This window comes from Nelumbo lutea, chromosome 2 (assembly GCF_056320005.1).
Source record: "Nelumbo lutea isolate HS-2025 chromosome 2, American lotus-T2T, whole genome shotgun sequence".
Taxonomy (NCBI): Eukaryota; Viridiplantae; Streptophyta; class Magnoliopsida; order Proteales; family Nelumbonaceae; genus Nelumbo; species Nelumbo lutea.
Genome location: NC_142685.1, coordinates 39187897 through 39311161, shown reverse-complemented (window position 1 = coordinate 39311161; position 123265 = coordinate 39187897). Strand labels below are relative to the sequence as shown.

The 123265-nt window shown below is 36.0% G+C and overlaps 4 protein-coding genes across 8 annotated transcripts; 3 read left to right on the top strand and 1 right to left on the bottom strand.

Annotated features, from left to right (window-relative positions):
* Window positions 1-8655: 8655 nt before the first annotated feature.
* Window positions 8656-9827, bottom strand: LOC148870002 (Galactosyltransferase family protein). Its single transcript, XM_088973014.1, has one exon. The coding sequence runs from the start codon at window positions 9770-9772 to the stop codon at window positions 8798-8800; it is 975 nt and encodes a 324-aa protein (XP_088829140.1). The 5' UTR covers window positions 9773-9827; the 3' UTR covers window positions 8656-8797.
* A 9784-nt stretch (window positions 9828-19611) lies between these two features.
* Window positions 19612-29468, top strand: LOC148870001 (acyl transferase 4-like). Its single transcript, XM_088968544.1, has 2 exons — window positions 19612-20161; window positions 28287-29468. Exons 1-2 carry the CDS (start codon window positions 19751-19753, stop codon window positions 29157-29159), a joined length of 1284 nt encoding a protein of 427 aa, XP_088824670.1. The 5' UTR covers window positions 19612-19750; the 3' UTR covers window positions 29160-29468.
* A 14076-nt stretch (window positions 29469-43544) lies between these two features.
* LOC148870000 (Peptidase C13 family) lies at window positions 43545-91252 on the top strand. 5 transcript variants are annotated; one of them, XM_088969356.1, is made up of 13 exons: window positions 43958-44179; window positions 55867-56091; window positions 61290-61340; window positions 61429-61470; window positions 61576-61720; window positions 70131-70360; window positions 71256-71313; window positions 75869-75946; window positions 76108-76196; window positions 86910-86991; window positions 90384-90569; window positions 90651-90793; window positions 90908-91252. In XM_088969356.1, exons 4-12 carry the CDS (start codon window positions 61445-61447, stop codon window positions 90789-90791), a joined length of 1035 nt encoding a protein of 344 aa, XP_088825482.1. In that variant the 5' UTR covers window positions 43958-44179; window positions 55867-56091; window positions 61290-61340; window positions 61429-61444; the 3' UTR covers window positions 90792-90793; window positions 90908-91252. The 5 variants fall into 5 exon arrangements, with proteins under 5 accessions (XP_088825483.1, XP_088825480.1, XP_088825484.1 ...); XM_088969355.1 differs by lacking the exon at window positions 61290-61340 and adding an exon at window positions 52698-53298; XM_088969354.1 differs by lacking the exon at window positions 61290-61340 and having other exon boundaries at window positions 43763-44179.
* A 15268-nt stretch (window positions 91253-106520) lies between these two features.
* VDAC4 (voltage dependent anion channel 4) lies at window positions 106521-114174 on the top strand. The gene is made up of 7 exons (XM_088969051.1): window positions 106521-106823; window positions 109622-109701; window positions 110525-110592; window positions 111319-111429; window positions 111582-111668; window positions 112953-113161; window positions 113668-114174. Exons 2-7 carry the CDS (start codon window positions 109653-109655, stop codon window positions 113972-113974), a joined length of 831 nt encoding a protein of 276 aa, XP_088825177.1. The 5' UTR covers window positions 106521-106823; window positions 109622-109652; the 3' UTR covers window positions 113975-114174.
* The last annotated feature ends 9091 nt before the right edge of the window (window positions 114175-123265 follow it).

Sequence of the window (123265 nt, the reverse complement as noted above, 5' to 3'; positions counted from 1 at the left end):
AGATTGATGCTTCAATCATTACTCCATACACACCGAACATGAAAGACATAGAGTGATGAACCAAGTTTGCTCATGTAAAAGTTTCTATGGAAGGATGGGGCATACAATTAATTCTTGTTCTCTCTGATTTTATATGGAGGACCATATATCAACTACCACAAACCAGATTTCATTGAAAAGATGAAAGAGATGTTGGTTCCAAAATACGGAGATTTTTCAAATAAGTTTTGGTTCAATTGAAAGGAATGGTGGTGCAAACATCATTCTCCATCCAAATCACCCTCTTTGATTTCCGCTCCATCATCTTCTACTCCTCCCAATCGTTTTTTTCCTTCTATTTTAGTTTTCCTCCCTTTTTCCTCTCTCTCCTCCCATACCCCCTCTTTCCATTTCGGGAGGAAGCCCTAACATCTTCCTCCTACAACTTTTTAAACCCCTGCAAAAAAAAAACGGAGTACAGAAACATCCAATGCAGAATTCTGAATTCCAGCCCCCCTACTATTAGTCCTCTCCCCTCCTATAAACCATATCCTGCCTATGAATTTGGTATCAATTCACAGTCAGGATGCATTCCCCTTGTACTATGTGGCTATAAAATTCTGATCTGGGCTGATCGATCATTCTCCTAAAAGAAAAGGTTCCTCATCTCTCCTTTGACTACAACAGAACACAGAGGCAACCATTGTCTAATCAACACTCTATCCACTCAACATCCAAATTCTATTCAAATTTCATCAGCTATTCTCTTCTCTTGTTCTCTCACTTCATTAGGGCAACCATTGTCTCAGCCATCCAATTGGTTTCATGGCAGGGCCGCTTCACAATCCACCATCTCCCCAAGTGATCCAAGACGCTCAAACACGAGATAGCAGGGTCTCAACCATCCAATGTCTCAGCCATCCAATTTGTTTCATAGCAGGGTCTCTTGTTCTCTCACATCATTAAAATACTTAGGTCTGGACTAGGAGTTAATATTGTCGAAATTCTGCTATTCTTTCTCCATGTATCATTGACCATTCGTTAGTTGGCTGGAATTCAAATTTATTCATTCACAAACTCTCTAGGCTAGTTTAATATCGTCTTTACCACCAATATATTCTTGTATAAATTATTTATTTGTCACATTTGTTTACCCCACTCCATCTTCCCTTCGTAATTAGAGTAGCTATATACAATTGTCTTATTAACTCTTTACCTCATTGTTTGGTTTGCTTAGCCTCATTTGATTCTTTCCCAAGCATCTTCTTTTCTTTTGTTTTTTTATTAGTATTGCATCATTTTACTCCTTGTCTTAAAGTTTCACTACTGAACCATCAAGTTGCTTTAACTACTACTTGTAAGCTAGCTCCATCATATTTTATGTTCACAGTCTCTCCACCCCCCTCTTTTAGTTTTATTATTGCTTGTAAATATCTCTCTACTGTAATTCTGCTTTGTATACTTTTAAGCTTCGGTTCATGCTATTACTGTTTACTTGTAGTTTGCTCTATTTTGTGTGATTTCATTTTGGCACACCCATGCTCCCTACACACCTGATCCCATTTTCCACATTGCATGCTAGTATAAATTTAATTACAAAAACTTAGAAGCGTAAAACACAATATGGCATCAAACAAGTTCCAACTTCCTGAACTCAACTTGGAAAATTCCACCCACCCCACCATTCCCCCTACTCAACAAACAACCATAGTTGAAACAACGCCTAATTCACCTATAAATTCTACTTCTACACCTTACGAAGATGCAATTACTGCACTAAATCAACACCTAGCCGCACTGACCGCTAAAAATAGAAAACTCCACATTCCACACAAACTCTATCCTATCCCTCTATACAATCTATGCATACACCACTCACACAACACACATCACACATTACACAGTCACCATCTCCTCTACCCACTCAACCTACTACCTAACCACTCCCACTAAAAGCAATTCTTCCTATTCCCCACCCACATCAAGAAAACATAGAGTTAATGGTCAACAAGCTAATAGCTAAATATTTAGACGACCACAAAACCTCCTTAGAAGCTTCCTCTTTATACAAGCTTTGTTCCCTTCCTTCCCCTCTCGCATTAGCATTGTCCCCTTTCTCCCAATTTTCATTTTTCCCCAATTCACCTTATATGATGGAACAGGAAACCCTTATACAAACATAAAAGCTTTCCTCATTAAATATGTAAATATTCAGCACAATGACACCTTACTTTTACAACTTTTCCCCCAAAATTTAACAGGCTTAGCACTTACATGTTTCAAAATCTTCCTAACTAGTCTATCACCACCTTTTTCCAACTATCACGCCTATTCATTAACCATTTTGCTTATAATATTGAAGCTGAAGTTACCTTAGATGACTTAACCAACACGGGACAAAAAAAAATGATGAGACATTTGCCTAGTTTTACAACTAATGGAGAGCCTTAGCAAACCAACTTCTAGAACATTTATTTGTTTCAACCTTTATGCATGTTCTTGTTCCCCAATCTCGCTTTCAACTATCAATCCTTTGCCTCTTTAGCTTTGAAAAAGTTATACAACACGGTATAACTATCCAAAGAGCCTTTAAAGAAAATGGAACCTTCCCCTTTAGGTCATCTCTTGACACATCTTCTCGCATCTACACCCAACCCCGCTCATCCATCCATAACACAGATCAACACTTTACATATACACCAACCCAACATAAAAATGAATGAAAACTACTAAAAGTACTTAGCATCGATTATGCAGACTTCTTTCATAACCTCATCCAACGTAATATGATCCAACACTATAAATCAAACCAGATGCACCAAAACATAAAAATTATAGAGAAGACCAATACTATCACTTCCACAGCACACTAGGACACCTTGTAGGTAATTGTAATGCATTTAAATATTTTGTCCAAGATTTAATTGAAAAAAAAAACAAACTCTCAATTGACATCCCCCCACCTACCACTCACTCTTCCAGGACACCATACAACCAACCCTCTTTTGATGTAGGAATCTTTACAAACCCACTCTCTCCACACCCAACTGACATAAACATGCCTCAACCTATCTCTTCTTTCACAACAACACTTAATTCTCACCAAATTAACACTTTAGGGATCCATCATCTCGGTAACCACACCACCACATCGAATCCTTTCACTACCGCCCTTCCCATATTCCTTATATTAATAGACCCCCAATACCTTCCCCTAATTCACAACCAACAACTACACATATTTCACTCCCCTAGCTCCTTAAAAACTCAAACACCAATAGAACCACCTTTAATGATATCTTGGCTCATACACATGTTCATTCTACCTTATTGCCTTTGATTTACATGCTTTGCATGAACCCCTACTCACTCCTAATGCCATTACATTTGTTCCTACAAAAAGCACAAAACATAACCCATTTACATACCAACTAAAATTCAAGACCAAACTATTAATAATGTCCTAATAGATAACGGTTCAGCACACAACATTTTCACACTTAGCACATTTTACAAATTAAACATAGATACAACACACATTAGTGAATGCCCCATAGCCATCACCGCTTATGACAAGACCATTAGTTGGCACTATTTGGCTTCCATTATAGGTAGGTCCCTTAGTCCGCCCACCCTTTTCTATATTCTAGACATTCCCACTTCCTATAGTATGCTCTTAAGCCGCCCTTGGATCCACGACATTGGCGCCATACCATCTAGTTTACATCAATGTGTCAAATTTCCCTTTAACGGTAACACTATAACCATCTTAGGATATTCTCCTTCTACCACCAACATTAGTCACATCCAATTTAGGTACCAAAACATAATTTCACACACTGACACAATGCTTTCTTCTCTATCTACCACTCACCCCCTTCTGTTATTTTATCTTCTCAACCTACCACTCACCCCCTTCTGTTATTTTATCTTCTCAACCCCTAACTTCATCTCTCACATGGTCCACTCTCATAGCCCCTGCATTAAAACTTCCTCTCCCACCCTACTAGCATATGATACTACTCAACCAACTACATCTCCAATTCATCTAGCTTCTAACTTTCCTATTTTCTTTGCTGACTCTCCTCACACCATTCACATGATCCACACACATACACACACGCACGTCCCAGTCTACCTCCCCTTCATCCTCCCTTTGATAGACTTCCACCCCAACCACTTGCCCCCACTACCTAGTTCTCCTCCATTGATCACCTTTACCCATGATACAAAAAAAAAATGCCAACTTTCCTTCACTAGAACCCTCACTTTTACCTTCACCAGTACAATCCTCCTCTTTACCTCATCATTCTCCTTTATCCACTCATACCATAAACTTTCTCGGTGATACTAACTTTGCTATAGTGCTCACAACCCCTCACCAACTAGAAAATGACCCTACATCACTCAACGAAGACACATTTAATATTAACTTAGGTACTCAAGAAAATCCACACATTGTTAAAATAGGAGCTTGTCTTACAAAAACTGAATGTATCTACATAATTGGCCTACTTAGAGAGTTTCAAGATATTTTTTCTTAGTCTTATACCGATATGCCTAGCTTAGATCACTCTTTAGTTGTCCACTACCTTGGCATTCTGCCTAGCACCTTGCCCCTCACCGAAAAACTACATCGAATATGCATCCAGACATAGCCACAGATGTTAAGGTTGAATTTCAAAAACTAGTTGATGTAGGCTTTATTTCCTCCTTCGCTTATACCGGTTGGGTAGCTAACATAGTTCCACCACAAAGAAAGATGGTTCAATTCATATCTGTGTAGATTATCGTGACCTTAATCGTGCATGCCCCAAAGATAAATTCCCCCTTCCAAACATTGACTTGTTAGTGGATAGTACAACCAGTCATAAAATGGTGTTCTTCATGGATGGCTTCTCTGGTTATAACCAAATTCATCTAGCTGAGGAAGACAAAAACCATACAGCCTTTATAACTTCTTGGAGCACCTATTGTTATGAAGTAATGCCTTTTAGTCTAAAAAATGAAGGAGGCACATACCAACATGCTATGACCACCATTTTCCATGATCTCATGCATGACATCTTAGAAGATTATGTTGATGACATCCTACTTAAATCCAAAACTCGAGAGTCCCACTTCTTTGTCCTTAGAAGAGTGTTTATTCACCTTCATACTTACAAGCTTTGCCTTAATCGCCAAAAATGTGTCTTTGGTGTTACCTTCAGTAAGCTTTTAGGATTCATAGTTAACCATTGGGGAATTGAAGTGGACTCTTTCAAAATCAAAGCAATTCAAAACAAGCCACCGCCTAGAACTATTAGCAAGGTGCGTAGCTTCCTTGGTTGACTCACATCCATTCGTAGATTTATTCCTCATCAAGCCCTTCATTGCAAACCTTTTAGTGAGTTCTTACAAAAGGACATTCCCTTCTAGTGGACCCCTATTTGTCCAAAAGCTTTTGAAGAGATCAAGTCCCTCTCCTCCTTTTCCCTCCTGTTCTTATCCTACCTCAACCAAACAAGCCTTTACTCCTTTATATTTTTGTTAGTGATGCCAGTCTTGGTTGTTTATTAGCACAATATGACTCTTCCAACACAGTGCAATTTGTCTATTACCTAAGCCACACTTTAGTAGAATATGAATGCCACTACACTCCTTTAGAGAAAACTTGTTTAGGTGTTGTCTTCGTTGCTCATAAGTTACATCATCATATGCTTAATCATGAAGTCAAGTTAAATAATAAATTCGACCCCTTAAAATACCTCCTTAACAAACCAGCTCTCACTAGTCGCTCTACTAAGTGGCTTCTTATTCTTTCTGAATTTGACATCTAGTATACATACCAAATTACAATCAAAGGTCAAGCAATTGCTGATCACCTAGCTACCCATGCCTTACCAAGGACTGAAGTATCGATACCGGGTATCATATTGGATAACTCGTATACGGATACGAATATGAGTACACTTTGGAAACACATGGATATAGATGAAAAACATGAAAACACTTGGATACATTGGGAAAATGAATAGTAATTCCATAAATATATTACTAACAATATGTTTAATGTCACAATAGCTACAAATAAAGTATAAATACATAAGAATTGTATATTTTGGCGGTATATATGAAGATATATATTACAATTAATATAGCCGAATGCATAGATATCATACAATTTTATTGATATGCATCAATCAAGATTCCAAGAGACATATTATATATATTTTTACAAATCAATACATGCACAAAGCCAATATTATCTTATTTTATATTAAAGTTCAAGGCATAAAACATATCCAACTATTATATTTCAGTTATTATATCTTTTTTTTTTCTATTTTACTACTTATGATTTTTAACATTAACAAAAATGATAACTAAAACTAATTCTCAAAATTTTGGTAAACAATATTTTCATTTTGGTAAACAATAAATATGTTATTATAAAATGCAAATCAAAATATTAATTGATACTTTATAAAAATATATAGCTTAAAATATATCAAATATGTTTAAATTTCAAAGATATATATTATATGAAAATTCATAAATTTTAGTTACTACTATAATTATTTCATTATTAATATTGTTATTTTTATAAATTTCTAAAATATTTACATGGATCAAATCAACTAAGTTGTTTGCTTTCTTCTGAATTATTTTTACATGACATATAAAATGTTTATAATTGTTAATTGATTAGTTATTGTTTTATTTAATGCTTAAATGTCAAACTTTATTGCTTATAAACTCTTAGTTTATAGATATATGTACCTTCTATCATTTTAATTTAGTATATTATATGTTATTTTCATCAATTTATAAACTTTAATTAATTTTTTTCTTAAACTTTGAGGTTTATGTCTTGCAACACCTTGAGGCTTGCACCTCACCTTTTTGGGCCATTACGCCTCAACTATGCCTTTAGCTTTTTAAAACCTTGCCATAAAGTGCCATGCCAACATATAGGTTGAGAGGTATAAAGCCCACCTTGTTTCCAAGGGGTATACTTAGGTCTTTAGGATTGATTATATGGAGACCTTCTCTCCGTTAGCTAAGGTGACATCTTTGAGAGTTTTATTGTCTTTGGTAGTAAGTTATGATTGACCACTTTATTAGTTTGATATAAAAATTAAATGCCTTTCTAAATGGTGACTTAATAGAAGAGGTCTATATGTTCATTCCATTGGAATGTATGATAAGGAGATGCAAGGTAAGGCATGTAAATTGAAAAAATCTCTTTATGGATTTAAATAGTCTCCTCGTACTTGGTTTGATAGATTCTATGTTGCACTTATTCAGTTTGGTTATACACGAACACAATTAAACCACACTCTATTTGTGGCAACGAAAGCTTTTCATGCTCCTTCCTCATTCTTTACATGGATGACTTTGTTGTCACAAGTAGTGATGCACAGGAAATTCATGACTTCTAATACTTCCTTAACTCTAAAGTTGAGATTAGCGATTTAGGAGAGTTGCGGTATTTTTTGAGCATTGAGGTTGCTAGGTCTAAATATGTTTCCAGGTGTTTCAAACCCCCAATTTTTTTAATAATAAAAATATCTTATAAGCTTCCCAAAAAACTAAAAAAAAAGTATCTATCGGTCGTTTCTAAGTATTGATACGATACAACCGAAACTCGTATCGTATTGATACTTTGAACCATGGGTCTAAAAAGGGGCTTTTCATCTCTCGAATAAAGTATGTGTTGGACTTTCTCACTGAGATTGGGAAATCTGGTGCCAAGCCTGCTTCTACTCCTATTGATGTGAATCCTAAGCTTTCGGTTGATGATGGGGAAGTTCTTGACCAATAAGGGAGCGTTTCAGAGGTTGTTGGGGAAGCTTTTATACATGTGTATGACCCAACTAAACATTTCCTATGTTATGAGTGTGATTAGCTAGTTTATGCAAGTTCTTAGAGAGGACTCTTGGGAAGCGTATATTCTTTGCTAAGCATCGACATATAAAGTTAGAAGCATATACAAATGCTGAATAGGTAGGCAATATAAATGATAGAAGCACCACATCAGGTTATTATGCCATTATGGTTGGAAACATTGTCTCCTGGAGAAAAAGCAGTTGTTGCCCAATCTTCAGCTAGGGCAGAGTATAGAGATATGGTCCTTAGGGTGTGAGAGTTGTTATGGCTTAAATTTCTCATAAAAGATATGAAAATTGATTATGATATGCGAATAATGTTGTATTATAATAATCAGACTGCCATTAGCAGTGATCATAACTTGGTTTTCGAACTCCTCTCTAAGGAGGCGAAGTTACAACAAATTTCAAACTACTCTCATAAGATTTGTCAGAGCAATTGGCACATAAAAATGATGCTTCACGTGAATAACTAACGGAAAGAATGCTAAGTGGACCCACAGCCTGCTCAACAGCATGAGGCGTTTAGCTAATCAATCCGAACTCTCACTCAGCAAAGATAAAATGACAACCTGCAACAAATCCACATTGACCCTGTTCAAGCCCTAGCGAGCTCTCACATTTGTACCAGAATGCTAAAGATTAGGATTCTATCCAGTCCAACCGTCTCAACCTCAGAAAACAGACAACAAAAAGCGAAAAAAAAAAAGAATCAAGTTTTTGATTATGTTATGTCTTATTTTTTGTTCTTTCCGTCCCAACAAACAAATGAAAAAAAAAAAAAAAAAAAAAACAGAAAAGAAAAGGCCAAAATTTTGGTTTTCATTTGAACTCCCCGGTCCAAAAATTACAAGAGAAAGGAGAAACTTTGTTCTCCAAATCAGGTTTTTTATTGTTTATAAACTTGAAAAAAGAATGAACAAAATGGTCAACCAGCAAAGCAGTACCTACGGAATATGATAGAGCTTGGATGGTTTAAGCTTATCAGTAACATTGAAGTACTTCAAGGTCTGAATCCACTTCTCCTGATTCTTGAGGCGATGCACAGCGATCGTGTCCGGCCAGAGCTCGTGTGTACATCCAGTCGGCGGTTGGGGGAAGTCGTACATCGACCACTTGGCGTTGTACCTGTTCTTGGCCCGGTGCCCATCACGAAGCCATTCGCCGAAGACCTTGTCTTCAGGCCCCTCTGTGCGGTTCTTCGGTATGTCGGACGTACTAATCCATTCCACAATATCCCATGAGACTAAATAGCCCATGCCAGACATGTATTCACGGAAAGGGTCCATGCTTGGGCAAGGAATAACGTAGCCGTAATACAAATCTTCTCTGGGCAAGGGCCTCAAGGACTGAACCAAATTATCCAATCTGAAATAAGTATCATCGTCTCCCTTCATCACATAATGGTAAGGTGGGTACGGCCCATCTGTGCTATTTAGTAATTCAGGCAAGCTAGAGAAATACGTATACGTCTTACCGTTGTTCATGTTCTCTTTACAGTTGAGAATTATGATGTCGTCGTAGCGCATGATCTCGAGCGCAACCAGGACCGTTTGATCCTCCTTGGTCAAGTTACAGAACACAAACTTGATGTCCACCTGTGCGCCAACTGGTGACTGTGTGCCGTAGACCATTCGAAGGAAGTGGCGCCTGTGGTACTGGTCCGGGAGCGTAGGAATCCCTATGAGTACCCGGAGCTCAGGTAGGGCCGCCGCTGAAGTTGAATTTTCCGGCAGCGAAGCGTTAGAAGGTGAGGTGGTGTTCTGGTAAGACATGTTCAATAGACCCTCGAATCGCACTCCGTTGATGGAAGCCAAGGCACAGAGGAATACGATGAGGAAGAAAGTGGATAAAGCGAAGGATGTTAGTCTTGGGGACGGTTGTCGCCGGTCGAGCCTTGCAGTAGTAGTCTTCATCATCATCTGGATTGAAGCTGATGGAGAAGAAATGAATCATGGATACAGGGAGACTGAATATATACCAATTCACGTTGTTTTTAATTCCTAAGGCCTAACTTTCTTAGGTGCAAGCGCAACAGACTAGTTGGCAGTTTCTTGCATTTGGGTCTTCCTTTTGACCTTTCTTTCCGGGAAGGAAGATGACGGAATAGTTTAGTATGGCCAATGGACTAATATGACCTTCTGAGCCATCACAAACGTCATGGGCTGTTAATGGGTAGGGCACATGGATAGATCCGAACCTAGTGGCCCTGGGTGGGTCTCTGTCCATTATCTGATCCTGATTACTATTGGGTTGGAATCAGTTTCGGTTGTTCCGAACCGAATAAGACCCGAACAAAAAGTATCAATTTAAATACCTCTAACCGTGGTTTTATAGTTGAATTACGTAAATATTACTTGTGGTTTTATTAAAACTACTTAAATATATTTTGGGTTTCCATATTTACTTATAATAAATACCTCTAACCGTTAAAGATTGACAGGACAAGAATGCCATCAGCTGTTCATTAAATTTTCAAACGGGCCTTCTGTATCCAAGACCCCTCTCTCTTTTCTATAGTACAACTCTCAAACTGAAAACCTTAGATTTTGCCTTTCACAATGCTTCGTTTCTGGGAGCATAGAACATTACATTTTGACCTCACGCTCCAGCCACCAGGCCAAGCCAAGGTTCCTCAGATGGGCACTAAAGCGGGAGAGGTTTCTTGATCTCAACAACCCCTCTTCCTTTCCAATCGCTGTTAAAATGGGTGTTAAGTTGATATAAAGTGGGGGATAAAGTGATATAAAGTTCACAAGTCAAAACTGTTTTCATTCTATCAATGGTGAATCAGCATAACAGCCGTTAAAGTGGGCGTTAAAATGATAGAGTTGCAGTTACCGGAGAAGTATTTCGTAGTAACCTCTAAAAGGTCCATTCAGATGAGCTCCAGTTCATTTTTTAAATTTGGGGGTTGAAGTCTAATCATTCTAGTTGAAGTAACTCTCACATGTGACTTGACAATACATATATCTTTCACCAGTTTGTATTGATCAATCCAAAACGTTCTAGCTAAAAACACAAAATGTATTTGGTATTAGGTTGGTCAATACAAATTTGATGAGAATATTTTTTTTTTTCTACCACAAATGCTTTGAGTTATTAATACAGTGTTTGGTACCATTGCTATTTCTTCAGAAAGCATCAAATTTGTGTTTCGTTGCCTATATTTTTTTAGTAGATGTGGTTATCTGGTATGATGTGATAAGACAATTTCTCAAAATTTTATATTGACCAACTTAAAACCTTGCAAGTAAAGTGGAAATGGTATCAAACACGACCAATTGATCAACCATCCCTTTGTTGTTTCAATCGCACCTGACACCAAACATTCTTGTTTGTTATAATAGAAGAATGAGGGGTAAAATTGAGATTATAAGAAAATCTAATAGGCATGTAAAACAATTCTAAATGTCTTTTAAGGCTGTGATTGGTTTGAAGGAAAAAGTAGGAAAAGGAAAAGAAAGGCAGGAAAACCTTAAAAAACCTTATATAGGTCTTTATACCTTTCCCTACATTTTCCTTCAAACCAAACATAGCCTAAGGAAAGGCCTGTTTGTATTATGTCGAGCCATCTTATAAGTGATATTTAAGTAGCTTTTGAAACCATGGGGTATATTTAAGTAGTTTGGTCACATTATAGGGTCTATTTAAGTAACTAACCCAAAGTATAATTGTCTAAGAAACTATTATATTATAATTGGGTCTTATTTGGTTAGACTCAATAGTCCGAATTACAAACCCCACATGGTCTAGTTTGGAACTAGGGTTGTTAAAAGGTCAATTCTATCCAACCAATTGAACCAAACCAAATTGATTATATCCATTTTGGTTTTATGATTTTGTCCTAATGAATAATTTGGTCAAATTTGGTTCGGACTTATTCTGAATACTCGAATAAATTATTTTATTAATAAATGTCTAAAAGGGAAAATCTATACTAGTTTAAAAAGCACAAATAACCTCAAAAATATTTCTGAAATTTTTTTAGGACAACATTTACCCCTACATATTTAAATTTATTGACAAAATATGAGGGCAAATAGGTAAATTGTAATTGATATTAAATGAGTAGAAAAGAGGTAATTTTAAGATATTTAATACATTCAATCCCCTCTCATTAAATCCAACATTTAAGGTATTAACTTACATTCACCTTCATTTAATCATATATGTTAAGGCATTTTTGTTTCTTCTTATCATTAAATTCTATTAATTAAATTAATATATAATAAACCAATAATTCCAATAACATAAAAACTTATACTTTTAAAATCTACCTCAAAAAAAATAGTGTTTTCGTCTAAGCAGTGGTAAGAACTTAAACCACTTTGGGTCAAATGGGCCAATCCATGTTGTAGCAATTAAATGATAAAATTCAATAATAGATAAAATACAAAAAAAAAATAGAAACATTTTTAACATCATATATTCAGCATATCAAGCAATAATAAGTATGATAAATAATGAATATTTTTATTAATGATAGAAATGTAATGTAAAATTTAAAACCAATTGGAAATAAAACTATTTTCCTATTCTCCCTCATTAAATCTCATATCTAAGGTATATTCTCTCATTAAATCCTATATTTAAGATATTTTTTCTTATCATTAAATTAAACTAATTAAATCTAAAATATTAATTTTAATAGTATAAAAATAAATATTTTGAAAAGTAATTTGAAAATAAAACCATTTTTCCCTCCCAGTGGTGGGTAAGCAATTCAAGTATTCAATCATTTGGGATTAAATGGGTTAATAAATAATGCTATAATTAAATAATAAAATATATAATACAAAAAAAATTGGACATATCTCTAATATTATATATTCATTATACTAAACAAAAATAAGTATGAAATGTAAGAAGTATTTTTATTAATGATGAAAATGGAATACCAAATTTAAAATCAACATAGAAATAAAATGATGCCATAATAAAATAATAATTTTTTTTAAAACAGAAAATACAAAGAATCACTAAAACAAAAAATAGAGAAAAATTTGGGCACATATTTAATGTTATATATTTATAAAAATAAAATATTGGGTGCATCTCTAATATTATGCAATCATTATATTGAACAAAAATAAGTATTATACATAGGAAATAATTTTATCAATGATGGAGATGTAATACAAAATTTAATGTCAACCTAGAAATCAAACTATTTTTCTTTTCGATGATACGATAGTTAAATAATAAATATTTAAAAAATAAAAAAGTACAAATATTTAAAATAATATATAAAAATATATTAATTATGTTAAATACAAGTCAAGTGTGATAAATAATTATTTATATAATAAGATGAAATATATAATTTAAAATTAATCAGAAAGCAATGCTATTTTATTATTTAGATGGTGGGTCAATGATCCAACTTTTTAAAGAAACTCATGATGTGATAATGGAATAATAAATATTTTAAAAAAGATAGAACACAAAAAACAAAAAAGTACATAATTTTATCGAAAACATTTGGGAACATTTCTAATGTTGTATATTCATCATATTAAATAAAAATAATTATTAAAATAAAAATTATTTTTATTTATTCCAGAAATAGAAAACAATGTTTAATAATAATAATAATAATAATAATTGTTTTTTTTTAATTTCCATGTACAAATACACACTTAATTACAGGTTGACAAAAAATATATAAGATAGTTTTGATTAAAATCACTTGATTTATTGACATATAAATAATTTACTATTTTACCGTCATATTTATTGGAGTAATTTTATCAAAAATCAAACTTTAAGTTGTTATTTACATAAAATGTCAGTATAATAGTCGGGTCTAATCGATTATCCCAATTAATAATCGAGACCGTTCAGGGTCTATCGATTTGCCCCGGTTAATAATGGTTCAAGAGTGATACAAGCTGTCCCTAACCATACCCGACCCGTTGATAGCCCTATATCGAGACTGGCTGTTTATCGGGTCAGGGGTCGGGACCAGGGCTACCTGACACGCATGAGAGCCGATCCCATTAATTGTAACCGGTTAGGTTAGATTGGTCAATGGCGACTAATAAAAGGCTGGACAGTCAACTCGGTTTCCTAATAAGTTGTAAAACTAGATTTTTTTCTTCCTTGGGTTTTATGCAACTACAAAAAATTCAAAGACGGAAAAAGGTAATGGAGCTGAGCCTAACTTCAGCTCCACTTCAGTATATTGTACTCTATTTTAGAAGTCCAAGGTCAACACGTAGCGTTAGGTATTTTTGCATGGGCTTGGAGTGGTAAATTGTAATTTTGTCTCTGATCGGTTTGGGGCCATTTTCAACCCGAGATCACATCTCCACCCCATAACGCCCCACAGTACATCACTGTCATGTATTGGGAACATCTCCCAATGATGATATCATCAAAACCTATATTATCATGAAGAGATGTTTCTAATGCAGGCAGGAATGTATTGTGGGGTATCGTGGAGTGGAGATGTGACCTCTTTTAACCAATGCTTTCCGCTTTTCACTTATTTTCTACCGGTCCAAAACACAGCCTTAATTATGGATTTTTTGGGGTTCATCCGTTCAGTGGATCCTGAGAGAACATACCAAGACTGGACCCAAACTTATTATTTTGTTTTTTTTGGGATTCTTTCTTTCTTTTCTTTTTCTTTTTTTTTTTTTTTTTTTCGAATCGATACTACGTCAATACTGGAACGAATCAGATAACAAATCAACGAGCGACCCCTCAATTGGTATTTTAGGTTTTGTTTGTTTTTTAATTCTTCATTCATTACGAAGACTCTTTGGCTTAGAAAAGCTCACACAAGGCAATGCTACATGATGCAGGTCACTGCTTGTGTACTCTAAGCCATACTTAAGAGAAACGCCATATCCTCTCTCTTTAGCAATCTTTCTTAATAGAAAGATGCCCATGTGGGGCTGTTACTTGAGAAGTTCATTCAATCCATGTGCCTTGTTCACGTTTTTGCTGTGAATGTTCACTGCTTTTACTCTTATCGTGCGTGTAGGTGACGTTTCCTCTATATCCCTCTCCATACATGTTACATGGGTGCGCCACCAATTGAACATAAATACTGGACGATGGGAAACGTTACAAAGGCCTAGAACGAGCATCCATTCAGGCTTGTCCATTATGTAGACCTTATTGGATGGACAGGCCAACTTGGAAAGAGTTTGCTATGCTTGACCTTGGCCCAATGGGCCAGGACTTCTTTTTCTAATCTTTTCATACTGCGGTACAGTCTAGGACTCTGGGTTGCCAATTTATGCTTAGCAGCCTCAGCTAGGAAGCTTTTGATTTTAAAAAAGGGTAGATTGCTAAAACCACCCCTGAAGTTTTAGGTTATTGCTAAAATCTCTCTCGGACTTTCTAACATAGTTGCAATTAGATCCCTTCCGTTAAAATCCTGTAAAAACAGACATGAAGATGTCCAAAATACCCATTCAGTTACTTTGATCAATCTCTTTTCTCTACTTATGAATCACTACCCTAAATCCTTTCAATCTCTTTTCTGAAATTAATTTATTTTTCAAATTCCCTTTAAATCAATCACTCAAAGGTAAAGTTACAAATTTAAATTTTCTTTTTTTTTATTTTAATAAAGTTTGTATTATTTTTTCTGTAGAACCAGCCTCAATAGTAACTGTCAGGTATTTTGGGCATTTTAATGTCTCTTTTTGGAAGATTATAGAGGGGGTTTACTTGCAACTGTATTAGAAAGTTCAAGAGAGGCGATTGCAATTATCAAACTTTAGGGGAGGTTTTAGTAATTTACCCTTTAAACTATGAACCAAAAAGTGTATAGTAATATTTGCTTTTAAGGCTCACTTTGGAAAGACTACAAATAGTACACTAAGTAGAATACAAAACCTTTTATTTTATATTATTATTTTATGTATTTATAATATACATATTTGCATTTGTATTCTTTCCAAACTAAGCCTAAATGACTTAAACCTCCCATGAGGCCATGATATTTGGTCAATGGGTCACTAATCAAATCAATGGATTTTTGCTAAGGATTGGGTTGAGGGTGAAATGGAACTGGTTGCTTGTACAGTTCCAAGGCCAAATGGTCTGACTATCCAGCTCAACGGCGATTTGAAAGCAAAGTTTTAACCCATGTTCTTTTATTTCTTATGTATATTTTAACTATAAAAAACCATTATTAAAAGGGGTAATTTTGTCCAATCCAAGTATTGGCCAATAAGAACCAAAATCCCATTGACCAATTTCCCCACTCTCAAAATCCCAAAAATAAATGGGCCATTAGCCACACATGAAATCACATGCTATGGCATCTTAACAGATTTTTAACGAAAGAGAGATTTTTGTTAAATGGCATAACCTGATAAGGGAGTTATTTATACATTTTGAAAATAAAAGGAAGGTGATAATATTTAGTATAAATGAACATGAATAGAGGTTTAAGCCTCTTACCCTTCTTTTAAGGGAATGTTTGGAACCATGGCCATTTTTCATAAAAACGGTGCCACGTTGGATCCACATAGGCGTTTCAACAAGCACCCATGTATCTCATTGTTTGGTTCAGCTGATTATTAAAAAAAATCGGGCATTCCTCGAAAATCAGGACCCCACCGATGCATGAAATCGGTGAACCATTTCCTCCAACGGTTGACTGATGTATATCCTATGTGGTGCTTACCTGTCAATATATACATGAAAAATGGTGATGAAAATCACCTTACCAAATAGCATAATGTTGTTCACTACCTATGTGGCAAAAACGTTATTTTGTGAGAAACGGGTCTTGAAAGCGTGGGCGTTTTTTTTTTTTTTTAATTGGTCCCAAAAAGCATCCATGGTTCCAAACACCATGTAAATAAATGACAATCTCATGAGCCAAAACAATTTTAAGCCCGAACCTAAAAAACCTAAAATGGAGCTTTGTGTTTTTTGAGTTTCAAAATCTCAAATCCAAAAAAACACATAAAAAGCTGCTTAAAAAACATAAAAAAGCAACCTTGGACCATCCAAATGTAGGGCAGCCCTTCCAACGAGAAACCAAAAGTTCACACTAATTGACTATTAATAACCATATGTTTTCTTGAAAGTTTTAATAACCAACTCTAAAATAATGCTTTAGTAAATTTGATCTGGCAAGTGGTGTTTAATCTATGCAGTTAACTTAAGACCATTGAGTCATTGACATGTTTGGACGCTGGAGATAGCGGTGGACAGGATACGCCACCTAACATTTGACATTTTTTTAGAAAGCAGACACTCTGCCTACTACAAGGCGTGAGGGAGTGGGTTTGCTAGATCCTCTTGAGAGATTTTATTCGGATCTCTCCACGCATAAAAGTTCCACAAAGGCTGTACTAAAAAGCTCAAGGATTAACTCATTAAGGGAAGAAGCCAAAAGTTCTTTTCAAATAAAAAATATACTTCAATTTCTTCGATGAATCCCTCATGATAAATAATGACTTGTATTAAGAAAATGAGATACAACAACTTTACTTGAAGGGACTTCTTTCAAATGAATAAGAGTGAGGGAATTTGTTCATATGCCAAAAGGTAGTATCTTTAATTGAACAGCAATACTAACAAAATCTAATACATGATTCTAAATATCAAAATAAATAATTATATTATATCTTAAGTATAGAATACATAATTATGTATCTAAGTAACTTGTATATTCTATTATGAGAGATTGAGAATAACTTTATATATTCTTACTTTTTAAGTTGGGTTTATTGCCCAAGTAGAAATCATCTATAATCATGTCTATTAAAAATATTTCAGCAATTTCCTTCTTAACGTAGACAATCAAATAATCTATGATAAAGTCATCCTCTATCATATTGCAAAGCCCGATTTAACAATTTTTATGACTGAAAAAGCTCACTTAGTAATTGCCATTGAAACAAGAATAATCAAAACAAGACAAATCAGTCTATCAATTAAAATATAAACTGTTGACGCTCTAGTTTCCATAAATCATCAATGATAAACAAGTAAATTTTACAAATTTGGATGGTTGGGCACATTAAGCGTATAATGCTATAATTGATATGATAATTGAATTTTTTCTTGATCAAAAAATATAGAGGATAAAACTTATCGACCAAATTACATATATCATCAACTTTGAAGGATTTATAAACATCCATAAGATCCAAAGCTGAACTCAAAACAAGAAACTCTATTGATTGCTCATTGAATCTTCTAGGGGTGAACGTCGTTTGGTTAAAACCGAATTACCGAATTGGTTCGGTTTTTTCAGTTTTTGTTTAATTCGGTTTTTAACAATTTCGGTTTCGGTTTTCAGATTTAGAAATTCAGTTAACCGAAAAAACCAAATTAGTTAAAATTCAGTATATAATATATAATATATAATATACAATATATATATGCTATATATTTATATATTAATATATTATATATAATGCATTATAATGAAATTAAATTTTATTATATATATATATATATATATATATATATTTTATAGGTTATTTTGGTTTTATTAAAAACCGGTTTTAGTTTTGGTTTTCATTTTATTAATTCAGTTTTAAAAATTTTGATTTATTCAGTTTGGTTTTTAATCAAATAAAGCGAATGCTCACCTTTAAAATCTGCTATTTAATTCTTGCAATTAATGATTTGTAGCAGATATATATATATATATATATATATATATATATATATATATATATATATTGATAATGATGCTCAAATATTACAATATCTTTTTGACAACAAGATCAAATTATATTTATAAGAAACTGGCACTCATACATATAATAAGGGTGATTTGTGGTTATGATAAGATTGAAAGGCATTAGGATTGTTTGATAGAGTTTGGTTTGAATTGGTCTTTCAGTCTATAATTGTTTGATGTATTTCTTAGATTCACAAATGTAATGTATCCATCAATTCTGTTGTTTCACATCCATCACCATACATGTGTTGCCGGAAGAATTTGACGTCTCTTTCCTTGAAGGCATGTTTCCCGGATGACCTAAATTCAATTCCTTTGGTGCGATTATTAATGTTGAGAGATTTTCTTTTTTTTTCTTTTTTTTTTGCTGAGAGATTAAAATAGGTAAAAATCCAAACAGAGTTTACTTTCTTGCAAAGAAATAAGTATCTTTTGCCATTCAAACTTGGATAATTTTCTCCAAGAAAGTACGTACATAAGTTTAACTTTCATGACATGTAGAACTAAAACGCAGGTTTAAAATTTTACCATCCACTGTAACGTCCGTTGGACTAAAGTGGTATTTTGGAAAATTAAAATACAACAGTGGCCCTAAGAAAAAGACCTTAGGGCATACCATGACACCACGGTAGGAAACGTGTCCAAATGGAAAAAGAGTCTCGACTTTTGTATTGTAATTATGTCACTATCATATGCTCTTCCTAATCTTTGGATTGAACGTTTGATGAACAATAAAGCTCAGGAGGGAGCAAGTCAGTCATTAACCCGTGAAACCAAGGTTTTTAAAATTGAACCGGACAATGACCGATTCGGTTTTTAGGTTGAATGGTTCGATTAAATGAATGGCCCATTCTGATAAAAAAATGGTCAAACCGTTAGATGATTCAAACGGTTCAATCATTCAGGTCACCTGATCGGTTCTTGGTTTTTGGCAAAATAAGGTTCTAGGGTAAAACGAAACTGACCACCTAATCGATTCCTGGTTTTTTTGGTCCGACCATCTGGCCATCTGGTCCGGTCCGATTTTGAAAACCATGCGTAAAACCCACCAAACTGAATTATATGAAGGAATCAGGATGGAAGATAAATTGTAGAACAAGCATTCTTGCTTTCCTCCACTAAGTCCAAGAAAGGTTACAGGAATACTTGATGTCTTGATGGCCTATTCCAAATATATAATCTTCTTGTAGTTTCTCACGAATCCAGATCCTCTCACTCATCACTAGCTATGGCTTTCTCTGTAATAAGATCAGCTCGAAGCATGGTTGGACCGGCAGAGGAGACACCCTCTGGCATGCTTGATCTTTCATTCATGGACAAACTACCAGGTGTGCAGCACGGTGTTAGATCACTGCATGTATACAGCCATGGCCATGAACCCGCTAAGATCATAAGAGAGGCTTTGTCCAGGGCTCTGGTTCCATACTATCCACTTGCGGGGAGGCTGAAGAAATCAAGCAATGGTGATACCAAGGTTTCCTGCACTGCGGAAGGTGTTTGGTTTGTGGAGGCGTCTTCCAATTGTAGCCTGGCTGCTGTCAACTATTTCGATAACAATTTCAGTACTATTCTGCACCATGAGCTTATTCCGGATCACCCTCCAGAGTCAGATGGCCTGGATCTGCCCATCCAAATGCAGGTACTTATTTGAAACTCATCTAATTCAGTAGCACATCATCAATGTGTTTTGTTCTTTAATTGGGTTGGCCTAGCTAACTCTCAACAAGCTTAGATTCATGTAATTCAGTTAGGAAAATCACATCAATGTTTTGTTCATCAATTGGGCTGTCCATTTATAAGCAAACTGAGATTCATGTAATTCAGTAGGAAAACCACAGAAATCTCACAGGCAGAGAACGCCCCAAGATTAAGACCAAATAATAGGACACACTGCTTGACTGTTCAACCAGTTTGGTTGGACTGTTCAACCAGTCAATCCAGCCTCATATTAAATCCATTAAATCCTATTAACTTGGTTAGAAGTTAGAACTATTAATCCAAATGGTTGAGTTGTTCACCCGTCTACACTGTTTGACTGTTTGTGTTTGGCGATTCAATTAATTACTAATTAATTCAAAAAAAAGTTATAATTTAATATATGCATATATAATTTATATAATATTAAAAATAAATCATCAATAGAAATATTTTTCAAAAATAAGGGCCTATTTGGGTTACAGGAATAAGGGTATGGAATCAAAATGAAAATGGACCATTCCGGTTCCAACTATTTGGTTGGGCGGAATTGGAATCTCATTTCCATTGTTAGTGGAATGACATTCCCCCATTTGAGAGAATAGCTATTTCTTCCCCCTTTCTTTGAGAATGAAATTTCATTCCAACTGATTTCAATTCCTATTCCAATTTGTGTATGAACTTATGAGAATAGACCATTATGATTCTAATTCCAATTGCCAATCATACTGTAAGTTATCTTTTGGAGAGTGAACCAACGTGAAGGAAGGCTTAAGTTGGGAATCACTTTGGCTCCTGCAAGGAGGAAATCCTCCACTTCATAGTGGATGACTAGAATCGCCTCACCATGGAAATTCCAATTTTTATGAAACATGGAGCACTCAGGGAGATGTTCCCAGTATGTTCTTGGATGCGGTATTCTTAGAGTGTTCTTTTAGGAGTTCAGGGCTCCTTCGCTCTTTTATCTGTCGCTTAAGAAGGTTTATTTTCCATTTTGGAAGGACCAGAAAATTTACCACCCATACCTCCAAGATAGCAATAAGAAATACACAATTGGGAAGAGGAAAGTGAGTAAATGGGAGGTAACTAGGGACTCGGGAGGAAATCACGTGGGCACTAAGGATTTCCTATTCACTTTTCCTATCCACTCTTTATCCGCCGAATTGGAGTCATATGTATATAAATTGAGAGATGGGTAACTGCAATTTAAGGCGGGTAGAGAGTGGATAGAAAAAATGAGTAGAAAATATGGGCTCCACATTGGGAGGGGGCAGTTGAGCTTACATCAACTTTATCAAAACAAACAAAATGAAATCACATCAGTGGAAAGTAGAGAGAGAATGATGGAACCCAGATCGACAGCTAAGGCGAGTTCGCATGGGCCACACAGCCCATCCCCTCGTGCATTGGGAACATCTCGCGTGGAGATGTTCCCAATTCATGGGAGGGATGGGCTGTGGGGTGTGATCTCTGGGGTTCCGTCTTGTAAAAGTCATGCGAGCATCACTGATGAGTAAAAAACGGCATTCTAGCATCACTTGTCAAAAAAGAAAGGGAATGCTAGCTGGTACAATGATAATAGGGATTGCAAAGGAGCATCCCCCAACCTTTACCTGCCCCAAAACTTATATTGAGAATTTAAATTCATTTCGTACAAGAAAATTTTAAACCCTCAATAACTTTACCTTCTTTACATTCATGGGTAGGTTGCATCTAATTTTCTATCTTTAAAATAATATTAATATTCATAAAAATTTTCAATTATTTGATTAAAACATGTAAAAACATGTAAACTATTATTAACTATCATTGTATAAAATTCAAAATATAATTAAATTTAACACTTAATACATAAATCTTATATGCTTTCCAACAATATATGGGTGAGAGAATCTTAAAACTCATACCTGCCTCATCGGCATAGGCACCCACTGGGTAGGGTAAAAGCCATTTATGGAACATTAAAATACAAACAAGTACATGTATAAGTACATGTTCCCGATGTGCAGTTAGATGTTATATTGTCAGCTTGTTAGTATTTTTTTGTTGGTAAATGTGCCAAGGAGGAATAAGATCATCAGACATGACATGGGGAGAAACTAGAGGGAGGGAATGGAGGTGTATCCAAGTATATGAGAGTGAAATTACCAAAAAAGAATTAGATTTAAAAGGAGCTGAGAGGGGGACTTTTCTTCTTCTTCGGACCCCCCCCGAGGATCTAAGTAGCCCTGATCTCCTAAAATCAAAAAACGTATGAGCATTCTTCACACATTGGGAATATGTGCTTTCAAAGTGTTTGTACATTTTAAGAAATCTTGCCTCTCTTGACAGTAACCCTCAAGATTGTCGCACCCCAATTAAACACCAACACATATGCAATTGATGCACTGCAAGGGAGTCTTGTGCCCTACTATCCCTCTATCTCTTCTTAACATTTTTTATTTTTTTTATTTTTTAAATCACATGGAAAACAGTTTATGAATTTAAGCAGAATTGATACATAGGGCCTGTATGCCTACTCTTAATGCCTCTTTTCTCTTATCTATTAATACGTTTAAGGGGAATTAAGAGCATTTGGTTCCATTTTAATTTCAGTCTTAATGTACTGCACATCATATTTAGTAGCAATAATGATCACTTTTTTGTTTTCTAGAAATACCCCTGAAAGGATATCCTCTTATGCATGCTATGATAAATGTTGGTAATAAAGTAATACTTAGAAATTATAATTATTTTGTTAATTATATACATAACATTTAACTATATGTTTAATTATTTCATTGTATTTTAATGATTATTTTATTATTTATTGAATTTTTAATAATTAATTTTTATAATTAATTAATAAATTAATACATAATTATTAATAATTAATAATGATATTAATTAAATATATTAATTAGTTATTAAAAATTAATTGTTATTTTAACTATTGATTATTAATATCAATTATTAGTTAATTACTTAATGGGAGAGATTTTTTTTTAGATTTCTATTGTTACTTATTTTTAACATTAAAGAACAATAATACATTAGTTAAATGGGAGAGATTCTGCTAGATTGCTATTGTTACTGTAGCTGAATCATTCAGCCCATCATAAGCCCATTGGTCTTTTGAATATCTATGAATGTCAAATAGTAAATGCAGCCTTAATCATGGTGTGTAATGGGCCAAAAATCAAATTTGAACTGAAACTTCTAGTTTTGAAATGCATTGGACCAAGTCGCATTGAATCCAATGATAAACCGATTTAAGTCAGTTTTGCTTAATGATAGGTCGGTTTTGGTTTACTCTTTAAGTAACCCAACTAAGTTGGATTAATTAAAAAAAAATCTATTAAACCAACCCAACCCGACCCATGAACAACCCTAGGTTTAAGCCTCAAAATCTTATACCCAGCATGGATGGAATTATGCCTTCTTTTAGCCCTTGGGCAGAAACAACTAAAACCAAGATGCTTCTTAGACTTGACCAAATTTGGCCCTCTACATTTTTTCAAAGGTTATATTCACTTGCTTTAACTTCCCCTATACTTTGACCCCCTAAACTCATTTGTTCACATTCGAGACAAATTATACAAGTGATTTAAACTCTCTAAAATTCCCAGTTTACACATTGACCAAGGAATTTCAAATTCTTTAAAATATAATATTGTCATTTTTAGTTCGGTTTTTCATGTCAAACGAACAAAAGGAGACTAGTTGTATAAGTTCTCGCAATAGCTAAGAGAGGAAATTGGAGAGGTCGAGATACAGGGGGTTAAAAGCATTTGTTAAAAAAACAGAATATGTTTAAGTAATTTTCCTTCAAAACATATAACCTTTCTAGGGGTATTTCAATTAATAAATACTCCAATAGTATCATTTGTGGTAACCTAGGAATTTTAAAGCATTTAAGGCCCCGTTCGTTTTTCGATACGTTATTTACACAGGTAAATGCAGTTATTTGGGTAAGCTTTTCTTGAAAAACACTTATCCAGGTAAGTGTATTTACCCATGTTTTTTTATTTCCCGAATAAAAAGAAAATGGCCATTTTAGCCATAAAAACCCATTATTAAATGGGACATTTTTATCCCATTTAAGTATTGGAATCTTTCCCCCAGGTGGGAAAGTTATTTATCTACTTACGAGATGGGTAACCTTGGGTAAGTGATACCCAGGAAAATAAAATTTCCATGATCCCTACATTAAAATAAAAAAAGAACATGGTATTCTTGGTCAATGGGAACCAAAATCCCATTGACCAACTTTCCCCCATCTCAAAACTCAAAAAAGAACACTCCCTAAAAGTATGACATATCATTTTTTATTAGGTTCTTATTTCTTATTGCCATATTAAATGGTTTATTCTTTTCTATTAAACTTTTTCTTGTGGTACTTTGGTTAATAAACATTCCAATATTATCACTCAGGGACAAATTAGGAATTTTAAATTAAAGTGGTTAAAATCATGAGATCATCATTTTTTATTTATTTCTTAAACTTAAAGGAATATGATGTATTTGTATAATTTCTTACAAATGCCAAGGAAAAAATTTGGAGACTCAAAGTATAGGGGACGTTATTTTCAAAATAAAATAAGTATAGAGGAGGTTAAAGCATTTATTTAGAGATTATTATGAGCAACGTTTTAAAAAATGACTCGGAAATGGAACTGTTCTGTCCACTGGTTTATGGGTTAATAGTTCAATCATTCGGTTTGAATAAACGGCCCATTTTGACAATAAAATTAAAAAAATAAAAAATAATTAAAAAATACAAAATGGTCAAAAATCATTGAACGGATCAACAGTTCGACCACCTAAGTCAATAATTTATTGACTTTTTTAATGATTTTTTACTAGATTCTGGTTTTTAGATAAAACAGAACCGATTAACTGGACGATTCGTAAGCCGAACGATCCGAGAGTTGGAAAACGTTGATTATGAGTACGTGAGTAACTGAATTTTACACTGCCTCTATTATTGTCAATATATCACAAAGTGATTGATTTATGTAGGATGTAAAAGAAACAAGTGTAGGAAATGTGGTCTACATTGTAACACATAACATGGATTAGGATTAACTCACATTTGCTATGATAGTGTGGTAACCTGTGCTGAAACAAGTAAGTTAAAGCCTTTGATTTATTTCCATGGCCCACCTTGAATTAGATGAAATGACTTATTGGTGGGGCCATTGCATTAGATCCAATGCCATGATTTCTGTTTTAGCCCTACGCTACCTAACAAAAGTGAACTCAACACGGATAGGAACCTTTCATCATTGCAATAGTTAAAATACAGTAGTTAAGCTTTTGGTAGAGAATATACATATTTTAGGGAAAAATTTTAGCTCAATAGCCCTTTTCATGTAATACCGACCCCTGTATCTTCCGCAGAAGCAAAAGGTCACGAGTAAAACGCCAAAAGTTTGCTAGCGTGTAAAGATGATGACTTTGATTGGGCAAATTGGATTTATTCCTCATTAGGGGAGGATTCGAGTTGAGTCAAATAGTATGAGGTTTGAATTCGGCTTGAGACTGTTTTATAAGTTTAGAGTTCGAGTTTGAGTTCAATTTTGTGAAAAAATATAAAAATATTTTTTATTTAAAAAAATAAGAATTACAATAATTAATAATTATATTATTTTTTATAATTTTAATATATATATATATAGATATATTCGATCTAGCTCGCAAGTCTCACGAACTGAGTTTTATTAGGCTCGAGCTTAGTTCGTTTCATAATCAAATCAATGAATTGGGTGCGAGCCGAGCTTTTCACAAGCTAAGCTCGAACAGCTTGTAAAAAACTCGACTCATTGCCATTCCTATTCCTCATAGAGCACACTTCATATATACCTCATGCATTGATAATATCTTCTTATCATAAATGATAACATATAAATATGAAAAATATTCATGATACATGACTGCAAATATACTATGAGGTTGGATCTCTTACACTTGCACTTTGATAGTAAGTCATTCTTTTTTTGCGTTCATGAGGTTACAAAATGCACAATGGAGATAGTCCATCCCCTCCCTTAACCCCCCCAACCCTGGTTCGATCTCCATTGTGAGTTAATACCTGTCCATTCTCAAGTTTAATTACCACCCTCCGTTGATTTCTGATGAATTTTATTGATTCTGATCTGGATTTAGCTCTATCATTTTTTTTTTTCATTATTTGATAATTCTAATGCATTTTGTTCATTGTTAAAAGAACACTATCAATATTCAAACAAGTGAGGCACAAGGAAAAAAATCCCAACCCAACCATTATTGCCTGTTAGCTAATGACTCACGCTTGGTACTGGCTAGCCTACCCGCATATTATTGTTTAGCCATGTGGCAAGCACATTGAGAAACACTAAGACTGGATCCTTGATTTGAATGAGGTGACTAATTAAATTGGGTGTGCTTCATAATTAGACAATATTTTATCTAAAATAATGAAAACCACGGCAATGTAACTTTGCAGACAACGTTATCATCTAAATGTTGTCCCGTAGGATTGGTTTTGTATTAATTATCTCAAGAAAGTAAATCAAATTAATTTAATTGCCAATGAGAGATTAGCTAGCACGTTTTAAGAAAAATCCATGTTATCCCACCTATCCTTTTCAATCTACTGCAGCCGGTCCTTTTAGCCCCTATAGCTCAGTTGGTAAGGTTTCCAGCTGGATATAGCAGTGATTTGATATTAAATCCTAGTGTCAGTATTAGGGTTAGAGGGGTGGTTATATGTAGGGTTAGGGCTGAGGGGTAGCCTCATGAAACAAATTAAATAACTTGTAACAGATCATTTTAATTATTAGCTAGTTCTGCAAATATATAGGATTGTCTCCTAATTATTTTAAGAGGTATATACAGCTCTTTATATAAATTAGGGTAAATCCTCTAAGTTTTTAGTCATTTCTGAAACTTTTCTGATATTTACAAGTACAATTAGGATGGCTTCGGGGAGGGTTTTATAAATTTTAAATCGTAGTAATCTCCTTAAAACTCCCAAACCGAATATGTCCCAAAACTCGTGTGAGTTGGATTTTGAGAAGTCAAACTCTTCCTATACATGAAAATGCAAAATTATCATTGATCTTATCCTCTTTATATTCAAGGATAAGGACGGGTTGGGCTTAGAACTCGCATTTAATTATCTATTATTTCTTGTTATATATAAACAAAGTAAAATAACACAAATAAACAACAAAATTTTCAATTATTTGATTAAAACATGTAAATAGCATATAAACTATTAATTATCCTTCACATAAAATTCAAAAGGTTATTAAATTCAACACCTAATACTAAGTTTATATTATGTCCAATAATATGCAGGTCGAGGAGGATGGGGTTTACCTAACAACCCGAATTGTACAGGTTGTAGAATTCCAAAATCTATCCCTACCCCAAAACCCGTTCTTCAAGCAAAAAAACTGCCCCATTGGGGTGAGTATCCACCCGGTAAGATATAAATTACCATCCCTAAGTACAATCACATCCCCTAAACTTTCTAACACAGACCCCATTATTATAATCCTCTGACAAGAGGTAAGAAAAATGTCCAAAATATAAATGTAGTTATTTTTTATTTTTCTTCCAAATTTTCTCTTCATATCAATCCTATCCCAAACCTTTTCAATCTCTTTTTCAAAATTGATTTATTTTTTAAATTTGCCCTTTCATTTTAATTGCTCAAAGTAAAGCTACGGCTTTAAACACTTTTTTTTTGTTGTTTCATGAACTTTATATTGTTTTTTTTTTCTAAAGCCAGTTTCAATAATAAATGCATGGATATTTTGTACATTTTCGTGCTGCTTGTAAAAAAATTCAAACAGATGCTTGCAACTATATCAGAAAGTTCAGAAAAAGTGAATTTGCAACTATATCAGAAAGGGGGTATACTTACAACTATATCAGAGCGGTTTCGCAATGGTCAGAAGCTTCAAAAGAGTTTCTAGCAATTTACCCTATAAATTAAAATTCTATTACCCCTAGCTAACACGTTTTTAAGTGTAAGCTCTCCTGTATAACAGATTTATTTAGCCAAAGATCTGATCAAAACCTTGTGTTATCATTAACAGGTGACCCAGTTTACATGCGGTGGATTTGTCATAGGTCTTGTACTCAGCCACACTACGTGCGATGGCCTAGGAGCTGCTCAGTTCCTAAAAGCTGTGGGTGAGTTTGCTAGAGGCCTCCAGCAGCCAAGCATTGTCCCTGTGTGGAGTAGAGAAGTTATTCCGACTCCTGCACGACTATTAGCACAAGCATCCACCAAACAAAAACTACTGCCAGAGCCACCACTTTCCCTGCCCCACCACAAGCTCGAGAGCATCTCTATAGACATTTCACTAGACCGAATCAGTCAGCTCAAGCGTGAGTTCCAACAATCCACTGGCCAAACTTGCACAACCTTCGAACTCATCGTTGCCAGCATCTGGAGCAGCCGAACCAGAGCTGTAAACTTCCATTGTGACACCAATGTCACACTGATGTACCTTGCCAATGGCCGTCAGCTCTGCAACCCACCATTACCGGAAGGTTTCTACGGCAACTGCTTCTTCCCAGTAAGCATAAAGGCATCTAGTAAGACGGTGTCACTGGCGTCAAATGCCGAGGTCGTTAAACTGGTACAAGAAGGGAAATATAGGCAGGAGGAACAATTCAGAAAATGGATGGATGGTATTTTCTCGGAACCCGGAGAGAACCCATATGATCCCGCTGTCTCCTACAGGAAGTTAGTCGTATCTGAGTGGGGTCGATTAGGGTTCAGCCAGGTTAATTTTGGGTGGGGTCCCCCTGTCCACATGATTCCTGTTGACGGTTCTAGCATCGTCCCTCTTGTGATAATAGGGACCCCACCTACTCCAAAGAAGGGTTTCCGTCTGATGACATGGTGCGTCAAGGGGACCCACATGCCACACCTTGTTGAAGGGATGAAGCACCTAGCTTGAAGGAATCAATATTAAAGAATAAGTAAAACAAGAATAATAAGAAGTGATAGAGATGGGAAGCTAGCTGTTGTTATTAAGATAAATGGGGTTGTGTATAATTAGTGTAGGGCTCTTGATGGGGATGTGCACTTTGTGACCTCTTCTCTGGTTTGTCTGGACATGGGCGCTGTATCCATCACTCAGCTTTCGTTATGTAGATTTTTCCATAGATTTTACTTTGCTAAGCAGGAATGGTGTTTTTTTTTGCATTAATAAAATAAGCGCTTGGAAAATTTCTTCCACCAAGAGGAGGTGGGAGTTGGGACTTCACTTCAAGGTGTTATAAGCCAGAGAATTTTCTGTGTCGTGGCCTATTTATTTAAGAGTAAAAATTTAAAATGCATTCACTACCATTTTCGGTCCTCCATTCATCTAATGCCATGTAATCTGTTTGCTTAGAAGGTTGAAGATATGAAACTTGTTACTGGTTCACTCTCAGTCCCTATATTAAATATAAATTTTTAAATTATCAAATATCAAAATATTGTAAAAAAAGATTTCCAATATCTTTCATTTTGCTTTCTAACCAATTAAGAACCCTTTTTCTCTCTTCTCTCAAACTCTTGCAGTTCTTCCTAGTTGCTACTCCTCCAACGATCTATTTACAATCTATTCTCCCTCAATTGCAAGCAATCCTCTGTCAGGTCTTAGAGACTAAGATAAAGAAGACAGGGACAGGGTGTCTTACAATCTTGCAACCATGGTGAATGTTCCAAAGACTAAAAAAAAACATATTGCAAGAGCAAGGAGTGTAGGAAGTACATTATTCACAAGGTGACCCAATACAAAACGGGGGGAAGATAGCTCATCTGCTTAGGGTAAATCTCATTATGATTGCAAACAATAGGTTATGGTGGACAACCAAACCTGTCTTCCACAAGAAGACAAACACCACCAAGAAGATCGTACTAAGGCTGCAATGCCAGGCCTTTGAGAAAACAGTGTCTTTCTTTTTGTTTGGAAATGTTGCTGCCAGGTAGGACTGGTGTCCATTATACGAAGTCCACGTTACTGCCACATCATGTCCTCATTAGCAGCAATGAACTCTAAATTGAGAAAACGTTGAATTCGATGTTTCACTAGACGACACCTTCTTGATTTTCAATGCATGGTTTAATGGTTTGGAGCATCGTTTTTTTATGGAAAAGTGGTTCCAAACATGTTATGTTTTCTGTAGCACCGATTTTTCCAACATGGCACTGATGTGTTATTGTTTTCTGGAGCAACGACACCGATGCCAAACACCGCCCAAGTCTGTTGGATTTCTATAAAAAATTTGATTTAATTTGATTTGATTATAGAAACATCACAACCCTTTCTTCCATTAAAGAGATTCTTGGGTTTTACTCTTTTGACCTCATTATAAATTTTAATTGACGTGTCAAATCATGAATGGAATTCCGAGAATTGGTTCTTTTTTTGTGTCTGGATTGAATTTTTTTGCTTAGTTGTTATTGTTTCCGTACATGTAGTGACTGACATAATGAGTCAATTATTGGATTAGAAGCAATGTTTTTGAACTGTCATTGACCCAGACGATTGGATCATTTGGACCAGGAACCATTTAGGTGACCAAGAACCGTTTAGGTGATCCAGACGATCGTTGAACCGTTCGACTCGGACAACGATTCATGATTTATTACTTATGACAAAACAAGAATGAAAAGGGAAGTTCAGAACTTCAGATCTCTCAGATCTAAGATTTAATAGAGAGAGATTAGTCAAGAGATATGTGTATGAGAGATCTAAGAGATCTCAGGTTTAGAGATGGGAGAGCAATTTGGACGAGAGATTTGTGAGAGAGAGAGAGAGTGAGATCTGAGATCTCTCAAATCTATTTTCATCGTTGTCATTGCTGTTGTAGTTCGCCATTGTAGGTCACCGTAATCACTACCGCTGACTTAGAAACCAGTGGCTAAAGCGGTTCTATTTCTAGGTTGATTTTTAAAACCTCGGTTAAAAGCATTAGAAAGAGTTTAAATTATAAGAAAAGAAAAAGAAAACTAGGCTAAAACCGAAAATCATGGCCTTTAGAATTAATTTCGGGCCCTGCCTTAACGTCATCGGATGCATTGTTGTGATGTCACTTCGTCCAATTCATGGTAGGCCACATCAATACAGCTGTAAGTAGAGTTTACTTTGGCTGTTTTGGGAGATTATGCAGGTCCTCATTTATTTTTTCAACTAAAAAATATTGAGTGTAAATATTATTTTACCCACCTTTTTTATAAACAATCAAAGTTTTTCCCCGTAAGTTATGACTTTAGTTCATTACATAATGATAGCTCTAAAGAGATTTTTAGATGAAAAATATTTATTTAATTTGTGGCCTTTCTTGTAATAATTAATAACTGCTGCCACTACAAGAAAAGTAACCTTTAGGCTCCATTCATTTGACCGTATTTAACGGTCAATTGTTACCTGAGACTATCAATCGGTTATCCAGTAATTCAGGATATCTAAGAATTTCAATTACCACCTACTTGTTGAAGTCTATAATTGCTGTCTCCCTCTTACCTCTCTTTTTACCCGAGTAATTGGTAGAATAAACGTAGTTACCCAAGTATGTAAAAGTAAATGGGGCCTAGTCATAGACCTATAGTTACAATTTAGCTATAGACAAAAAATTGTAACTTATGTTTCCGTGACTATAAATAATAGTTATAGATATTGTGGTTCAGAGCTACAACCAATTTATACTAAAAGTTAAATTCAAAAACAATATGCATTACGATTATGGATGAAATCATAGTTAAATAACACATATAACTTTTATATTGCCTATGGACGAAATCATCTCTACAACTTGATCAATCATCAATATCAATTGTCTTAAATGGCTTTCAGGATTTATTTAAAATCCAAACAATCCTAAGACAAAATTACTGGGAGTGGGGATATGAGACATCACGATGGGAGAGAGTGCCCCTAAAGAAACCTTCAAAAACCCCTACTTTTAGCAGTTTTGGCAGGTAATGGCTATTCTCAATCCCCTATCATTGATATTCCATTGAAAGTTCAAAGTTCCTTCTATCAAATGGAGGGAACTTCACATGAGGAGATTGAAAAATCATTCTTACCACTTCGTTTTTTGCGTGGTAGGCAAGTGTGCATACAAATGACCATTTCTCGCAGAGATGAGAGAATTTTTGGTTGGTGCTTTCAACATTAAATCTTTTATGATTATGGCATCTTAAGACTTATGCCATGTTTTGGGGGCAATTGGCTGAGAGAGGCAATTTATATCAAGGAGTTCCTCTTCAGGTTGCTAAACCGGATGTCAAGCATGGAGTTGGGATGGGAACCTTCATTGCTCCCGTCTAGTTCACACTTCCACAACTCCCCATTGACCTCTCTACAATGATTGATTTATGCGTTATATTACATTGGTTGCTAGACAAATTCTCAGAGTGATCAAGCAACATCAAGACTTACGAAAATGACAGCAACCAAAGTATGTATTGAAGTTGATTTATTGAAGGAAAACCCTCGTCATGTATGGGTTGGTTTGGGGAAGAAAGGTTTTTGGTAGAAGATTGTTTATGAGACAAAAAAAAAAAAAAAAAAGAAGAGGAGAAGGGGGTTTTAAATGATAAATTGTAGAAGCACATAAATCTAGGCGTGTCAATGGTATTCAAAAATTCGATTTTGAATTTGATATTCGATATAATCAAATCAATTTCGGATAATTCAAATTTTTAATCGGTCGAATTCGGATATCCTATTCATGTCGAATAGTTAATCGGATTCGAATTCGGATATGACCTGATTTAATTCAATAAATATCCGATTTCGACCGATTATTTAATTCCTATATATAATATATAAAATATTTTATATAATTTATATATAGTAATTAAGTTATATAAATAATTTATATGTTTATATACTTTATACCAATAAAATATTTATTTTATATATTTATTAATTATCTAAAATAATTAATTAATCAAATTCGAATCGAATATTCGAATATTTAATCGGATTTGAATTCGGATATTAATTTTCGATATTTGTCGGATATCAAATCGAATTCGGATATCAAATTTTCTAATCAAATTCAAAATTGGATATTACTTGATCCGATTCGAATTCGATCCATTTTCACCCCTACATGAATCCCTTGATCCCTAAACCTCCTTTGATTAAAAAAGTGTTGCGAGCAACTGATGTTGTTACACAAGGTATAGATATAAGGAAAAAACTATCAACAAGTCCCTACAGTTCGGATGATGGAGAGCGATCAAGGAACAATCCTTGATTTCAAGATGGTTGAGGCTAAAAATGAATCCACGGGGGAAGGAGTAAGCAAGATAACTTTGCAACCCTAGTAGTGGAGTCAACCCCTGTTATGGATAACCAATTGATTAGGCCTTAGGGGTCTACATAATTAAGATTCATCTATGCAAGTCTCTAAATAGAAAGTTCACATCAATGCCCCACAATACATCCCAACCTTGTATTGAGAACATCTCCTGTATTTGTCATTGGGAGATGTTTCCAATACGAGTCTAGCTTGGGTCAGGGCAAAGCCCGTTTCAACAGACTTTACAGCCTTAGGTTGGGAATATCTCCATAATTAGGTGATTTATTTCATGGGAGATATTCCTAATGCAAAGTTGCAAGGGACTGCTCGAACAGTGCAATCACCAATTTTCCCTGACAGAAGTCGAACTCTTCTAATACAAGGTCGGGATGTGCTGTGGACACCCCCTTGTGGGGCGCTGATGTGAACTCCTGAATAGATGTCTAATATGGAACAAGATGACGAAACTATTGGTGCTTGATGAAAAGCCCAAATGGAATTTGAGAATGGGTAGGAAGATCAAGAAAAGGAAAGTGCTCATGTTGGCAAAGTTATGGTGGAAAGAATGTTAGATATGACTGGAACTTTGAACATTATCCATGAGGATGTTTCAACGAAAATCCTTGAAACAGGAGGCATGAGAAAAGTGCGGTGATAGACTGAAACTTGTTTTCCTATTCTGATTATCAATGGTGGTGGGATAATATGGTGATTGGAATTAGTGAAAATATGCAAGATGTTTTTAGTAGAGCTTGTCAATGTAGATTTCAAAGTGTTCTTGAAATAAGGCCAACATTGAATACTAGATATGTAGCCACTCTTGTGCGAAAATATAATTAGTGGAAATAAAAAAGGAAAAAGAATTCTAAATCTAATAAAGCCTAGGAGACGAGTCAAACGACTCAACCAAAAGCAATTGGAAGATTGACAAGAATAAAGGCTATCATCCCCATTATTACTCTTAATTCTTAGAAGTTTGTTTTGTTTTTGGTATTATTTGTAGAGTTTTTTCTCCTTGTTTAGTTTTAAGGCCCTATTTGCTTTTCGGTAAGTTATTCATCCGGGTAAATACATTTACCTGGGTAAGTGTATTTACCCATGTTCTTTTATTTCTCATGTAAATAAGGCAATGACTATTTTAACCATAAAAATTCATTATTAAAAAGGGCATTTTTGTTTCATTCAAGTGTTGGCAACTTTCCCCAAAGTTATTTATCCACCTAAGAAATGGGTATCATTTACTTGGGTAAGTGGTACCTAGGAAAATAAACTTTTCCTGTTCCCACATAAATCTGAAAAAAGAACATGGAATTATTGGTCAATGAGAATCAAAATCCCATTGACCAACTTTCCCCCTCTCAAAATCCATAAAAAGAATGCCCCCTTAGGATTAGATCTTATGCTCATCCTCTCTTTCATGTTCATTAATAAAGCTTTCTTTTTCTGTGAAATAAACCAACAAAAAACAAAAAAAAAAAAAAACTTGCAGTTTCCTATAAAACTATAGATAAAGGTTGCTATCTAACTAGGACTCTTACAGAAGCTATAGTTACAACAAAACTAATAAATGTTATAGTGACAATCATAAACACCACAATAAGATCACTATGATTGCTGCCATAATCCAATAGCGGTGCTGTTGGTTTCTTTTAAACTATAGTGCAAATTTGTTTAAACCACAAAAACTTGAATCCCTAAATTCTCTACTAAGCATTACTTGTTTCACTCATACTATCAAGTGAAACTTGCACATAAATTTGCAATAAAAAAATAATATATTATAAAAACAACAAATTGCATCTGGTGTATATTTTTTATATGTCAACATGTTTAAAATTTATTTGAAATTTCATTTCCTTTATACATTTAACCCGGTATATAAAAATTTGATCCAACTTACCTCCATTAGCACATATAATGCATATGAGACATCGAAATGGTTATGAACTGGCCACTCAAACTAAACTGATTCATCTCGATCCAAACCACAGAGATCTTAATTGATTGAGACCAACTAAATTAAGCAAATATGATCCAACATAACAAACCATGTGATATGGTCCAGGTATATCACATAGGCCTAAGCCCACTACAGTCAAGAGTCTTCTTGGGCCTTACTAGGTATTATCGGCATTCTATTATGGGGTATAGTGCTATGACAGCCCCACTAATAGAATTACTTAAAAGGAATGATTTTAATTGGTCGAAAGCAATAGAAGAAGCCTTCACCACTCCTCCAATATTGTTTTCGCCTGATTTGTCCAAGCCTTTTGTGGTGGAATCTGATGCTTTTAGAAGGAGTTTACATCTTCGCCCCACAACGCCCAACAGCATATCCCCGCCGTGTATTATGAACATCTCCCGATGATAGTACTACTCCTGAGAAAGAGTTAATGGTGGTGGTCCTGGAATCAGTAAAGTTCTTTCTCTATAGGCCCAAAGTAAGTCTACCTATGAGAAAGAGTTAATGGCGGTGGTCCTAGTTGTGCAGAAGTGGAGAGGATATTTGTTGGGCTAAGCCTTTACCATTGTTACTGATCAACAAAGTGTGAGGCATCTAGTAGAACAAACTGTTCTAAATGAGCTCCAACAAAAGTGGTTCTATAAATTGTTGGCTTTGATTTTACAAAAGAATACAGTGCAGACCCATCAAACTTAATTGTTGATGCCTTGTCCAGGAAGCATGAATTCCTTCATCTTTCAACCTCTAAACCCACTTATCCATGGATAAGCTAAGGGAAGAAGTTTCTAATGATGCTAGTCTCATTAGAATCCAAAACCAGATTTCCAAGGAAGGATATTCTCTACATGGCCATTCTCTTGGCAATGGGATTCTTATGCGTAAGGGTAGAATGGTCTTATCGGCCACTTCACTCCATATTCTGGCCATATTTTTCTTTTCATCTGAAAGTTTGCACATGCATTAAGTGTGCAACCCGCGACCCGGTGGCTGAGTCGAACGAGTCAATGATTAAACCACCCATATCAGATGGTTTTGACCAAGTCAATGGTTTCTGACTAAACGGTGGATTTTCAATAGAATCAAACTTGGAATCATGACCAGGTGATGGTTCAAATGGTTCAACCAGTCAGGTCAACAACGAGTTGAAAACACTGGATGAAAGAAAAAAGTAAGAACATTGGAGGGAGTAGAGGAAATTATTCTCCAAATCTTGCAAACAAGTTAAATAGGAATAAAGGGGAGGAGGGTGAAGATGGAGAAGAGGAACAAATGACCATACCTAATAGAATTTCGGTTATTAGTTCAAAAGCCATCCAAAAAAATGATGATGGATGCAAGGGTAGGGGAATGGGAACATTAACTAGTGATAACTATAGGGAAGGAGGTTACAAATTAGAGCAAAATCTTGAGCTCAATGGTGAAGAATTTAGGTCTTGATGATGATGCCACTAAATGGGTTTTATGACTATGGAAACAAACAAAGAATTGATCCTAGTCCAAAAATGAACCCCGTTGTGTAATGAGAAAATAGTAGCATATGGTAGTTTCATGTTTAAGATGGTAGGGCTCCCATTCCATCTTTGGGATGAGCTAACCACTGAGAAAATAATGAAATCCCTAGAAGGAGTTCTTGAGGACCTCAATCTGAGAGGCATACAGGCTACAAAGGTCAAGATCACCGGGGTCGAACCAGAGGATGTGCTTTGTTCAATTGAAGTCTTCTCAGATGGTGTTTGGAGTCAAATATGGCTTCTTTTAGAATTTGAAGTGTCATGGTGGAGAGAGATTACCAAGGTTAAAGATGATGATGACATGGTGAGATGGCTACATGTGGCAAGCAAGGAAATGAGGAAAAAGAATCAGGTCAGGGAAAATTTTTTAAGTGAACAGTCAAAATTTGAGAGTCAAACGGTAAAATTGCCTATTATAAAAATAAATTCAATTTTTTTTTCAATTAAAATGAAATAGAGCGGGCAAAATCACTTATGTTAATGTGGGTAGAAGTGGTGGTTGTCTTGATTTAAGAAAGAGACAGACATAAGTAGAAGGAATTGGAGCTTATAGACGATAGCAATCGTCTCTCTTCATCTCATGTTAGGAGCTTTGACATAGGTGAACTGAGGGGAAAGAGATTAGAGGGAGGGGAAATGCCAAAAAAATCCTGTAATGGGTACCTTAGCCAAATTCATTAGAAAACAGTGCCTTCCTTTCTTCAACCGATCACCCAAATCCAAGATATTTGAGGGATCAATTGGAAGAAAGAGAGAAAGAAGACTAAGGATAGGTTGCCTTTAGTGTAGAGGAAGATAAGGATGGGATGACTCAAGTAATACGATTGACATAAGAAGTGTTGGAGAAGAATCTATACATGAAAACGAAGGAGGAACAATGAACTTAGGGCTATTGTTTCTTGGAGATGGCAATGAAGATAAGAAAAAGTTACATTGGATTCGACTAACAAGGGAGTGGATGCACTTGTTGTACTACTACTGCATGATAAGGTTTCTGGGGATGAAAATCATAATCTAGTCAAAGAACGATCAATACCAAATATGGTGTCAAGTATACATAGTTACTGGAGAGATTAATTACAAGTGATAGATTGGTTGAAAGGACTAAGAATTGATTGTTTTATGGTTGTACTAGATAAGGTTAATGGCCAAATTTCAAGCAGAATTTCAATTTGAATATGAGAACTGGATTCTCGAGTTTTGGAGAATCACATTCTCCAATGATCGATATAGCACTAATATGAACTAGATTTAAATTCCCAAAATAAATTGAGCATACCTGATATAAAGTCTACAAATTACAGGTTCCATAGTGGTTGTTTACACCCAAATTGCATACCATAATTGGCCTCCCAACTGAATATGGCATAGTTGAAGTTGGAGGTCAATCCTACAACTAGTCTCCAATTGAATTCAATCTCCAACAACCTTGGATGTATGCAACTATGAGAACCACTTTAATTATAATGTTTTTTCACCAAAAACACAATAGAAAATATTGGAAAAATAGTGTGTTCCTTAGTTGTTTTAAGTTAGGGTTTATGGGAAGCAAGAGAAAAGAGAAGGATAGAAAGAGAGTAACTAGAATAGTGTAGGTCAAACTCTCCCTCTTGTCTCTATATATAAACATATTAGATAATTGGAAATTGATCTATGTTTATTGTTTCTTACAAACACTCACTAACCATACTTAGGTCTAACCCTAGCAGCTAAGAGAAGTTGTTCCATAATTTTTGTAGTACACTACTATCAATGTTATTAGGATAACTCCCCAAGTTTATTCAATCATTGAGAGCTTTCTAAACTAATACAAGTCTTATAAATGTCTAGTTTAAGGAGTAAGTCACAATATACCAAATTAAACATAAAATAGTAATGAATTGATTTTATCAATATATAAAACTCAATATGCATCAATCTGGTAGGAGCTAAGGGCATATACAACTAACTGATGTTGTTTGATCCAAGGTGTTTTGAACCAAAATCGTAGTTAGATAATCCTACCAACTTTCGAAGCCGAAGTGGAAGGATGAAGCTGTGTAGCAAGATTTGAAATAAGAAAGTGATCAAAGGCCTGAGGATTCGTTCCCTGGGTAGGCACTCTGACGCTCAAGCCAGTAACAGAAGGTGAGTGGTCGGGCCAAGCAGTTAAGGCAACATACCGATCCGAATAAAGGTAGAGTAATAGTATGAAGGCTGAAGAGTTAAAAGTCCCTTACCTTGAGCGAGGGTTACCTATTTATAGCCGAGGATCCGTGTCCTATTCGGATGAGGCTTCCGGGGTTGTTCGCCTAGGTCTTCAGGATAAGTCCTAATCCCCGGTGGAACTATCCTCCTTATCCATACGAGGTTCTCCTTTCTTGGTCAAGCTTATCCATCTTACATGGTGCCAACGTGGCTGAAGTGATAAGACAGTCACAGACGTGACATGTGGCACCCGGGGCCAGCTCGACCATAACCCAAACACTAACAACTTTCATTTGTGCTTAGGTCCAACTGGGTATAAGTCTCAATTGCATATTGTTCACATGCCCATCAAATACTTTTAGTGTTAGTGGCTTAGTCAATGTGTCTGCCACATTATCTATTTATGCTATATTCTGAAATTGGATGTCTTCTCCCTCAACACTATCTTATAAGATATGATATTTCCTCTAAATATGCTTAGATTTTGTGGCTTTTGTGACTTAAGTGTTCGCAGACAATAGCGGAATGGGCAACATACTATAAGGTATAACTCCTAACTCTTGAATGAATTCTTTCACCCAAACTGTTACCTTGGCATCTTCACCTACGACAGTGTACTCAACCTCAATTATGGAATATATTTGTGGACATTTGCTACTTTTTCAACTGACAACTTAAGATCCCAACAAAAAGATGTACATGTAGACATTTTATTTTCTAGATATGATATGAAATTGACATCTGTATACCTAATCATTTATAGTGAAGTACCATCAAAGACAACATAGATTTTTGTTCTTCTCAGATACTTTAATATGTTTTTTGCAATTGTCTAGTGTTCTTGTCCTAAGTTGTATTAGTATTTACTCACAATACTAATAGCTTATACAATGTTAGGTTGAATGCACAACATTACATGCATGATGCTCGCTATGATTAATGCATAGGGAACATTTTTCATGTCTTGCATCTCCTCATGGCTCTTAGGTGATATTCCTTTGTCAATGTAAGTAAATTGTAACAATCCAATAATATTATTCGATCATTGCTTTCCGAGGAAGGGGATAGTTACTTTTGTCTCTCATTTAAGTTTGGAGTAGTCCCTAGTTGATATAATTGTTTTTTCTTGAGTTGGTGCTGGTGACATCTTTGCCCTTAATTTATGTTCTTTCTTTCATGTTCCTATTGTTATTGTAATTTTTACATTGTCCATTAATTGACTTCATATTTTGAGCATCCATCACTTTTCTTCCCTAAAAGTGGCTTTTACAAGTCATTTCTACTGTATTTTGGTTTCAAACAATTTTTCGATATCTCGCCTTTTGCATTATGTCCCTTATTAATACATTGCTTTTTCCCTTTTGATTAGTCACTTCAAAATATCCCTAGTAATTTGTAATATGAAGAATTGTTATTTTTTCAATTAATCATATAATGTCTTTAAGTCCGTCGTGGCAAATAAATCATTAACTTTCAATTAATCATCTAAATCTCCAAGTCTCTCATGACACCAAAGCCTCTCACAACCTTAAAGTCCCTTATGGTGAAAAAATCATCAACTTTTCAATTAATTATATTATTTTTTGTCCACCATGGCATAGAAATCAATGTTTGTTCATTTAATCATGTTAGTATCAAAAGTCCCTTATGATATTAAAGGTTCTTATAGTGAAAAAATCATCGATGTTTTTGTTAATCATATAAGTTCTAAAGTCCCTTGTGGCATTCAAGTCTCCTGCCCTATGGCATAGAAATTAGTGTTTGTTCATTTAATAATGTCAATGTTAAAAGTCTCTTATGGAATCCAAAATCCCTTGTAGTAAAGAAATCATCAATGTTTCATTTAATCGTATTAGTTATAAAATCCCCCATGACATTAAAACCTCATGCCCTATAGCATAAAAATCATTGTTTGTTTATTTAACCATGTCATTATCAAAAGTCTGTTACGGTATCAAAGTGCCATATGGTGAAGAAATTATCAATGTTTCAATTAATCGTATCAATTATAAAGTCTTTATGGCACTAAAATTTCTTGTCCTGTCTAATATGAAATAATGTTTGTTTATTTAATCATTTCGCTCATGGCATCAAAGTTCCTTAGACGAAGAAATCATTAATATTTCATTTGATCATATTAGTTCCAAAGCTCCTTGAAGCATCAAAGTCTCTAGCCTTATGTCATAGAAATTAGTGTTTGTTCATTTTATCATATCGATTTTAAAGTCCTTCATGACATTAGAGTTGTGTGCCTTATGGCAATGAATTCAATGTTTTTTCATTTAATCATCTTATTTTTAAAGCCCTTCGTAATAACAAAGTCAATTAAATTTTTAATTAATTGTTTTAAAGTCCCTTATGGCATCAAAGTCTCTTGTGTTAGAGAGTCCTATTTTATTTTTTAATTAATTTTCATCTTTTCAAATTTCTTCGCAACATTAAAGTCCTTAGTGGCAATAATTTTCTCCAAGAAATCATATTACATTAAAGATTAAAAAACATAAAAAGTATATAAAAGAAACAACAAAAAAGAAAAAAAGGAAAGAAGAAAAAATAACAAAAAGTGCCAATAAAAAGCTTGGCAGCATGTCCTTTCCCATCCCCTAACTTGTGGTAGCATGTTTAGAAACTTTGATCATTCCCACTATCTCGTTGACCTTTCAAATTTCCTCATCATCTCCAAGGAGCACAAATGAGAATCACAGTTTAATGCATCATATTTATCATGTGTCAACATTGCAAGGCTACTACCACACACTTGAAAGCACAACATTTTGCATAGTCAATTGACTTGTTTATTGCTTCGTCAAAGTTTTCAAATGTAGATTGCTCTTGCATTGAAGGATGCTTTTAACCTATCAAGCCCGACTTAATAATATATTGTATTAATAAATATATATTTTATATAATAAAAAAACATATATATATATATATATATATATATATATATATATATATAATATTTTTCTTCTCTTTTTTCAAGTAATAATGAAACTTTTCATTTTAGGTTTTGAGGTCTTTTAGTATTAATAAAACAACTTTTAATTGAATTAAAAAGGAAAAGTCAAAATTTTTTCAAATTTCTAGTCGGGCTTGGACTCCGACCTGAACATTTTCTGTTAATGTAAAGGTAAAGCCCGGCCTAAACCCGGCCCGTGAACAGGTCTAATCCCATCTCACTGACTACATTAGACTCTTATCACTAATTCTAAAAGCTCGTTCTCAAGCAATCTGCAACATTTCACAGCAAAAATTCAACATTTGTTCTAAATACCAGTATGTCTGTACAACTAATTAGAGGATACAGAAACCTTAAACAGGTGTTGGGTGGGTTGAATGAATATGAGTTCAAGTTACAATAGTAAATCCTCGTTCGTCTAGTTTTTGAGCGGATGCTTCTAAAAGAGAAGGGAGAAAAAAGAATGAATGTAAAGGGAAGAAAGAAGGAGCAGCCTCTCATGGGAAGTAAAACATCACTTGATTAGTTGATGCTAATGGTAACCGCTAACCTGTGCATGAAGCTTTTCAGTCTCCCTGACCATGAATTCAACCAAATAGCCTTGGAACCCCTCCATGGAGAACACATTATTATCATACATATCAGCATTATTACAATAATGAGCTCTTTCCAAAAGGCTAAATATAATGAATGCTAGTTTCTTGATGAATGAAAGAATGTCTTATGCTATCCAACGTTAAGCTTTCACTCTCGTCTATCAGGTTCTTCCTCTCCAATCTACATAAAGAGAGGGGTTAACATCGGAATGTGGTTGAATAGGTATTCTAAATACAGATTCCGATTAAACCCAACAGATGTATAGAACATACAGATACACATTGTGGTTTTTGTATTCATGTGATGTTTCAACCTAATTAATTAATTTGGTAAGATTTGGTTGGTACCTCATGCTCAGGTGTTCAATTTCAAAAGTAGGAATTCTTGTGAATTCATGGACTTGTGTACATTTTCTTTCATGTCTTACTATTCAACATATTGATGAATATGTTGTGAACCTCAAGCTCATTATTATTATTATTATTATTGTGGTTTTTGTTTGTTATGTGTTTTTCTTTTCATTTTTTTTTATATTCTCATTTGTTTGTGGTTTTTGTTTTTCATTTTTTCATATTCTCTCCATATATGCACCGGTTGTCAATGCATGTATTTGTTGAAAATATACAATAAATGGATCGTTTTTGAGGGTTTTTTTTAATGGGGAATCAAATGGCAACAACAGGAGTCCAATTCCGATTCCTGATTAAACCAAATAAGCATCAGGAATATGTGATTTCGATTCCAGTCTTGTCCGCAAACCAAACAAACTTAAAGCTTTCCCAAGGGTTAATCTACTCATACCTCTGATTCCCCTAATTTGAATACATTTGATTTGATTAAACTCCGTCAATTCATGCAGAGCCCATTGTAGCTCAAAATTTCTTCATCTGCTTTGTCATTAGACAAAGATTCTATTATAAGCTCTTCCATGGGTCGAAATGCTCGTACCTCAAATTCCTTTGATCCAAGTAATATTGGACCAATCAGACTCCTTTTTTGCATCCAAAACACACAAAATCCCCACCCTATCAATTTTCACCCAAGAATACTTTTGTTTTTCCTCTCAACCAATCTGATTGGCTATATACACAAAACCACTCTCCACCCATTCACTCGTTAGCCCAAAATTCTCCTCCATATGATAGAAACCGGTTTGACCTCATTTAGTCTCAAATTGACTAAAATCTCCTCAAAACGGAAATACCAAAATGCCTCGGGTGTCCTAAGTATGGGGCTAAGTCTCTTTTCATTCCTCTGATCTCAATCCTTCACTCTCTTTCCCATCTCCATCTCTCTCTCTCTCTCCTCGCTCTATTCTCTCCCACTCTTCTTCGCGTCCCTTCTCTCTCTATTCTTCTAAGAGTGACAATACCCGGTTTTTTTTCTTCTTCAAGCGGTTTTCCTCTACAGGGGAAGGGCATCAAATCAGCTTCGACTCAAGCATTATCACGCCCAGAGGTAATGGTTTCTAACACTCTCAGTTTAAACCACTGATTTGAAGGCATATGATCTCTAAGATTCATGGCATTAGATTGAAACTGGTTTTGAAAAATATTGTTTTCTATCATTTGGTATATGAAACCTTTCTTTTTTCAGCATTTCCCTCCCCCATCTCATTTGCAATCCTCTCATTAAATGCGTTAGACATGCTTGTTTTTTGTTTTTTTTTTTAAAGAAATTAGAGTCGTCGAGCTTCCGATGGTCGATTTTAATACCTGAGTTTCATTGGTAGGTGATCTTTGCGAGCCCGGATCTCCTGCCCACGAGAACCCTGCCCACGTCTACCCACAACACACTACCCCCGTGAATTGGGAACATCTCTCCCTGCATAATACTATGCAGAGGATGAGATGTTATCCATGTGTTGCTGTGATAGACGTGGGGAGGAGATCCGGACTCGATCTTTGCTTGATTAATGTTGATGTAGTGCTTCGGGAGGGGTAAAAAAGTGGGACAAAATAACAAAATGAATAAAAAAAAAAACATATATGCTAGTAATGACAACAATGAGAATGCTAGGTGAAAAAAAGAGAAAAAAATAGTAATACAAGAGGAAGTTGTAGGTTGGTGACGCGTGGAGGGGATAAACTTAACCTCATCATCTCGACGTTGTTCTGATTTAGAGTAAAAAAAAAAAAAGAAAAAAGTGAAGAGAAGAAGAAAAATAAAAAGACAGCTAGGAAGGTTTCAAGCTGTTACTGGACCCCACTTCTTGGTTCTGCAAAACTGAATTTTGATGGCAGCAGCATGGGCAACCCAGGGCCCTTCGGTATTGGGGGAGTCATGAGGGATGAAAAAGGGAATGTGATAGCCATGTTTTCTGGGCCAATTGGAATAGGAAACTCTATGACGGCTGAGATTTTAGCAGCTTTGGAAGGGATTCAAAGGGCTAAGGACTTGCACATAAACAAGCTGATCATAGAAGGAGACTCTGAGACTGTAATCAACTGGTTAAAAGAAGACAACTCAAGATTATGGAGAAACAGCAATGAAAAGAGGAAATTTAAATGGTTGATCAAGATATGGAAGTTCAATGCACATGGATAAACAGAAGTGCAAATTCTTTTGTAGATGGCTTAGCTAGACAAGGGGTGAATAGGAGCTTTGTTTTTTGGGTGTCTAGTGACAGTTTTGGGGATTGAAGCTATTTTAGCTCCCTTTCTATGTATTTTCAATCTTTAACCAATTAATGAAATCTCTGTTATTGATAAAAAAAGAAAAACAAAAAGAGTCTAGAAGGAGATTTCCCCCACGTTTTTATTAGGCCATTTATTTAGATTGAGGAAGAGAGTTTTTTCCTTTGTGGGTTCAGTGGTTGATTTGTAAAAAAGTAATAAAAAGTATGATAATGTATAACAAAATAAAAAATATATAAAGGCGGGGAAATAAGAAATAAAAAAATAATAACATATGACAAAACAAACAAAAAAAATAGAATAAATAAATAATAGTAGATAAGTGAGTTATTCTCACTTTATTTCCTTACTATTCGTTTTTTTGTTATTTTATTAAGTGCTACGTATTTGTGCTTGTGCTTCTTTGGAACCCCATGTGGGCCCCACCTATTAGAAGTGGGAGAGGAATGCTTAACCCCTTCCCTCTCCCATCCGAGTCTTACTCGGACTGGTTCAATTGGTGCCTTGGGTTTGGAGTCACTATCAAGCTAAAAGTAATTTTGAACTCAACTCTTGTATGTCTCATCACCTCCAAGTCTTTCAAATGATGGGTGGCGACTCCAAATCAGCCTAAGTTAGCTGTTTTTCGATGCTTATGAATGGGTATTGGGGTGTGTTAGAACTTGCCATTCTTTTGTTTTGGTTAATGGGACGATGGTGGATTTCTTTTTGGCCTTGAGGAGTATAAGACAAGGAGACCCCCTCTCTCTCCATTCTTGTTTACCTTTGTAGTAGATGTCCTAGGAAGACTAATTTCTAGAGCTTATTCTACAAATTTAGTAAGAGGATAGAGAGTGGGTAGGGAATGGGTACCAATTACTAACTTGCAATTTGTAGATGATATGGTACTTGTGGAGGTGGTGATTCGAGTTGGATTAGGAACTTGAAACTTATTGTACAACTTTTTGAGCACATGTCCAACTTAAAGGTGAATTTCGAAAAAAATTTGTATAATTGGAATCAATATGGAGGAGGATGAGGTAGTAGAGTGTGTAGGTATCTATATCTTTTGGATATTGGTGTCCATATGGCCTTTGAATTATTTTGGAATGCCCCTAGGAGGTAACCCCAAGAAAGGAGATTTTTAGAATCAGTTGTAGAAAGATTTGAAAAGAGACTTTGTTCTTGGAAGAGGAATTATCTATTCTTTGGAGGGAGAGTTACAATAATTAGGTCCGCCTTAGCCAATTTGTCTGTCTATTTTTTGTTAGTGTTTAAAATTTTAGTGGTGCTAGAAAGTTGGAGAAATTAATGACAGATTTTCTTTGGGAACTAGGGGAGGAGAAAAAGAACCATAGGGTGAGATGAGAATTGGTAAGTAAGTAGAAGTAAGAAGTTTGGAGGCCTTGGCCTTGGGAATATTCAAAAGAGGAATTTGGTCCTCTTGGGGAAGTAGTTATGGAGATTTCCTTAGAGAAGGAAAAGTTGTGGGCTAAGGTAGCAGGTAATATTCATAGGTGTTGCAGATAATGGATGGGATGCTGGAATTCTGGCTAGGACTACAAGAACTTCATCGTGGAAAGCCATCCAAGCTATTTTGCCTCTATTTTTATGATGGATCAGGTATGATTTGCATTCCGATGACCACTTATTAATCTTTTGTCATTTTTCCAAATGTATTTGAAAGCCATCCAAGCTATTTTGCCTCTATTTTTCATTTTTGTGATAGATCAGGTATGATTTGCATTCCAATTACTAGGGCTGCAAGTCGGGCCAGGTTAGGTCAGGTTGAGGCCAACCCTAGTCCAACCCTAAGTTCTAAACCCCCAACCCTAACCTTAACCCAACCCAACCTTCAACCCGATCTACCCAACCCTAACCCTAACCGGCTAACCCTCACTAATAAATCATATATTTTATTAGTATTTGTTTGTTGATGTTTTTATTGGTTCTTTTAGTACAATATCGGAAAAATAAGTGTTTGAAATGATTATAGTTTACTATGAGTTATGACTTATGATAGATCTTTTATAGGCATCAAACATTAGAGAGGAGATAAAGAATAAAATATTCAAAAAACATAAAATATGCTATTAAGGTTTTAGTCTTTTCATTTAGGATTAGCTGAAGTGATTATCTTAAAAGAAAGACATGCTAGTATGTAGTGAGGACTATACAACTATCGTATATCTAAAAAATCAATGTATGATATATAATATATAACATATATTTATATATGACTCATACTATAGAGTCGGGTTCGGGTTGCCCAAGGGGTCAACCCTAACCCAACCTGAAATAAAGTCGGGTTCATGAATTTCAATTCTAACCCTAACTCGAGCATCAACCCGACCCAACCCAACCCGACTTTTTCTGGTTGAGTTAGGGTTGGCTTCGGGCCAACCTGGCCCAAGTTGCAGCCTTATGATTACCACTTATTAATCTTCTGCCGTTTTGCCAAATATATTTGGGATTTGTTCTTTTCTTTGTTTGGGTGTAGGTGGACTCCTCTGCTGGATGTGTAAAGTCTATTTGCCTCTACTTTGTTCAGTTGACCAATGAAAAAAGGGAGAATCATGTGGAGATGTGTAAGGGCTGCGGTCTGCTGGACTCTTTGGGAAAAAGGAACTCAAGAATCTTTTCGAATAAGGAGGGAGGACTACAAACTATTCTAGAGGTGATTCACATTAGAGTGGTGCATTGGCTCAAGTCTTTGGAGTTGTTTAAAGACCTCTCAATTGATGATCTGCTAAGGAATTGGAAGGAAGTGGCAAGGTCAGCTCTAGCTAAGGAGACCTCTCTACATACTTGGACCCCCATCCCAGTGGCTTTGCCAAGTTGAATTTTAATGGAAGTAGTGCTAGAAACCCTGGGCCTTCAAGCATTGGGGGCATACTTAGGAATGAGGAAGGAAATGTAATTGCTCTTTTTTTTTGGATCAATTGGAATGGGTGATTCTCTTCGGGCTGAGATTATGGCAGCTTTGGAAGGAGTACAAAGAGCCAAGGATTTGAACATTAATAAATTGGTTATGGAAGGAGATTCTAAGTTGGTGGTGGGTTGGATGAATGAAGATATAACTGGTTTTTGTTTTACCAAAAAAAAAACTGGTTTTTGGAGCTCTGATAATGAAAAGAGGAAATTTAAGTGGATGACAAAGGATATTGAAGTAAAGTTGAAGTCAGTGAAAAGAGGTGCCAACTCCTTTTTTGATGGGTTAGCTAAACAAGAGGTGAGCAGGGGTGCTTTCTTTTGGGCTTTTTCGTAACTTTTGCATTCTAGACTTCTTGGTGGGAGAGTTAAGAGAGCTTATCTCCACCCTTTTCTCTATACTTAAATCTCCTTACTTTTTAATGAAAGTTGCTTGTTATTGATAAAAAAAAGGAGAGAGGAGAGAGACATAGTTGCCAAGGCGTCACTTAAGCAATACGAATTTTATAAAATAAAAGCTAAGATTTGGTTTGTTCCCTAGTATTATTATATACCAATTAGCATGTATATTAATTGAAAAATAGACAATTCTCTTTATCAAGAATACTAAAATTCCTGAGACTATAGTTGTCAAGGCGACTAGGCGAGGCTAGGCGACCATGGGGCGCTCAGGCGCCTAGGCGATGGAATCTATAAATATAAAATCTATAGATTTCAGCCATATAATCATATTCATATATATTAATGATAGGTTCAGCTGTTAAAAACTGAAGTGAGAAGTGAGAACAATGACTGAATCAGTGAAGGGAGGAGAGGAGTATAGGGCGGAGCCCCTGTTTTTTAAAAAACAAGGCAAAAAAAAAAAAAGATGATGATGATGATGAGTGGAGAAAGGGAGGATTGAGGAGTATGGGGGTGGAGCCCCTGTTTTAACGAAAAAAATGAGAAAATGTCTGAGCTGATAAGAGAGAACTCAGGACTGTTTCAGCTGAAATCTGGAAAAGAAGAAGAAGATGAGTGCAGAAAGGGAGGACTGGTGGAGCCCCTGTTTTTTCGAAAAAAAGGAAAAAATGTCCGAAATCTGGAAAAGAAGAAGAAGAAGAAGATTAGAAGAACTTACCTGCTGGAGCTGAGGTGCGATGCAGTTGGGTTGGGGCTTGAAGCATTCAGTTCTACTCCTCTCCAATCCAACAAAAAAAAAACCCTTATGACATAAAGAAAAAACAGGCTGTATACTTGGTCTTAATACTAAAACGATATAATGTAACCAGATTTATTTTAAAAGAATAGAACATCCAATAAAATATTAAAACAATAAATTTAAAAAAAATATCAAAACAATAAATTAAAAAAAAAGTTTTTTAGATGTATGTAGGCGGCCGCCTAATATGCAAAATTTTTGGCGTTTGGGCGAGGCGACCATGAAAAACCGCCTAGTTGCCTAGGCGTCGCCTTGACAACTATGCCTGAGACACTCCCTACTTTCTTAAAAATCACGAGTTTTGATGTAGGGTGTGGAAATAGAATCCTTTTTTGAGAAGACACTTGGTTGGGTGACACCCCTCTCAAAACCCAATTCTCCTTGCTTTAATCCCTTTCTAGTTTTAGAAGAAACCCATTGCTTCTTTTTGGAGTGCCTCAAAATTCTTGGTTAAATATTGGGATTTTGGTTTTAGAAGAGACCTAAGAGATAGAGAGTGCAAGCTTGTGATTGAACTGTTAAATAAATTGGGGATGATTTATTGGACCCAAGGTTGGATGATAGTAGAGTAGAGTATGGAACCTTCTCCTTTTGGCCTTTTTTCTTGTGCATTTTTTTTTGATAACCTAGTCCTTTCAGTTTTTTCATATGCAAATTGGATTTGGAAAAAAAAGATTATGATTTGGTTGATTGGTCTTTCCTAATGAAGGTTTTGACTCACTTTGGGTTTAGGTAGAGCCTAGAGGTGGTGCAAATGGGTCTGGGACTGTATCCAGACTTGTCATTACTCAGTGCTACTGAATGGAATATAGTGGCGGATTTCTTTGATGCCAGGCGTGGAATTGGGTAGGGAGACCCCCTATCCCTCTTTTTGTCTATTGTAATTGTAGATGTTTTGAGTAGACTAATTCTAAAGTCATATTCAAGACAACTAGTAAGAGGGTGGAGAGTGGTGAGGGATAGAATGCTGATTACCCCACCTACAATTTGTAGATGACACCATTCTATTATGTGAAGGTGACTATCTAGTTTGGGTTAGAAATTCGAAGTTGGTAGTGCGATTCTTTGAAAGAGAATCCAACTTAAATGTAAATTTCGATAGAATTGCATCGCAAGTGTCAATACTGGAAGATAAGGAACTAGTAGATTGTGCTGGAATTTTGGGGTGTAATGCACTAATGCGTCTTAATGGCCTCTAAAGTACTTAGGACTAACTTCAGGAGCCAACCTAAAGGACTTTAGCTTCTGGAGCCCGATGTTGGAAAAGTTTTCAAAAGATCTTGCTTGTTAGAAGAAGGGGTACATTTCTTAGGAGGTAGGGTTACCTTGATAAAATTAATTCTAGCTAACCTTTCCATGTATATGTTAGTGTTTAAGGTTCCAGAAGGTGTGGACAGGCGAATTGAGAAAATGATGAGGGATTTTTTATGGGAGCCAGGTGACGATAGGGGGGACCATAAGGTGTGTTGGGAGTTAGTTAGTAGAAGCAAGAGATATGGGGGGGGGGGTCTTGGAATAGGAAATGTCCTGAAAAGAAACTTGACTTTTCTAGGGAAATGGTTATGGAGAATGCCTAAAGAAAGGGACAAGATGTGGGCAATACATTGACTCTTGGGAATAGATATGATCTTAACTTTGGGAATCACATTAAATTTTGGGAATAGATTTGGTGTGGGAACTCTACCTTGAAGGACCTTTTATCCCTCTTTGTTTACCTTATCTTGCTTTAAAAATGAGCCTATTTCCAAATTCCTAGTTCCTTTAAATTCGAGTATTGGTTGTGATTGGAACCCTGGTTGGTTTAAGGGACTTCAAACTACTCAGTGTCCTTACATTTCTCTGATCCCTAGAAGAAGTCTTTTTCGTTCCCTCTGAGCTAGATGGACGAACTTGGACTTGCTCTCCTTTTGGTTCTTACTCATGTGCTTCTTTTTTGAAGGCTCTTACCCAACCTCTTCTTAATTCCTTGTGACCTTTTCCTGTCAAGGAGGTATGGTATAAGCCTATCTCTCCTAGAATTGGGGCTTTTTGCTAGGAAGTTGTACATGAAAGAATATATACTTCTGATTGGCTCCAAAGAAAGAGACAGAAGTGGTACTTATCCCCCTCATTGGTGTATTTTTTGTACAGCCAATAGTGAGACTTGTTATCACTTATTTATTTCTTGTTCCTTTGTTGTTAGCATTTGGGAATGGTTTTTTTCCTTATTTGGGCACATGTGGACTCCTCCGAATGATGTCACAAGCCTCTTTGCTCTAATAGCATTCCCTTGGCCAAAGAAGAGGGGAATAATTATGTGATGTACAAGGGCAGCAATAAGCTGGACAATATGGGAAGAAAAGAATTCAAGAATTTTTAGGGAGAAGGAAAGAACTAAGGAAGCCTTAATTGAAACCATCATGATTTGGGTGGCTCATTGAAATCTACAGAAGCGTTCTCACATGTCTTCTTTGACGATATACTTAGAAAGTGGAAGGAGGTGGCTAAAATCAGCCATCAAAAGGACTATAGTCACTTCTTTATGGTCTCCATTGGAAAGAGGGTTTAACAAACTAAATTTTGATGGAAGTAGCTTGGGGAACCTGGGAATGTTAGGACTTGGAGGCAATTTCAGGGATGAGGAGGGTAAGGTACTTGCTTTATTCTCAGGTCCAATTGGTGAGGGAGACTCTTTAATAACTGAAGTTATGGCTTTGATGGAGGGGGGGGGGGTGCAAAGGGCCAGGAATCTGAACATTCAGAAGCTATTTATTGAAGGGGGTTCCAAATTGGTAGTGGCATGGCTTCAAAGCGAGGAAACTAAGATGTGGAGATACAACAATGAGAAGAATAAATTTAGATGGATTACAAAGGATATGGAAGTAAGGATACAATGGGTGAAAAGAACTGCAAACTCTATGGTGGATGCTCTAACTAAACTCTATGGTGAAAAGAACTTCATGTGCTCTTTTTTTTTTTTTTTCTCTTTTTAACATTAATGAAAAGTTCTGGTTATTGATAAAAAAACCTTCCCGGTGAAAGAAAGATGAAATACAAGCCTTTTGCTGGGAAGCTTTCCTGGAAAGATAAACGCATATGATGTTCTCCAGGGAAGAAGGCCAAATAAATGCCTCTCTGCACATATATGTGTTTTATGCAAGGCAAATGGTGACACCATTCCTTATCTACTAATATTCTTTACTTCTGTAAATTATGTATGGGTGTGCATTTTTTCTTTCTTTGAATGCAGGTGGGACCCTCCACAAGATATTACCACATTGTTTAGCCCAAGCTTCTTCAGACAAACAAAAAAGAGGGGAAGGCTATTATGGAAGGCAGCTAGGGCAGCAACTATTTGGACAATTTGGGAATAGCAAAATGAAAGAATCTTCAAGGAAAGGTGCAGGACCTTATAAGACATTTGTAGAGGGTATAAAGATAAAATTGCTCACTGGGTAAAAAATTTGAAAGCATTCCAAATGGTGACAGTAGGTGATATCCTAAGAGCGTGGAATGAAGTGGCAAGATCTTCCAATGTGCAAGACAAAGTAATAATGGACTGGAAGCCCCTTCCAATTAATAAAATAAAACTGAACTTTGATGGAAATTCTTTGGGAAATCCAGGATGGTAGGGAAGGAATTAGAGGTGTTTTCAGGGATCCAACAGGGAATAGGGAAAGTGATGTCATTGTTTTCTGGCCTTTTGGGCCAATTGGAATGGGGGAATCTGCAAGAGCTGAAGTGTTAGCCTTGCACCAAGGAATGGAGATAGCAAAGCAATGTGGTTCAGCATGTGGAGATTCAGGGTGGATCAAAATTGGTAATCTCTTCGATGAATGACAGCAGCCCAGGTGTGTGGACTTAAAGACATGTCATTATAGAGATCAAGAGCATTGCAAAGTACTTAGAGGCTGTTAGAGTTGACAGTACAAGGGATGTATGACACCTTGGCAAAATAAGGGGTGTATAGGGATCAACTCTTTTGGCCAAATCTGTGATTTAGGGTTTCCAATTTGTAAAGGGATTGATTACACTTGTAACAGAAACAGTGTTTTAAAAGGCATGGGAGGTGTACGTCTAGAGGTGCACCTCCAGGCAAGGCACCCCCAAAATGCTCTAAGGTGTATGCCAGAAGCGTTGACACCTCTGAGGCATACGCCTTAGGTGTAAGAGGCGTGAACCTCATATGCCTTTTTCATGAGGTGTGCTAGAGGCGTATGCTTCATGTGTCTCATACACACCTCATATAAAAGACAAAAAAAGAAAAAAAGAAAGAAAAAAAGAAAAGAAAGGAAAGAAAAGGAAAGGAAAAGAAAGGGAAGGGAAAGAAAAGAAAGAAAGAGAAGAAAAAGGAGAAAAGAAAGAAAAGAAAAGGGAAGGGAAGGGGAAAGATTAAAAACGAGATCCTCCTTTCAGCTAGTACTGGGCATCTTCATTCTTCTTAATACAAAAAAATTTTATTAAAAATAAAGAAAAATGAGATCTTGTTGTTTCTTCTTCCTCCTCCCCCTTCTCTTAAGGAGGCTTATGTCTCCTTTTGTTCAGGAGGTTTATGCCTTTTACTTACGTTCTGAACTACGCCTCACGCCTCTAAGTAGTGGAACGCCTCATGTCACACTTCCGTATTTTAAAACATTGAACAGAAATCGCTGCAGTGCTATCTAATTATTCATAATGAAATGAACTGATTACTGATAAAAAAGAATATTACAATTCCTTTCTAAACATGGCAAATAATCATATCTAAAAGGCAATAGTATTTTAAATATATTCATTTCAATGTTTTCAAAAATAATAATACTAAAGTGTTTAATAGAGAAATTTCATATTAAATAAGCAACTGAAGAAGGTTATAATTTATATGATAAAAGTTTAAGATAGAGAGTAAGAGAGAAAAAGATGAGTGGAACTGTTGCTTTATAAAAAGGCAAAAGAAATAGAAACCTCCTCATCCTTTTCTTTTTCTTTTTTTTTTATTTTTCATTCTTTTCTCAAAATCTTTGAAACATTTAAATTTCAATAGTAAAATTTTAAACAAAGTATCAAGTGATGCATAATAGTATATAATAGAATGTATTAACACACAAATTAGTAAGATGTAGACAAAGAAATGATACTATAATAAGGTGCCTGCCTAGTGATTTTTGTCACCTAGGCAGGTGCATAGTTGCCTAGGTGGGCACGTTCTTGCTATAAGTCATGGCGATCAGACAAGGTGCCCAACCAAGGGTGCCTAGTTGCCCAGGTGTTGCCTTGACAACCATATTAGCGAGATTCTGTGGTTTTAGTCATCAAGCAACAGAGATGAGCTTTAGGTAGCTCTCCCCTCTAGAGAAATGTTGGAAGATGCGTTTTAATTAGTGAATGAATTCATCTTCTTTGTTGCTGATCAAAACAAAAATTTTGAAGGATGTTTTCCCTAAACTGAGAAAAGATGGCTCACCCCACTTTGTCCTTCTTCTTCATTTCCTTCGGTGCCCAATCTAGATTATCTCTCTGCCGAAACTTCTTTTAGCAATAGAAAAACATCATGTAGTTTAAAAGAACAGTCATTATATTTTGACCTGCTTGGCTGATCTGAATATCCCCTTTCCCTGTTTAGTGTCTGGGTTTCCAATTCCAATTACTGTGGCTGAAAAAAAGAATTAAGGTGGTGTTTGGTGTGTCTTTTCGGCACGTTTTTAGATCTGTGGGAAGCTCAAAGGACCAAAAAATGGTCTTTTTCCATTTGGTATCGCATAGACTGAAAGATCACAAAGATGAGCATGCAGAAAGACCGAAAAAGCACAAAATCAGGAAGCTTCAAATGAAGCTTTTGGTCTTTCCGTGCTTTCCAACTGTTTTTAACAGCCCAGTAAACTAGGACACGAACCAAAGTACCAAACAGTCTTGATCTTTAAAGACAAGACCCCAAAAACTCAGTGTGTCTTCTTGTCTACTGGGCTCTGTCGAAAGATCTACCTAGAAAGACTTGTCAAACAGCCCCTAAGAGTAATTAAAAAATTGTGATAATTTAATGGTAGATTTTGATTTTCATTCAGAATGGAATCAGGGCCTCTCAATTTGTTTAAGCATCATCCAATGTTGTGCATGTTGGTTGGACAATGGGAATGATTGGTAGATATTTTCCAATGTTGCTATGGATTTTCATCAATGACACAGAAGATTACTATGAATAAATTCTTTTCATTATTGTCTTGTTTAAATAAGATTACCAAATCACTGAATGATGGTGACTTCCTATAATTAAGCTAAGACAAAGTTTTGGATCACTGCTCCTTGGAATTGTTTCTGGGGTTCTTTTGGAAGATGAGCAGAAAAATCAAAAGAAGCAAAAGAATGCAAATGAACTGGTTTTTTGGTGTGTTGGTTTGCATCTGCCACAGTGGTTCATATATATATATATATATTTTTCACAGTGGTTGTCATGGTGGTGTTTTTGAAAGCAAAATAGCAGAAGAAACGGGTTCAAAGATGGCCATTAAAGCAAGAGCAGGATGGCTGAAGCTTGACAGCTTTTCCAGTTGCAAAGTGATTTTATTCTTGATATTGATTTCAATCCACCTCTGTGAATTGAATGCATGGAGTCCTTCAGCAATGCACACTAATAATTGGGCCATCTTGGTCTGCACTTCCCGCTTCTGGTAATCAACTTTGAGCTTTTCTCCTCTTCAGTAATTTTAGAGATCAAAGTAACAAGATCCTGTTTTCTTTTGATAAATGAGAGTAGTTTTGTTAATTCAAATAACGAAAGTACAATCAGCCTAGGAGGAGGCACGAGGTGTTACCTTCCCCAAGGACTGAACCATAAACACTAAACATACATAAGCCTGAAACACAATTACAAAGCAGCCCAAAACAGATCTCCCCTTTTTTTGATAAACAAGATCCTGTTTTTCAACCTGTCAAAAAGACAATACCCTTTCTTTTCCTTATTCTTTTTTTTATTATTGCTTTGCGGTCTGATACCTATTTTTGAATTTCATTAGGGGAAAGAAAACAAGAAATAAGCATCATTTCTTGAAATTAAAAAGGGAAATGGTTAAAAGATCGAGGGGAGTGAGTATTCTTTGGATGATAAATGTAAATTTGGGGCTACCTGTTGATAGTAAAACAATTAAATTTTATTTATTTATTGATTTATAAACTGCATCAAGATCTAATTTTTTCTTTTTCTTTTTTGTGTAGTATTTTTACTATTCCTTTTCATGTAATTATTAAAGTTATAATTATTTTAAGTCCCATTTAAGAAGTGAGTAACATGGGCATTGAACTGATATTTTACATGGAGCTCTATCTAATTTAAAAGTTAGATTTGTTCTTGATAGTTGGTAATGTAAAGGAACTAATGGTTATCAGATCAGGAGCATATAATGTGATTATCCTAATCAGTGGTTTAAAAGGCACACTTAGGCACACAAGTGAGGTGCATTTTGAGGTGTGTGCCTTGCCTAGGTCCAGGTGCACCACCTTCAAAAGGTGTGTGCCTGTTGTGCCTAGGTGTGTGCTTGGTGGGCCTTGTGCGTCAGCCCAGGTGTGTGGGCTGGGGGCTCTACCCCTGTACTCCTGATCAAGCCCCTTGAGGAAAGCCCAAACAAGACCATGTTAGGTTCTTTAAAATTCTTAATCCCTAAAAAATGATTTTATAATTTCAATTATCTTTTACAAATATCTTTTATTAGGATGAATGAACCTCTGAGAACCCCCTATGTGCTATTGTTGTTCATTCATTCGTCCTAAAAAGGATATTTTTAAAAGAATTAAAATTATAAAATAATTTTCTAGGGATTAAGAATTTTAAGACCATAACATGTACTTGTTTGGACTTGCCTCAAGGGGCTTGGTACAAAGGTGGCTTGTAGAATTAGGAATGAAAGATGTAACATCACATTAACTATTTGGAATAATGCAATTGAGAAAGAAGTAAAGAAATTAAAAGTTTGACATGCTTGATTATGTTTTGTATACTATTTTTTATTTTATTTTTGCATTTTCACTTTGAATATGTTTTATATGTTATCTTTATGTATTTAAATTTGAGATGATAGGCTTTGTTTTTAAACGTTTTGTTTAAAATTAAAAGTTTGGATTTTTAATTCATACTATTTTTAATATTTTCTTAATTTGTTTTGATTTTTTTTTTTTTAATTTTGTGCCTTGCTTCAGAAAGGTGTGTTTCCCACCTTGCACCTCTGGAAGAAATGCCCTTTGCGCTTTTTTTGCACCTTGCACTTTTAAAACACTGATCCTTAGTTCCTAACCGTAATGCATTGCCAGTCTAGTAAGTTGTGTTGCCAAATAAATCATATGGTATGGTAGTGATCAACAAACAACAAGAATATTGCATGGATTGTTGGAGGTTTGGACACAACTGTGGATTTTTTTTTTATGGTAAAATGAAATTTCATTAAATAAGAAAAAAATATTACAATCTAGTAGGTGACAAGGCATCACCCGCAAACAAAACAACAGAAAAGAACTAACAGGGAGAAGAATTAAAATAAACCATCCAAAGTTACAAAGTTGAACAACCCAGTTTGCAATCGAGTTGCTAACAGCCACCACAATCTTGTCCAGATTCCAATATTTATCTTCAAAATTTCATCTATTTCCTTCCTTCCATATATTCCAGCAAATTGCGAATGGAATACAGCTCCAGAGCGGTCTTGCTTTCTTGCTTCTTCTTAACTTCGGCCATGTAGAAAAAAAATTCTGCAGCAGATTCAGGCTGAAAGTTTGATAACCCTAACAAACAGTGAAAATCTTCCATAAAAACCCAACAACCTTGCACGAGAAGAATAGATGGCCAACAGTTTCCTCCTGTTCATTACAGAGGAAACACATGTTGGCCATGCTGAAACCCCTGGATTTCAGATGGTCCACGGTCAATATTACTGTCCATTGCCACAAGCCAAGCATGCACTTCAACCCTTGGAAGAACTGGATTTTCACATATAGCATTTATCTGATTTGGAACTGAATCTTCCTTGAGTATAGCCATGTAACATGATTTAACAGAGAACTTACCATTTGAGCACTCTTTCCACTGAAGTTCATCCCTTGTCTGAGATGATATCCTTCATTTCCTCTAGTTTCTCCAGTAGAGATATGCATTCCTCCACTTCTCTATCCAGAAAAGGCCTTCTAAATTTTTGACACCATATCAGATGTTCACCCTCCTCTCATAACATTGATTTATAGAAACTTCAGCCTCAGCCAACCTATACAGCCTTGGACATAGATCACACAATTTGCCTGCCCCGCACCAATCATCCACCCAGAACCTGATTCTTGTACCATCTCCAACTAAGAAACTTGTTGGGCATCTGAACTCCTGGTTGAATTTCATGATCCCCTTCGACACACTCACCCCATACGAAGACCACCACTCTTCTCCATAATGAATTTTCCTCCCCCCCTAAACCAAATCTCCATAACCACTTCTCTAGCAAGGCCTTACTAAAATTCTTCACTCTCCTGAATCCCAACCTACCCTTTTTCTGTGGTTTACAAACTCTGCCCCAATGTACCAAATGAAACTTCTTTCCCCCACCTTCCCTGCAAACCCCTTCCCATAAGAAATCCCTCTGATTTTTTTTTTTTCAATTCTTTCAGCCACTTGAGATGGAATCCTTAATAAGGACATGTAATAAGTTGGTAAGTTTGAAAGGACACTCTTGATTAAAGTTTTCCTTCCTCCCAAAGATAGATATTTTTCTTTCCATCCATCCAATCTCCTTTCCACCCTTTCCACTATGGGTCTCCATAATGCACCTGACTCTGAGGCTCCTTCAATCAGCATCTCTAAATAAGTGAAAGGAAGTTCCCCTGTTCTGCATTCAAAAGCCCCAGCAAACTCCAATAAAACCTCCCTTTCCACCTCCTTGACTCCAATCGATACACTCTTTAAAAGATTAACTTTCAGCCCCTTTAAGAACTCAAAGTTTGCCAAATTTTCTCTCAAATTTAAGACCTACTCAACCGATGCATCCAAGAAAATCAAAGTGTCATCTGCATATTGCAGATGAGTAATAACAGGTCCCTCTCTGCCCACCTTGAATCCTTCAATAAGATTCAATTAACCATTCTCTCCAATAACAAATTCAATACTTCCATAACCAGCACAAAAAGCGTAGGAGATGATGGATCTCCTTGCCTCAATCCTCTGGATGCTTATAAAAACTCCGTGGATATACCATTTATAAGTTTGGAATGTGAGACCGAAGGTATGCAAGCAAACATCTAGCTCCTCCACTTCTCTCCAAATCCCATCAACCTTTGCATCTCTTCTAAAAATTCCCACTCCACATGGTCCTAGGCTTTCTATATCGATCATGCAAACCAGACCAGCTTTTCCACTCCTTGATCTGAAATCTCTACATTCACTTTTTGACAGAACCTTGGCCTAAAATCCTTCAGCTCCACCGTACCATCCTTCTTTGGGGTCGAAGATATAAATGTGGCATTAGCCATTTTTTCCAAGATTTTCTCCCCTGTGAAACTCCTTAAACATTAGATCAAACTCTCTTTCTAGCATATTCCAGCATGCCTTTATGAACAACAAATTAAAACTATCTCAACCTGGAGCCTTATCCCCATTTAAACCTTTTAAAGCCTCCTTCATTTCCTCCAACCCAAACTCCCTCTCAAGCCAACTTGCTGAAGCAACACTCAGCTTCTTGGGGGCTATCTCCCCAAGGGGCATCCAACTCTAGATTCTTGATGTATATAGATTCTTGTAGAACCCTACCACCTTCTTCTGAATTTCATTCCAGCACTCCACCATCTCATCCCCACCTGAATTCTTGAAATAATGTTCCTCCTTCTAGCATTAGCATACACATGAAAGCTAAAAGATAAATTTATAGAATGACCACAATGCCAACAGTGTTTTATGGAGATAATGTTAGGCAATCAAGATAAGTGTCCAAAAAAACAATTATAGTAAATGTGAGAAGGTCGAGATGGATGAATTGGAAAACTAAAAAGTAGGGTAAAAAATTAGCATTTTCATGAGAATCTAGGGGTAGCCCTGATAGGTGATAAAATGAGGGAAATTAGATCAGATGGTTAGTAAGAGAAGCACGTTATCAAGGGCTTTCAGTGGGTGCCTAGGGCTGCCTATACAATTGCAGACACTCTAGCAAAGCATGGGGTGAACAGACAACAGCTCTTTTGGCATACAAATGGGCTTCTTAATGTTAACCTAAACAGTTAACAGAGTTTTTATATGTGGTTCAAGCAGCATTTCTGGCTGTTGTATATAATTATTCCTTTTTTCAGAATCAATAAAGTTTAATATGTTATACATTAAAAAAAGTGCATAGATGACCTTATATGGAACTGGTATGAAATGAACTTCTGCAAGTTGAAGGGTCTAAATGAATTAAGCACAGGCCGCATAGGCCATGGTTTGAAGTAGTGAGAAATGATTTTAGGTCTCATAGTTCAATAATGGTTATGACAATGAATAGAATGGAATGACGGAACAGGATTCTTACAGCTGACCTCGTATAATTGGAATAAGACTTTTTTGAGTTGAGTTGAGTTGAGTTGATTTGAGCCACTTGGTAGAAGAGGATTACTCGGAGTCATACAAATCAATAGTATACTGCATATTGTCCTTTTTGTCATCCTTATCAATGAGCAATGCTAGATAAAACCATCATGGAGGTTAATTCTTACAATATTAAAAAATTTTCAACTGATTGGTGTTCTTTCATTTGAAGGAGACATCTATGAATTTGTTGCCTAACATGTTGCTGAGCTTGCAAAAGCTTGTAAATTAAGCTCTTATAATATTATTTTTTTTTTCAACTCATTAATGTTCTTTCATTTGTAGGGGGCATCTATGAATTTATTGCCTAACATGTTGCTGAACTTGCAAAAGCTTGTAAATTAAGCATTTCCCATTATCATGCATCTTGCTTCAACAGTACTTCCATCGCTTAGCTGTTTGATTCAGTACTTTTCTTGACCAGGTTTAATTACCGACACATGGCCAATACTCTATCCTTATATAGGTAAAGCATGTGTCTTAATTTAGGTTCTCATAATCTTTTTTCCCCTTTCCGCATCTTTGCATTTTCATAGAATACTGATATGTTCTTTACTTTTTTCTTTAATAGGACGGTAAAACGGCTTGGAATACCTGATGATAGGATAATACTTATGTTGGCAGATGATATGGCCTGCAACGCCAGGAATAAGTATCCTGCTCAAGTCTTCAACAATGAGAATCACCGTCTTAACTTATACGGAGATAATGTTGAGGTGTGTCTTGTGATTCCAGTTAGGTGTTTAATCTTTATGTAAACATGCATACATTCTATTAAGGATCGCAATGAATCTGTCAAAGAAGATTATGTCTAATTCAGCATGGAAGGTATCTAGAATATATCTTTATAGAAATTCTAATTATTTTTCACATTAAAAAGGATTTGTTGTTATTTAACCATGTAATCTGTCAAAGAAGAGTCTAGGAAGAAAGAAAGGAGAGAGAGAGAGAGAACAAAAGAATTGAGAAACATTGTCATGGGTCAGCGGCAGCACCCACTATACCCTATTTTATTATAAAATAAGGTGAAATGACAAAAATGCCCTTGTGCTACGTAAAATAAGAAAAGAACACCTTGCAACACTCCCCCTCAAGTTGGGTTGAATGTGTCATGCACATAGTTTTCAAGGCGTCTAGGTGATTTTGGGCAACACTGGGGCACCTACTCGCCTGCCTAGGCGATAATAATTCTATAATATAAAAAACTAACTTTTGGCTAGTTCCCTAGTTTTATATACCATTCAGTGTGTATATTAATTGAAAAATAGCAATTCTCTTTATTAAGAACATTAAATTTCCTCTAAAAATGTGGCAAATCATCACATCTAAAAGATAAAAATCTTTTACATATGTTTTTTGAAGCAAAGCTAACTTTTTATTGAAGAAGGAACAAACAGAAGTACATGAGAGGATGTGCTGAAGCCAAGAGAGGCTTGGCAGGATTACATAGGCAAACAACTGTCACTAAACAAGAAATCTCTAGAGACCCCTGATTTTGCTAAGAAATCAGCAACAGAATTTTGCTCCCTAGGAATCCAGACCAACTTCACATTCATAGAGCCTAAGATATCCCTGGCTTCGGCTAAGAAGTAGGCTAGTCTCCAGGGCCCTCCCTTATCCTGTAACCAAACTATAGTATTAGCATAATACTACTATAATAAGTATTTAATAGAACGATTTCATATCATTTAGCAACTAAAAACCTTGTATGATAAATATTGAAGAAAAAACAAGGATAGGATTTCTGTTTTATTTATCGATCAAAAAAAGAATTTCTGTTTTATTTAATTAGGGAGAGAATAGAAAAAAAAAGAAGCCCTTTATACTTATATTTTTTCTTTCCTCTTTCTTTCTTTCTTTCTTTTAAATTTCACTAGTAAAACATTAAAACAAAGTATAAATGATATATATAGCATATAATAAAATGTATTAACACACATATTAATAAGATACAACAATATAAATGATATTATATAAGGCACCCACCTTGACTTTTTGTCACCTAGGCAGGCGCCTAGTTGCTACAAGTCAAGGCGTTTGGGTGAGGTGCCCAGCCAAAGGCACCTAGTCTCCTAGGTGATGCCTTGACAACTACGGTCATGCATACCCAACTTGTTACATAGCTCTTCATGGTGCAAGCTAGACACTCTTTGTAAATACATTAGCTACTTGCTCATTTGAGCTCACAAAAGGAATACATATTTCTACCCTTTTCAACTCTTTCATGGATAAAGTTTTTGTCAACTTTAATATGTTTGGTTCTTTCATGGAGAATTGGGTTATGAGCAATTCTAATGGCAACCTTGTTGTCACGATACAAAGACATCGATCTGAATTCCATATTCCTAACTCTATAAGAAGATTTTTTAATCATAGAAGTTTAGCTACTCCTTGAGACATGACTCTATACTCAGCTTTTGCACTTGACTTTGCTACCACAGTGTCTTTCTTACTCTTCAAGTGACCAAATTGCCCTTACAAAGGTACAATAACCAATAGTAGACCTCCTATCATCATAGATCCTATCTAGTCAGCATCAATATTACTCTCCACCATAGTATGACCTTGTTTGATGAAAAGAAGTCCCCTACATGGTGTCTATTCAAATAAGAACGCTCTCTGCAGCCTTGAAATAAGGAGTTTTTAGTTAGTGCACATATTGTCTTAAGACCCTCACCACAAATGCTATATCTGGCTGGGTCATAAAGGTACAGAAGCCTCCCTATCTTTCAGCAATTTAAGGATGTACTTTCTTTGGGAGATAAAATATGCTTTTATCAGACCGTACAACTTCAGTACCAAGAAAGTATTGTGAGAGAGTGGATATGCATTTAAGGCTCAGTTTGGAAAGAGTACAAATACAATATATGTAAGAGTGCAAGAACTTGTATTTTGTATGTATTTACACTCTACATATTTGTATTTGTATTTCTTAGGGGTTTGCGGTTTTGCAACAATAGGAGAAAAGTGCTATCTTGCTGTACCAAGCAAGATCCAATGAGCAAGAACCCTGCAAGTTGAGAACGACACAATCTCGCGATGTTGAGTGAGATCTGGAATCCAAAACTAGTGTACAATCTCGCTAAGCAGAATCACGCTGCAACCTCACACTAAAGGGATCTTGTGTGATGCTTGTGTTGAGAACTTAGCATTTGAGAGTGCACTTTGGGGAGACGCGTGGCTATGTCAAGAAAACCACGATTGGCTGTACCTGATGTACTGTGAACACGCATTGTCCCCTGAGTGGTTCTCAAGAATGTGGTTTAATGACCTCGTGGTCCCAAGGACACATGTCTATTGGAGAGAAAAAGGCGGGATTTGTTCCTCATATGTTTGTTAAAGGAAGGAAGATTCTGGAATATTGGAATATGCAAGGACATGCACATAGCATGGTTCCCCGGTTCTATAAATAGGGCATTAGGGCCCTGACGGGGGGATCTTTTCCCTTGGCCATTTTTGCCCATAATCCTTTCTGCTACTTAGCTTTTCTTGGTTTCAGCCTTAGCTCTCTTCACACTTAATCACTCTTGATCCCAACTTTAGGACCTATAGACCATCCTCATCCTATTGGCTTACAAGTACCTTAGAGGTCTGAGATCCTTCAGTTCAATCTGTGATGCCGGAATTTCTTCCCAATTTTCTGTAATTACAATGCCATCTATGTAGATGATCAAAATAGCCACAAAGTCACCTTTTCTTTTTACAAATAGTATATGATCAGCTTGACATTGCACAAAATCAACTAAGTTACCTTGTGAACCTCTCAAACCATGCTCTAGGGGGATTGTTTTAGGCCATATAAAGGTTTCTTCACGCAACAACTCTCTTCACTTGTAGCTGGAAACCAGGGGGCTGAATCATGTACACCTCATTTAAGAGCCATTCATAAAAAGCATTCTTTGCATCTAGCTGATGAAAAATTAACATGTAGAGATAAAAGAACCTGAATGGAGTTCATTTTGGCCACTTGTGCAAAAGTTCCATTGTAGTCTACAGCATGTGTTTGAGAGAACCCCTTTGCCACCAACCATGCTTTGTACCTTTCTATAGAACCATCTGCCTAATGCTTTACAATGAACCACACATTTACAACATACCTTCTTCTTTCCCTTTGGAAGATCAACAAGTTCTTATATGTAGTTTTTGTGAAGGACATAAATCTCTTCACACATAGATTTCTTTATTCCAAAGCCTTTGCAAAACTTTTAGGGATGGACACACTAGAAATAGCAAAAATGAAAGAGCGATAACTAGGGGACAATGAAGTTGTGGAAGTAAAGTGGTCAATAGGATGTTTCGTATAGGACCTCACACTAGGAATGGCCACCCTCGATTTTGAAATTAATCCCCATCCCTGTCCCTGATCCCCGTCGGGGATAAAATTTGTCTTCCATCTTCGGTCCCTGATGAGGATAGGTTCCTTGCGAGGACCCGAATCCCCGAAATTCTTTTAGATAATAGTTTTTTTTTAAAACAAATTTACTTAAAATAAATAAAAATTTTAAATTATAAATAATGTTTTGAATATGTTTTGATATATATATATATAATCGGGGTCAGGGCGGGGTGGGGCTGGGACCTCAATCCCCATCCTCGACCCCAATCGGGGATTCCTATTAATCCCCGTCCCTGCCCCACCAAAACAATTCCCATCCCCGACCCCATCGGGTCGAGGAAGTTGGTTCCCCGTCGGGGATGGGGAAAATTGCCATCCCTACCTTACACCCTACATAGAACAATAGGAAGATATCACAAGGAGAGGGTTCAAAAGTACCTGAAGAATGGCTAAGGTGGAGATTTGCCTCATGAGGTTCTGATGGCATTGGAAGCACTTCATTTGGTTCCACACCTCTGTACCTAGTGGTAGATCTGATGACTGGCCTTTGTGGTGCCAAGTATGATGAGAGTAGACTTGAGGAGGCAGAAACTGTTGTTGGGATGACTGAACAGGAAGAGGCAAAGAAAAACACTTCTTGCATCACTACTACTCTCCTGCTAAGGTGAGGTAGAAAAAAGGGACAAGATTAAAAAAAAGAGGCATCCATGGAGATATACACTTTCTTGTACATAGGATTCTAACATTTGTACCCTTTGTGATAGATAGGATAGTCATGGAAATACAAGGAATAGCATGAAGGTCCAGCTTACCAGAAGAAAGAGATAACTGTTTAGATGACATGTGGGTCATTAAATTGCAATTATCTAGATGATATGTGGTTAATTAGGTATGGCGCTGTGAGAATAACATCAGCCCAGAAGCTCTTTGAAACATTCATCTGTAAAAGTAAACCATGAGCCACCTCCAACAAGTGCTTGTTCTTTTGCTCTTTAACACCATTTTGCTGTGGTTTGCAAGGATATGAGCTTTGATGTAACATACCATTATGTTGGACGTATGCATTGACATCATTAGTGAAATATTCTTTTGCATTGTACGAGTGCAAAATCAGAGTATCATTGTGAAACTGTGTAAACACCATACAATGAAAATTCTTCACAACCTCTAGAACTTCCTCTTTGGACCGTAATAAAAATCATGTATCATGAGCAATCATTAATAAACTTGATAAAATATCTGTATCTACCTTTTTCTAGAATAGAACAAGATTCCCAAACATCAAGATGCACAATATGTAAAGGACAAAGGCACAGACTTGAACAAATATGGAAACAAGACCTTCAAGGAAGAAAAAGATAAATGACCTAAACAACAATAAAATGATTTGCTCCCCCTCAATAGGATTCTTTTGTACATGATTTTTATTACGGTCCTTATTGGACGTATGCATTGACATCCCCCTTTCTTCATCCTTCTTTTGTACCTCGCCCTTCTTTCTTTCATCTTTAGACAATAAAGCAATTTGCTCCCCCTCAATAGGATTCTTAGCAACCTTCCTAATTTCCTTAGATTTCATTGAACTAAGGCAAATACTTCTTCAAGACCCGGAAGCTCCTTGTTACTCAAAATCTAAAACTGAATGGGTTCATAACTGAGTTCAAAGTTCAAACCAGCCAAGAAAGCAACCATCCTTTGTTGGGAGATGAACCTTCTATATGCTGAAGCATCCTCTTCACTTTTTTTTTCCAATCAATAGTCTTATAATGATTTAACAACTTCCACATGGAAGTAATAGTGGAGTAGTAGGCCACAAGGGACTTGTCACCTTGTTTAAAAGCTGATGACTCAACTTGGAGTTAATGGATCCGAGCATAATGTCTTTGTTCTGAGTATGCTGACTTTGCTTGGTCCAAAATCTCCTTGGCTGCTTCAGGCCACATAAAGATTTTCCTAAGAGCAGACTGAATTGAAGATAAGCCAAGACATTATCGTATAATTCTTTTGTTCTCACTTTTCATAATCAGCCCCTTCACTAGTAGGATTTTCAGTCTTTCCAGTGAAATACCCCAACTTTCCTTTGGCTCCAACAAACATCTTCACACCCTTGGACCACTCCAAGCCCATCAAGAAGAACGGTGGACATAGAGAAACCTATGTTGTCTTCCACTACTAGAACTAACAAGACCTCTAGAGCAAGGTTCAAAGTATTGATACACCCGATATGCCCCTACCGGCGTATCGGGTGAATCGATACCCTTTTTTTTACTTTTTTTATTTTTTTTCAAAACCGGTTTAGGGCTCCTCCACCCCCTGAACCAGTCAGACCCCCGATACACCCACTATAGGGGCGTACGGGAGGGGTCCCGGAATGATATGTATCGTCCGATACGTGTCGATACTTTGAACCTTGCTCTAGAGGAATTTGAAGTGATAGAACTCTACGAAGACATTGATGAAACATTGCTAGTAGATGAATAACACCACCAAATAACCAAAAATAACCTTTTTTTAGCCCACACACAGTGACATGACTGTTACAGTCCAAGATAAGAGCAGAATAACTCTATGGCAGGGGAAAAACTGAACAAAAACCACTTGCTTGAAAGCTACAACCACTTGCACCATGACACACTATCATTTTTAAACATTACTGCATATAATCTGGTCAATATGCAAAAAACCTGTTGGTTTTCACTTGGCAAGTAGAAGACATATAGAAGAGCACTTAGAAAAAATTCCTTGCAACAGAAACAACTTTTTTTTTGATAAATCAACAGAAAACAACCTCTGGGCACTTTCTAGCACCTTCTCTAACCATAACAACCTTCCAGAAGGTTCCTAAACAACTGTCTGGATCGAACACAACATAAACTTGCCTTGTATGATTGATAAGATCCTCTTTCATGCTTTGACCTCATAAGGATCAATCCAGAAAAAAAAAATACAACTCGGTTTTATGACCAAGGAAGAGAAAACATAGGTGAAGGTGAAATTGCAAGAAATAAGTTGATTTGGTTCACTGTAAACCCAAGATCACCATAGAGTATTTGACTATTTTTAATTTTTAATTATTTCATACCTATAAATCACCCAAAATACAGCTCCCATATCTGAATTCTTTGATGGAAAAATCTGCAAGTAATGTCAATCCAATTGGCCAAATTGATTCCCCCAATGGAAGTCACATTGCTCCCATTCTTTGTAACTTTTCAATACTCCTGGATCAGTTGGGCACCAGAATATATCAATTCAATCTCTCCTTTAGGACTAGTTGAATTCTTGCTCTCTGGGTCTTCTAAATATCTTATATATTTATAGAAGCAGAGTTCTAAGGGGGGTGTGATATCCTATTAGGACTTCCATCCGTAAGGATTAGGGTTTCCCAGGATTGGAATCTTCCGTCCACTCTCTTTAATTTGTGTTGTGGTTTTGATTAGAAAGACTTCCTAAAATTGCAAAGGGACCCAACTACACATTTGCAGTTAAGTCCTTGAGGAGCATTTTGCACTCGAGATGCAAGGTGCAAGGTGCAAAGAAAGGTTCATGACTTTTCAAAGCAATGCACAAAAAATGCTAAAAAATTTAAAAAAATGCCCAAAATTCAAAAGAAAAGAAAAAAAATATTAAACATATATTGATTGAAAATGTAAACTTAGGTGCCATTTGGCAAGTCTTTATGGCCAAAAGACACATTGAGCTTTGTTTGGTAAGTAGCTCGGTCTACCAAGCTTTTAAAAACGCAGAAAGACCAGAAAGTTTCATTTGAAGCTTTTTGAAATTTGACATTTTCGGTCTTTTTGGGTCTTTTCATGCATGCATCTTTTCATCTTTCCAGCTTTTGGTTACCAAACGGAAAAAGACCGATTTTCAGTCTTTAGAGCTTGTTGAAGCCCAAAAGACCAAATGCAAAGACTTGCCAAACACCGCCTTAAATTTTAAAATAAATGTTTAAAAAAAACCTATTGTCTCAAATTAAAATACATAAACATAACAAGTAAAGCATATTCTAAATGAAAATTTAAAAATAAATCAAACAAAACATATGAAACATATTCAAGCATCTCAAACTTTCAATCTCTATATTTTTCCACAATTGCATTATTTCAAATAGATAATGTGATGTTAAACATTTTGCATTGCTGATTCATTTTTCTTTTTGGTAAAGTTGCATTCCTGATTCTACTAGCTGCCTTTGTGCCTAGCCCCTTGAGGCAAGCCCAAATAAGTCCACCTTAAGGTCTTATATTCTTAATTGCTACAAAAAATTGATTTTATAATTATAATTTTCTTTTAAAAATGTCATTTATTAGGATGAATGAATGAACAACAGAAAATAGGGGGTGAAGCACAAGGCACACCAGCAAAGTGTTGTGCCTTGCGCCTAGGCAAGGCGCATACCTTAAAATGTGCCTTGCATATGCTCTTAAACCACTGGTAATACTTTCATCGAAACTCATAAATCCATATTTATGTAGACATGATATGGGTTTGGTCTATGGGAATGGTGTTTGTGCCTGAGAAGAATGTTTAGGAAGATTTACCAAAGATTGCTTAACTAATGTGTAATTCCATAATTAGGGGATATTGCATATGGTTGTTTTCCTTCTAGATGTAGTTGTTATTCTAGCAAGCAAATCCATTTCCTATTATCTGGCAATCATATAAAATGATATGAACAGGAGAAACAAATATTCCATTGTCTCCAGCAAACATAATTTGAAAGGTTACTGTAATTTCAGGTTCTAACCGAAACTTCTGACTGATGCTTTGATAATCCAATTTTGCAGGTAGACTACAGAGGTTATGAAGTAACTGTTGAAAATTTTTTACGGGTTTTGACTGGGCGCCATGAAACAGCTGTTCCAAGATCAAAGCGCCTTTTAAGTGATGAAGGAAGCCACATACTTCTATACATGACTGGGCATGGAGGAGATGAATTCCTCAAATTCCAGGACTCTGAAGAGCTTCAGAGTCATGATTTAGCTGATGCAGTAAAGCAAATGAAACAAAAGCTTAGGTTGGATATTGTGTTTCTTTGATCCTTTCTGCTGCTATTTGTCTGCTGTATATCTACATTAGCTAACAAGTAGTATGTTGATTATTTTATTTTTTATTTTTTTGATCAATAACACTTTCATTAAATCATCAGTAGAAAATTTACAGGAGGAAGACAAACACACTTATCTTCCAAGAGCCACAAAGAGTCTCATGAAAGGAAAAAAGAAGACACTAAAGTTACAGCTTAGCCCAAAACAGTGAATCCCTTTCTGCCCCTTGTTTAGCTGAACCGTCAGCTAGGGAATTAGCCGATCTTTTAACCCAACATGTCTTAACTTCCATCTCCCGCACCAGCCACATGAATTTCTTCCTCTCATTGTTGTACTTCCATAAACCATTTTGATCTTTAGTCAGCTACCCTATCACCACCTCTGAATCCCCTTCAATTATGAGTTTCTTGATGTTCAACTCCTTAGCTTTCCGGACTCCTTCCATAACTGCAAAGATCTCAGCTCTAAGGGAGTCACCCACTCTAATTGGGCCTGAGAACATGGCAGAGATGACCCCATTTTCGTCCCTAAAAACACCTTCAATCCCCGATTGTCCCGGATTTCCCCTACTACATCCATCAAAGTTTAATTTCAAGAGTCCACTAGGTGGGGGAGTCCAAACCACATTCATTACTGACTTGGTTTGTGTGCAATTTGCAATTTCACCCCACTTCCTCAACATGTCATCCACAGTGTAATCTGTGAATAGTTCCAAAGTAGTATGTTGATTATAAGACAGACTATAGTCTTTTTTCCCTGAAGGCATGATTTTACCCATTTTTAAAATATCATGTAGTTGATAAGTTACTACATATCTTCATTTTTAAATAATGAGCTCATATACTTAACATCTTTTCTTTTAAGATTCAAGGAGCTGCTGATAATGGTAGATACTTGTCAAGCTGCTACACTTTTTTCTCAGGTTAGTTGTTTCAAATAACTTGATTCTTCTGGTGAGTTTTGTACAAACATATTATTGAATAAGCTTGTTAGGCTCATTTCATGAATATTATTCATGTATTGGGATAGAAGATTTAAATACCAAATAAAGGTCAATGGAGATTTTATGTATGTGTACCTCTTAATAAGGATGTGTACAAATAAGACTGAACGGATTTCAGGAGAATTAAATGATTCAATGATATGATCAAATAATAGTACTATGGTTTGGAAGTAACAGTATTTACTTGAACGCTAAGTGGAGTTGTATTGAATCAAGAGTAGACAGTGTCTTCAATATGGATGTTTTATTCTGATTTTTTTGATAAATACCAATCAACGTTATAAATTATAGAACATAATGGTACATATTTGCAAAACCCCTTTTAGAGAGATAGGTTCTGCTCTTTTTTTTAATTGCAATTGCACCCAATGTGCCCAAAACATTTATGTTTCCCCACCCCTTGCTTAGCTAATTCATCTGGCATTCTATTAGCAATCCCTCTTTGCTAAACTAGTTCTCATTTCAAGATCTTGAGTCAGCCACTTGAATTATTTTTTAATTCACTCCTATATTGCCATAAAAAGGTCTCTCTATGCTTGAATTACTGTTTTTTTGGTAATAAATAAAAATGAAAATTTATTCATAGCAAGGATAAGGGATTACAGTAAAAGGTGATAAATTATCACCCAAAATAAAAAAGAAAAACTCAATACCCTCAATACAACTTTTGGAGATAGAACTTTGAACCCCCACCAGGTTTTTGCAAAAAATGAAGTCTCCCCCTAGCTTCTCACAAACAACCACCCGTTCAAACACTCACACCCATCACAAAACCTGACTCACTCTTAATTACTAATTTCTTAATGTGGATGTTTTACTTCTTTTCTGCATATAAAAGGTGAAGCCAATAAGATGGGTATTGCTGAGGGCTTTGCTTGGAGAAATAGAAAGAACATGTATAACACAGGCAAAATCTAAAAAGATATTACATGAAGCTTAAAACAGCGGGTTTTGTTTTTACCTTCCCTTTAATTAGTATCTTCCTAGTGGCTTGGTTAACAAGGTTATAAGTTACTTTGTAGCTTGTGAGAAACGAAAGTTTTCCTCCATAGCTTGGGTCTGATGTGCTGGGGTGGTGAGGAATTTCTTTGGAGAAATAGAAAGAACATGTATAACACAGGCAAAATCTAAAAACATATTACATGAAGCTTAAAACAGTGGGTTTTGTTGTTACCTTCCCTTTAATTAGTATCTTCCTAGTGGCTTGGTTAACAAGGTTACAAGTTACTTGTAGCTTGTGAGAAATGAAAGTTTTCCTCCATAACTTGGGTCTGATGTGCTGGGGTGGTGAGGAATTTGCTAGGAGGGCCTTCAAAGAATTTGAAAGAAAAAAAGAGGAAGATAAAATGAAGAAAAAAGCTCAGATGGAAAGGAACAAAGAATGGGATGAGGAATTCTCGAATCAAGAGAATGAATTCACAGATGAAGACTGATGTGGGCATCTGGAAGGGTTCTTGTGCTTGATTTGATTGGGGGTGGCTTATAGTTTTGTCATTTTTTTTGGGTTCTTTGTATTGGTCTATCTCGTGATATTTTTTGGGTTTGCCGCGGGTTCTCCTTGCTTATGGTGATGTACTTTATATTTTCTTAATTAAGTTTTATTTGATTCTTCAAAAACATTTTCCTCCATAGCTGGCATTTGAAAGGGCTAAGCAGAAGAGTAGAAGTTGTATGGGAAACATTTGGGGGGAGAGGACTGCTTGAATAGGTGGGCACCTAGGCGACAAGGCGTCCTTGGAGGCTTACCTTGCCCAGTTTCCAAGCAGTTTTGTTATACTGTCTTATAAAATACTTTTAATATTGTTATCTTTTGAGATTATAATTATAAAATAGACACTATTAAACAAAAATATTTATTTTTGTGTTTATAAACTAATTTGTTTGTATTATTTTCTTATTTCTTAGGATTTAATCAACACAAACATTGCTAACTGCTGTATTGAATCCTCATAGACTTCAAAATCTGAACCAATAAGTAGGGGAAGAACTTAAAATTTTGTCTAATCAACACTTTTCTTCTTCCACATCTTCTTTTCTTTTCTTCTTTTTCTATAACAAAAATAGGGGTTCAGCCCCTATATTTTTTGAAATTTCTTTTCTTTCTTCTTTTTCTTCTCATAAATATGTTGATTTTCTAGACTTAAACATGAAGTTTATAATTTTGTTATGAAAATTATGGATAGTTATTAAGGAAAGATGGTTATAGAACCTAGGAAACTACCCTAGGATATGCGGATTTTACTTAAAAAAATCCATTGCCAAGGCGATAAGGCGCCCCCCTATGGCCTAGCCTCGCCTTGGCACCTTGAAAACCATGTAACAGATCTTTTGAAGGAAAAGATACAAGTTTCCTTTTTTGATTGTGAGAACCTATTTATAAATTGTAATTCCTGACATATACCATATGATCATAAATCCCCATTGTACATAGCTTTTATGTGCATGAGTGCTAATTTTTTTTTTTATATATATATATTCTGAAGGGCTACACAATGGGGGTAGCCCATCCCCCAACCCAGGTGCAGGCGGGATTCAATCCCAAGTCTTCGCTACAACCAGCAGGAGACCTTACCAACCAGCTGGTTGGCACCTTGCATGAGTGCTAATTTTTTGTTATCATTTGGCCATGTGATATGAAACCCATACTTTATCTTCCCAAAAAAGAACAGAAAAAGTTTTCCAGGGTACTGATTATCATAGTTTTCAAGGCGAGAATAGGCTATGGAGGGGGGTTGCCTTGTCACCTAGGCAATGGAAGTAAAAAACATAGATCCTAGGGTAGTTCCCTAGGTACCATAACCATATTTTCTTAATAGTTATTCATAATTTTCATAAGAAAAGTATAAAGTTCATGTTAAAGTATAGAAAGTCAACATATTCATGAGAAGAAAAAGAAGAAAGAAAGAAAATTGAAAAAAATATAGGGGCTCAACCCTTATTTTTGTTATAGTAAAAGAAGAAAAGAAAGTAGAAGATATGGAAGAAGAAAATGTGTTGATTAGACAAATTTTTAAGTTCTACCTTATTGGTTCATTTGAAGTCTTTGAGGGTTCAATACAGCATTTAGAAATGCTTGTGTTGAATAAATCCTAACAAATAGGAAAATAATAAAAAGAAATTAGCGCATAAACACACAAAATGAACATTCTAGTTTAATACTGTCTATTTTATAATTATAATCTCAAAAAATAAAGAATAAAAAGTATTTTATAATGGAAAGTACAAAACTGCTTGGTGGTTAGTTGTGGCGAACCTCCAAGGGTGCCTTGTTGCCTAGGCATTGCCTTGACAACTATGCTGATTATATAGAATTTTCTCTATCATGATTAGTCATCACTCTTTGTAATTGCTATAGAAATGATGTGATTGCTATAGTAGTCAAGGTGATGGTCGCTTTGCTTAATCAAATACCTATTTTGTACATGCCACTATGAAAAACTTTTATATTCTTTGTTTTTTTATGTTATAATAATTAAATAGATATCACTAAACAAAAATATCCATTTTGTGGATTTATATACCAGTTTCTTTTTATTATTTTCTTATTTGTTAGGTTTCAATCAATACACATGTTGGTTTATATACTGTCTTGAACCTTCACAGACTTCAAAACCTGAACCATTAAGTAAGGAAGAACTTAAAATTCTGTCCAATCAACACATTGTTCTTCTTTATGTATCCAGTGACCAGGGTGGTCCTTGGCACAATGGTTGGGTTGCTCTATTGCAACCTGAGCGACCAGGGTTCGAATCTTGGAAACAGCCTTTCTGTATGTCCAGGGGTAAGGCTGCGTACATCTGTCCCTTCCTAGACTTCGCATCGGTGGGAGATTCATGCACGGGGCTGCTCTTTTTATCAACACCATCATCATCCACTGTTTTTTCCCCTTTTCCTAGACAAAAATAGGTCCTGAGCCCCTATATTTTCTGATCTTTTTATGAATTTTCTTCTCATAAATATGTTGAGGTTTTTTGTGCTTTTATATGTAGCTTATCAATAATTACCATTGAAAGATGGTTGCTAGGCAACTATGCACTCCCCTATTGCTTAGCTTCGCCTTGGCACCTTGAAACTTGGTGATTGCTCTTGCTCTCTTTCTTCCTCTTCTTTTGTGTCAAGATCATAGCCAATATTACAAAATAGCTAGATGAACTGACAGGTTAGAGGTATTTTGCCTGCCTTTTACATAGTAATAAACCAAATAATTGCTACAAAATTCAAAGGACAAACTACACTGCATCCCTAGATAACTCTTACATGTGTTTCAAACCAACCATTTGACATATTTTTAACCTCTAGTTTTGTAATTGAACTGTCATTGGTGAGCTAAATTGAACTTCTGGCTTCTCTTTTGATATCAATGAGTGCTAACTGTGGTCCTTTTAGTGAATATTTGATCTAATCAGTTTATTCAAAACAGAAAATGAACATGGTTTTCCTGCATAAAAATCATTAAACTTGTTGAAATTGACAGCTTCATTCACCTGGGGTTTTGGCAATCGGAAGTAGCACGAAAGGAGAAAATTCATACTCACATCATCTGGACTCCGATGTAAGATAGGATTCTTATTATTAGTCCTTTCACTGGAATATACTGGATACATGATTAATAAATTTAACCTACACATTGTTGTCATATATATCTTTTTTCTTTAGCAATCTATGACTTTGATGCCATTCTTAAATTTTAATTCTATTTGTTTCTGGATTCAGGTTGGCGTGTCTGTTGTGGATCGCTTTACCTTTTATACCCTTGCATTCTTTGAGAGGTTAAATATGTACAACAATGCTTCATTGAGCAGGTAATAGTATATCCCGATCAACAATTAGGGAAATGGTGAAGGCAATAGTGCTTGATGTCCCAGCCTTCTTTTTTGCTTTTATATGAGCTTCAAAAAACTCTAGAAACTCCAATTGAATTGAGTAAATCCATGCCCCAAGTTTCCTAACCAAACTCTCCTACTAGTTAGCTAGGATAAGTTCTAATCTAACTAGAACTTTGATTTCCAACAAACCAGCCCCAAGAATCTTTTTTTTTTCTTTTTGAATAACAGAAACTTATTTATTATATTAATAAAGAAAAGTGTACAAAGGGGATAAGGGGAGAGATAAACTCTCTTAACTCTCCTAAATACAAACAACAAAATTACAATATAGCCCAAAATAAATGATCCTTTCCTACCCCCTTCTTTGCTATTGTATCAGCAAATGAATTAGCATTCCTTTTCACTCATTGCACATTGATTTTCATTCTCCGAAACAGCCAAGTACTCCTTTTATTATTAATATAGCATCAACATCCAACCTCTTCCTTCTTCAACTACTCAATAACTTACTTTGAGCCCCCCTCAATTACTAGCATTTGAATGTTCAGCTCTCTAGCCCTTTGAAGACCTTCCAACACAGCCATTATTTTTGTTGAGTGGGCCAACTTGTGTTTAGTTTATTTTCTTTTAAATTAAGATGTTGTTGGGCCTTGGGCTCATTAGTTTTTATTTTTTAAAGAGCTGTAATTACTTAGTTTGAGTTGCCGCCCTACTAAAGGTATCCTTGTAATATCTCATACTTAAGTTAATTATAAATAGATTGAGGGGTTGGCGGCTAGGGTCATGTTAATCTATCCTAGTCGACCTTCTTCTCTTTTCTTCCCTTTCCTCTGTCTCTTGTTGAAATCCCCAACTTTCTACTCTTCCTTTCGCAAGAAACTTGGCCGAAATCAGCACATAAGGCTTTCTACTTGGTTTCAGAGCAGGTTGAAGGTTCTTGAAGAGATTCGTTCCTATAGCCCTAGATCGGCCGACTGCATGGAGATTTAAGAGGTTGATCGAAGTTTTCAGGTAAGCCTAGTTTTTGGATTTTCTTGATGCATCTGTATGCCCTGTAGCTGGTCTAGGGTTTCTCATCAGAATTAGGAAAAACTGGAGAAAGGGGAAGAGTCCTGATTTTGTTGGACTCTTCATTTTTTACCTAGGTAGTGGTGCCCTATTTTTTTAGGGTTCCTCTGGGTTTTTTGTAAGGGGCGATTCAAGTTCCATGTTGTTTGGAGGCCTCTAGAGAGGGCGGTTGCTTCTTCTCTCTCTTCTCCCCATTCCACTGAAAAGGAATCTTTTGTGGAAAGAAAGTCAATGACACCAAAGGAGTGTTGTTGGTTCCAGAAGGTATTTTGTTTATTCTTGTTGCATTTTTTAACTGTTTTATGTTCCTCTTTGAGACACATGGTGGGACACAGAGTTGAATATAAGCCCGGGAATGAAATGGGACCAGTGGGAGGAGGTGCTGGAGACCCCTTCGGAGTCGGAACCATTACTACAATTAGGTTGGATGGTACAAATTACTTGGAATGGTCCCAATCTGCAAAGATGGCCATTGGGGCTTGTGGAAAATTGGGGTATATTACTGGTGAAGAGGTAAAACCCGAAACTGGAAAATCCCGGTGGGTGCAAGAAAATTATATGGTAATGACATGGTTGTGTAATTCTATGTTGCCACATACAAGTAAAAACTTTTTATGGGCAAACACTACTAAGGAGATATGTGATGGGGTTGTAGAGACCTATTCACAGAAGGAGAATGTTGCTAGGGCTTATCAACTGAGAAATCAGATTATTGCTACTAGGCAGGGAGATATATCTGTTGCAGCTTATTTTTCAGTCCTTAAGACCCTACGGTAGGAGATTGACCATCTAGAGACCTCTGCTTGGGAAACCACTAAGGATGCAGCTACCTATCAAAGACACTTAGAGAAGTATAGGGTGTTTGAATTCCTTGCTGGCCTTAACCCTGAGTATGACATTGCACGACAACATCTTCTTTCCAGGGACAGTGTCACTCTCTCCCAAGCATATGCATTCGTGTTAGGAGATGAGTGCAGGAGGGATGTAATGATGAAGAATCTCATGTCTGATCAGTCTGCTATGGTAAGTGCTGTGAAACCTAAACAGAATGGCAATGAGAACAAGATGGAAGACAAAAGGGACTTAGTCTGTGACTACTGTAAGAAACCAAAGCATACAAGAGATACTTGCTGGAAGCTTCACCCACATCTTGTGCCAACCAGATTGAAGAATAAGAAAGGAAATGCACATATGGCAGTTACTGGTGACACTCCGGCCCCCCTTACTACAGCTGCCTTGGAGTCTGTTGCAGCTGCTACAGTAAGGGCCGAGCTTGAGTGGTTTGGGTTACTTCTGAATCAGAGGGATACAATTAGTTCCAATTCAGCCGCAACCGGACAACAAGGTACAGGTAGCACAGGTGGAACTCACTCTACCTCCCTTGCCCACACAAGTAGTCCACATGTCACTGCAAACTATGTTTCTGCTTCAGGTAAGGAGAGATCTCCTTGGGTTATAGACTTTGGAGCCTCAGAGCACATGACCCGTTGCTTCACCATTTTCTCCTCTTACCAGCTCAGTTCTGGCAGAGATAGGGTCTCCACAGCTGATGGATCCCATGTTCCTATTGCTGGGAAGGGATCTGTCAAGATTAATGATTCCATTGGTTTACCCTCTGTCCTCCATGTTCCTAGATTGAGCACCAACTTGTTATCTGTTAGTAGTTTGACTAAGAATCTGAATTGCTCAGTAATTTTTTCTCCTGGACATTGTATTTTGCAGGATTTGGATTCAAAGAGGACGATTGGGAGTGGTCGTGAAGTGAATGGAATCTACCTCTTGGATACTCTTCCAATTCACCAAAGTCATCATGTTTGCAAGGACAGTGAGTCAAAACTTGTGGATTGGATTATACTTTGGCATAATCATCTGGGTCATTTGTCTTTTTCTTCTTTAAGTTCTTTGTTTCCAAAACTGTCTGAGTCTGTGAGTCTGTCAAGGTTGAAGTGTGAAGGTTGTGAACTTGGGAAGCATTGTAGACACTCTTTTAAACCGAGTAATAAAAGATGTTCTTCTCCTTTTGATGTTATTCATTCAGATGTGTGGGGCCCTTATCATGTTCCCTCTATGGGCGGCTATCGCTATTTTCTCTTATTTGTGGATGATTTCTCTCGATATTCCTGGATTTACTTGATGAAATCACGTGATGAGGTACCATCCTTGGTGAGGCAATTCCATCAGATGGTATTAACACAGTTTGGAACTAGAATCAAGATGTTCAGATCTGACAATGCTAGGGAATATTTTGAGAGACATCTTGCCTCATATTTGTTGGAGTATGGTGTTATCCATCAGAGTAGTTGCTCCTACAGTCCACAACAGAATGGTGTTGCAGAGAGAAAGAACAAATACATTGTTGAGACGGCAAGAAGCATGATGATCACAACGACAGTTCCGGTTCGTTTTTGGGGTGATGTTGTTCTCACGGCAGTATATTTGATTAATAGGATGTCTTCTCGTATACTTGGATTCAACACTCTATTCAGCCTTCTTTTTCCTCAGGGGGAGATGTTTCATATCTTCTAAGGGTGTTTGGGTGTGTCTGCTTTGCGCATATTCTTGGTCCTTACCGTTCGAAGCTTGATCCCAAGGCAAAGAAATGTGTATTCCTTGGATATGCAGAGAATCAAAAAGGGTACCGCTACTATGATTCAGTCTCTGGGAACCGTTCTGTTATTATGGACATCACCTTTTTCGAATCTACATACTTCTTCTCAAGGAATCCTTCTTAGGGGGAGTGTTTTGGGAAAGTAAGTCAGCAGTCTATCCCTCTCCCAATTCCAGTTCCTGTGTCTACTATTGTGCTTGACAACCATCCGATGTCACCTACTTTGCCACTCCCTTTGCGTTCCGTCCCACAGTATTATTACGGCAAAGACTTCATAAGGAGGTTGATTCCACTACAGCAAAACTCACACCACTTTTTGTCGATCCCTTGGAGACTTCATATTCGGTTGATACAGATCCAAGTATTCCTCTTGATCCCTCTACTATTTCAGTTCTCATTGGTCCCACTAACACTGTTACAGATAACTTTGATCTCCCTATTGCTCTTAGAAAAGGGAAAAGGAAGTGCACTGCTCATTGCATATCACAATTCTTATCCTATAGTGGACTTTCTCCTTCCTACCGTGCTTTTATCTCTTCTCTTGATTCTGTGTCTATACCCAAGGGTGTTAGTGAGGCTCTCTCCAAACCTGAGTGGCAGACAGCTATGCAAGAAGAGATGGAGGCTTTGATTAAGAATCAGACATGGGAGATTGTGGACCTACCAGAAGGCAAGGAGACAGTTGTATGCAGATGGGTTTACATAGTAAAGTATAAGGCAGATGGAAGTATAGAGAGGTACAAGGCAAGACTTGTTGCAAAAGGATACACACAGACCTATGGCATTGATTATCTAGAGACCTTTGCACCAGTTGCAAAGATGACCTCTGTTCGGATACTCCTTTCTCTTGCTACCTCATACTCTTGGCCCTTGTTTCAACTGGATGTGAAGAATGCTTTCCTAAATGGGGATCTACAAGAAGAGGTGTATATGGATCTTCCAGCTGGTTTTTATGATAATGCTAAAGGGGGAAAGGTATGCAAGCTGAAGAAGTCACTATATGGCTTGAAACAATTCCCTAGAGCATGGTTCGACAGATTCAGAAAGGCCCTGATTATTTTTGGCTACACTCAAACTCAATCTGATCACACCTTGTTTGTGAAGCACAGGGGATCCTTGGTGTCAATCCTAATTGCTTATGTGGATGATATTGTTGTCACTGGGAATGATAGTCTGAAGAGGAACCTGCATAAGGAATTTGAGATTAAGGACCTTGGAGAACTGAGATACTTCTTAGGCATTGAAGTTGCAAGATCGAAACATGGAATTTTTATCTTTCAAAGGAAGTATGTCATGGACCTTCTCCAAGAAATAGGGAAACTTGGAACAAAGGCAGCTAGCACCCCCATTGATCAGAACCATAGAATCAGTGCATCAGAAGGTGAACCAGTAAAGGACCTTGGGAGGTACCAAAGACTTGTGGGTCGGCTACTATACTTGTGCATGACAAGACCGGACATCTCCTATGCAGTGAGTGTAGTGAGCCAATACATGCATGCTCCACAAGACCAGCACTGGAAGGCAGTTGACAGGATCCTTGCTTATCTGAAGGGACATCCAGGCAGAGGCATATTGTTTACTGATCATGGACAACTCAAGCTAGAGACCTATACAGATGCGGACTGGGCAGGATGCCTCGATGACAGAAGATCAACTTCAGGAGTGTGCACCCTAGTTGGGGGTAACCTAGTCTCATGGAAGAGTAAAAAACAAACAGTTGTGGCAAGATCAAGTGCAGAAGCCGAATATAGGGCCATGGCACATGGAGTTTCAGAACTTCTCTGGATCCGTTCTCTGTTGGAAGAAATCGGTGTTCAGGCAGAAGAACCTATGATGCTATACTGCGATAACTAGGCAGCAATTAATATTGCTCATAATCCAGTCCAGCATGACCGAACTAAGCACATTGAAGTAGATAGACATTTTATCAGAGAAAGGGTAACTTCTGAGAAGTTTGTCTTTCATACATTTCTTCTGATCTGCAGCTTGCTGATGTCCTCACAAAAGGCGTTGCAAAAAATAAGCTGGAGCATGATCTACATAAGTTGGGGATGCATGACATCTACTCCCAACTTGAGGGGGAGTGTTGAGTGGGCAGGCAGTAATTAATATTGCTCATAACCCAGTCCAGCATGACCGAACTAAGCACATTGAAGTAGATAGACATTTTATCAGAGAAAGGGTAACTTCTAGAGAAGTTTGTCTTCCATACATTTCTTCTAATCTGCAGCTTGCTGATGTCCTCACAAAGGGTGTTGCAAAGAATAAGCTGGAGCATGATCTACGCAAGTTGGGGATGTATGACATCTACTCCCAACTTGAAGGGGAGTGTTGAGTGGGCCGACTTGTGTTTAGTTTATTTTCTTTTAAATTAAGATGTTGGGCCTTGGGCCCATTAGTTTTTATCTTTTAAAGAGCTGTAATTACTTAGTTTGAGTTGTCGCCCTACTAAGGGCATCCTTGTAATATCTCATACTTAAGGTAATTATAAATAGAATGAGGGGCTGGCGGCTAGGGTCATGTTAATCTATCCTAGTCGACCTTCTTCTCTTTTCTTCCCTTTCCTCTATCTCTTGCTGAAATCCCCAACTTTCTACTCTTCCTTTCACAAGAAGCTTGGCCGAAATCAGCACATAAGGCTTTCTACTATTTTAGCCCTCAAAGAATCTCCAACACCAATCGATCCTGAGTAGACAACAATGATTCTTCCATCAAAATTCAGCTTAATAAAGCCACATGGAGGAGGGGACCAAGTTGGTCTTACCACACCCTTACTAGGAGTTGAGTCAACAACAACTTACCAATTCCTCACCAAATCCAAATCATCTACAAGGATTCCTTCAAAAACAGCAAGAGACTTCACCTAGTGGATCACCCTAATTGTAATGATTTCAATTATGACATCCATACTTCTCTTCTTCTCAAGAAAGATCCTCTCGTTCCTTTCATCCCATGCTATCCAACACACAACACCCTTGTACATCACCATAAATATCTTTCCCTCTTCTTCAACCAACTAACAAAGCTAGAGGCAAACAAGCATCGCTTTGGCGGGGGGTTCCACTTGCACCCAAACAAAGAGAAAAACCATTCTCATATTGTTGCAATAAAAAGGCAAGAAATTAATAAGTGGTAGCAAGACTCACCATTAGCCTTACAAAGAAAACACCGGTTAGGGGATAAACACCAATTTGGTCTTTTTCTTTGAAGAAAATTGAAAGTGTTAATTCTCTCCAGATAGGCTTCCCAACAAAGAGCATCCACACGAGGTGAGATAGGCTTGCTCCAAACCTCCTTAACAGGAAAAGGTGTTCCCGGACTATCCCTTTCAATGGGATCCAAAAAAAAAAAAAAAAACCTTTGGTGAATAGACACAACAACATTCATTGCCAACTCACAAATCCCTCTCCTGAATCCCAAGTCCTAGTCAAACCCAGGTGGCAAATTGGAAGGCACAATGAAAGAAGAAATAGGCTCATCCTTACAATTGGAAATGACATAGAGAGAGAGGGAAATAGCTCCTTCAAAGGAGAATTATCCAAACCACACATGATCCCAAAATTTGACACAATTTCCAAAATAAGGATTATACCTGACAAATGGCAAGGATGGTAAAATTTGCATGGATGGACTTATAGGGAGAAGGAGAAGCTTTAGAGGCCCTAGCCAAAATCCAAGAATCCAAGCCATCTACTGCAAGCCCATGAATACTGGTGATAACTTTCTCCATAGCTTGTCTCTATCCTAGGTAATCTCTGCTTCCATTTCCCTAACAAAGCAACATTCCTCTCCTAGATGTTCCCAATCCTAATGCACCAAACTTCTCGCTTTTGTACCACTTCCCACCTTACTCTAGGGTCTTTCTTACCCTCACTTGGCTCCCAAAGAAAGTCTCTCATCAAATTTTCAATTTTTCTACTTACCCCTTGAGGAATCCTAAGCACTGACAAAATATACCTAGGCAAGTTAGCAAGAGTAGACCTAATAAGCGTAATTCTTCCCCCATAGAGATAAGTAACTCTTCCAAGATGTTAGCTTCTTTGTGAACCTTTTAACCACGTGATTCCAAAAATTACTTTTCCTCGAATTATCCCCCAACAGTAACCGCAAATAGGTCAAAGGCTATTGAGCCACCTCACAACCCAAAACCTATGTACTTTCTTTAATCTCCCTCTCATTCAAATTAATACCCACAAGGCAACTTTTATCAAAATTAATTTTTAGGTTAGATATCTGCTCAAAAACTTGGACCAACATCTTCAAATCCTTACCACCCAAGATTACCACCTTCACAAAATAAAATAGTATCATCAACAAATTGTGAGTGAGTAAGAGGCACCTCATTCCTATCTACCTTTCCAACCCCTCACCAAAATCGTATTATCAGCCCTAGTCACAAGTTTTGCAAACATGTCAATAGTCAATGTGAACAAAAAGGGCAACAGGGGATCCCCTTGTCTAAGACCTCTTAACACTAGAAAGTGGTCCACTGTCCACCATAGATCCATTCACCAGAATCGAATAATGACAAGTCTTAATGCACCCTACGATTCATTTGCACCACCCATCACCAAACCCAAAATTCCTCATTACCTCAAGCAAAAAACCCCAATCCACCAAATCATAAGCCTTCTCTAGATCCAATTTGCAAATGAAGCCCTTGTTTCTAATCATTCTCATCTCAACACTTTAATTAGCAATTAGAATTTGATCAATAGTTTGGTTGTCCTTTACAAAGAAAGTATGTTCTTGGGAATAGAAGTTGCAAGGTCGAGGCATGATGTTAACTCGTGCCGAAGAAAGTATGTTCTTGACTTGCTAGAGGAGACAGGACTATTGGGTGCCAACCCAGTTGAAACACCTATGGAACCAAATGTCAAATTAAGTACTAATGCAAGTGAAGAGTTTTGAAGATCTTGGGAGATATAGAAGGTTATTAAGTTAAACTACCTGACTATTACTCTGCTAGATATCATTTGTGGTTATTGTGGTAAGCCAGTTTATGCAGAATCCTTGAATCTGGGATGTAGTTCTAAGGATTGTGCAATGTGTGCAGGGAACTCTAGGTCATGGTTTGTTTTACAAGACAGAAGGGAGTCTTGAGATAGAAGGTTACATAGATGCTAGTTGGGTTCTCTCAGTATCTGACAAAAGATCCATTATAGGGTATTGTACCTTTCTTGGAGGGAATCTGGTAACATGGAAGAGCAAGAAATAGAATGTAGCAGCAAATAGTGTTGAAGCTGAATATGTAGCCATGGCATACACTGCATGTGAACTAGTGAGGTTGAATAATCTCTTGCAGGAGATGGGATACTCAATTGACAGCCTTATGAAGTTATACTGTGACAACCAAATTGTAGTCTGCATTTCTTCTAATCCAGTTTTCTATGAGAGGAAAAACACATAGAAGTTGATTGCCACTTTATAAGAGAAATGTCACTTAGGGGAGAGATAAGTACAATACATGTGAATTCAGGAAACCAGTGGGCAGATTTGTTTACAAAAGGGTTGAGTCGGGAAAGAGTGGATTACATATGTTACAAGCTGGGATTATATGACATATAGTCATCAGCTTGAGGGGGAATGTTAGAGTTGGCGGTCAAGAGGACACTTTATTCTTTATATTCCGTTATTAATAGTTGCTTTGTCTCTTTTATCTCAATTTAAGTTCTGTTTCCCATACTTAATTAGGGACATAAGATTCTTTGTATATCAAAGTCCAAAACATATATATAAGAAAGTGGTTGGCTGGGAGAGGGTGATTTTTCTTTACAGTCGTTTCTCTGTATTTTCTTCTCTTTCTCTCCTGTTTCTTACCTAGAACTGAACCAGTGCTAACCAAAACATTAACATAATCCATAAAGTTATGTGGTGTATCTAGGAAGAGCACAACAGAAGAAATTTTGAGAATAAATTGACTAGGTTAGAAACTCTTAGAGTGAGAATCTTTTCTTGTGTTTTCTATTGGTTGCTCGCCTCTAATCAGTTTAAAGGCGTCAGCTATGGTGACCTTGACTGGAACTTGGTAGAAATTCTGCATTCTTCTTATGTTGACAGTCTACCTGGCCATCCTCTCACTTCCAAGCTGGAGTAAGATTTCATCCTGATGTTTGATGGCAACTGCAGATCGCAATCTCAGGTCTTCCTCTCTCAGCTGGTAATTGGTATAGGGGGAGGCTTATTTTGAACAGAGCTGGTAATGTTATTTGGACTTATAATTGGCTGGTTGTCTCTGCTGATGCATTTGAAGCTTAAGTTAGGGCTGTGCTGACTGGCTTGAGTATTGCCAAATCAGTCCAATCAATTCTCGTTATTAAGGGGGACTCCAGTGATTCTATTGGCTGAGCAATCCATTTTGATAAGGGGGCCTTGGAGGCTGGCCCATCTTTGCAATTAGATTGGCAAGCTATGTTCCTCTTCCTGTTTTTTTAGATGGATACCAAGGGAGCTGAATTCTATCGCTGATTTTTTTTACTAAAACAGGGGTGGAGTGGACTTTTTTGTACAGTGCAGACACAATGCCTATGTAATTTCGGTGGTCCTTTGGCTTTGTTTTGTTCTTTTTGTGCATCCTCTCATGTACATCCCCCCCCCCTCTTTTTTTGCTCAACGAATGATAAGATGTTACCTCTTCTCCACAAAAAAAAAAAAAAAAAGTTCAATGGGTACAAAGATCAGCCAACAGCTTGGCTGATAGGCTAGCAGGCAACCGATGTTTTGGGCTCAATCATACAATACTTCAATTGGGGTGAGATGGCAGAGGCTATTTTCACAAAATACTATTTAATAGAAACCCCGTAACCCCTTGTAATTTTTTGATAATTAATGAATCTATCGCATTCTGTTACTGATTAAAAAAATTATGTTTTTTATGTTTCAAATACATAACCAAGATTTGCCTTGGCTATCTGGCCCTTTGTTCTGCTTCAATTGCTCTTTACTAGATCACGTTATTTTGTCCCAGATTTCATCATTGGATCTTATCTATCCCTTCTTTGGATTTTATGCAGTCTTTTCAATTCATATAATCCAAGCCTATTGATGTCCACTGCATATTACCGAACAGATTTATACAAACGGCCACTGGACAAGGTTAGTATGAAGTTACGGGTGGTTTATTCAGATGGTTTCTACATCATTTAAGTGCTAATTCTTGTAGCTTGAGATAGTCCATACCCAACCCAGAAAAGGGGTTGGATTGGATCATTGGGTTGGGTCAGGTTGAAGTTTGTGTTATGGTTAAAGGCTGAGCCCTTGTGCAACCCAACCTGGACCTGACACATCTTCAATTTGTATGTATAATTAATATATAAATGTGTATTTGTATATTTATGCATGCAATTATGCATCCCTGAGTAAATGCATCAACAATTTTAAGTTTGGAGACAAATTTCTAGTCCAGCGTAAATTCAGTATTCCTAAAGCATTTTTGTTCTTGTACATATATTAATGCTAAAATTGTTAAAACTTAATCCACTAATCTAAGTCTAAGAAATAAGAACAGTTTAGCATAATGAAGTTAAGAAACGGGGCCAACCTGAGCTCAACCCAACCCAAAAAGGTTGGTTGGGGGTTCAATAACTCGGGTTGGGTTAGGGTTGACCTCAACCCGACCCAACCCCACCTAACTTGCACAGTTGCACCCCTACTTGAGACCCAAGAGTCTCATTTTTTATTAAGAGCTTACCAATATTTTATTTGATAATTGCACTAGCTTTTATCTATGACGCCCATATAAGCATATAGATATGGGAAAAGAGGACATGACTACCCATTTCCTAAGATCCCGGACAGTCATGAGCTCAGATATCCCATTTAACATCCTTGCATACTGCTTTTTGCATTTAGTTTTTGATGCTGAAGTTTCATTTCTCAATCTTCTCAAATTAAATTAAAACTTCTTGAACAGACTTTTCTTATCATATGACTAGTGGGTCCCCGTGCGATGTATGGGAAAACCCGATTTAATGTGGTGATAAAAGAGGTTAAAAGGAAATGTAAACCGTTCATCATTTGCCTCCGGAAAAGAATAATGGGAGAAATTATAAATTAACGTAAGTCGGAATATATTGATGCAGAAGGGGCACCATGACATTTACCTTTGGACCAGGCTGGCTTGTATCATTTTTTTTCTTCATGCGGCTACAGAAAGGGGCCAGTCCATCCTCCAAATCCATAACCCCCCAATCCTTATGGCTATGGGATTTGATCTCAAGTCTCCGCTACAAAGTCAGAGAATCTAACTGAGCCACCATCAGTTTGTTGGTTTGTGTTTTCCTAGTTATTATATATTTTTATTGAATAATTTTTTTAATCTAATAAGATTTATCAAAAAAGATTCTAATCTAATAAGTAGAATATTTAATTAGTATATTTAATAAATAGTAAGCACCCATGCAATGCACAGGCATTATTAAATGAAATTGACGATGATTAAGATAATTAAATTATTAAGTTAAATTAATACTTTACTTGGCAGAAAGATTAATTACTTAAATTAAATTACTTAGGTAGTCTTTAAGGCAATCCACTGGCACCGAAGATGGAACCATTGTATAAGAGTAAAAAATGAAACATCCCATATTCCCATGCATGTTAGTAGTCCCATCTTACCCTAACATGAATTCGATGCAAATTGAGTTGAACTTTTTCTTTTTTTTTTAATTTTTCTAGGCCAGGTGTGTCAAGAAAAACTCTTCTTTCTTATCTATTTATAATTGTTCTTCCTTGGTAGTTTTGATGGTATGAGGCCATAATCTAACACCAAATATGTTAATTCTAGTCGTTACTAAAACATCAATCAATAACTTAGTTGGTTTTGTCGAGTAGATTGATGTTTTATGAAGAGGTCTAAATATGAAGTGGCCTAGCGAGAGTGGTCATGTGCTGATTTCCTACTTTACCAAAAAAAGATTAAAAAATGCAAGGTGAATAAAAGAGGTTGTACATTGTGTACCTTATTGTTGACCAATTTACTTTGAAGTTAAAGTTAATATTAATCTCAAAGAATTAATATTTTCTTTAAGAATGTTTTATTAGTTAATGAAGGTAATTAAGTTAACTTAATTAGTCAACTCATTTAAATTATAATTCATTAGTTATTGAAATTAAGTGAATTTAACTAATCAGTCAAACTTAATTATTGTTAATTTATTAAGTAGTATTCATTTAATTTATTTAAGGTGAACATATTTAACTTACTAATTTAAATAAACCTATTGAAGTAACTTAATTCCCCACTTTCCCTAAGAAACCACCTTGGCACCCCAGCCCATCAATAAGAGAAAGGAAACGTCTTTCCAATCAACTCCACAAAATTAAAAAACGTGTGGGATGAGACTCTATGAGATGTGCACCAGTCAAAACAAAGAGAGTATTTTAGGAGAAAATGGTAGATAGAGATATTTTAGGTGAGAGAGATTTTAGGAATTGATTGGGAAGCGGGGTAATATGATACGTGACTAAGAGAACATATCTTAAGAGAGGAATTTTAAAAGTATTTTTAGGTAATTGGGTTGGGAATAAATAGAGAGCGCTTGTTGATTTAGCATAATGAGAGTGGCGGGAGGAGGAAAGCAGAGAGAGTCAAGGAGAGAGCAGCGTGGGGGGTTTGGAGCAAGGAGAGGCTCTCTAACGTGGACGACCTTGCTTGCAATATTTGGTTTCCATATTAGATTTGTTAAAGTATATCATTTTCCATATTTTAACATGTTAACACTAGGGTGTATGATATAATGATAATGTGCATGCAATATTTGGTTTCCTATCAGGTCTCTACCATGTCTGACACAATTATCCTAGGGATGAGAAGTTGAGAACAAGTATCTAAGCATCATAGGTTATTAGATAGCATTCTTTCATATACTGATATCAATTTTGTTTCATTTGTCTTGTCTTTATCCCCCTGTTGTTGACCATGTCCGAGTCTCGTGACTGTGATGCATCTAACCTAGCTTCTCCAGATCGGAGCCCTTTGCATTTCTAGTCTTTAGACTTTATTTTCCTTTGCAATCTCAGAATACTGAGGCAACATCTAATTAATGCATGCCACTCTTAGCTGATTAGGAACATTGTTATTAATTACAGTAATAAATAAGCACTGTGGAACCTACACAAATATTCCAGATAAACAGTGGGGATGTATGAGTCTCTTGACTGTGATGCGTCTAACCTAGCTTCACCAGACCGGAGCCCTTTACATTTCTAGTCTTTAGACTTTATTTTCCTTTGCAATCTCAGAATACTGAGGCAACATGTAATTAATGCATGTCACCCTTAACTGATTAGGAACATTGATATTAATTACAGTAATAAATAAGCACTGTGGGACCCACACAAATATTTCAGATAAGCAGTGGGGATGTATGGGTGGTAGGTGGAGGCAACATAAATTTACACAATCACCTCGGTATTCTCCTTGTATTCTAAACTTATTTGATGAATAGTTGAATACTAAGGTAACTTTTCATAGACTTCACTTGTAGGTGCCTGTGACAGATTTCTTTGGCTCAGTGATGGAAACGATTCACACAGACTCAGCATATAGAGGCTTCTCAGTCAAAGGCACTGACAAAGCTGAAATTAAAGCACCATTAGATCTAAAAGCTAGCCGGGCAGAGAGAAGAGCATTAAGTGCATACCATCAAGACCAAATAAGTGACTTCAACAAGGTAAAGTTTTCTATTTCACCATATTCCCTCATCTTTTTTGTGATAGTTTGACGTTTTATCTATGTAACATAAATTCTGCAGGAGGTTTGTTCTTTCCACTGCATATGGAGCACCTTGCACAAGACAGTAGTGGAAAAAATAGAAGATGCTGATACCTTTGTGAACTACGGATTGGTAGTCATAATTCCGTTAGTGGCAGCTAGCACTTGGTTGTGGCGATGAAGGTCTGAATCTAACGTGTGTTTACCTTATGTTACTCATTATTCAAGTACATATGCCTTTTTTGTCTTGATTGGGGGCTTTCGATGGTTTATTTTTTTGTCTTGTTTTCTTTATAGATCTCTATCCTAGTAAACAAGACACAACTCTTGAGTATAAGTAGCATCTGCTGTTCGGTGGAGTTCTGGCCATCTTCAAGTGCACTCAAATGCCCAATTTAGATTCTGTTGGAGAAAGTTCTACTTCACATGAACAGGCTAGTTGAAGTGGAAGGTTGATTGATGTCTAGTTCACATGGACAGGCCAATCTATATCTATTTATTAAAACTGAATGTACCAAGCTGGTACTTTCATGCTTTAGGCATTAATCTTTTTTTTCTGTTTTGTTTTTTTGAATTTTTCTAATTTTAAAATTGAACAAAACAACACACCATAAAATCTATTTTTCTCATTAACTCCTTTAACTCTTTCTTACAATAACTCATGCCACTAATTCTCTCCTCTCCATTATTCCATTAATTCATTAACAATAGATGCATTTATATTAAATTATAATTATCAATAAAAAATAATTATATTGAAATGGAGATGTGTCAATAGGATGAACGGTAGAGTTTAGCACCACCAGGTGTCATTGTGTCAAAGAATGAATTCGACCCCCACCCTCAAAGAGCCTTTATTATATTATGAATGTTTACGATTAAGCTCGTATCGTATGAGCATAAAGAATTTACAAGAAAGTCCTTATGGGCTAAAAGGATTGCAAGAAGGCCCTTATAGGGCTAAAAGAGAAAAATATAGTAAGAAAAGATACAATACAATATGCTATGACATTAGAATACATTAATACTCTCCACACTCCTCTCACACTAATGTTAAGTCATAAGCATCAAAATTTTTGCCCACAAGAAATAGATGTCTTGCCTTCCTCATGGCCTTGGTAAAAAAATCATCAATTTGCATAAAATGACAATTTGCCTTTGTCATGGTAAAAATGACATCAATTTGCCTTCGTCATGGCCTTGGATAAAGTGACAATTCAGCATAAAGAGTCAAAGTAATAAGATGAACATCGAGATCATCAAAGAGGGATTATATTCAAACAATTTCACTATACACAAATGACATAGCTCTATAATTCGCTTTTGTAGAGGACTTGGAGACTGTTGTCTCTTGCATTTTCAAGAAATAAGGTGTCGAGACAATTTGCCCAATCAGCATCAACATAGGCCCATAATTGAATAAAAGAGGAGGTTGAAAAGAACAGGCTTCGGGATAATGTGTGTCAGTACCTGATTTTTGCTTGGTCCATCACTTGAACTTACAATTTACCCCAAACACCCAATCAAATCCATCAAACCTCTCTAAAATGCCCACAATTGAATAAAAGAGGAGGTTGAAAAGAACAGGCTTCGGGATAATATGTGTTAGCACCTGATTTTTGCTTGGTCCATCACTTGAACTTACAATTTACCCCAAACACCCAATCAAATCCATTCAACGTCTCTAAAATGGCCAAAAACCCATAGAACCCAACTTTCAGCCCAAAAGCCTTTAAATCTGTCATTAAATTTGCTCGATACAAACCTAATGGCCTCGATTAACCCCCATCTACACTTTTACCCTTAGATCAGACACCATGTCACCACCATAACTCAAGACATCCCAAAATACCTATTCATGAAATTTTAGCTCAAGGTTCCTTCGTTTACTCATTCATCAAGCGAATATTCTATTTTGATGCCTTTTATTAAACTAAACACTAGGTACATAGATTCCCTTGATCTTAACACATCTGAACCGATCAAATCACACCATTAAACTCTGGATACATCAAAACACCTGCCCATAAAGTTATAAACGCAAATTCCCCATTTGCCCTTTCATCAAAATAAGATTCCATTTTGAAACATCTCGTTAATCCAAATTCCTATGATCTTGACCTTCTAAGACTATTTCGAAACCCTATAATGACTAAACCAGTGCTTTCATAGATAATCATGATCTGAACTTATTTGGCCCAATCCAACCCCACCAATCAAATCAAAATGTCCAAAAACCCTACCCTACCAAATTTTAGCCAAAAATACCCAAATTTACCCTTTCATCTGAAAAAATTCTATTTTGGCCAATCTCGACAATTCAGACACAAACCTACTCTCTGTGGTCAGACCCGTCTCAACCCTCCACTTTTTTACTCAGAACCACCCCATCATTGAACCAAAAACCTCGGTTTGACCCTCGGACCCGGTTTAATCTAGTTTATCGAAAATTACCAACATGCCTCTAACCATACCTATAAATCCAACCTAAATTTTTTTATTAAAGCAAATACACTATTCAATCCCTTCTTTTTTTTAATATTTTAATGAAATTTACCAAAATGCCCCTAACCATACCTATAAATCCAACCTAAATTTTTTTATTAAAGCAAATACACTATTCAATCCCTTCTTTTTTTAATATTTTAATTAAAATTACCAAAATGCCCCTAACCCCACCAATCACCGCCGATCTCTCTCCCTCTTTCTTTCTCCTCTCTTCTTTTTTTAATCTTTGAAATCTGAGAAAGACTGTTCATCGTCTACCTCTCGACGATAACAGAAGTAGCGATGATAGCGATTCTTCTTCTCTCTGGACTACTCCGACCGATCCTCCTCTCTTTATCCTCCCATCTCTTTCTCCTAATCCCCCTCCTCTGTTTTTCATCCTCTATTTTCTTTTTCAGATCGCCGCTGCAACTCTCGATAGCGGCGATCTAATTCCTCCCCATCATTTCCCTCTGCTCTGACATCTCTCTCCACCTCTTCTTCTCCTTCTACTTCTTCTATTTTTTGCTCAAATCCCAAGAATTCCCCAAAGTCGACCATTCATCTTCTTCATCCTTAAGGCGAGAACACAGTGGCATTCTCAAGCAGATTTCGGTGATTCGTTACCGTTTTCCAGAAGAGGATATCACAGTGCTGGTTCAAGTTTCTGTTGGAAGTCGCCTTCTAAGGACAAACAATTGGAATAGAACTAGCCAAACCTCTCTCGCAGCACCGATTGCGTTCAGGTCAGAACACAACTCAGATATGTCCTAACCCGACTTGCAACTTGTCTTTTCTTTTATTTTCTAGTTTCCTTACTCTTAATTTCTATCGTTGCTCCATGTTTTTCCTTTATCATCATCCTTTGTTTTTCTCTGGTATTACATTCGGGTATCGGCCATGAGAGATGGCGATGAAGCTATATAGAGTTGACCTCTATAAACTTTGTGGTTGATAACGAATGTGATGAGGAGAAGGATCGCCATGTGTCTTTGTTTATCTATTATTATTGTTCGTTTTTTTTTTTTTCTCTTCTTTTCTTTATTTAGAAAATATGCTTTCATGTCTCAAGTTATCGTATTTCTGTCATTCACTGTTCAATTATTTCCTCATTTGTTTGGTGCCAATCGAAATCTTGTTTTCATTAGTTAATGGTGTGATTAGGCAGTGCAGTTTTCTTCTCAACAGTTTAATTCAAGTATAATGCTCGTTAATGCTTCAAATTGATCGGGTGCATTGCTTCAAAACGATTCTTTCGGTTGAGTCTCAACCGGAGAAGACTATAACCGAGATATCCCTCGGCCAGTGAACAGTCATCTCCTCTAATTCAGAATAAGAAATAAATAAAAAAAAATTATAATGCTCAGTTTGGAAGGAATACAAATGGAATTATGTAGAGTGCAAAACCTTATATTTTATGTTATTTTGTTTGTATTTGTACTCAAATTGAACCTAGAGAGTTAAGAGTGATTACGTGGATGTGATACCAAAGCAGAGATTCAGAGATATCTCTGATTGCAGATTCTGTGAGAGAAGAGTGATCGGCCAGAGGATCAGTTAACTTGATCGATAGAAAAAAGGGAAAGGATTCAAGGAATAACTAAAAGTGAGAAATAAATAAATAAGTAGATAAATAAATAAAATGGCAAAAAGGATGATATGGGGAGGTTAATTCAATAGGCCCGAACATATTTCGTTGACAAGCGGGGAGAGTAAGTTGCTGAAGAGGGAAACAAGAAAAATTGAAATAGAGAAAATATAAAAATCAAAAAAGGAGAGGGAAAATTAAAAAAAAAACAAAAAAAATATAAAAGATAAAAAAATAAAAAGATAATAACAAAATAATAAAAACAATCTCATAAAATCAAGTACAGTTTCATAAGGAAGTAACATAAACAATTGATAAAGTTAAATTCAAATAAGACAAAATGAAAAAAAAAAAAAAAGGAGAGAATCTCAAGACAAAATGCTTTGTTTTGCTCTTATTCAATTAAATAATTGTATATTTGTGATTATGCTTATTTGGAATATCATGTGAGCCCCACCTATTGGACCCAAGAGAAGTATTTTTGAAAATCATTCTCGAAGGGCCCATTGCCTCTAATTCCATAACTGATGGGTGGCGGTTCCATTTCAGCCTCAAGTGAGCCGTTTTCCAACACTCACAGACTAGCAACTCCACTGGTGAGTTCTTGGACCATAAGTGGGGCCCACATGGGACTGTTTGGGCTTGATTGCTATTTTTTTGTATATATGCATGCTTATGCGTTATTTCCTTTTGTTTTAGTAATAATTACTCATTTTCTGATAATTAGATAGTTATTTACTACTTTATTTCTATTGTTCTTTATTTGCTTATGCACACTCTACACATCATCCTGCATTAGATCTAAGATCCTATCGTCCTATAGGAGAGGGTTGGAAGCCTAGGCCATGCGATCTAAGTATCTGTTGGCCAAGCTGATGGTTCTCAACCAGCCACCAACTAGAGAAGCCCATTTGTCCAATGGATGGAGGTTCGAAGACTAGCAACCTTGTTGGTAGAGGTGGCAACAAGCCGAGCTTTTCACGAGCTACTCGAGCTCGGCTCAGCTCAACTCTGTTTCAACCGAGCTCGAGCTTAATTTAATGGCTCGATTATTAAACGAACCGAACACGAGCCTATTAGAGCTCGACTTGCGAGCCGATTCGAATATATATGTAATATAAAATTATAGAAAATAATATATATATAATAAAAATATTATAACTATTAATTATTATAATTTTTAATTTTTTAAATTTAAAAAAAATTATATAATATATATAATTTTTTTTATAAAATATTTTTTCTTAAAATCGAGCTCGAGCCGAGTCGAACTCGAGTTTATGAACTTTTGACTCAAGCCGAGCTCAAGCTCAAGGTTCTGGCTCGAACCGAGCTCGAGCCAAGCTCGACCCTAGTACTATTTAGCTTGGCTCGACTCGAATCCACCCCTACTTGTTGGAGTCGTTTGAGTCTAGGTGTTAACCCTCCCCTCATGCATTACATTCCATGTGTTAGCCAAGTCATTTAGGACTTCAACCACTCAACTAAGTTTGCTTGCATACCCCTTGTAGAGCCCACCTAAAAAATAATAACATAAAATAAAAATATATAAAAACAAAACAAAAAGTAAATAAAATGTCAAGAGTCCAAAAAAACTAAAATAGAAATAGAATAATAGGATAAAATATATAGATAAAAAACTAAATAAATAAAAAAAAATGATAGGAAGATTAGGCACAAGTACACATATAAGAAAATAAAAAAAAATCCAAAATTTTGAAAAAGAGGAAATAGAAAATATAAATAAATAAATAATATATAAAATAATCAAAATAAAGAGTCAAAAAATATATAAAAAATAAATCCAAAAAATCAAAAGAGAGAAAAATTTTAAAGATTCTGGGTAATGCCTGATGGGCTAATCTTGCATCTGCCCACAATCCTTGGGTGTTACAAGGTGGCTTGGCCTAGGGACCACTTAGGGTAAGTGTTGGGCCCATAGAGCCCATGTGATGGGTTTCAGAGAGTGCATTGTCCATAACAGTGTATTCGGCCATGCCTTGTAACAAAGGCTGGGTTGAACCCATGTGGCTGATGTGTAGATCAATGTTTGGGTCCTACACCATACAAGGAAGCCAATTGGGCAGTAGTTAGGAAGGCTAAGTGAGCGCATAACCTTAATGGGCCTAAACCCAATTTCGAACTGGGATAATTTAGGTAGTTAAATATGGGGCGAATTCTAGGAATGGATTAGTAGATAGGATAGGGTCTTAACCCTATCCACTCAGAGAGTCCATATCTGAATGTGATTCAGATCTGGAAACCTCCTAATGATATTAGGAGAAGGCTGATCTAATCTGCAGATAAGATAAGGGTTTATCCTTATCACCTAAAGGGATGTCTGATCCAAATATGATCAGCAACTTTTAATGAGATTAGGAGCTGATCATTTAATGTTACAAAAGAAGGAAGGGGCGGCAGCCTTTAGACAAAAAAAAAAACACAAGAACATCAGATTAGAAAACACTACTGATTCTGCTCCACCCTACACTACGCCATCTTTAGTGAGAGCAGTCTTTGGATCATTCCTTGGGCGTGAACACCTTCGTTGGGAGATATTATTTCTCTGTATCAGGTATAATCATCTCCTATTGTCTTTTGTTCAGATCTGGTTCAATTTATGGTTCAAGATTGATCCTTGAAAATATGATTTTCTAAATAGGGAATGCGATTCCCAGTTGAAGGGAGAGAATTTTTTTTGAAATTCGCCCACCTAATTTCACAAGATTTGGGCATCCATACGATGGATCTCTCATCCCTTCAGAAAAATGACCTTCATCAACAAGTTGTCCAACTGAAATAATGTTTGCAGTAAGATTTGGGACAAGGTCTTGGTAAGGGAGAGGGAAGAAGAGGGAAAATGCCTAAAGGACAAATCATTACTACCAATGATGTCTAATTTTTTACTATTAGCAGCAACAATATGCTTGTGATAGGTTTTAGTGTTGCTATTTAAGGGTTCTAAGTAGGCTCCAATCATATTATTGGTAGCTCTCAAATCAATAATCCAAATAGGAGACGAGGAAGAACAATAATTAGAAAACTCACTAGATAAAGCTAATAGCATAGAAAGCAGAAGAGATAGTAGAATATATTACTTATCAAATTTCCTCTTTATCCATAAAAGCGCATGATTCACCTTTAATATAAGAATTAGACTTAGTAGGGGTGATATTAGAAGTCTGGCTCTTAGTCACTTAGTAAGATGTTGGTTCTTTTTCTGACACCTTTAGTTGGTCGAATAGAACATTCTGGAATAATATGACCATGTTGCTTACAATAATTGTACACATTTTTCTTTTTACAATGTAAAGCAATATGGCCAAACCCTTTACACTCATAGCATTGAATTTTAGAAGCATCCTTATTGGCCGGTTTCTTATTTCCATGGGCAATGAAAGTAGTATCAGCCCCAATATCAAATTTATTTCCATCAAGTCCTGCAATAGTCAAGAGTTTAGTTTCCTCCCTAAGGAGTTCACCCATCACTAAGTCTAGGTCTAGAAGAGTCCCTCCACTCAAGATGTTAGACCTGATTATTTCATACTTATGTCTGATTCTCATTTGAAATTGATTTAGCTTTTACTTCTCAAAGTGTTGTTGAAGGTATTTTACACATTCAACAGAATCCGAGGGATCATTATGGACTAACTCGTATTCAGCCCAAGGATTAAGGTATTGATATGATACAGGGCGTATCATTCAATATCGGAAGGCCTGAATACGAGATGCGCTATGATTGGAAGTGTATCCTTCCAATCGAGCATATTAGCCTAGTATACTATCATATTAATGCATACAGTCCAATACTCAACGATATGGAGGCTGTGAGCATCGGGAAATGGCTCACTTGGGCTAAAACAAAGTCGCCACCCATCAATTATAGAAATGGAGGTGATGGCACCTACAGGAAGTATATCAAAAACTCATTTTGGTTCAATAGTGACTCTAAACCCAAGGCACCGGTTACACCAGTTCTGACAAGACTTGGATGGGAGAGAGAAGGGGTTAGGCACCCTTCTCCTAGGTCCAATACGCGGGGTCCACATGGGGGTCCAAACAAGCATGGACATATAAGCATGATTAAAAGACAGAGCAATTCAAATCAATAAATAAAACAACACGAGAAAGCTCCCCCTAATTATATTTTTATTTAATTTTTAATTTTATTATATTTATATATACTTTTTTTGTTTTTATATATATTTTTTTAATTCCTTATTTTATTATTTCCTTATAGAACCCTATTTGTTTATTTGTTTTGTAGAATTATTATATATTTTTTTATTATTAATATTTACATATATATATATTTTATTTGTTTATTTTATCTTTTTATTATTTTTTATATTTTTTGTGTATTCTTGGTTTTCATTTTTTTAATTTTCTTTTTTATTTCAATTTTGTTGTTTTCATTTCCATTTTAGTAACTTAGTCACTTCCCTCTCTTTTTATTTATATATATTTTTTATTTAGTAACTTTTTCACCCATTCCAACACCCAATTTTTTATTAGCATATTACCATTGTTTCATCCTTTTTTTTTGTGTATTTTATTTTTTTATCTATTTTTCCCCATCATTATTTCCTTTCACTATCTTGTTTCCCCCTAAGGTTGTGTTTGGAACCAAAGGTGATTGCCTGATTGGTAGGGTTTGGTAGGCCTAATTGGGTCTAGAATCTGAAAGAATAGTGGTTCAATAGATCTGAGGCTTCGAAATGGAACCTTAGTATGATGAATACAAACAAAGGCATTTTGGGCCGTAGTTTTACAGGTGGGTATTTTAGGGTATTTGGGATCTTGTGGTAATGTCTGATTGGTCTGGGGTTCAAGATCGAATGGATTTGGGTCAACAGGATGATCCAAAACAAAATCTTGGTTTGATGAAAGGGCAAATTAAGGAGTCTGGGATTGAGATTTTATGGGTAGGTGTTTTGATGTATCTAGATATTAATGGTGTGGTTTGATAAGTTCGGATGTGTTAAGATCAAGGGAATCTGGGTGCCGAGTGTTTTGATTAATGAGAGATTGAAATAGAATCTTCTCTTGATGAAGGGGTAAATAGAGGAATCTTAAGCTAAAATTTTATGGGTAGTTATTTTGAGAGGTCTTGAGTCTGATGGTGATGTCTAATCTAAGGCTAAAAGTGTAGATGGGGGTTGATTGGGGTCATCGGATTGGTATCAGATGGGTTTAAATGGTTGATTTAGGGGCTTTTGGTGTTTCAGAGAGGTTGGATGAGTTCGATCGGATGTTTGGGGTAAATTGGAAGTTCAAGTGGCAGACCGAGTAAAAATTGGGTGCTGACATCTACCCCTCTTTATTGTAAGGTATGGAATTACGAAACAACAAATATCAAAAGAAGCACACAAAGATTTTTGCGAGGGGAAAGCTTGGAAGAGGGGAAAAGTGAGGAAAGAGTGTTAAAGTGAATGAAGAGGCGAAGAAGAAAAATTCCTTTGCAACATCGTTTTATTATGTTCAGGCCATTTTATTATTGGAAAAATGACATCTCTTAGGTATCAAGAACATTCGGAATCAAGATACATTTACCGTAAAAGAAAGGCATTAACAGAGGTCATGTGGTTGATATAGCATAGCTTATCTTCTTTCATGTGAGAGGTATCATTCCATGTGGTAGCAATTTACACTTGAAAACTCAACAAAACACTTGAAAAATCTAATGAGAGTGCAAAGTGTTGTGCCTTTGAGTGTGTGGCAGTATTCATAATAATGCATGATTAAATGTGATTTCTCCATTTAGTATTCTCGCTTATACTCCTTAGCGATGGTGGGGAATTCACAAATTCAACACACTAATAGGATAGTAGATGGTTGAAATGCTTCTAGACATGCTGCCACACGCTTAGAAGGTGGTGAAGGAGATACTACCAAGCTCTCATTATCATCAATTTTTACTTTTAGTTTTCAATTTTTATATTTATCATGATATGATATGCTTCAATTTGAAATAAAGACATTGACAATAAAAAAAGGTGTGTTATGCCACAACACAAATAACAATCCACTATAAGTCGGGGAAATACAAAAATTACATTATGTCATTATGCAAATTGATGTTAATTTTTTCACCACGAGAGACTTTGTTGCTGTAACGGACTTTAATGCCATAAAGAACTTTGATGTCATGAGGGACTTTGATGCCATGGAAGACTTTATTGTCATAACAGACTTTGATGACATAAGTGATTTTGGAACGAATTTAATTAAGATGAATGGTTTTTAACTAAACAACGATGTTATATTATAAGCAATTCAACAAGAACCATGTTATGCCATGAAGCAATTATCAATAAAATACTGATATTTTAGCCATGAGAGACTTTAGCGTCATGAAAGATTTTAATGTTGTAATGGACTTTGATGCCATGATGGACTTTGAGGCAGATATAATTCAAACGAGCAACTAATGATGATTTTTCTCTTTTTTACTAAACAAGTGATTTTTATATTTGATATATGTTATGCCACAATGCAAATAACAATCCATTGTATGTTGGGAAATAAGTAATAAAATATTGAATCTTAGCCACAAGGGACTTTAATGACATAATAGACTTTGATAAGATTTAATCTAGATGAGTAATTTTAAATTGAAACTTGATAAGGAAGTGATGATCTTTAGCTGAAACAATGATTTCTACATTTATAATGTGTTATGCCACAAAGCAAATGTTACGTCATGATGAAATTACCAATGAAACATTGATATTTTGCCGCAAAAGACTTTGGTGTTGTAACGGACTTTACTACCACAAGGGACTTTGATGTCGCGAGTAATTTTACTGTCGTAACGGGCTTTGATGTCATAAGGGACTTCGAAACAGATTTGACTCACATGAATTGTTTCGACTAAAGCTTGATAAGGTAATGATCTTAAACTGAAATAGTGATGATTTCTATATCTAGGATGTGTTATGCTATGATGCAATTATCCACAAAACATTGATATTCTGCCACGAGTAACTTTGGTGCCATGAAGGACTTTAATGCCGTAACGGACTTTGAAACAAATATGATTATTATGATCAAACAATAATTTCTATGTCATAAGGTGGGAAATGATGTGGCTATCTAGAAGCTAAATGATTTTAAAAAGCATGATATGATTAACTAAAAAAAATATAATTCATTATATAATGAATGATTTTTAAAAGAAACTTTTAATTAATCAATTGATTAAGAAAAACACAATGCAAAATGTCATATTCAGATGATTCAAAGTAATGGATGTTCAAAGGTAAAGTTCCATTGGGGATTTTTGCCAAACTCGAAAAAGAAATACAAATAGCTATTTCTTTTTTAGAAAGTAATGATCAACATATTTCAAATCTCAAAAACATAAACATTGGATATGAATGATTGTTGATCAAAGATTCATATTGAGAAACACCCATCGAAAGAGGTTGGCCCAGTTTGGATGAATTAAGAATGAACACTCACGAAGAGGATAACCGCTCAATTTTGCACTAAAAAACTGATGATTTAATGAAATTGGTGTCGATGGTGCACTCAAATGAGGGAAGAAGCTAGATTTGCTCAAACTAAATTAAGAGATAATTTTGTCATGCTCCTAATAATTGACAACTTCATTGTCTTTGATATCAATTTTCCTGATGCATCACACTTCTAACAAGAAGACTTTCTTTCTCTTTTTTTATTTTACCATTTTTACCTAGATTTAAAGAATCATTAGGCTTGATTTCTTCTTTCCCTTTTTTCTCTTTTCTTCTTCATTTTTTGCCAACCCATTCAGGTCTGTCTAATGCCAACAGTTCTAAAACAAGGGATAAAAGGCTTAAGAAACTTAAACTATAATAAGTATTGGATGTTTGAATCCATATTTAAAGCTTTATTCAAAATTATGCTCTTGTACTCTTATTTTTCCTCAATCAAACATTCTCGTAATCATAAATGAAACAAATTGCTCTTCATGTCTTTTAATACTCTGAGTTGAGCACCCAGGTGATCAATGAGGACTTTATTATAGAATGAAATGTAAATTAATAATGTTAAAATAAAAACCAAGAACGGATGTCACTATAGAACAATATCTCATCGATTTGATCATCACATCTGCCCTAGTTTTTTTTTTCTTACTTGTTCTTCTCTTTATTCTTTGTAGCAATTGATTATTCTAGCTTTTCTTTGAGACCTCATTTTTTTCTCATTTTTTTGCAAAAAAGAAAAAAAGAAAAACTTGTTGAGATTTACACACCATTAAACATATGACATTTGCCTTCTAAGAGGGTTTATTTGAAGGATTAGTTCCTATAAAGGCTCAAAGAGATGACTAGCAAAATGAATAATAAAGAAGATTTGACGAAAAGGGATAAAGCAATAGGCCAAAAGAGGGCCTCCCATCATTTCTTCATTAAATGCATAACCCATAGGAAAGAACTACATGTCAAGCATAATTTGAGTTTAACCAACTCAAGGGTATTTATGTCATTTTACAATTTACACACTTAGAAATTTTGAGGTTATTTGAATGAAAGTGATTCTCCCCCCCCCCCCTCCTTTTCTTTTTCATTTTTCTCTTTTCTCTCTTTTCTTTTAAAATTTTTATAGCCCTTTGGAAAGAAGCATCTTGGAACTTTGCTTGGTTTAACAAAGAAAAAGGTCCAATGAAATCAGCTCAATAGGCTAACTACTAATGTTATCAATGATCATGACATCTAGGGAATAAGCAGTCGATAATGTCGTCCAATCCTTTCCTAGATTCATCAGCAAAGCACTAGGTAAATACGACGCCTACATTCTATGCTAGTTCAAGAAACATATCAAAAAAAGAGTGCATACCCCCTTGCAATGATTTCAACCTTATGACTACCCTAGTTTGAGCTATCAATGATTGATTTATTTGTCGACATAGTCAGAAATGGATATTATTATTTTGAAATGATAGGATTACTCCCATCTCCTTAGACATTTCTATCAATGGGCCATCAATTAATAATCATTTTTTACAAAGTTATGCCTTGAGGCCTACTCATGCATTCTTCTCAAGGGAAATGGCGGTTTTATCTCTTTCCTAGTTTGGGAAGTCCCCTTCTTTAAAACACATTGCTTTTTTAGAAGCACAAAAGGCAAAACAATAAAATGAAATAGCTAAGTAAAGTTTTCATTAATTCAAAAGATGAGTCATCTAATGACCATATTCATTTCTAAACTACAAAAAGGTAAAAGCAAGACATAAAGGAATAACTGAAAAGCAGTACTAATACAACAAAAACAAAGGCGATGACATCTTTTAGCGAATCAGCTTCTTAGGCATCGGTGGTGCCATGTTTGGAATTTCCCTAGTGGGATCAAATAAATCCCTGTCGATAAGACCTTAAATAGCAAATTTCAACACCCAACAATGATCGGTTCTATGCCTAGGCCCCCGTGATAAGCATAAAATAATCTTCATTGTACTTCTTCGACTTCGGTACTAGGGTGGTTTCCATTTTAATGGTCGAAGATATCCCTTTGAAATAAGGAAGGGTAACAATTGAGCATGAGAGCATGGTAAATGGGTGAGGACCCTTTTTCTTCTTTTCTTGTTTGAGGTATTTGGGCTAGAGCAAAGGATAATGCATATGATACTGGTTGGGAAGATGATGGGTAGATTGGAATTATTTGGGATGGGATCGAAATGACAAGAGATTTCTTAACAAGTGCACCATTGACTTAATCTCATTATGTTCTTTCCTTTCTTACATTCCTCTTTTTTATTTGCATCCTAAGGAGCATTGAAGCTCGAAGAATGGATATCACATGCATGAAACAATATGAAGGGAAAACCCATGTATGTATGTGTGTGCGTGTATGTGTGTATGTGTGTGTGTGTCATTGGTGAAGTGAATGAAATATAAGAAAACATGCTATAAATGGCATGGCTAAGGTAGGGTAGGACCTATCAAGGAGGCAACCTAGGGTTGCTTAACAAGTATGAAGAATCTTAGACCTAAAAGATTAGATTATGAAATTTCAAATGATTATAAAACTTTCATTTTTATTTTACTATTCAAGTTGAACCCAAGTGCCACTACTTAGGCTGCCTATGTACCCCTCACAAGGGATTAGACCGAGTGTAGTTTGGGTTATTTACAATGTTTAACACAAAGCAAGGAATACAAAATTAAAAGGATCAAAACATGTGATATGCTGCCAAAGCTAAAGGGTTCCACCATTGATAAGATTTTGTACTACAAGCTAGAGAGGAACACACTGGTTAGCAGGATGACCTGGCATCTGATGATAATCATAGGACACATTCAATTTGAACCCTCGAGGGAGCGGATTTGGAACTGGTCTTGGCTAAAGTTGAACCAAATGTCTTTCTTGTATCAACCAAGGAAGTAACTGAGAAAGTGGCATTGAGAGAGGAGTAAGATTTCTCTTAACCCTTCTATTTGATTGGGAGGGAGTAGTAGGATGCTTATAACTCGACTCGAAGGTCTAACTTTTTGATAAGTAGCTTGTACTTCATTTACTTCACTAAATGGTGGAGGGTTTATAGTCGGACCGCGACTTCCTGATTGAAAGTCATGCTTAGTTCTCTTACCAATAATGACTATGCCCTTGAAATCCTGATATTTCATGAACGTTGAGAAAGGGTAGCTCTAGGGTGCTTAAAAACAATTCAATCATTTCTTTCAAAAGGATGGGAGTCTTCAACTGAGCAGCAATAGATCTCCATCAATATGCATATTCAACAAAACTTTCTTTAGGCGCTTTTCGTATGCCTTCTATTGCCTCTCTTGTCGGAGCCAAATCTATGCCATAATTAAATCGCTCCAAAAAAGTTGTGGCCACCTGTTTCCAAGTCTTCTTCTTATCTACTTCAAGTGATGTGAACCATGCTAGTACTTCACCCTCCAAACTTCGCTAGAAAAGGTGAATAAGGATCTTCTCATCTACTCCAAGCTGAAACATCTCTCCATAGTGTGTACTTTGATGCACTCTTGAACACTTTTTTTCCGTTATATTTCACAAACTCTAGAATTTTAACACCTTTTGGCAATTCTAACCTCGAGTATATGCACAACTCATTAAAATCTAGTGCAGGAGGGGGCTGAATGTGCTTCAACTCTTTTAAATAAATTGATTCTACTATATGCCATATTGGATTCGGGAAAGATCCTTTGGGCTGAAAATGGAGAATGGTGAAACTAGGATGAAGCTTTAGACCTTGAGGTTGAAGAACGATCAAGGTATCGATGGTAGATATGGTGGACAATTCAAAGTAGAGTATTCTCTTTTAGGGGGTGCAAATATCTCTATTTCTTCATCGCTCACTTAGTAGAAAAGAGAAGAGGGGGTGAGGAGATCACCACCTCTTCCTCCTTGGTTTCGAGCAAGACAATGGTGAATAGTGAATTCTTGAGAAAAAAAAACAAGAGAAGAGGAAGAAGAAGAAGAATAGAGGGTCTTGGGCAACGATGGAGGAGGAATAGAGGGTTTGTCTTTGCACCAAAGACCAGACCCTCATATCTGAATTCCTTATCTAAGAGATATGCAAAAACCCTTTGGGATCTAAGAGATATCTCATATCTGAGATATAGGTAGAAACCCCTTTGCCAAAACCACTTCATCCTCTCCAGTGGAAGCAAGTGCGAACTAACCTCTGGAGATTTCCAACAACATTAGAACTAGTCTATGTCCGATCTACCCAAACTGAAAAAGGACATTTTTTACCATATAAGGGTATATTAATGATTTTCAAAAAATATAATGCTCATGTGATATCACATGTGAACCAGATGGAATGTTGAAAATTTTAGGTAATTGTTAGAAACAAGGGTGGCATTAGCCAATTTTCAAACTATAATAAATTTACGCAAGTATAACATGGTCATGGGTGACACACAGAGTGACGGAGGGAAGGAAAACGAACAGGTGGTATTGTGGTAAGGACATTAATGTCATTACCTAAAATACGGTGGGTTTTATCGTAAGTTAGTTCGATATTAGCATTCTTTCGCTGACTGCCGTCTTTCTACCTTCCGCTCTATTTCTCTCTCCAAGTTTTCATTATTTTCGCTCCATTGGTTGCTTGCTTTCTCGCTCGGCTGTATTATTATTACCTCAGCAGCAGCAGCAGCAGCAGTGCTGTTCTTTGCTGTTTCTGTAAGAACTGTTTCTTTGATAATACATTCATCTTCATTTTGGTTTTTTAGGTCTTTGTGATTCTTACAATGGTTGTTTGTGTATTCTAGGGTTTGTGAGTTGAGTTGAAGAGCACAATTGTTTGTGTGACTCAATTTTGAGTTTTCTGTATTAGGTTTTGACGTTTTGTTTATCTTTGAAGTTTGGATGGGTTTTTATTAATGGTGTTTGGAGGTCTAATTCGGTTGAAGTAGTGGGAGAAGAGAGACGACATCTGGTTGTCGCGTGCTTCTTTTGATTTTCTTTTTGGGGCTTCAAATGTTGATTCGATGCCCTTTAATGCTAATTCGGATGGTGAAATTTGGTCTAAATAGCGATTCAAACAAGGAAGAACTGTAGATACTTGTTTGAAGATTTGTTTTTTGGTCTCAATTCTAGTTTTAATGGTTTCATAGTCAAACGATTGGAACTATAGCATGTGTCTTTTTCTGTGTCAGATCACGTATCAAGCTCTAGGTACCTAATCGACCCAAACCATGTTGCAACTTTTGTCTGGGTGTGCATGCCTCATAAAATGACTTTAGTCTGCTGGTTGAACCTGAAATTGTGAAAATAATCATATTCGTTTCTAATATTTTGCTTAGAGATATTGATTGTCAAGTTCAATTTAAAACATAATGAACTCATCTTCTATCTGTTACAAGGTATGCATATTTCTTGTACTTCGAAAATTGAAAAGAAAGTTCTGGATTTTGAGGGAGAATTGATCTTTTTACTTTCTAGTTGGATGTTTCCTCTACTTCTATTAAGTTTCTGATTTCATGACTAAAATAAATCATCGCCACTATCTTTTAGCAACTTGGCGCTGTCATTCAATGAATGTATAAGTTATACATTCATAAAAAAAATGAATGTATAAGTTATTTAATTTTAATGAAGCAAGGTGTTATAATTTTGTTTTCCCATTTAAAAGTTTTTTTTTTCAAAATATCCTCCTTTATTTTATAATTTTTTCTGTTTTTTTGAAGTTTGTGACTAGATTACTGATTTGATGTATGAGTCTACTCAAATTGAGTTAGCTGTTTGAGATTTGATTGACTTAGGATTTTTGTGGTTTAAAATGCCTAGGTTTTAGTGTTTAACAGGCTATTTTTTCTCTGGTAAATGGTAATGAAGTGTGTATGCAGGGAAAGGTTTGCTATCTGGTTTGGTAACTGAGATTGACTAAATCATGTAGGAATCCTCCTCATGGGAACTTAATTTGGGGCTCAGCAAAAGCCACTTTATTACCTTCCCTTCCTTTTTGTTAATGGAAAAAGCTTTTACCCTAAAATACTTTGCCATGTGTTCAAAATAGATCTTCTTTTGTTAAAGAAAATTAAAACTATGAACAACTATTATCAATTAGGCAAATTTCAAATACAGGGTTGGGTATGGTCCTATTAGGCTTGTATGGGCTATGTGATTGAACACTTGGACAACTCAGTGGGGTTCCTTTTTCTGATGGACCATCTGGATCTGCTCCTGGATCCTCTCCATGGCACAAATAGGTGAGAGCAGGGGTGTTGGGCTCATATTGATGGAAATGAACACTTGGTCAATCTAGTGGGTTCTCTATTCAATGGACTGTCTGGATTGGTGGCAAAGGATTCTACATGAACCTGGAGCCTTCCATCTGACCGTTGAGTTTGGGGCCTAAAAAGACTTCCATGTTCTTCTCTTTTTTTCTGATGTCTTTTAAAATAAAAATTTGAAAAGTTAATGGGCTATTAGTTATGGAGCAAAACTCCAATTTTGAGGTTCGGTGGGGTTAATTTGTACCTGAAGAGTGAATCAGATCTGGATTGGTCACAGGCAACACCTAGGTGACAAGGTGCCATGGTGGGTTGCCTTGCTTAAATTGCCTACCTATTTTCTTCATGGCCATATGAACTATTTGTATATTCTTTAGTTTTTGAGATTCTAATAATAATATACATACTAAACTAAAATATTCATTTTATGGGTTTATATACAGACTTCTTTTTATTATCTTATTTTTTGTTAGGGTTCAGTCATTGAAAATGCAGGCCCAACTCATGTAAAAACTCAGGGTGGGTTTGTAAGGCTCAGGTTAGCATGCCCAAGTTACATTGCTACCTTTCTTTTCATCTTTCCTTATGGAAAAAGGGGGCTTAGCCCCTATGTTTTTCTAAATTTTCTTTTCTTTCTTTTTCTTTTCATGTATATGTTGATTTTCTATGTTTTAATGTGAAGTTTATACTTTTTTATGAAGATTATAGATACTTATTAGTGAAAGATGGTTGCTGGTTGCTAAACCTAGGAAACTACCCTAGATTCATGTTATATATTTTATAAAAATCCACCACCTTTGTTACCTAGCCTCTTTGGTGCCTTGGAAAACTATGGAAGCTTCCTACTTGACCTGATTACAGAATCCTGTTCCATTTATACATCATTCATCATCATCATCATCACCATTATTATTACTATTATTATCATCATCATCATCATCACCACCACCATTATTATTATTATTGTTATTGTTATTGTTATTGTTATTGTTATTGTTATTGTTATTGTTGTTGTTATTGTTATTGTTTGTAACTGTAATATTTCATATGGCATAAGAGTTCAACCTTCTTTTTGATATTATCATTTTTGTTTCTCTTAGGCCTTAGTTGTTGATACTTGCTAAATTTATTAAATTGTTTGTACTACTTGAAGTTTTGCCATTTCTCATTTTTATTCATTTTTTTGCAAATTAGTTTGTTTCTTGTTCAGGCTATTACTTCTAATTAACTCTTTTGCTTTACAAGGTTGTGGAATACCTTTTCATTTGGACTAAAGATGGCCAACAGTCCAGCACCATTTTCTGATATTGGCAAGAAAGCAAAAGGTAAGATGAATTTTCATTCAGACCAAAAAGTGATTTGATTGATGAATTGCCCAGTTATAATGCACATTGTACATGTCAGCAGAGGTTGACTTGATCCTTGGAGCACATTTTATTCATTAATTTTGTTTCAATGTGGTCAATATTAAAGGTGTTTTTCTTTTGGAGCAGCAATAGCAAATCAACTTTTCATCGAGGAAGTCTATTCAGATTGCTTGTTTGAAAGAAGTTTTAACATGCAAAGGAAAAAAAAAATGAACCAGGGTGGTACTTCAAGGAAAACTCAATTAATGTAATTCTTGTCCCACCTATATGATATTGGCTATATGAATCCTGTTCCATCTTTCCACTCTGTTTGGTGTGGTAAGTCAGGTTAGCACAACCTAGCAATCAGTAGAGTGATGGGTCCCCTAGGTATTAAAGTGATTTATAAAAGAAGGGGTTCAAAGTCTAAATTGATTTTTTTTTCATAATAAAATAAAATAAACTTATATTTATAAAAAAAAATCTTAAAAACAAACAACTAAGGCCTTTGTGGCCAAAGTGAAAACAAACAACTGCCAAGTTTCCGCTATTACACACTTGAAAAGTAAGATCTCAAGAACTTTTAGGGAGCTTTTGGGCATGTGGAGAGTGCCTTGTTAGGGGATGATTAGCCTCATCAAAGTAATCTCTCCTATTCAGCTGCATCTGATGATTAACCTAAAATGTTTTTTTTTTTTGATAAATAAACTAATCAAGCAAAATGTTCCTGTATTGCATTTTTCTTATCTCTAGTTTTTGTCTTATTTATTCGTATTATTGAAACATGTTTTCTTCTTTGCAGACCTTTTAAACAAGGACTATAACTTTGACCACAAATTCACATTGACAATGTTGAGTGATGCTGGAATGGTATGTTCTCATTTGTATACTTTGCAAGGTGGTGGTAATCATGGATTTCTAGACACCATGATGAAACTAGGTGACGGGCACTTTGTTGCCTAGATGACTTTTTAATGTTATTTTTAATAAAAAGCATGAATCCTAGGGTAATTCCCTAGGTTCCATAGCAGCTAGCAATCTTCTGCCACTTAATTATCAATTAGCTTCATAATAAGCATAGAAAATGAACGTATTTTTTGATTGGTAATTGTTAACTATATTGATTTGAAAAAGAATTGGATGTATTTACAAGAATGATGAAGTGCCAAGCACCCCAATCACCCCAAAGTGGTACTTGTGCTCTTTTTCCATCCCCCAAAGTGTTTTAAATTATGTTACAATTAAGACCCATTGTAGATAATCATCATATTCATGAGAACCATACTGGAATGAGAATTCATTTCAGCTGCTTCCGATTCCGATTCCTGTCTGAACCAAACACGCGGGAGGAATAGACCATTCTGATTCCAATTCTGATGGATTTTGATTCCCATTCCTACCAAGAGCCAAATGGACCCTAAATGAAATTGTACTCAAACAAACCATGCCTAAAGAGATCAGTTATTTCTACCTGAACACAAAATTCCTGAACAGAGTTCCTAATGAACAATACTGTAAGACATCTACATTCTATTACAATACCTCTTTCTTTCATGTTCTCTTTCAGCTGAGCCATATGATACTTTTATGTTGCAGGCATTCACAGCTACTGGTGTGAAGCGGGATCAACGTTTTGTTGGTGACATAAGTACACAGTACAAGAGTGGATGTACTACTGTGGATGTAAAAGTTGATTCTGGTTCTAATGTAAGGAGGGGACATCCATTAAGCTAACTAGCTGTTTGAACTATAGTTTTGTTGGCTACTTGTGCTTCTTTTCATTCTCATCACATTCATTGGTGAGCATTTACTCAATTATGTAAATTCTTTTGTAAACCAAAAACTTTGATACTTTGTAGGTCTCAACTACTGTGACGGTCAATGAAATCTTCCCATGCACCAAAGCAGCACTTAGTTTCAAAATACCTGATCACAAATCAGGCAAGGTTGGTACTTTACAAACTTATGAAGCAATTCATCATGTGTCTATGTTTCTGCGTGTCTTTGGTTTTGAATTATTATAGGGTTTGATATAATCTCAATATTGAACCAATAAAAAATATTATCTGAATAATGAACAGCGACACAGGGTAATAGCTGTATAGAACAAGCACTATGTTTCTATAATCTACTGTAGTCTAGTATGTAAACTTCTGAAAACCATGACATATCTATATTCTATGTGAATTATTAATTGCATAGGCCTCAACTACTGTAACGGTCACTGGAATATTTCCATGCACCAAAGCAGCACTTAGTTTCAAAATACCTGATCAAAAAGCAGGCAAGGTTGGTACTTTAGAAACCTATAAAGCAATTCACCATATGTGTTAATGTTTCCATGTGTCTTTGGTTTTGAATTATTATAGGGTTTGATATACTCTCAATATTGAACCAATAAAAAATATTATCTGAATAATGGATAGGGTAATAGCTGTATAGAACAAGCATTATGTTTCTTTAATCTAGGTAGTATGTAAACTTCTAAAAACCATGGCATATCTATATTCTATTTGAAATATTAATTTTATACCCAAATGATTCAGAGAAATAATTAAGGAGGAATAGAACCATCAAGTGGAAAAGAAAAGAGAAAATAGTGTTAGAAAGAGATAAATTGCGTGTCTCCATGGGTGCTTTGTAGCTTTAAACCTCTGTTAGATTGATTAAGGAGGCTTCTTGTATGAATTGGTTCAACATATGAAAGAAATTTAATGCAAGTAGCATGGGAGACATTGCTTGGTGCAATGATAAAATAACCAAAAGTTAGGCCTACATCATTGTAATCCCAATACTTTGGATAGCTGGACCATCATTAGGTAAAATTGGGAGAGAGGTCACCACTTTGAATGCCTACTTTAAAAATACTTATCTATATCTATTCAAGCCCAAAATTACCTGACTCAAGACATGTTGGGTTTGTCTTTAGCAAGTTATACTTGAGTTGTCTGGAGTTCATCCCTAACCATAGTCCTATTGCAATACTAACAAGCCGTATATGGTAGAAGCTACTTTTGTTGGGTAGCTTTTATGCTCTTTAACATTCTATGTGGAAGAGGAAGGGAAAGAAGATTGTAGAGTCCACAGTATCAAGGTGATGAAAGAACCAGAGTCTAATGATACCTAATTAATGTTGCAACTATTATGTTTTTTTCTATTTCTTCCATCTTTGAATATAAAATTGAGCTCAATGAATTTTCTTAACAATCCATTCATATTTGATTTGTCAGCTAGATGTGCGGTATATTCATCCTCATGCTTCTATCAATTCTAGCATTGGATTGACTCCAACGCCACTTCTGGAGCTGGCTGCAACAATTGGCAGCAAGGAGCTTGGTTTTGGTGGTGAAATTGCTTTTGATACTGCTTCTTCGTCTTTGACTAAATATAATGCTGGAATTGGCCTATTTAAACCTGATTTTTCTGCTGCACTCATATTGTAAGTGGGCGTTTAACCAGCTTATTTCATTTGTAGTATCATACCCTAGTTACCATGGATTTGGTCTTTGAACTGCCATGAATATTTCATGGTATTGGTTGTGGTTGCCTCGTCTTCTGGATGAATATCCTGTTATGCCATGCATTGGGGAAGTTCAGCTTTCCTGTTTCCTTATCCATGAAGAGAGGAGGGGGTTCATGTGATGATGGTTTATGTGGGAGGTGGAAGACCCAAATTATGTAGGAGAGGAGGGGATTCTTGGCCCCAAATTATGTCAGTGATAGTTTTTGATATTTAAGAGATGGACCTTTTTATGTGCTTTAGAACTGTCCTAGAAGCAAAATCTAGACAATGCTTCAGATGCGTGATTGTTTTATCTGTAAGGTCCATGTGATAGATTTTCGGAATGAATCTCAAGTTCTGCTTTTATCAAGTCAAGATTCTTTTAGACTTTCCATTTATTAATTCTGACGTGTTTTCTGCAAAATTGATTATTATCTATTTAGGGAGGACAAGGGGGAAACATTGAAGGCGTCTTATGTTCACTTGGTGAATCCCATCAATGGAACTGCTGTTGCTGCTGAATTGACTCACAGATTCTCCACCTATCAAAACAGTTTTACCTTTGGAAGTTCTCATTCCCTTGACCCCTTTACCATGGTGAAGACACGATTCTCTGACAATGGAAAACTAGCAGTTCTTTGCCAGCGGGAATGGAGGCCCAAATCGTTGGTAACTTTTTCAGCTGAGTATGATCCCAAGGCAGTCAGTTCGGCTTCCAGGTTTGGTCTCGCCTTAGCACTCAAACCTTAAAATTAGGGATACTCTTTTTATGTTTAATGAACTTTTATTATAATTTTGTCATGCTATAATTTTTTAAACCCGAGGTGGGTTTTCTCTCAGTTGCTTCGAGAAACAAAGTTGGTTTATGATTTTTTTTTCCCTGAAGAAAAATGGTGGGAGAAGTTGAACCCAATTTTGGATGAAATTCATATAGTGATTGTTTATTATTATTTTTGCATCCGAAACTGAAAAATTGCTACTTTACATGATGTGCGATGCATATCACGAGATATCTTTGTTTATGACACTATTGTCATTCCAAGAATCATGTTATTGTAGAAATATTTGAGTTCTTTTATTGTTTGCTCAGTAAGAACCGTGTCTTTAGGCCTATATGGTCTGAGCAGAGACCGTGTCTTGTTGTCAAATTTTATACCCGGTCAAGATTTGTACTGTGATCTAACTCGGTCTATGCGTTTTCGTTAATTTTTGACCTGGCATAATTTAAGAAAACCAAAAAACATTCATGTTGGATTTCCGACTAGAGTGTTTGCGTTTGGAGTTGAAGGAATTCTTTGTTCGAGTCCCTTAGATACTGTTGCGCGAAAAGTGGGTCGATGTGTCTGATGCTTGGACAATAACAAATAGAGGTGTCAATTGGACTGGATTTGGTCCAACCCGATCCAGTCCAATGCGGGTCCACTTACAAATGGACTGGATCCAATCCAATATAAACCAAATCTAATCTAATCCATTAAAATGTAAATGGACTGGTTTGAATCCAATCTAAACTGAATGAAATATCAAAAATTATATATAAAAAAAATGGAACATATAAAAATTAGAAAAATATATTAAAATAAAAAATCTAAAAATTACAAAAATATACCCTTTTGGCATTGAAAAAGCAAATTTGTAAAAGTGTTTTCATAAAAGTATTTTGATAAAAGTACTTTCATCAAGTGTTTGTGTAAAAGTGTTTTTTATAAAAATACTTTCATAGAAGTGTTATTATAAAAGTACTTTCATATAAGTGCTTTTGTGAAAGTACTTAAAAGTATTTTCATTTAAGTGCTTTTGTAAAATTGTTTTTGTAAAAGTACTTTTGTACAAGTGCTTTTATAAAATGTACTTTCACAAAAGTGCTTTCGTAAAAGTATTTTTATAAAAGTACTTTTGTAAAAGTGTATTCATGTAAAAGTGCTTTTATAAAACGTCTATAGAAGTGCTTTCATAAAAGCACTTTTGTGGAAGTGCTTTTGTAAGAGTACTTTTCATAAAATTACTTTTACACAAGTCTTTTCGTAAAAATATTTTCATAAAAGTGATTTTATGCCAATTTCAATTTTGATCAGTTTCAAATTGGAAAAAACTTGGGCCTCATGATCGGATTATTGGAAATTTGGTTTAAGTCTAATTTAGACCAATAAGAATATGAATCAATTTATTTTGAATTGGCTCAATCCAATAATGATATGGACCGTCCAAATCCGATTTGATAAGATTTGGGTTGGATTGGAGGTATGAAGGACGACACATAGGTGGAGAAGTCAATGCCATTAAGAACATGTTGAATACCTGCCACGAATTGAAGATGTTTCAAAAGTTTAGAGATCCTTGCAAACCCTAGCACCCTCACCCTAATATTGTGGTTTTAGTAAAAAGAAAATAGGTCAAGATACGGAACTTGAGCTCTTTACATTAGAACAACAATGATAGTTGTTATTCAAGTTTAGGATTGGTAAAATTCATAGTTTGACTAATATATTAGTGTAGATGTAAAATGAAAGTCAAGATGAGCATCATTCATAACACTCCCCTCATGATTCCTTAGACTAAAGATGAATGCAATTAGACAAAAACCTTCCAATTGGGTCCTTTTGTTCTTGCATCAACACCATCGCAATTGTTGGCTATTACTACTGATGATGCGTGATCTGATGCTTCCAGTTGGAGGACAACTCGAATGTTGGGTTGGTGAGTTCGCCAAGGCGAGCTACAAAAGAACAGTAGAAGAGTACTCGGGTTGCTTGTGGTGGGTACTATGATGCTTAAGTCAGTGAAGAGTTTTGAAAGGACTAAAAAGTGAGAAAGGTAAGAGTCGTGAATGCTAAATCGTGCGTACCTTCTCTAAGCATTGGGATGCCTTTATATAGGCATAGGTTGTCGTGGGTTTCACGTTGCATGCCCAAGAGATCTCTGAGGAGATGTGACTTGCTAGTCTGCCTCGCTCGGAGGCGGTTTTCCTGTAAAGCGATAGAGCTCATTCGGTTGCTTCTGAAGTGAGAGAGGCAGGAGTCAGCTTCGTTGATGGGGCGACGTGATCTTGGAGGATTCGAAGACAATAACCCACTCATGAGGGGGGTTGACCACTACGTCTTGCAGGTCGCCAATTGTGCTTTAGCCAAGTCAATGGAGAGATGATGATCAGCCTAGTCCTACGATGGCCAACCTAGTCCTATGATGGGTGACTTGTTCTTAAGATGGCCACTCTGGTCCAGCAATAGGCAACCTAACCTCATGATGATCGGCTTGGTCCTACGATAGGTGACCTGGTCTTGTGATAGGTGACCTAGTCCTAAGATGGCTGACCTGGTGCTATGATGGGCAACCTAATCCTATGATGGCCGACCTAGTCTTGCGATAGGCGACTTGGTCTTGCGATAGGCGACTTGGTCTTATGATGGTTATCTTGGTCTTGCAATAGGCAACCTGGTCCTACGATAGCTAATAGGCAACCTGGTCCTATGATGGCCGACTTGGTCCTGAGATGGCCAACCTGCTCTTGAAATTGATGACCTGGTCCTACAATGGGCGATGTAGTCCTGTGATGGATGACCTGATCCTATGATAGGCCACTTGGTCTTATAATGGGTGACCTAGTCCTGAGATTGCCGACCTGATCTTGGGCCAAGGTGCCTTACATGACGATGTGTTAAACAACAGTTCAAGGCTGCCATGTGGCACAATGCCACTTGGGGGTCAAATCACCCCTCATCCACTACCATGGAAATATAGACTTATCGTTTACTATGTAATGGCCAAAGGCACCAAACTTGAAATGGAAATCAATCAATCCAAACAATGTTATTCGTACAAGGATGAACAATATGTTTGCTTACAATCTCGACGGGGTTGGCCTCTATTTTAAATATTACACCATCTTTAGTTGTTTTCTTTAGTCAAAACCATTGAAACATAATCTTTCTTGACTGAGTTTGAGTGTTGTATCTTATAGGTGGAGTCGAATGCAGGCTAGAATTTAGACCGAAGAAGATTTCTTCTTTGCTTTTTCCATTTTCTATTGTCACTCTGTTCTATTTATGAATTATTGTTTTTGTTGTGACAAATGGGTTTGGTAGAAAATTGTTAGGCAGGAGTTAAAAGCTACAAATGGTAGTTTAAAAATATCAAGACATTAGGGTAAGTGGTATTTTTCATTTAAGAGTCTATGCGGAATCTTTAAAATCTTGATTTGATGTGGTCTGATATAAAGAGATGGTTCTAAGGAGTAGGGAAATCCAAACACCATTTTTTGTTTTTGTATAGTCAAAACACATTTCTTAGGGATATTTTACCAATTGCATCTTTTATTTCTCAAAAATTGAAAACAAGAGAAACGTTCTGAAGCAGGAATTTTCTTAGGCTGTGTTTGGTTGCAATGCAAATAAATTTGCATCGATGCAAAACCATGTCAGTACAAATGATTTGAGTGTAAATTTTGACCTATTTTTGTTTCAAATTTTAGTTTATTTTGTTTGATTATAGTACAAATGAAGTAAATTAAGACATAAAATAGAATAAAGTAAAATCCAAAACAAAATTAAACAAGAATTTGCATTTTTTGCATTTGCACTCCCATGCATTTGTATTGGTGCAAATAAAATTACACTGCAACCAAATACAGCCGTAGGAACAGAAATAAGAATTAAGTAGGGATGATGCCAAATGGGGCCTTGTTATTTAAAACCCTTTCTTATGATCAGATTAACCAAACTTTGACGTCTCTTGAAACAACAATACTTACAGCGGGGTAGGAATCCTTGTGCATCACATTTCCATTTATGAGCAATGTAGGATTTTGGAGTTGGGACAAAAACTCCAAAATTCAATGGTAATACTCACAATTGAGTGTTGTTACAAGTCCCACATTTCTCAAGAATTGGAATGTATGTCTTGCTTTCATCTATAAAAGGATAAATAAGCAAAGCCAAACAAAGTCTAAGAATCAAATGAAGTTCAATGTTCATTTTTTGTGCAATAGATTCCAGCCAAGCTCAGCCCTAGCTTGGGCTTCTTCAATATTTTTTTTTTCATGTATTATACATTATTTAATTCAAAATTCTCTAAATAATTAAAATTTTTCATTAGGCTTGGAAAGCCTGTAAGATCGACCTAGACCCTATTGGGCTGGGCCTAAGCATAGGCAGAAGCCCTTATCATTGGTTCTGGGCCAGGCCCAGCCCGGCTTATGATCACCCCGGCATATAATAGATTGGCCAACAAAGGACTGCTCCCATCTTTGCCTCTTGCAAATTACACCCTGCAGTAACCTGAAAGCTTTTACAGTGCCTAGAGGGAAAGCTGAATAGCAACTCTGCTGCTCTGCACTTTGAGGAGCAAAGCAGGTCACACACCTTACAAATGGGTGTTGGAGGAGGATCCTATTTACCTAATCCAACCTCTATTACCATCGGTCCATGTTTTCAAATATTGGTTCTCATTTATAGGGATGGCAATCAAGGTTTTTAAAAATGAACCGGAAACAGAACCGGTCAGGGGACCGGTTTCTGGTTAAACGGTTCAACCGTCTAGGTCAAATGATTCAATATGTGACATCATAAATAAATAAAAAATAAAAAATATATTTATAAATAATAAAAAAAGTATAAAATTAAATAAAAACAGAAAAAATACAGTAAAATACAAAAAATAAAACTATCTAAATAAAAAATAATATAGTACAAAATGCATAAAAATATAAAAATAAAATACAAAAAATACAGAAAAAACATTAAAAAATATTAAAAATACAAAAAAATAAAACCATAAAACTTCATAAGTAAATTTCTTTCTCTCTCTCATTGGATGGTGGAGTAGCTATGAATCCTCCATCTACTTCGTCTGAAGCAAGAAACAGAGCCCTTAGAAGTGGTGTATGTACGAGGAGCAGAGCCACCCAAGGCCGCTGCCACAGTTTCAGTGTAGACGATCGAGTCGCATATCTTTCTCTCCACCATAGCCCAACCTGTGTGATTAATCGTCAATGCCACCTCTCGCACATTGATGAGCATGGTGTTGTCGAACTCTTCCATATACATCTCTAGAATGCTACTTAGAGGACCCAAGATCCCTGTTGATTGTCACAGGTGATTGCCATTGCGAGTGGCTGCAATTGTTATTGCCGCTAGAAACCCTCACCCGCCATTGCAAATTCGTCATCCGCAGCTGCAAACTTGGTTGCAAGCAAGTTCGCCATCCGCCGCAAGGCTCGCAACTCTTACTACTACCTGCAAGTTCGCTGTCGATCGGTGTATGTCGCCGTCGGACATCGGAGGTGCTGGCCACCGCAGGTGGTCAGTTGGGTGTGAGGGTTGAGAGGAGGGACTCAGGAAACCCTAAAGCTAAAGTGACTAAACATTAGAACTAGGTTACTGGGTTGGGGAGAAGGTATTTTATTTTTTGTTTGTTTTTTTTTTAATTTAAAACATTGAAATTAAAAAAAGTAACCCATGAACCGTTGCCCGGGTCAAACGGTTCAGCGGTCTGACCACCTGGGTCAACGGTTTTTTGACTTTTTCAACAGGCTTTAGAAATTTTCAGTTTTTAATAAAACCGGACTTGGGGGGCTGACCAATTATCGGTTTTTCCAGTCTGATTGTCCGGTCTAATCTAGTTTTGAAAACCATGATGGCAATTTTCTCCATCCCCTACGGGGACCCGTCTTCCCTGACCCGATGGGTCGGGGATGGGGATTCCTTCCCCAATTATATATATGTTATTTATATTATATATTTATATTAAAACATATTTAAAACATTATTTATAATTAAAAAATATTTATTTTAAATAAATTTAGTTTTCCAAAAAACTATTATCTAAAAAATTTTTGGGGATTTGGGCCCCTATAGGGACCCATTCTCGTCAGGGATCAAGGATTGGGGCGGAGATCGGGGATGGGGATGTGGGTTAATTTCAAAATCAGAGACGAGAATGGGATTAATTTTAGAATCAGGGTGGTTGTTAGAAATTCGTTATTTTATGGCTTAATTACTTAAATATACATTTTGATTTCCTTAAATTACTTAAATTTACCCAATTTCTAAAACTACTTAAATACCTTATCACAGTTACCTCTCTCTCTCTCTCTTAGAATTGCAACCTCAAACATACCTTCCTTCCTGCCACTCCATGAACCCACATTAGGAACCCTCCCACAAATTAACTTTCCCTTCAGTTGAAAGATCAGACCGGAAAATTTGATTAAGTGGTCATGGCCGAGGTTTGTGTGCTTCAAAGTGTTTGGCTTTCTCTCTACCATTGTCAAAGCAATTGAAGAAGAGGAGGACAAAAAAGCTAGAGATAAGGTTAATTACAAAGATGTTTCATATTTTCAAACATGGACATTGCTCCATCCACGGCCCCTTCCAAATCCACGAACACAACCACCTCGAGATGGTCTCATTAGCACTACCCCTTGTCCACTTTTGGGAACATTATTTGCATTTTCAAAAGACGCCATTTGTAGCTAGTGGAACAGCAATAGGAATCATAATATTTGTCCCTACAACCTCTATTTTCAACGGTTTCCCATCAAGCTGAACATTCGCATAACTCTTAACAGCAACTAGGAAATTTGCTCGTTGTGAAAAAACTTCTCTGTCCCCTTCGATCTTCCAATCCTATAACATGTTGGATTTTAATTTTATTAGAGATTAAATTCAATGTTCCAATCTTATAACATGTTGGATTTTAATTTTATTAGAGATTAATTTCAATGGGTGTTTAATTGGTTAATTATATAATAGAACACACCTAAACCTTTGTTTTGTCTTATTTTTTCTCTATAAAGCTTTGTCCCATTTTGGAAAATTACAAACATGTTTTGGGCTTTTAAGAGGCAAATTACTTACTCCTTAGAAATATGGAATGAGAGAATAAAGACTTGTTATTGTGCAACATCATGTGCATGTATGTGTGGCACAATGAGGCATTTTAGAGGCATGTTTTGCTCGCTTAGGTGATGTAAGGGAATTATAGTGCTTGAGGGAACTGTATTTTTAATAACATAAAGGTGCACTAAAGTCAGAGGTGATATGCGATGAGACATTGAGATGAGGCCTGATGCGGTGAGATGCACAGAACAAAAAGCACAAATTGTGATTTACAAATCACAAATTGTAAGTTGTAAGCCATTTGCAAATTGCATATCACAATTTCAAGTCAAAAATTGTGATTTTCAAAATCATTTGCGATTCACAAATAACGATTTGAAAAAGCCACATCTGATTTGAACTACACATAAGGATGCATTCAAACACTTGGGAGGCCATATCATAACAGTTGATATTTTGAGTTAAATCCAACACTCATAACTTGATCAAGTGTGATCAAGGGACACTATTCAAATGTTAATAGTCATTAACTTTAATTAACTCTAAACAATCACAAAATTTAAATTTGTGACTATACAAAGAGAGTCATAACTTGATCAAGTGTGATCAAGGGACACTGTTCAAATGTTAATAATCATTAACTTTAATTAACTCTAAACAATCACAATTTTTTAAATTGTGACTGTACAATGAGCATCTTTAAACTGACACACTCTTTTTTCATGGTGAAAATCACAAACAATTTTGAAAATCTTTTGCATTTTGAAAATAACGATTTGAAAAAGCCACATCTGATTTGAACTACACATAATGATGCATTCAAACACTTGGGAGACTGTATCATGACCATTGATATTTTGAGTTAAATCCGATCAGGTGTGATCAAGGGACACTGTTCAAATATTAACAGTCATTAACTTTATAATTAACTTTGAACAATTACAAAATTTGAATTAGTGATTCTACAAAGAGCCTCTTTAAACTAACACACTCTTTTTCATGATGACTCTCTAGAATCTATAAAGGGTGTAAGTCGAGCCATTTTACATACAAAGTTTTTTCACTCAAATTCATAGCACAATGCACTCTTCTCTCTCTTAGTCTAAATTGCTACCATCTCATAGAAAGTTTCTTTGGATATTTTTTTAAACTTTGTTGGTTGCATTTTCTCGCCTAAGCCTTTCTTGTATTGTAGGAAGGATTTGCTTACAACCCAACAACAAATTCAGTCAACTAAGTGAGGGAAATTTTAAAATGTTAGAGCTTTTCCTCAAGTTTTTAGTAACTACACTTCAACAATTTTAAAATGTTATTTGTTTGCAATGGAGGTGGAAGCAAGTAATACTTCAATCAAGATGATGAACCAAGATCTCATCTGATTTGATCAGTTCAGTGGAGCTAATTTCAATCGATAACAAGACAAGATGATCTTTTTCTTGACCACACTGAAACTCTACTATATACTAGATCTGAATCTGCAACGTCTTTCTGAAGCCATTAACAAAGACACAAAAACCAAAAAATGAAAGAGCAAAACAAGAACATTCACTTTTGTGCTAGGGACATATTCTGATGCCTTGTCTAACTAATTTTACAACTTTTACAAAGAACACAATTCTCCTAAGGAAATATGAAAGGCTTTAGAGTTTAAATACAATGTACAAGAAGCATGTATGAATAGGCATCTCATTGCAGAATACTTTGACTTCACCATGAACAACCATATGACCATATTGAAGTAAGTTCATGAATTGCATGTGATATTTAACAAAATTTGGTCTCTCAACATAACCCTTCTTGAGTTTTTTTTTTTTTAAGTGATAGCAATTATTTTCAAACTTTTGTTCTCTTAGAAGGATTATAGGAAGAAGCTTCTACACAAGGCAGAAGAATTTCTCTTTGAGCAAATTTAACAACAACTTCATATTGAAGAAGAGTTTGAAATTATAAACAACACAAATAAAATATTGGTTGGCGTATTGAACTCCAAAGTAAACTTTGTAGAAAATGGATCAAAGAAGATTATCTCTGCACTACAAGTAAAGAAGAATGACGAAAAATTCAAAAAGAGTAATAATAAGGAAAATGGATAGTGTTATGTTTGTGGAAAGAATGAGCACTATGCCCAAGTTTACCAACATCAAGAAGGTGAAAATAAGTCCATAAATATGGTAGAAGACCAATCAGTGGACATGATTACTAAAAT

Excerpts from the sequence above, each read along its gene's own strand:
- LOC148870002 (XM_088973014.1), bottom strand. The coding sequence starts at position 9,772 with ATGATGATGAAGACTACTACTGCAAGGCTCGACCGGCGACAACCGTCC.
- LOC148870001 (XM_088968544.1), top strand. The coding sequence starts at position 19,751 with ATGGCTTTCTCTGTAATAAGATCAGCTCGAAGCATGGTTGGACCGGCA. Across the intron at positions 20,162-28,286 it reads ATCTGCCCATCCAAATGCAG|GTGACCCAGTTTACATGCGG; the intron begins GTACTTATTTGA and ends TATCATTAACAG.
- LOC148870000 (XM_088969354.1), top strand. The coding sequence starts at position 55,922 with ATGGCCATTAAAGCAAGAGCAGGATGGCTGAAGCTTGACAGCTTTTCC. Across the intron at positions 61,721-70,130 it reads TATACGGAGATAATGTTGAG|GTAGACTACAGAGGTTATGA; the intron begins GTGTGTCTTGTG and ends CCAATTTTGCAG. Across the intron at positions 86,992-90,383 it reads ACAAACGGCCACTGGACAAG|GTGCCTGTGACAGATTTCTT; the intron begins GTTAGTATGAAG and ends CTTCACTTGTAG.
- VDAC4 (XM_088969051.1), top strand. The coding sequence starts at position 109,653 with ATGGCCAACAGTCCAGCACCATTTTCTGATATTGGCAAGAAAGCAAAA. Across the intron at positions 111,430-111,581 it reads AAGTTGATTCTGGTTCTAAT|GTCTCAACTACTGTGACGGT; the intron begins GTAAGGAGGGGA and ends GATACTTTGTAG. Across the intron at positions 113,162-113,667 it reads TTTTCTGCTGCACTCATATT|GGAGGACAAGGGGGAAACAT; the intron begins GTAAGTGGGCGT and ends TTATCTATTTAG.